The sequence below is a fragment of the Bufo gargarizans genome, chromosome 2 (assembly GCF_014858855.1).
Source record: "Bufo gargarizans isolate SCDJY-AF-19 chromosome 2, ASM1485885v1, whole genome shotgun sequence".
Lineage (NCBI taxonomy): Eukaryota > Metazoa > Chordata > Amphibia > Anura > Bufonidae > Bufo > Bufo gargarizans.
In genome coordinates this window covers 589,988,102-590,132,280 of record NC_058081.1, presented here as the reverse complement: position 1 = coordinate 590,132,280, position 144,179 = coordinate 589,988,102, and the positions used below count along the sequence as shown (strand labels likewise).

Below are 144,179 nucleotides of genomic sequence, written 5' to 3'. Positions count from 1 at the left end.
CTTTGGCACAGTTCCAGTATGTTACCAGCTGGTCCTTAATTGATACGGAGCTCTTCTGTCGTCACTTCGCTGGCCTCAGGGCACCCAACTGTGCGACGTGCCAATCCATTTTCCACTCATCTGAATGGTGCCCAAATAGCGCCCACGCGTCTCAGGACAGGGCCCTCCCGGGAACCTCCGGGTCTCTACCGTCTAACCCCTCCACTGACAAGCTGGGCAGACCCATTGTCTACCAGGTCTGCAATAATTTCAACTCAGGAGGCTACTCCTATGCCAGCTGCAGATCCCTCCACGTCTGCTCCCTGTGCTTCAGGGCCCATCCGCGGTCCGCCTGCCCCAAAAAATCTGCTAAAGGGTCCTGACTAGCCGACATCAACGTGGACCTCTTGGCGGCTCTCCTTCAGGATCACCATGATCAGGACTTCGTGGCGTTCCTGTTGGCAGGCTTCCGGCAGGGGTTCCACACAGGGCTCATGACGCTGCCACAGGTTCCCTGGGAAGGCAGGAATCTGCTGTCCGCCACCCTGGACCCTCCAGGACTAGCGAGTTGCTCCAGTCTGAGGTGGCTAAGGGTTTTCTCATAGGCCCTTTCCCACTCATCCCATTTGCTTCATGGCGCATCAATCCCATCGGCTTAGTGTCCAAAAAAAATACCAATAAAACCTGTCCGCCCCTCATGTTTCCGGAATTACTAGCCTCAATTCCCTGATTCCCTCTGAGAAATTTGCCATGCGTTACTCCTCAGTGGACGACGCAATTCAGGCCATCCTGTTGCATGGTAGGGGGGCTTGGTTGGCAAAGGTTGACATCGCCGATGCGTTCAAGCTCCTTCCCATCCAACCTCAGTTGTGGCAGTTCTACGGCATCGAGTGGGCCGGACAGTATTTTTTTCGCCAACAGACTCACGTTTGGATCCAAGAGTAGCAGGGCGGGTCTGGCATTCTCACCGTCCTCCTGGAGATGTTCGCCAGTCTGGCTGTTCCGGTCGCAGAGTCCAAGACGGGGGGGTCCCGCCACGAGGGTCTCGTTCCTGGGCATCATCCTGGATTTGGTTTTATTGCAGGCCAGCCTCCCGGAAGAGAAACTCGCTCAGTGTCGGGAGGTCATTTCCCAGGCGGCTTCCACGGGGTGCCTCACTAGAGTCGAGTTGCAATCTCTTCTGGGCCGGCTCAGTTTTGCCTCTAGGATCATGCCTCAGGGAAGAACATTTGTGTCGAAGCTGCTCCAGCTTCTTCCCTCGGCGCCCGAGCAGGACAGCGTCATCCGGTTGGACGGCCAGGCCATGGCAGACCTGGCCATGTGGGAATTGTTCCTGTCCCGATGGAACGGCGTCTCCTTCTTTGTGTCTCCATGGTCACCCTCCTGCCCGACTATTTTTTCAGATGCCGCTGCATCCTGCGGTTACGCGGCCATTTGGGGTCCCCGTTGGCTAGCTGACCGTTGGCCCATTTCAGTCCTAGAGGATGCCGAGTCCATCCTCACTTCCTCCCTGTGGGGGTTGTACCCCATGGTCGCAGCTGCTCAGGCATGGGGTCACCTCTGGGCTAACTTGCCAGTGATGTTCGTTACGGACAATCAGGCCTTAGTCGACATCTTAGCCAAGGGCAGGGCAAAGTCCCCCAAAATCATGGCACTATTGCGCCAGCTGGTTTGGCTGGCCCTGTCACACAACTTTCTTGTGCATTGTAGCCACATTCCGGGTCAGCAAAATGTGGCGGCTGATGCGCTATCCCGGTTTAATTTCACCCTCTTTTTTCAGGTCATGCCGGAGGCTGATCCGCTCAGATATCCCACCCCGGCTTTCAGTTCCCTGACAATGGACTAGGCATGCTCGTCTCTTCGGCAAGAGACCTGGCACAGCAGTCCCTCGTCCCCAATACGGCCAGGAACTATCTTTCAGGCCTAAGAACCTTCCAGGAGTTTTCGCGTCTGCACCCGCAGGGAGGCCTGGCGGACATTCCTTACATCATGGCCTTCATTGCCCATTGTCATCACCATTTACATCTCTCCTACAATACCATTAAGTTGTACCTGGCGGGCGTCCAACACTACACCATGCTCTGCAACCCAGGGGGTGGCTCCATTTTTTTGCGCACGCGATTAAGGCCACCTTGCGAGGGGTCCAGAAGGGTAGGGCCAATCCCCCGTCCCGTAGGCAGGGCGTCACTGGGGAGATGTTCCAGAGGTTGTCTCAGCCCTGGATGGTGCTCCTTTTGGGCCCTTCTCCAGCTTGGTCTTTAAAGCAGCTATGTATTTGGGCTTTTACGGGTTCCTTAGGCCAGGCGAATTCACTTGCAGTGCGGCAGGATGGTGCAGTCTGCACATAGAACAGCTGGTGCGGAATCAGGACCATTACACGCTGAAGTTAATTTCCACCAAAACTAGCCAAACAGGTCCCCCGGTGGAGGTTGAGTTTTTTCCGACTGGTAATGGATGGTGCCCGGTACAGGTGTTTGGCCAGCTCATGCTCGCCATCCAGGATGCTCCCCCTCACAACCCTCTACTACCACATCTTGATGGTAGCGCACCGCAGCGCAGTTCATCAGCCACATCCGTACGGTTGCTGCTGGCTTGGGGTTTGACCCCGGCGCTATATCCGGCCATTCCTTCCGCATTGGAGCGGCTTCCCGGCATGGGGTCCCAGCCCATGTCATCCGAAAAATGGGAAGGTGGCGTTCGTCTTGCTTCACCAGATATATACCTAACCCCCAGGTGGAGATTTCGCAGGCATTTCGGTCACTGGTATTATAAGGTAATAAAGGTCTTGTACTTAACTATCTTGGTTTCCTTTTTGCCCCTTATAGGCTGCTCTCGTACCCGGCTCCAGGCACACCTCAGCCGGTTTAGGTTCAAGGCAGGCACACTGCCCAAGTTCGTATTTTAGCCACGACCACAAGTTGGTAAGGCTGAAGTTCAGCCTGCATTTGTGGGAGGGGCTTGAGCCTTTATAAGCCCCCTCTTCCCTCACCTTAGTAGGCGTTCCGGTTCATGGACCCACCCACCCATTCCCTTTATTCCAAGGGTCCTCCTTTATGTTTCAATAGTATTTATTAAAGTTTTTCACAATAATAAGGTACAGATTACATTGTGCACAAAATAAAGGACGTAGTGTCCAGTCAGACAGGCAATCCAGACAAATAAAATAAAGGACATAAAGACATAAAATAAATTAAACAAAAATAAAAAGAGTAGCATAAAGTCAGGGGTAGCAGTCATGCAGTTCTGGATCTCTTGGGTTTAATCTCGGGTGGCGAACAGTAAAGAGTAGGCCCATACTCATATCCATCTCTTAGTTGCATATAAAATATACTGTATCCTATCAAAGTTCAGGGTAGAGAGAAAGATTGGCAGAGTGGGGGGAGGACGACCAAGGCTCCCTAGACTCCCTCAAATAAGGAAAATGTATCCGAACGGATAGCTGACAACCGTTCAAATTGATAAATCTTGTTGATCCTATCAATCACCGCTTGATAGCTCAGTGATAGGGAACGCCATTGAGAAGCAATATGGATCCTAGCAGCAAGCAAGATAAATTGGGCCAATTTGAATTTAGCATTTGTTAATTTAGATGGCTTGTCACCAAGTAGGAAGACCGAGGGTGTAGGGGGGAGGGTGTGCCCCAACAAGGATGAGAGCAGATCACAAATGTGACCCCACAACCTGGAAGCTATGGGACATGTCCATCAGGTATGGAACATCGTGCCCTCCTCTCCACAACCCCGGAAGCAAGTAGAAGGGACCTCTGGGTAGAAGTGATGTCGTTTGGCCGGCACCAGATCTGTCCGGTGAAGGATCTTAATTCAGGTCTCCGCCAGAGTAGTTTGCCACGACCCCTTGGAGAGTGTCTGGGAGCGTTGGTGCCATCTAGATACACTGGATTCTTCTAATAGATCAGCCTCCCATTCTAACATATAACGAAGCTTAGAGTCCTCTGGGGGTACAGTGAGGGTAGAATAAATCCGGGACAGTAGACCCTGCTTATATAGAGAGAAGGACATTAGCCTTTCAAAAGGTATATAATCAATTTTATGGGAACCATTATTTAGATAATGGAGAAAGGAGAAAACTCTCCGGACATTGAACTGTTCACAAGCTGGTGGGGTGAATTTCTCAATGAAATCAGGCATAGTTAAGATTTTACCCCGCACTAGGAAATCCCGGAGGGAGCACAATTTTTTTTCAACCCACCACGAAAAGGCTCCAGATTGAGGTCCAGGGGAGAAAGCCGGGTTACCCAAAAGGTATTCTAAGGGGGACGGTTTGGATTGGAGAGAGCGTTTGAACCTAATGGATCTCCATAGGAGCAAAGCATAATAGGAGAGCTGGGATTTGGTACGGAGTGAAGAGGGTAACAAGGAGGTGGTCCAAATAAGGGCTCTCCAGGAGAACAGCCTGAAACAATGATTGTTCAAGCTAACCCAAATAGGTTGAGCCTGTGCAGAGAGATGTGTCAGAAACAGTTGAGCTAATCTGGCTGCCCTGCAATACTGTGCTAAGTCTGGCACTGAAAGGCCACCATGAGCCTTGTGGCGACACATAACAAGTTTAGAAATGCGAGCTCATTTATGGGCCCAAATAAATTTAAGGAGAGCCCCTAGATCAGACGCTGGGACTGGGATCGGTAGGGTGTGAAATAGGTATAAGAGCCGCGGAAGAACCACCATTCTCACTATATGTATCTTACCCACCCAGGACACTGGAAGGGATTCCCATGTCTGCAGGTCTTTCCGTATCTGAGTGAACATGGGGAGATAATTATATTTATATAGGGTGTTAAGTGTTTTGGTTAACGATATGCCCAAGTATGGTAGGAAGTGCAGGTTGTGTAGAAATGGGAACCCGTTCTGAAGGGTCTCACAGATCCAAGAAGTGACATTACTCAACAAAAGCTCAGATTTGGATTGGTTAACTTGTAGGCCTGAAGCAGCTGAGAAGGACTTGAGAAGGGACAAAAGGGAGGGGAATGAAATGATAGGGTTGGTGAGTGTTAACAAAAGGTCATCGGCAAAAAGGCTCAATTTATACTCCACGCCCCCAGCCGAGATCCCTGTTATGTCTGGATGAGATCTAATCTTTATCGCTAATGGTTTCATAGCTAAAGCAAAAAGGGCTGGGGAGAGAGGGCAACCTTGGCGTGTTCCTCTAAAAATTGGTATGGACGATGGATGCGAGGAAGGTAATTTGAGGCTAGCTTGAGGCGAAGAGTACAGAGCTTGAATAGTGGAGAGGAAAGGGCCTCTAATGTTGAAATGAGAGAGAGTCCGCCAGAGATAGGCCCAGGAGACTGTGTCAAAGGCCTTCTCTATATCAAGCGCTAATAAAGCTACTGGAGTTGCAGTCCTGTTCGCCTCATGAACTAGGCCCAAGACTTTCCGTATGTTATCCGGGGCTTCCCTGCTGGGGATGAAGCCAACCTGATCTTTGTGTATCGGGTCAGGGAGAATTCTATTAAGTCTACGCGCTAGGATGGAGGTGAACAACTTATTATCTAGGTTTAAGAGTGAGATGGGTCTATAGTTGGAGGGCAGGAGAGGGTCTTTATGTGGTTTGGGGATCACTGTGATTTTGGCCGCTAAAAACTCAGGTGGGGGTGTGGAGCCTTGTAGCAAATGATTACAATATTTAGTAATGAAGGGAATTAGCTGGTCTGCAAATTTTTTAAAGTAAAGTGCTGTATAGCCATCCGGGCCTGGGGCTTTTCCTAGTTTCAGGGTTTTGATTGAGTAAGTCACCTCTTCTGCCGTGATAGGGCTATTGAGTTCCTCTAGCGCTGCAGATGAGACCCTTGGGAGGGAAGCAGAGGATAGGAAGTCATCAGCCTTAATGCTGGGGTCACCATTTTGTTCCGAGTATAGTTGCTTGTAGAAGGATTGGAAGGTGGTGTATATGATGTCTGGGTGAGTGGTGGTTCTACCAGATCGTGTACGGATTTGGTAGACTTGATTAAGTCTCTGTGTGGCCTTGAGTTGGCGAGCCAACATCTTATCTGGTTTTTTGGCATATTTGTAATAGTAGGAGGACGTCCAGCGGAGGGCTTTTTCCGTATTGTTTGAGAGTAGGGCATTCAATTGAGTTTTAGTGTCTTTTATTTCCTTCAATAAGTATAGGGTCAGGGTTTGCTGATTGGCTCTCACCAGTTTAGCCAATTTAGACTCTAGTGTAACCTGAGCTAAAGATCTGTCCTTTTTGAGTCTTGATGCCACCTGAATGAGTTTGCCCCGCATGAAAGCCTTGTGAGTCAACCACAGGTTCATAGGATCAGTGTCCGGAGTGTTATTCAACAAAAAGAACTGTTTAAGTTCGTCTAGTAACGTATTAAACACAACCGGTCGGGTCAGCAATGATTCGTTCAGGCGCCAAGTAAAAGGGACACTGGAGCTACTGACTAATGCAAACTCAGCTATGACCATGTCATGGTCCGATAAAGAGGACACAGCATGTCTGGAGTAGGCTAGGGAGGGAAGGCAAGAGGAGGAAGTTAAGATTAAATCAATTCGGGTGTATAGTTGATGAGAAGGAGAATAATAAGTATATCCCCTTTGGGGGCCATTGTGCTCCCTCCAGGTATCCGCCAAGGAGAGGGATTCCATCACTTGTTTAACTTTAACGTTGTGGGATGAAGAGCGCATTTGGGCCGGGAGGGTGGAGCGGTCAAGTACTGGGTTAGGTACAAAATTAAAGTCACCACACCACAGTAGTTTGTGGTAGGTGAGGGGTGCAATAATGGAATGCATAGAAACAAAAAAGGCAATAGGATCCTCAGTGGGTGCATACACGTTTACAATACACAGGGTTTCTTCCCTGTAGGTGCCTAGAAGAATTACATATCTCCCATTAGGATCTATTATGGAGCGTAGAAGTGTAAAAGGGAAGGAGTTACGTAGTAAGATGATAGCCCCCCTGCTTTTAGAAACATAAGTAGATGAATAGAAATGTGTGTAATGTGGATGGAAGTATTTGGGGTGAGAGGTGGGCGTGAAGTGGGACTCCTGCAGGCAGATCACATCGGGTGTATGTTTGATAAATGTAGAAAAAGCAGACTTACGCTTTCTGGGGGAGTTAAATCGCCTTACGTTGTGTGATAGTAAGGCCTCTTTCACACCTGCGTTGTCCGGATCCGGCGTGTACTCCACTTGCCGGAATTACACGCTGGATCCGGAAAAACGCAAGTGTACTGAAAGCATTTGAAGACGGATCCGTCTTCAAAATGCTTTCAGTGTTACTATGGCACCCAGGACGCTATTAAAGTCCTGGTTGCCATAGTAGGAGCGGGGAGCGGGAGAGCGGTATACTTACAGTCCGCGCGGCTCCCGGGGCGCTCCAGAATGACGTCAGAGTGCCCCATGCGCATGGATGACGTGCCATGCGATCACGTGATCCATGCGCTTGGGGCGCCCTGACGTCACTCTGGAGCGCCCCGGGAGCCGCACGGATGGTAAGTATGCTGCTCCCCACTACACTTTACCATGGCTGCCAGGACTTTAGCGTCCCGGTAGCCATGGTAACCATTCAGAAAAAGCTAAACGTCGGATCCGGCAATGCGCCGAAACGACGTTTAGCTTAAGGCCGGATCCGGATCAATGCCTTTCAATGGGCATTCATTCCGGATCCGGCCTTGCGGCAAGTCTTCAGGATTTTTGGCCGGAGCAAAAAGCGCAGCATGCTGCGGTATTTTCTCCGGCCAAAAAACGTGCCGGTCCGGAACTGAAGACATCCTGATGCATCCTGAACGGATTTCTCTCCATTCAGAATGCATTAGGATAAAACTGATCAGGATTCTTCCGGCATAGAGCCCCGACAACGGAACTCTATGCCGGAAGAAAAGATCACAGGTGTGAAAGAGCCCTAACTTACACATGGCAGGATGACAAGGAGTATGTAGGAAAGGCGAAGTGAGCCCATGCGATCTGCCTCAGGAGCGCCACCTCAAGCCGCCACCCATACAACAAAACAACACGAGCATCTCCCCTGACATAGACAAAGACAGAAAAAGGAAAAAATAGAACTAAGCCTAAATAGGCCTGAGAAAAATAGGTGGGTGCAGTAGAGTGGGGTGTGGACTCAAACAAAGTCTCCCAACCCAGCCTAAAGAGCCCAAACATGGGGGCAAACATGACAGTCCTTCACGCCGAGTCCCTGTTAGATGTTGAGCTTCGGGAAAATAGCAGCTATTAATGAAGGGACTATAAATTGAATGCTAGTGTCTTGTAATACAGAAAAAGAGAAAAGGGGTATGGAGTGAAACCGTAGGGTAGAATAACAATGATCCTGATGCCATGGCAGGCCAGAAGATCATGAGCAGAAGTCCCGGACTTAAGCAGGTGGTGATGAAGTCGGTCTCCGCGAAGTCGAGGGTACCGTTGTCCAGATTCTGGCTGGTCGTTGCGGTTCTGGAGCGGCTTCTGGAGCTGGATCGTGGTCACATGGAACTCCTGCCTTCCGTAGGATCTCGATTCCCTCTCTGGGTGAGTGGATCACATGTTCCCGAGAGTTAATTCGAAAAGAAAGGGAAAAAGGGAATCCCCATTTGTACCGCACCTGGGCATTTTGCAGTGCCGAGGTTACCGGCCTCATGTCCCTGCGTCTGCGGAGGGTGGAAGGAGCCAGGTCGGCATAGAGATGTACTGAAGGGGGGAGACCAGGAAGTTCAGTGAGGTTGCGGGCGGCTGCCAGAATTTGATCCGTGTGCCCGGGTGGTGAAATTTGAGAATAACGTCCCTTGGCAAGGCATCTGAGCGAGGTAGGGCGTCCGATAGATCATCAGTACGCGTCTCCAAGTCAGAGACCCGGGTGCCCAGGTCATGGATCTGGCGGGAAAACTCATCCACTGCTTGACAGTTCAGAGCGGAATAGGGAGGCAATATTTTTATAAAGTTCAGCCTGACCTGGATCTTGAATGTCCGGTGGCAGCGAGGTATTTCTGGCTTCCGAGGACGCTGGGCTCCGGGATGTAGAGACCGGGTCCGCCATATTGCTTCGGCCTGAGTTCCTGAAGAGCTCCGGCAGGGTCTGTGAAGGCACGGGTGTCCCCATCGATTTTGTCCTCCCTTTGTTGCGGGTCATCAGGAGCGCCACCTCAAGCCGCCACCCATACAACAAAACAACACGAGCATCTCCCCTGACATAGACAAAGACAGAAAAAGGAAAAAATAGAACTAAGCCTAAATAGGCCTGAGAAAAATAGGTGGGTGCAGTAGAGTGGGGTGTGGACTCAAACGAAGTCTCCCAACCCAGCCTAAAGAGCCCAGGTGTCCCCATCGATTTTGTCCTCCCTTGCATGAAGGTTCGAGCCCGTAGGGCTGAGTAACAAACAAACACTATTTTCTGGCTGCAGAGAGCCTGTATAGTGGTGAAGAACACTGTGCCTTGCAGTAAGGCCTCATGCACACGTCCGCAAAAAGGGGTTCAGTTGTTCCGAGATCCGTGTCCGTTTTTGTTTCCGTGTCTCTTCCTTTTTTTTGGGAGGATCTCCAGACATGAAGGAAAGTAAAAAAAATCTAAGTCAAGTTTGCCATGCAAATGATAGGGGAAAAAAAACGGACGCGGACGCGGATGACAATCTTGTGTGCCTCCGTGTTTTTTCACGGACCCTCTGACTTGAATGGGTCCGCGAACCGTTGTCCGTAAAAAAAAAAATAGGACAGGTCATATTTTTTTCACGGACTGGAAACACGGATCACGGACGCAGATGACAAATGGTGCATTAACCGAGTTTTCCACGGACACATTGAAAGTCAATGGGTCCGCAGAAAATCACGGAAAACGGAACAACGGACACGGGACACAACAATGGTCGTGTGCATGAGGCCAAACACGCATAGGGAGTTTGCTCTGGTAGTAAAACAATACTGTTAGTCAGTATGACATGTAGATGACAGGCGTCACTCTTAGAATCACAGCACACTTCACTACTTTGGGCAGTTACAGGGCCAAAACTGACCAACAGTGGCATAACTAGAGTTCTATGGACCCCAGGGCAAACTTTGAATTGCCCCCCCCCCCCCCCCCACTATAGGTTTGAATATGTGTTGTAGTACAATTTTAAATCGAAGAGGTAGATGTTTTTGCCCCTCTCTGTATACATGTCATGATTTTGCCCCTCTCTGTATATATTTAATTTTTTTGCCCCTCTCTGTATATGTCATTATTTTGCCCCCTCTGTATATATTTCATGATTTTTCCCCTCTCTGTATATATTTCATTTTTTGCCCCTCTCTGTATATATTTCATGATGATGAAGGATTTGCTGCCAGTGGGTCTGCCCTCATATGGCTGGCACGGGCTCCCCTTTCTGAATTCAAGTACGACGTGCCACTGTGCCACACTGCCGCCACTGCCAGGTGACCCCACCTCCAAACGTATGAAGCCGGTGTGTGCATACATAAATAAATAAAAAATACTTACCAACTCTGCTCCGCTCTGGCTGTCTGTCAGTACAATCACGTCAAACCCTCTGCGTTGCCGAGTAATCCCGCGAGACCTGTGACCTCAGCGCTAGGTCTCGCTCTGTCACAGCTGGTGGCGTACCACCAGAGAGGGTATGGGGGTATTGGTCATTTAATGTGCGCATTGCGCAGGTAGCGCAGACGGCCAGCCGCACTGTAGGCATAAAAGTAAATTGCACAGGGAGGCCCCGAGCCCGACTGGCTACTAAAAGCACTTCCCCGAGCCCCTTCCCACCGGGCCTGCTCGTGGTCGCACCCTCTGCGACTGCGATCCTTACGCTCCTGCTGACGAAATAACTCAAGTGTGAACTCAGCCTTAAAGGTCGATGTTAGCGTCAGGTATAATGAACCGTGAAGAGGCCCAAGATCCTACTATAACGTAAAAGAGGACACTTCTTTTACACCGTCGTCAGCTAATTCTACATAGATGTTGTAGGAAGGCACAAGGGGCCGTCATTGGTGGAAGGTATGTGTCATCGAGATTCCTGGCCTCGGTGACGTAAGAGCCAGTCATTTTAAGTGTCAGCGGCAGCTAGTGCTGACTGACACCGTTTTTTGTTAGTATAGCTGTAAAGCCCATCTCGGCCGGCTCTTACTGGGAGTAGCCAAAGTGCTGGATGGGTGGCTTCTCCCCACGCTCCAGGCCGGGTCTTTTTGGCCTATATAAAAAATACAGCCAGCAATCTCAGCTGGGTGTGGTTTATCCTCCATCTGACAGAGAAGCTGGGGAGCCTCTGTGTTTTGAGACCTGTGAAGTTGTGCCGAGCTAAAGGGCTGAGAGTCGCATGCCGGGAAACAGGCCCCTAAAGCCTGCTGTGGACTGCGGGTGGAAAACTGCTAACCAGGTGAAGATTATGATCTATGGACATTGCATGGTGGAAACAAACACTAAGACTGTGAACGGTCATTTTTGTTTTTCCTTATGTGTGAATCAACACCGAACTGTTTAAGTTAAAGACTTTGTGATTGCCTCTGTACTGTGTCCGCTAGCCTGTCTACCAGAGCAGAACCCCACAATGTCTACAGAACCTGTTCTATTAAACACTTATACATGTAGAGCCCCCCTGACAGAGTGGAGAGGGTGTCAGCAGAAAATTTGTGTTGACGTTACTGATTATTTTGCCCTTCCTCTGATCCGTCAGATAAATAACCCCCAAAACAAGGGATCCTGTCTGTTGAGCTTACACCTTTAACTTTGGTCAGTAATCCATCAGTATTGCTAATGCCCAAAAAAAAAAAAAACAGGTGTGGATCCAAAACAGAGATGACACGTGAATGGTATACTTGCATGTCTTCTGTGTTTTGTACCCACTCCTGCTTTTGGCTACCAAATCATAAACCAATTCTGATGGGACCATACAGGCCTCACAGCTGCTGCACAGACAGGATCTGCTGTATGATCAGAAGAAGGGTCAAATAAATGATGATGTCACCCAGGCCAAAAAGGGAAAATAGTGGCTCAGTCATGAAGTAGGGAGGGTGGGAACAGCATGAGAAGTCCACAGAGTGGCCCAATGACATGGTATGAAGGTGGCAGCAGCATCAGGAGACCACAAAGTGGCAAGGTGACATAGTGTGAAGGTAGCAGCAGCATCAGGAGACCACAGAGTGGCACAATGACACAGTGTGGAGGTGGTAGCAGCAGCATGAGGAGGCCACAGAGTGGCAAGGTGACATACTGTTAAGGTGGCAGCAGCATCAGGAGACCACAGAGTGGCAAAGTGACATAGTGTGGAGGTGGAAGCAGCATCAGGAGACCACAGAGCGGCATGGTGACATAGTGTGGAGGTGGCAGCAGCATCAGGAGACCACAGAGTGACCTGGTGACAGAGTGGGGGGGGGGTGACACTAACAGTACCCGCTGACGATGGTGGGTGTAAGAAGGAGCACTTGGCATCAGATGTGTGGCATCAGGCAGGTGTCAGCATCAGAATAGTAGCTGCGGCAGGTAGCCAGAAGAAACTGGTCTCTTTTGCCAAGTTTTGGGTGAGGAAGCATGGATGATTTAATCTGATGCATCAGACATAGGTGGGTGAAAATCCTGGCTGATCCACGCCTGATTTATCTTGACAAAGGTCGGTTTCTCCACATTTTGGGTGGACAGGCAAGTTCTCCTTGGGGTAACTATGGCCCCCAATGCACTAAACACCCGCTCTGATGCCACACTACTGGCTGGGCAGGACAACTTTTCCAGGGCAAACACTGCCAGTTGCGGCCACAAATCCAGTTTGGCTGCCCAGTAGTCCAGCGGATCTTCAATGGCGGCTGGCAGGGTGCACTCCAAGTATACCACCACCTGCTGTTTCAGGTTCTGCTCTATGTCTAGCTGCTGGTGAGTAGTTTCTTCAATATGCAGGTGAAGAAAGCTGCTCATCAGCTACTCTAGACTCAGGCTGCTGCTGATGGAGCTGGTACTGCTCCTGCCACCTCTTCCCCAGCAGTCATGGCAGTGGAATGTGAGTGCAGAGGGTCCCCTTGGTCAGACCTTCGAGAGGATGGATGATGGCACAAATAGGCAGTGGCCAACTGACTACATAGAATGTCTCTATCGTAGTTCAGTTTGTCCTCCCTCTCAGCGGGTGTAAAAAAATGCCCCCATTTTGGACCAGTAGAGAGGGTCTAACATGGTGGAGATCCAGTAGTCATTACTCTGCCGAATGGTGACAATTCGGCTGTCACTACGCAAGCAAGTGAGCATGCATCGGGCCATTTACGCAAGTGACTCGGAGGGACTCCCTGCATCCATCTCCACTGCATACTGCCACATCTTCCTCATCTCCCTCTTGCTCCTCTGGCTGCTCCTGCTCCTCCTCTGTCACCTGTGTAGAAAAAACACCCATTTCACTACACATTGTTTGTGCTCCAAAGTCCTTCTCCTTCATCTCCTCCAGTTCAGCCCCCACAGGGCTCATGTGGCCTTGAGATGTAGGCGCCATGTCTCCAGTCCCCTGACCAGCCAGATTTACCAGCATCTTTTCCAGGATATGAATCAGTGGAATAACGTTGTTCATCCCGTAGTCCTGGCGACTGACAAATAAAGTGGCCTCCTCAAAGGACAGGTGTCACGCATGAGCTGCCACTGGCTAACATCGAAGTTACTCTGCCTGCCTGTATCATCAAGAAATCGTTTATGGCCTTTTTCTGTTCATATAGTTGGTCCAACATATAGTGGGTGGAATTCCAATGGGTGAAAACGTTGCATAACTGCCTATGTTGGGGGATGCTGTTCTGCTGCTGTAGCTCAAGGAGGATGTGCTTGGCGGTGTATGAGTGGCTGAAGTGCATGTAAAGTTTTCTGTCCATATTTAGCATGTCTTGCAGATGGGTGGAAGACTTCAGGAAAAGCTTGACAACCAGATTGAACACGTGCGCCATGCAGGGCGCATGGCTCCACCCTCCTTGACACAGCGCTGACACCATGTTCTTCCCGTTGTTGGTCACCATGATATTTAGTTGTCGCGGAAAAGCCAGGATTCGATTTCTGGATGAAGGACATAGAGCAGTCCCCCCCCCCCCCCCCCCCCGTGTGACTCCATTCGCCTAGGGCCCTAGGCCAACTAGGTGCAGAACAGCGTGACACCGCCGTGCTCTGCACATGTGGTATGCTGGTGGGGCACTGTGAATTGTCCCTGCAGTGGAGGCTGAGGACACGGTGGAGAATGAGGAGGCAGAAGCAGATATTGTTGCAAGACCAATGGCGTGAGAATGTGGAGGCGGAAGCAGCATCACCTGGCCAAGTTGCTGGTTTGGCTGGGCAGGAACCACATTTACCCAGTGGGCCATAAAGGACATGTATTGTCCCTGACCGTAGTTGCAGCTCCACACGTCGGCACTGCCGTGCACATTGGCAGACACCGACAGGCTCAAGGACTGGCCCACCTTCTGTTCTACATACGTGTGCAGGGCTGGTACTTCCTTTTTGGCAAAGAAATGACAGCTTGGGACTCTCCACCTTGGCTCAGCACAAGCCATCAGTTCTCTGAAAGGTGCAGAGTCCACCACTTGGAAAGGGAGGGACTGCAGTACCAGCAACTTGGCTAGGAGCACGTTCAGCTTCTGTGCCATTGGATGAGTGCACACATACTGTTGTCTCTTGGCAATCGATTCAGTGATTGAATGCTGACGGAATGACTGACTAGGAGGAGGAGGAGCAGGAGCATCAGGACCAGCAGATGATGGGAAGGACAGAAATGCTTCCTTTGGCTGAGGTGGTGGAGCCTTGACTGCCTGATATTGGGTGCGTGCCACTGGGTGATGCAGCAGTTGCTGCGGCAGGCTGGACCACCACATTGGAGCCACGGTTCTCCCAGGCCACTTTATGGTGAAGCTGCATATGTTGATGAAGGGCCGTGGTGCCAAAATTGGCACCCTGGCCACGCTTCACCTTCTGCCCACAGATTCGACAAATGGCCATGTTCACCTTCCCTGGCAGCTTAACAAAAAATTGCCACACCGCCAAGTAGATGGTTTTACCCCCAACACTCGGCACTGATTGACTGCTACCCCCACTTCTTCCGTGAACCGCTGCACCAAAACTTTCTGGGCTGGTAGGCTCCTGCGAAGCGGGTGGTCTACCCCGGGCACATTTGGCACCCGACCTCCCACCGCTGCCACCCTGCCGACTCCCGGCCACGCTACCGACTTGCTGGCGCCACCGATGATGCCCCTTCATCACCCGGCTCCTAATTGCGATCGCCTACATTATCATCTAGTACTGTCTGCACGTCACAGATGTCCTTCTCAACGACCTCTCAGCAAGGAGCCTGACTACTCGCAACACCAGCTCCCACGCCACTCTCCTTATCACTTTTTGCCCGCCTACTGGAGGAAGGGTCGGATGTCTCCTCCGGATCTTGGCTGGGCACTAGCTGCTGACTCTCCTCTAGTAGCTCGTCCTCGTCCACTATACAGTAGCTGTATAGTGGAGCTGAGCAAACAGCATAAAACATAAAAGGACAAAGGCAGGTTGAGGACAGGTGAGGGTACAGGGCCTTCTCCCAGACAATGCCAACTAAGGGTTGTGTCTGACAAACCCACCGACTCTTGGCTGGGGTGTCTGATGTCACTTGGGACTAAGTTGATGACCGAGTCAACATTCAAGAACCGCTGGGTTGCTGGTCAAGACACGACCTCTAGATGACACCGGAAACTCAGGCCTCTCGCTGCGACTCCTGCTGCCATGTCCCACTTCACACAACGGCTAATAAGCCCTTTTTCTTTTTCCCCACTAATACACTGCAAAAAAAGACTTTAGAACATATAACATAATAATGATTTTTTTGCCACTAATACATGCCAAAAAGGGCAGTAATTTTCTCACTTCACCACACAACGGTTAATAAGCCTCATTTTTTTCCGCCACCACTAATGCACAACAAAAAAAGGCTTTACAACATCTAACTGCGGCCGTGATTGGCAAATAAAGTATTTTTGTCGTACTTTTTTCCATTGGGGGACACAGACCATGGGTATAGCTTAGAGGTATTAGTAGGAGGGACACTATGCAAATACAAAAGAGCTCCTCCTCCTCGGGCTATACCCCCCGACTCCACCAGGAGGAACTCAGTCTTTGCTTAGTGTCTGGTGAAGGAGGTTGACACTTTTCCATTCGTCTGTTGGACGTTGCCAGGCTGCCTCCATTATCTCCCCAAAAAGGCAAGTGGATCCGGGCTAGACCTGTTAGCTCCGGCATCCCACCAGCTCCTGGGTCACCTGCTGCCACCCTCCACCAGAGCACTGCACTCCTGGGCAAGGAGTCAGAAGTCTGATGAGGTGCATCCCTGCTGGTCCTGGAGTCGAGGGAGAAGATCTGCAGGAGCAGATAAGTATGAAGCTGCACCTCTGTGTGTGTCCCCCACCCCCCTCCCTACCTACCTCTCTGCTCTGAGACCTATGGGCCTCCTGGGTGAATGGGGATCTAGGTGGCATTGTTGTTCTGTCTTGGGCGCAGGGGTCATGGAGGCACTTAGCTGGGCAGGCGTCTCTGACGCTCCTGCTCCTTCTCTGGCGGCATATCATGTCTCTGAGCGCCGCCGCTTTATCTCACAAGCAGCGCACTTCCCCCTCCGGTCTCCGCTTCTCTGGGCTTGCCATCCCCCTTGCTGGGGACGCCTTACTTTAGTTTTTTCCACGCTGAGCGGCGCCGGGGGCCATTTTATTTCCCTTCTTTAAACAGAGAGCGGAGCGTTTTCGCGCTCCTATGACGCGATTGGGGGTGGAGCCTAATCGCGTCCGGGGGCGGGGCCTAATCGGCGCTCCGGCTCCTTCCTGCTGCTGCTGAGAAGCTTCTCACACTGAACGGCTGCTCCCCCGCTCCTCTCTGGATTGGTTGCATGTGCTCTTGCCTGAGCGGTAGGATTTTTTCTCTCTGTACTGATTCCAGTAACTTTTGTGAAGAGACCATCATGCCTAAGCTTAAGTCCGGTAAGACCTCTTCTCAGACCCCAATGGGGTCCTGTATGGAGTGTCTGCTCCCACTTTCGGTCACTGGTGCCTGTGCCTCCTGCCCTGCCCCCGGACAGAATCACCTTTCTCCCCCTTCTCTTGCCCAGTCTAGCCCCCCCCCCGGTCACTGCGGAGCCTGCGGCCCCCGCTTGGGCATCTGCCATGTCCAGCGCGGCCGCTGATTTGGCCCTGCTCGCCAAGGCAGCCATGTCTTTTATGGAACGTATGTCCGTTTCCAATCCTGCTGCGCCAACCACTTCGTCCCCTCACAGTGGTTCCCGCAGAGGACGCCTGACTACTAAGAGGCAGCGTGAGCGACAGCATCCCTCCTCGGATGACTCTGCTTCTCCCCCTCGGCTAGAAGCTTGCTCAGACTCCTCTCCCCCCCCCCCCCCCCCCAGGGAGCGCAGGTCTGAAGGGGAATTGTCCGGCTCGGACGAGGTCATGGAGCGGGACCTTCCTCCAAAGCTCTCCACTATGGTCGCTAATCTAGTAGCGGCTGTCGGTGACACCTTTAATCTCCAAGGGGATTCTCCTCCTTCCACTAGGAGGGAGTTCGTCCTTTTTCCTCCCAAAAAAACGGAGGCTGCTGTCTTTCCGGTCCATGAGGAATTTTCCACTGTCATAGCCAGGGCATGGAAAAGTCTTAATCAGAAGTTTTCCGCCACAAAACGCATGGATACTCTCTATCCTTTCCCGACGGACAGCGTGGAGAAGTGGTCTTCTCCCCCTAGGGTGGACCCCCTGGTAGCCAGGTTGGCCAAAAACACGGCCCTCCCTGTCCTGGACGGCTCCTCTCTGCAGGACGCTGTGGACAGGCACATAGATTCTCTGGCAAAATCCATATTCTCACTGGCGGGCACGTCCCTGCGACCGGCCTTTGCCTCGGCATGGGTGGCCAGAGCTCTCTCAATGTGGCTGCAGCGCCATCACCAGGACCTGGCGGACCAAGGTGTGTCTGCGGACACACTGGATTTGGTTCCAAATTCCCCTGTGAGGCTTCCATGGACATCGGTTCCCTTTTTGCCCGCATTTCGGCCCTCTCGGTCATTCAACGCAGGGAGGTCTGGTTGAAGGTATGGGATGCTGACGCTTCCTTCAAGCGTTCCCTTGCGTACCTCCCGTTTGAGGGTTCCAGACTTTTTGGGGCTCAACTGGATGAGTTCATCTCTGCCGCTACTGGGGGCAAGAGCACTCACCTTCCCCAGCCTAGGGCTAAGCGCCCCTTTCGGGCGAGGACTTCCGGTTCTCGGTACCAGTCCTTTCACGGCTTCTCTGCGAACAAGTCGTCGCCTGCTTCCTCTGCAGGAGGGTCACAGGACTCCCGCAAGAAGCCCTCTTTCAAACCCCAGCCTACCTGGCGCCCGAGGACACAGTCAACCCCCCCTGCCGCTCCCAAGCAATCTTCTGCATGAAGGGGCGCCCTCACCTTTCTTATCAGCAGGTTTGGAGGGCTCATGTTCAGGACGCATGGGCTCTAGAGATTGTAACGTCTGGTTACAAGATAGAGTTCGCGTCCGGACCACCGGAACTTATTTTCTCCTCTTACGGGCAGTTTCTTCCCTTCTAGACCGGGGGGTTATTACCCCCGTTCCTCTAGAGGAACAGGGCAAAGGTTTTTATTCAAACCTGTTCGTGGTCCCAAAGAAAGAGCGGTCGGTGCGTCTGATCCTGGACCTAAAACTGCTCAACAAATCTCTACGGGTGCTGAGATTTCGAATGGAATCCCTCCGCTCCGTTATTGTTTCTCTTCTTCCAGGGGAGTTCCTCGCGTCTGTGGACATCCAGGACGCTTATCTGCATGTTCCGATCGCAGAATCTCACCAATGATTCCTGCGCTTCGCCATTGGGGCATGTCACTATCAGTTTGTCGCCCCTTCCTTTCGGGTTGGCAACCGCCCCTCGGGTCTTTACCAAGATCCTGGCACCGATCATGTCGCTTCTTCGTACCAGGGGCATTCCTTTGCTGCCCTATCTGTACGATATCCTGATAAAAGCCCCCTCGCTTCCGCAGGCCAAAGACAGCGTCCGGATCACTGTTCAGACTCTGGAACAGTTCGGCTGGATAATCAATTTCGCAAAGTCCTCTCTCCTCCCATCCCAGAAGCTCCCCTTCCTGGGAATGATTTTGGACACCTTGTCCGCCAGAGTGTTCCTGCCACCCTCCAAGTCCTCCCAGATCCAGGGGGCAGTGTCTCATCTACTGCGCTCCCAGTTCTTTTCCATACGGGAATGCATGCGGGTCCTGGGTCTTATGGTGGCCTCTTTCGAAGCCGTTCCATATGCCCAGTTTCACACTCGCTTGCTACAACAGGAGATCCTTTCCCTCTGGGACAAAACCTCTCGGGTCTAGACGATCGCATCCGCTTGTCTCAGCGGGTTCGGGCAGCTCTCCGTTGGTGGCTATCCCCATTGAACCTGAGGTCGGGGAGATCCTTTCTCCCTTTCTCCTGGACGGTCGTCACCACCGATGCCAGCTTCCTGGGTTGGGGCGGCGTTCTCCAGTCTCGCACGGTTTAAGGGATTTGGTCGGCGGCAGAGTCTCGCCTTCCAATCAACATTCTGGAACTGAGGGCGATTTTCCACTCTCTCTCCCATTGGACCCCTCTCCTTGCGGGCCTCCCGGTGAGGATTCAATCGGAAAAAGCCACGGCCGTGGCCTACATCAACCATCAGGATGGGACCCGCAACCGGATGGTGATGCAGGAGGTGATGACGGAACTGCCCGCTGGATCGCACTGCCGCAAGTGTGAAAGTACCCTAAGGGGGTGATCCCACTAGACAATTGCAACATGTATTCGAAATATGATAGCTGTCAGCCAAACATGTATCGGTTGCAAATGTCTACACAGTCTTTAAAGGGGTTGTCAAACTTCATATAGGTATTCAAATCCCCCACCACCACCACCAGCTGGACCTGTGGAAGGAAGCATACTTACCTGCTCCCCGATGCTCGGTTCTGTCTCTTTGGATCCACAGCTATTTTCACTTTACTTCAGCTTCCCACATTGACTGGCTGCAGCGGTGACATATCCCCAAACAGCACTTGACTCAACAGTTATCTGCCTCTCTTGGGGACACACCACTGTGGTCAGTCATTGGCTGCACCTGCGCACGTGACCCTGTCCATACGTACTTACCTGCTCCCCTATGCTTGGTTCTGGCTCTGTAGGCCTCATTGTGCTTCGCTCCCCACATGTAAACTTCCCCCATTGAACTAGGTCACGTGTGCCACTGCAGCCAAGACTGCCCACAGTGGTGACATGTCCCAAAACAGCATATACCCCAGTAGTTACATGGCTTTTGGGGACACGTCATCACTGCAGTCATTGGCTAATGTGGTGCACAAGAGGCCATTCTGAAAGGTTACATGTGGGGACTGACGTGCAAATAGCGGTGGTTCCATGAAACCATAACCTGTCATCGGGGAGCAGGTAAGTATGAGTTCCTTGACAGGTCCCTCTTAGTGGAGGGTTATTAAGAATCTATATGAAGTTTGACAGCTCCTTTTAGATCCTAATTTGTATCTTGAAATCCATACTTTACTGTGCAGAATTGATTTATTTACAATTTTCACTACAAATATCTGGAGTCATTTTGTAAGACTGGCATTTTAGATGCTGGTCTTAAAAATCCTGTGCTGGCACATGATGCGCCTTAGGGCTCTTTCACACTTGCGTTGTTCTTTTCCGGCATAGAGTTCCGTCGTTGGGGCTTTATGCCGGAAAAATCCTGATCAGGATTATCCCCATGCAGTCTTCAGTTCAGGACCGAAACGTTTTTTGGCCGGAGAAAATACCGCAGCATGCTGCATTTTTTGCTCCGGCCAAAAATCCTGAACACTTGCCGCAAGGCCGGATCTGGAATTAATGCCCATTTATCCGGATCCGGCCTTTATAAAGGCATTTATCCGGATCCGGCCTTAAGCTAAACGTCGTTTCGGCGCATTACCGGATCCGACGTTTAGCTTTTTCTGAATGGTTACCATGGCTGCCAGGATGCTAAAGTCATGTTTGCCATGGTAAAGTGTAGTGGGGAGCAGTATACTTACCGTCCGTGCGGCTCCCGGGGTGCTTCAGAGTGACGTCAGGGCGCCCCACGCGCATGGATGACGTGATCGCATAGATCACGTCATCCATGCGCATGGGGCGCTCTGACGTCACTCTGGAGCGCCCCGGGAGCCGCACGGACGGTAAGTATACTGCTCCCCCGCTCCCCACTACTACTATGGCAACCAGGACTTTAATAGCGTCCTGGCTGCCATGGTAACACTGAACGCATTTTGAAGACTTATCCGTCTTCAAATGCTTTCAGTTCACTTGCGTTTTTCCGGATCCGGCGTGTAATTCTGGCAAATGGAGTACACGACGGATCCGGACAACGCAAGTGTGAAAGCGGCCTTATGTAGAGGCACCAGGGGTGCGACTTGCCTAAACCTACGCCAGCATACTTGCTGGCATAGATTTAAGTCATTTTCTCTGCCAAAATCAGGCGTAGAAAATGATAAATGAGATCGCCCCCTTCCCCACCCACACCACTCCCCCTTTTTCTACCACCTCGGAAAAGTGACGTGAGGGGTGAAAAGTCAAATCTGCAACGGCAGTACGCCAAAAGGTTGTGTAATTCTAATCATAAATGACCTCCATAGTTTTTTTTTAATAGACAGTTTGACTATTTTTGATGACTGACGAGTAGGGTGATTAAGAGGGTGGGGGGGTGCTATATTTCAGAGGGGGTATATTCTAGAATGAATCCTTGCTAACGAACGGTAGAGCTGCTTTATAAAGCCTAAAATAGAATCATGTATAGACCTCTTAAGGGTGCCAAAAATACCACGAGTAAGGCTGTAGGAGTGTTCTATAGAAAGTAATGCCACATACCTGTTCTTTCACTGCAGATAATGGGCCGCCAGATGTGCAGTTTGCATTTACATGGAACAAAACGTGGGTATAATTACTGACAATGCTGAACTGAAACTTAAATTGTCAGACTGACATCAGTGACATTTTCAGCCTTTCTTGTAGCACAAGTGTGTGGCAAGGCCTGACAATGACGGTGCATTCAACAGTACACCTGGATGACGTCAGCGTCATATCCAGAAAAGTTGTCCCATGTGGTTTCACCTTTATAATTTCTCTTTATTACGGTGTAGGGTCAGCACCAGATCTTCACTGATTTGTTCTGCCCTATGACAGGGTACCTCCATTGTTGCTTCCGTTCTCGACTAGTCCTTTGATGTATGAAGCCTCTTCTTCTTCAGGCACCAGCTCCGATGCAAGAGGCATCCATTGCTGTACAGCTGGCACCAACTTTCCAATCTGCAACCTTCGCTCCCATGGGAGATGATAACGCAATCACCTCTGAAGGTCCTTTGCAAATTAAAAAGAAGCCCTGCGCAGGCCACCACCACCCAAGCAGGGTCTTCATACACTGAACCAGATTGCCTTGTAGCTTGTCTTCCTAAGCTTGACTCAAATATGCAGTTTTGATCCAGTTTTTAGTGTGATTTTGAAGCCCAAACCTGGAATGGATACAAAAGAAAGAAAAAGTATAAAGGAAAAAAACTGAAATTTCACACTTTTCTATCCACTGCTGTCTATGGTTTAAAACCCTGCGCCAAAACCAAATGTGTGAATCTATAATTATTTTAACACAGACAGGCTGGTTATAGTATATGGAGGAGAGGAAATTGCATGAGGACACTTTCCTTATACCCAAATAACCTATAATGTTCATATGATGCCCTGTATTTGCTTATGACTCAGCTCTATATTAAAGGGGTTGTCCGGGAATTCAATTTTATGACCTATCTATCCTCATTGGGGGGTCCAACTCCTGACACCGCCATCAATAAGCTGTTTGAAGAGGCCACGTCGCTCCGGTGAGCATACCTAGCACACTGCTGCACATTGTAAAGTGCCTATGCGTGATATTGCAGACCAGGCAATATGGAAGAGGCCACAATGCCCACCAGACAGCCGATTGGTGGGATGCTTTCAGTCGGACCCTTACTGATCGGATATTGATGACCTTTCCTGATGCCAGGTGGTCACTATTGTACTCCCGGTAAACCCCTTTAAATTCTGAGTAAGGCCTCTTGCCCACAACCATGAGTGCAGGACAATAGCCCTGCGGGCGGCCCGACGTCCACAGCATCATTGTAATCTATGATGCTGTGCGCTCCCGTGCGCACGATCAATGCTGCTCCGGGACATATGGCCCGCTCACGGACTGTATATCTTGGAGGGCATACGGTCGTGGGCAAGAAGCCTAAGGTTGATGGATCTGCATCCACAATCTGCAGGGGAAAAAACTTTATCAAATTACACAGTGCTGATTTTAAAGGAAAGATGTTACCAAATATCCTTTTTCTAACCTTTTTTTTTTTCTGATTGCAGATGTATTTCTTTTATTTCCTGAACATGATTACGGGGGCAGCCATCTTGCCTGAGCTGTTCTTTACAGCATTTAGAAAGAGTTAAGAAAATTACTTTACAGCAGCCCCATGGCCCATAGACACAATGGTCAGGAGGGGACCTCATTGACCTCTATGGGAGAGTCTTCTAGACATGCTCTGTGACCCGTGGAGAGGTCATTGTACAAGGAAGGAATAGAGAAGATGTGATATCACCTATTGTGAATGGTGGATCCTGTCTTATCTATACACAGAGGTGATATCATTACAGGCAGGATAAGAATGACTGATAAGCAGGTAACTGCAGACACGTGATCTGTACTGACCAAGAAGTGACGCCTATTATAAATCTTTGTGGCCAGTGCAAAAACTGCAGGATTAAATTTTTTGATATAGATAGTAAAAAGAAAAAAATGATTAAAAAAATGTGATTTAAACAATTGGTCATTTTCTGATGACACATTCAGCATGTCTCCCTTTGTAATGCAGAGTAGTTACCCGATGAGTTCTGCGACACAATTGGCCCCATTTAGAACAGATTTGGCTGCTGCAGGATTCTGGCGGATATGCTGAGATAAATCTACAGAGGCCTCGCCATGTCTGGGAATATAGAAAACTGAAATGAGTAAATCAGAGATAAAGCAGCAGCTCCGTATTATATTTAATGATGGAGATGTAGGCTCTGTTTTCTTGCAGCGTACATTTTGCAGCTACAGTATATTGGTTATAACAAAGGGCATCTGTCAGCAGATTCCTAGGTTCATAAGTACAAATATGCTGACAGATGCCCTTTAAGGGTTTATCCATGTTGTACAATCCCTTTTTGTTAACAGGCCTCTTTATATGAGACAACGACTGGGGCCAATTATTGGGAAGGAACGTTTGTATGAATGCTTGTGACGCATAGCTGGGCCGTGTAACTGTGGCGGCGATCTGCCAACAAATGAGCAAACACATATTTGGCAGCTAATCGTATTGTATTTTGCGTTTGTTGGCAGCACGCTGCCCTGTGTAAACAGGGATGTGCTTCCGACAAGCAATGATACTGTATGGAGAGGAATGATCGTAGCAACGGTTGTTCATCCCCACACTTTAGCAATCATTGCTGCATGTATATGAAGCTAAGCGAGTGGGCTATGATCATCGCTACCATTAATTCCCAAAAAGGGCCCTTAGCTTATCACACGGTGTTTAAGGCCAGGTCTACACGGCGACATTTGTCGCGCGACATTTTGTTGCACTAATGTCGCGCGACAATTTTTATAATGGCAGTCTATGGTGTCGCACTGCAACATGCGACATGCTGCGACTGCGACGCAACAGTCGCAGAAAATCCATTCGAGATGGATTTTTCTGAGACTGTTGCGTCGCAGTATGTCGCATGTTGCTGTGCGAAACCATAGACTGCCATTATAAAAATTGTCGCGCGACATTAGTGCAACAGAATGTCGCGCGACAAATGTTGGGCCCTATATGCCGTCATGTAGACCTAGCCTAATTGCTGCATCCCCCAAAGACACGTAGTGACCTGTAGGGAAACTGGTAGCAACCATTCTCCTCCAGCACTACCACATGGGGAACCTATCATTACACCGTTCTCATTGAAATCTCTGGGCAGTCCATATAGTGCATGGGCATGGTGGATCCTCCTGAGCAAGAGATATTCTTTGTAAAGGTTTTCTGCCCTGCCTAATAGATTAGACCAGAGATGCTCAACCTGCGGCCCTCCAGCCGTTGCAAAACTACAATTCCCAGTATGCTATCAGCCTACAGCAGGGTATGATGGGTGTTGTAGTTTTACAACAGCTGGAGGGCCGCAGGTTGAGCATCCCTGGATTAGACTTTTCAATGGAGGATGCCCCCACGAACAGTAAAGTTCCTAGTAGGGTATTTGTAAAGAATTTTTTTTTTTTTTTTTTTTAAAGAAGATGTCTAGTTACGCAACTCTCACACTTGCATTTCACTTTTCCGGTATTGAGATCCAGCAGAGGGTCTCAATACCGGAGAAAAACGCTTCAGTTTTGTCCCCATTCATTGTCAATGGAGATAAAAATGAACAGAAGGCAATGCTCCAACATGCATTCCGTTCCACTTGGTAGTGCTCCCATACCGGAGAGCAAACCGGATCCCCTCCCCCCTTCCCCCTTTGATTTTCAAACGGATCTGGCAGCCATTGACTTTCAATGAAGTTCATGCCGGATCCGTCATTGCTATTTAAAATATAATACAACCGGATCCGTTAATTACTGTTGTATTATCAGAAACTGATCCCTGCCGGATCAAGCAAAATAAAAGTGTGAAAGAAGCCTTCAGACGTCTCAATAAATGATGGTGTATCCTTGGAAGCCAACTAACAACCAATATGGCTACACAGCCTTTATTTAATGTAGCAAAAGGGCCGCCATTTTTTTAGGAACTGTTGTAACACCTCATTTACTGATACATTTTCAGTAGTGATGCATCTAGAAGGTCCATTATTGATGAGTAAATTGTCTTATAGTTTCCCTTTCCACATGTTTAGGCCTCATGCACACGACCGTTGTTTGGGTCCGCATCCGAGCCGCCGTTTTTGCGGCTCAGATGTGGACCCATTCACTTCAATGGGGCCGCAAAAGATGCGGACAGCACTCCGTGTGCTGTCCGCATCCGTTGCTCCGTTCCGTGGCCCCGCCAAAAAAATATAGCATGTCCTATTCTTGTCCGTTTGGTGGACAAGAATAGGCATTTCTACAATAGGCAGCCCGTTCCGTTCCGCAAATTGCGGAAGGTACACGGGCGGCTTCCGTTTTTTGCGGATCCGCGGTTTGCGGACCGCAAAAAATGGAAAGGTCGTGTGCATGAGGCCTTAGTAGTAGTCCAGTGATGGCCTACAGGTTGAAGTCTACAGCCACATCTCTAGGGGAATTACAGACTCTGTAATTCCCTTCTTCCATTCATGTTTTTATTGGAATCTTTCCAATAATAACATAATGTAATATTAACGAGTTGCACATCTCTGCCCGAAAATGAAAACAGCTGTGCTGAGAAATCTCCTTGGTCTTTGTAATGCATTTTTGTTCGTGTATATCAGCCAGGTATGCTCCAGACATTTTTTCTTCTAACTGGGTGCAGATGGTTGTAATGTTCCTATAACCATTTTTAGCACCTATGGAGCCATTATTATGTCACATAGTGACCCATGCTTCACTGAAATGCATACCTCCTATTGTCTTCTCCTTCCTGTCGAAAGGTGGTCATACACGATAAAATTAATGTTGGCTGAACCCACTGATTTTGGTGGGACCGGCCAACCATCTAACATGTATGGTGGTCTTCCAACTCTCCCCCAGAGGCAGATATAGAGAAAGAAGGCCATGTTAAATTACAAGGCTGATAAGCCTATGGCAGAGGTGACTGGCAGGGGCTTATCCTGCTGCATCTATTGACAGCACATGGACATGTGTATGGGGAGGGGGCTATGTGGAATAACTATCAACCGACAGCTGACAGCTGTCCAGCGTCGGCGTATGGTTCTCCTGTCTTACACTGAATTTAGTGCAATGGCTGACCAACTGCACGGAGTGCAACGTTAATTAAAACAGGTGAGGCTACTTTCACATCTGCGCTTTCCCTTTCCGCTATTGAGATCCGTCATAGGATCTCAATAGCAGGGGGGAAATGCTTCCGTTTTGTCCCCATTCATTGTCAACTGGGAAAAAACTGAACTGAACAAAATGGAGTGCACCAGAATGCATTCCGTTCCGTTTGGTTGTGTCCCCATCGCGGACAGAATAACGCTGCAAGCAGTGGTTTTCTGTCCGCGATGTGGTGCGTCCTGACCCACAATGTAATTCAATGGGCACGGATCCGTTTTCTCTGACACAATAAAAAATGCATCCGTCCCCCATTGATTTTCAATGGAGTTTTTGACGGATCCGTCTTGGCCTTTTTTTTAAAGATAATACAACCGGATCCGTTCATAACCGATGCAGATGGTTGTATTATCGTGACGGAAGCGTTTTTGCTGATCCATGACGGATCCAGCAAAAACACTGGTGTGAAAGTAACCTTAGACATATAGCCCCATAGTGTTTCAATAAAGTATCCTAAGCAACTTCTCTACATAAAAATGCATAGTAATAGGTAGAGCTTTGCATGGAAGTCATACTTGGAATAGGTGATCAATGATCAATGTTTGACTCCAGGAACCCCTGCTGATCATCAGATGGCTTGTCCCACAAATTTAAGACTCTTTTTAAAACACTTTTACTCACTTATCTGGAGGACTTTCGGTGGGTGGGCAGCAGCTCATCAAGCACTTGCATCTCCCAGGATGCCTGTAGTTAGCTCTTGTTAAACCCTTTCTCTCCTGCATATAGCCCCAGAGATACAGATAATGGATAATGCCCCACAACTTCCTTCTCCAGTGTCTAGAGAGAGATAAAAGTATATATTTGAGAGGTGTCTGGGCGCTTCACCTGTTTCACTATACGATCACTACATTGGCACCGGAGGGGAATAGAACAGGGAATATACATGTTAGTCCATCTGTGAATGCAGGAGAAGGTGGACCAAAAGAATAAACAGCAGGGGGCGCTAGCAGAGAGGAAAATGTAACTTACATTAAAAAAAAACTAACAATATTTTTATGGTATATACGTTTATTGTAAAAATACTTCATTTGAAATGTCCTATTCATAGCATGGTAATACTTTTTGTAAGATAACTACTTTAAGTCCTATTAAACAGGCCAATTATTAGTAGCTCGTGGTCATAGGAACGCTCGTTCCCAATAACTGACCCTTTTAATTGTGCTGCAGATCAGGCAAACTAGTAAACACTTGTTTATTGTCTGATTGCGCTGTTTATGCAGCATAAAAAAATGCTAGATTATTGTCAGTAAACGGCCCTTTGTAATCAGGGATGCGCTGGCAATAAATAATACATCGGAATGGGGGAGGAACGATCTCGGTAGAAATCGTTCTTCCCGCATATACTTTGTATAGGCCGTTTATTGTCAGTTGGTGCTTCCCCTCATTGGGCATTGTAATAGTGCAAAATCAAAAAAATTGACTGATAGGACCATCTTTATGGGAGTGAAATTAGGAATAGGTAGTTTTGTGAGCCCACTTACACTAGGTTATTATGTTCCAAACCCGGTCACCTTAGTGCCATAGTAAATCCCACAGGTGACAGGTCTGTATATCTGTCTCAGAAAACAATGTGACTGTCAGACAGGAAGGTGTTATGTAAGATCATCAATTCACTCCTGTACAATAGTAGGCTTTGTTGTAGTTGTGCAGTAATTGTATTTCCTGCTCTGATTCATGGTTAAATAAAGATTAAACTCAAGTAAAGTCAATGACATTTTTAAATGAAGCAATATGGTGATATACCTCTCCATACTCACCATTTAAAGAGGTTGTTCACCCCTGGAGACATTTTCTACAGACCCCTCCCCCAGCGTGGCCCCACCGGATCTCTGCTGCTGGGTTCCGTCACCATCTGTGCCCCACTTGTTCTGCAGGTCCCGGGTCTCCCCGAGTCAACCTCTGCTTTCATGTGGGTCACGTGACCACTGCAGCCAATGACCGGCTGTAGCAGTGACGTGTCACCCCTGACGCATGGGTGACACATCATCGTTGTGGCCAGTCCTTCGCTGCAGCGGTCACGTGACTAGCGTGGGCCAACAACACTCTGTAAATATGCAGAAGAATATCAATCACCTATAATTCCAAATTGTTCAAAAATCCATATAGTTATCAAAATCTCCCCGTGCAGCCCAGCCTCATCATACACTACAAAAGAAAGAGAGTACAGAGAATCAAGATAAAAAAAAGCTTTCATTATTTCAATATATAAAAATCCATAACGACAGGGGCGTAGCTATAGGGGAAGCAGGGGAAGCGGCTGCTTTGGGGCCCTGACCCAGAAGGGGCCCATCCAGGAGTAGTGTTGAGCGCGAATATTCGAATTGCCAATTTTTTTCTCGAATATCGCAATTTCGAGATTTCGCGAATATTTAGAATATCGTTCTATATATTCGCGAAATTGAATATTCTTTTTTTTTTTTTTTATTATTATATTTTTTTCTTTCCCACTTCCCTAAAGTTGTTCTTACCTGTCCTTTGGATTCCTGGCTTCCTAGCTGCTCCAGTCAGTGGCGTTTTCAACTTACTGCTATATTCCATATTAGCTAAATTACAATCTAATCTATATGTGTATTTTACGAAATTTCGCAATAGTCGAAATTGCGATGCGAGTAATATAACACGAAATAATCGCATGAAGATTTCAACTTAGCACTGCTATATTCCATATTCTAGCCTAATATGGAATATAGCAGTGCTAAGTTGAAATCTTCATGCGATTATTTTGTGTTATATTACTCGCATCGCAATTTCGACTTTTGCAAATGTTCTTAATATTGCTCTAACTTCGTCTTTTAGAATATTCGTAATATTCTAAAAGACGAAGTTAGAGCAATATTACGAAATTTCGTAAAATACACATAGATTGTATTTAAGCTAATATACTGCTATAGTAATATTTTTTAATAGTGTACATACTTTACAAAACTTAAGTTCAGAAGAGGCAAAAAAAAATTAGAGGAAAAAAAAGGGATTATAGCACTATATTAGCTAAATTACAATCTATATGTGTATTTTACGAAATTTCGTAATATTGCTCTAACTTCTTCTTTTAGAATATTCGTAATATTCTAAGAGACGAAGTTAGAGCAATATCACGAAATTTCGTAAAATACACATATTAGCCTAGCCATAGTCAATTAGCATAGGAACGTTGCCTTATACTCTCAAGATAAATAATCGCAATATGCGAAAAATAAATCTCATTTATTGGAATAATTACGAATATTCGATTTCGACGAATATAACACGAATATTCATTTGAATATTTGCGAAATCGAATATGGCACCTCCCGCTCATCACTATCCAGGAGGAGGAGGACTAAAAGATTTGGTCAGGGCCCCATCAACAGTATTACACAATGAAATTATATAAAGTGACAGTATAGACAGTGTAGAAAACGGATGAAACCTCTGCCGGGCCTGGTCTGAGAGCGATCTTTACTAGCCACAGGAATGGGGGCGGCATGAAAGGAAGGGGTTGTTAAAAAATTACTGTGGGATGTAGCCCCATTCAAAAAATTTGCCGTGGGGCACAGTCATTTATAGCTACCCCACTGCATAACGATCAGGTCACACGCTACATAGCAATCTTAGCCATTTTGACTGTCACACAACCAACAACTGCTGTGTAGCATTGCAACCATGGAATTGAATGGGGTCAAAGAATGACCTGAGAATCGAAAGTATTCCAACACTGCTAGATTTTTTGTGATTCTGGGGTTGCAGTAACTTGGAAGCCCTGCACTGCGACCCCATTCAGTTTAATGGTTGCACTGCTGCCCAGTGATTATTAATGGCCAATATTACATTGATCGGTGCCCAATATTGTCTCTAAGTTAAGGGGGGTTTACACGGGCCGATGGAACAGACGATTGTTGGGAAGGAAGCGCTCCTTTCTGAGAGTCGGCTGCTCGCTCAGTGAAGGAGATTGCTGCATTCACAGTATGAAGACGAGCGATCGTTATAGCAATCTGCTGCCCAGGAACGATGATTGATGTGCCTGCATGGACGACAGGATCACCCGATGAGCGAGCGTTTCGCTTGTTCATCAGGTGATCGGCGGAATATTTAGATGGCCAGTCGTCCCCGATAGTCTGGCTGATTATTGGTATGAGTAAATCCGCCTTTACTCCAGTAAAGGGGAGACATAGAAAGATAAGTCTAGATAAAAATGACAAGATAAATCTCCCTACTGGTTGAATTAGCATCTACAAATTGTAGGATACGCGGAAAAATTATGATTTGATTTGCAATTGCGAGGGAGTAGGAGACGGTCCCTGTTTCTCAATGGGCGTCTCCTTCTCCCTGGCTGTAGCGCGGTCCAACCGCAGCGGAGAAGGTGAGCTTTTTTTTTCTCCCTGGCTGTGACGCTCTCCGCTGCAATTGGACTGCGCTACAGCCAGGGAGAAGGAGACGCCCACAGAGAAACAGGACCGTCTCCTCCTCCCTGACCCGATGATATGCATTTACATACCAGGCGGGGAAAGTAAAACGGGGGCACAGCGGGGGAACGGAGTGGTGCCCAGACAAACTAGTGAGTGATCTTACATCCCTGCAATATGTATGTCACTGAAATAGTAAAATGCCCCTTAAAACATAACATTTAATAGTATTTGTTAAAAATCCACGTAAAACAAAAAATTAACTAGGATATTCTATATACAACCACGAATGTGGAAAAAGTACTAATACCTACCTTTGTTGGAACAGTCCTAGGTTTACGGTATGTATATAGAATAGTATATAGAATATCCTAGTTCATTTATTGTTTTATGTGGGTTTTTAACGAATACTATTAAATGTTATGTTTAAGGGGCTATTTCAGTGACCTAGATGTACACCATCAGTGACCTTAGATCTTTCTAAGTTTCAGTGATATTATCCCTGCAATATGCCAAACACATCCCCCTACTTATTTGATAATGTCTGGGACCCATGAAAGGTCCTCTTTAAATCGGAGTGAGCTGCTGTGAACGGCAGTACCAGGCACAGCCACAATCAAATGTGTGGCACTGTGCTCGATAAACACTACCCTTTAATACTTACAGTCCTGGAAAACATATTTGAAGGGGGTTAAACAGGAATTTGATACTAATTACCTACCCTCAGGATAGGTTATTAATATCAGATCACTGGGGGTCTGACACCCGGGACCCCCCAATGATCAGCTGTTCGAAGAGGCTGCAGTTCTCCATAAGCACTTAGGCCTCTTCATAGGCCAGTGACGTCACTATACATCGGTCACGTGGCGTAGGCGCAGCTCCATCCCATTCAAGTCAATTCAATCGCTATATAATAAGTAAGGCGCTGTGCTTGGTACGCTGCCCAGAGAACGCATTGCTCATCGGAGCTCTGGTGCGTTCAGAGGCCTCTTCAAACGGCTGATTGGTGGGGGTCCCAGGAGTCAGACCCCTCTCTGATCTGATATTGATGACCTATCCTAAGGATAGGCCAACAATATCAAATTCCTGGATAACCCCATACGGAAAGAGCATAGTCTGGTCCTCCGGGATGCTGCAATATGATTCTGTGCATTTATACACAGTCTATCATTGACATAGCTGAATGAGGGTTGTTGTTTGCAGGATGACCTGTATTTTTACACGATACTATTTTAGGATATGTATACCTTGCTGGTTGTTTTTTTTCTTCCTTTTTTCGAGGAACGATGATGGAAAAACAAGCCATTTTTTTGGTGGGTGGGGGGGCTGTGTGGTATACCTAATGTGTTAAGGTTATTCTATTTTTCTATTTTTTTAGTTCTTTTGCACAATGGATGAGATCATATTATTATTAGTCCATCAGTACTCATGGAGGACATGTAGCTATTCATATCCACAACCAGAGTTTCTGTCCAACACAACCGCACTTTAGGAAAGAATGTGAGCGAGCTGCATTGTGTACAAGAAGAAAGTGTCAAAGTGTTTCCTACATTTGGAACATATCATTGTTGTAACCTGCCTTGTGCTATTTTATTAAGCTGACACATTGCTAACACCCCTTCCCCCCCAATCCCAAGGTTTCATGAACCATAACGCCATTTGACGTTGATAAGGTTGAATACAAGTGAAAAGCTTTTTCAGGAAAGAGCTGAAAGACTTGTATGTGCGATATGGTAAGATGAATTACAGTAACAAGTCACAGAGAATACAAATGTGATGTAATGACAAGTCCTAAGTGGGATTTGTGGCCCCACAAGTGATGATGTCATTGAATAACTTGTAGGTGTGCACTGCCCATATGCTTAGTGTAGGTTATGCAATGCAGGTCTAATGAAGTGATATGCCTGTACAAGGGACCCACAGGGGTTCCTGCTTAATGTCACAAGTACAGTAATGAGTTTTGGAAATGCCATCTAGAGTACAGTGCAGTTTGCATGGGGAGTTCTGCTTCACTAGAAAACTTACGGAACCGCACTTTGGCCTGATGCGAGATGACGACTGTGGCCACACTTTTTTCTACACAGCCTATAGCAAATCTAAATTATTCCACGGTTAGGTTCCATTCAGACGTCCGTAGTGCATTGTGGATCCGCAATAGACCCGGCCGGCACTCCAATAGAAAAGCCTAACGTATTTTCATTCCGTTTCCGTTCCGTTGCATTCTGTTTCCGCATTTCCACTACGCAAAAAAATAGAACATGTCCTATTTATTGTCTGCATTACGGACAAGGATAGTACTGTTCTATTAGGGGCCAGCTGTTCCGTTCCGTAAAATACTGAATCCACACGGATCTCATCCGTATTTTTTCGGATCCGTTTTTTGCAGACTGTGCAAGAGGCCTAAAACTTGAATGTCCGTTCACAACCCGCATTGCATCCAGACAGAAAACTTGCTCATGTGAAAGAGGGCTAAACATGCATTCACGTGATTGTATCTGTTTTGTGTTCCACAAATCGCAGATCCGCAAAATACAAATGGGGTCCATGTGCATCTGGCACTTTTTGCGGGCCCCGTTTAAAAAACGGACAAGAATAGGACATGTTCTATCATTTGCGGTACAGCCACGTGGATGTGGATGTGCTGTTCACATTTTAGCAGCCCCACAGAAATGAAAAGGTCTGCGTGTGATCTGCAAAAAATGCGAATCTCATGAGGACCGAAAAAATACAGTTGTGTGAGTGCACCCTAAATCACATACATCCACAGGCTAGTTAAAAATGATTACAATTATAGAAAACATCATTATGAATTAACCTCCTTAGTGCTTCCGTAGGGTTCCGTTCTGTGCTTCCGTTCCGCACCATTCCGCCTCTCCGAATTTGCAGACCTATTGAAGTGAATGGGTCAGCATCCGTGATGCTGAATGCCTACGGAATAGCGCCCGTGTATTGCGGATCCGCAAATGCGGTCCGCAATACGGCAACGGGCAGCACACGTTCGCGTGCAGGAGGCCTAAAGAATATAAACACTTTTGTAAGCAATATTTCTGCTACAGTTTTAATAACTGTAACATAGAAAAGGAAACAACTTTGCAAATAGTCTTGTATCTCTATGGTTACAGACTACAAACAAACCCTGTGTAGTCTGGTACTGCCTGTCCCTGTGTAGTGCACCATGTGGACTGTACGTCGGAGATATTCCACCCTAGAACCTTAGTTTTTTTTCTATCATGTTTATATGGAATGTGACAGTAAAAAAAACAAGACATACAAAGGTACATTGGGCCCCTGGATGTCTATGGGTGCCATATACTGGTCACATACAACCTCCTGTTATGGTAAGTTGCAATACAGCCGTAGTAAGGAAGCCTTCGTATTGCTTTATTTTTTTAAGGCAACACATTTGAGATGCTATGATAGTTTTAAATATTTTTCCTGTTGAAACCAAGCTCCAATATGTGCAGCTGTTGTCACGTGGCTATAACCAGGGCCGGCATCAGCACCTGGCATACTCGGGCAAGTGTGGGGCCCATTGCTCCTGGGGGGGCCCATTGAGCTGCTATGAGCACTTCCATCAATGACACTGCTGTTATTTCACTTACGCAGTACCCCTGAAGTGCTGCTGCCTGAGGAGAGAGACCGCAGGGCTGGAGCAGAAATGTTGTGAACACAGTCTGTGAGTCTGCACTGTGACTGTCTCTTCTCTGTGGGACAGGAGGGTGGGCAGGCTGAACTCTTCGAGTTGCTGCTGGATGCTGTATACCAGCAGCTTCATGCTATTTGGTTGTTTTACTGCCTCATAAAGCAGTTTGCCTCCATGACATCTGCCCCCCCCCCCCCATTCATATCCTGTCCTATCTCATCCTCATGGAGCCCCTGCTGACTCCTTTCCTCCCTCACGTATCCAGAGCTCCTGTTCCCCCCTCCTATCTCCGCCCTGCACAAAGCTCCTGCCCCTACTTCTTGTATGCATCCCCCTCAGAGCCCCTTCCACCTACTTGCTGTGTCCACCCCTCCTGTCCATCCAGGGCCCTGGACCCCTGCCTCACTCCTTTGCCTTTTATTATGGTGGCGTCTGAACCGCATTCACCATAAGGACCTTCTAACATCACAGGGTCATGTGACTGTGCCCCTTACACCGTACTCTGCCCCTCACCCCGTACTGTGCCCCCTTATACCCTGCATTGTGGCCTCTTGCCACACCCTGTACAGTGCCCCTAGTCATTCCCTGTACTGTGCCCCCTTTTATCCGGTCACTGTATGGCAGTGTTATCTGGTCATTGTACAGAGGTGTTATCCGGTCACTGTATGGTGGTGGTATCTAATAACTGCATGGCCATAACTGTATCCCTTTCCCTGCCCACGCCACCTTTTTTAGACCTGGCATTAATGGGGAAAAGTTGCAGATTGCGGTGCTAAGGACCTTTGCACCACAATCTGTGTCAGAAATATGCCTAAAATAAACATATTTCTATATAATAAATGACCACCTAATTGTATTATTAATCGGGTGTAGGGCTAATAACTTTCTAGTATATAGATTCTAGTGTATTATACTGTGCCCTGTATTTCCCAATAGATAAGTGATCCTTGGGAGACACAGTCTTCACCCCTGACCACCAGGACCAGGTAGTGCTCTGTCAGTACATGGCGGCCTCCCCTCTCCGCCATGCTGTTTTACTGGACTCTTCAGGATACAAAAACGTGGAGTGCTGCACATTTGTATACATCAAACCGATAGTAAAAACGTGATGTGAACCCACTGGGGGGGGGACGTACTAAAATTTGCTGTGGGGCCCAGTAAGTTCCAGCTACATCCCTGCACAGCTCCTTCTCTGCTCCAGGCCTGGCCCAGCGATGATGTCATGACATGTGTTTCACTGTTGCAGCGGGCCAGAGGAGAGAAGGAGCGCAGGGAGCAGAACTGTGGTTAGTAAATGACAGGACCTCCGGCAATGATAGGTATGTGAGGGGGCCACTGGGGGATCATTACATTGTGAGGGCCCCTTACACAGTATAATGACCGCCAGTGCCCCCCATTTAGTATAAAGATCCCCAATGACCCTCTATTCAGTATAATGACCCCCAGAGCCCCCATTCAATATAATGACCCCCAGTGACCACCATACAGTATAATTGCCCCCGTGCCCCCTCCATACAGTATAACCCCCAGTGTGGGGGCCACTGGGGGTCATTATTCTGAATGGGGGGGGGGGGCTGGGGGTCATTATTCTGAATAGAGGGCCACTATGGGGTCATTATACTGTGTGTGGGGCCACTGGAGGTCATTATACTGAGTGTGGGGGGCATTGAGGGGGCATTATACTGTGTGAAGGGCCGCTAGTGGTCATTATACTGTATAGAGGCCAGTGGGGGTCATTATACCGTGCGGCAGCCACAGGGGGACATATCAATGTAAAAAAAATGCCTCAAGGGGGCCCACTGGGATTTATCGCCCAAGGGCCCACATGAACCTGGAGCCGGCCCTGGCTATAACAGTATTTTTTCACACATAAAGATTTTACATTTAGTGCATAAGGTTCTGATTTGTTTTCTGCTTTAGACTCTAAGTGCATATCTACCAGTGGTGCTGTAGACAAAATAAAGTGAATGTTTGAAATAGTTTATCATGTTAAAAGGTGAAAATAAACATTTCAGACTTTTTTTTATGTAGGCAATGCTCTGCTTGTTTCGTACTGTACCTTTTAAAGGCTTGTGGTATGACGGCTCGGTGTGGGTAGATGGGAATAAGGAGTCCCTTTACAGCTGACACCGAAGAGTCAGCTTTTTATAGACACAGCCACCAAACTATATTTCAGCATAAAAGACACCCCACCACTGTATAAGGAGATTTTCTGTTCCACATAAGTAATACAGTAGCATAGCCAAAAATATATTTAGTAAATTTGAGATATATATTGTAGGAAGGTACAAGGGGTCATCATTGATATATGTATGTGTCACCGAGGTTCCTGGCCTTGGTGAAGTAAGAGCCAGTATTTTCATGTATCAGCGGCAGCTAATGCTGATTGACACTTTTGCTATTTAGTATGGCTGTAAATAGCTGATTAGGGACGGCTCTTATTGGGAGTAGTCAAAGTGCTGGGTGGGTGACTACTCCCCACTTTCCAGGCCGGGTTTTTACAGCTACTGAAGGTAGCTGGGCTCAGCAGCAGAGATGCCCTGTGTGTTATTGATCTGAGCCCTGTGCTGGGCTGAAAAGCTGAGACCCGTGTGTTGGGAGAGCAGGCCACCTAAAGCCTGCATTTAGACTGCCGAAGACAAGGTGACGTATTTTGTTATGCATGAACTTTGTACTCGGTGTGAACAAACACCAACCCTGCAAAGAGTGTTTTTGTTTGACCTTATATGTGAATAAACACGGACATTTGAATTACGATTGTACTTCATCCGCTTATCCCAACTACCAGAGCGAATCCCAACAATATTTGCAAAGCAATATCTTCGGCTCATCGGAGCCAATACATTCGAATACTGTACTGAACGATCGCTCTGTACAGTATTGAAACGGTTTCATCCGAAGTCGATTCGCTCATCCCTAGTCGTAACCATCTAAACGAGCAGTGTATAATGTGATGGAAAAATTAATCTAGCTAGTAAAGGAAGCAATATGGACAATCGCTATACATTAGTAAGTGCCTTGTATTAGCTTTCTCTACATGATAAATGCCATTTACTGAAGTGAGACAACCCCTTTAACTTTCTCAGTCAGGCCATTCACTCAGACCAGAGAGGGAAGGGGGATGAGTGACTATAGGCCAATCAAGAGAACAATACAGCTGTCATACTGTTATACCAATTCTACACGCACTGTTATACCAGCGGATAACATTTTCCTTTCACAGTAGGAGTAAACTGACAGTGGATTACCTATCTGTATAGTTTTATGTCTCTGTGATGACTGCTACAGAATTAAAATATTCTGTAGTTGACCCCTTCAGGACCCTAAAGTTTTTTTTTGTTTTTGACTCCCTACCTTCCCAGAGCCATAACTGTTTTTTTTCCTGTTCACATAACCTTAGGAGGGCTTGTTTTTTGCGGGACAAGTTGTATTTTCTAATGGTACCATTTTACATTGCATACAATGTAGTGGAGAACTGAAAAAAAATCCAAATGGGATGAAATTGGGGGGGAAAAAAAGCAATTCCGCCACAGTTTTATGAGTAAAACTGATCTGTTACATTCATTCTCCGAATCAGCACGAATACAGTGACATCACATTTATATAGTTTTTCTTGTATTTTAATACTTAACCCCTTGGCTACCGCCGCCATACATATACGGTAGAAGTCAGCGGGCGCCAAAGCCGCCTTTTTAAACAGCAGAGGCCAGAAGGGGCCATAATGCTGATCACATACATTTAACCCCTCAGATGTGACCACGGCATCTGAACGGTGCAGACACAGAAGCCGCGGGCTCCTGCGTTCTTAACAGCATTCCACAGCTGAGACTAGGGCAGCTGTTACGTTACAGTGATAGGCCGGGACCTCTAGCAGGCTCCGATAGCTGTCACTGAAATATTCCAATACAGGCCAGCAGGTGGCAGCATTTCATTGGAATACAGTGAATGGCCTGTTCTGTGATGGATATATACCCATCACAGAACATAATTGGAAATCTAATGATCACCTAGGGTGACTTAAAAAGTCACACACACTTCAAAATTGTATCACTAATAAGTACAGATAGCCCCGCAAAAAATGAGCCCTCATACCACTTCATACACATAACTACAAAAAAGTGATAGGGGAATATGGCGATGAAAATAAAATATTTTTTTTCAATTTTTTTTCTGTATTAAAACTATATAACTATGGTAATGTTGTAATCGTACTGGAGAATGAAGGTAACAGTAAAACAGTAAATGAAGGTGGCAGTAACACTGTGGTAGAATTGCATTTTTTCTCCATTTGGATTTTTTTTTCCAGCTCCCCACTACGTCATATGCAGTATTAAATAGTGCCAGTGCCCTCACAAGGCTATATGAATGAAAAAAGTAAAAAAAAAAGCTATGGCCCTGGGAAAGGGGGAAGTGAACAACAAAAACGCCAAATAAGAAAATCAAAAGGTACTCCAAGAGTTATAGGGGCTAGCCAGGATAGGTCATCAATATCAAATTGGCGGGGATCCAACTCCCAGCACAGTTGATCAGCTATTTGAAGAGAACGCAGAGTTCATAAGAGCGCTGCATTCTCTTTACTTCTTAGATTACTTTCACACTGGCGTTCGCTGTGGATCCGACTTGTATCTGTACAGACGGATACACACGAATAATGCAAAAGCTTGTATCCGTTAATAACGGATCCGTTTTCATTATTCATAAAAAAAAAAGGCTAATTCAAAACGGATCCGTCTTGACTTACATTGTAAATCAATGGGGGACAGATCCGTTTTCAATTGCACCATATTGTGTCAGTGAAAAACGGATCCGCCTAGTCAGACGGTCACAAAAACGCTGCAAGCTGTGTTTTAGTGACCGTCTAAAAAACGAAACGGAGACCAAACGCAGCCAAATTGATGCATTCTGAACGGATCCTTCTCCATTCCGAATGCATTGGGGCTTAACTGATCCATTTTGGGCCGCTTGTGAGAGCCCTAAAACAGATCTCACAAGCGGACCTAGAAACGCCAGTTTGAAAGTAGCCTTACCTGCTCGTCGTAACATCGCAGAGGCAAGCAGGTGTAACTGCAGCTCCTCCGTCCCATTGACTTCAATGGGAAGGAGCAGACGGAGTGTAACTGCTCCTTCAACAATAGGCGCATCTCCTGTTCATCAGGGGAATGGGGCTCGGTATTACATTTGTATTTTAATAACACTACAGGGGCTTCTCACATCGGTACTGTGTGGAGGCACAAAGGGGACTGGGCGGTATTGGGTGTCTATGGATAGTCACTGGGTGGAATGAGAGATGTGGCCTAAATGTACAAAAAAATGCTGCAGCTTGCTACGGATTTTTAAATATTATGAGGAATGGTATAATGGGAATATTTGCACAATTTCTAGATTTTGGACTCACTCCATGGAATATGGAAAAAAAAAGGCAATAAAAACTACTACTTTAAACTTTGCCCTAACTATGTACGTCAGGGAGCAGCAACCGCCGGCACTCCAGCTGTTCCGAAACTACAGCTCCCAGAATCCTCCTTTCACTTTCATGGGCATTAACAGAACAGATTAAGAGTGCATGCTGGGAGTTGTAGTGTCACAGCACCTGGAGCGCCAAAGGTTGCTGATCCGTGATGTACATGATAGCACCCAGTGGCGTAACTACAATTGACTGGGCCCCAAAGCAAAAAAATGTATGCCCCCCCCAACTCCCAACTCACAAGCAAACCCCACTCCTGTGGCCAGTCAAGATTGAGCTATCAGACAAGGCCCGGTATATAATGTCATTGTGTAATACATTTGAGGGGGCCCTGACAATAAAATCTTTTGGTCTTCCTCCTGATGGGCCCCTTGACCCAAAGCAGCCGCTTCCCCTGCTTCCCCTATAGCTATGCCCCCCCGCGTGTAACAAAAAGAGTACAGCTACATTGCGACATGTGTTGACGCGTGACATTTTTTCTAATGATGATGTCGCACTGGATCCATATCCTAGCAGTACACCATAAATGTCCCTGATGGCAATATCCATGTAATACATTTCCTCTCTGGAGTTTATTGGTTACTCATTCTTTAAGGGTTCAGCCCTGTACCCATTCAAGTAGCCCTAGGATACTTATAGAAAACAGGAGCGCGTGAGAAATGGCACAATTTAGTACAGTATTTAAGGGGAAAAAACACAATAATCATATTTTTTAAAGGAACACACACAAAATCCCACTTTCTCCTGGGATTGTTCCATTGGAGTAGGTTGAGTGTCGCACCTCAGGCAGATATTCGGAGGTCGGAGAGGGTCACACGCAGCTCTCCCATTGTATGGAAGAGAAGGAAAATAAAGATTAGCAAAACAATTCCTAAACACGAGGAGAAAAACGGCCAAACGTACCCGATCTGGTCCTGTCCTTCTCGTCAGACGACCCCTAATAGTGAAGAGCCAGCCTAGGAGACTGAGGCTGGGGTCAGTGCGTCATCTCAATATATATATACCCCATTATGACATCACAAGTAGGTGAGTCATCTGCCAGGATTGTAATGATGACATCACAAGCAGTGTCTCAACATGACCGCAGCCATATTGAATGTAATAAGATACAGGCTACAGACAATGAGCTAACACTTCTTCATTGTGGCTGATTATTTTGTAAAATTACTTCAGAGAATTCCCAAATGCGCCAATTTCCAAAAACTTAGCAAATTTTGGACACTGCCTATAAAACAGTAATTACAGTATTTACATATGTGTTCAGATAGTATAGGGGAAGATCTACACGGCAACATAAGTTGCGCAACCAGTGACAGAACTACAATTGACTGTGCCCCACAGCTAATTTGTGAACGCCCCCCCCAACCCTCAGAAACTTCTTTGCAACCCACATGCAACCCCAGCTCCTGTGGCTAGTCAGGACTGAGCTCTCAGACAAGGCCTGGTAGCCACTCTGTCCGTTTCCTACAATCACTGTATATAAAGTAATTGTAAAATACTGTTGAGGGAATCGTGACAATTAAATCTTTTCAGACTTCCTCCTGAGGGGGCCCCTTGTGGGTCCGCGTCCGCTTCCCCTGCTTCCCCTATAGCTACGCCCCTGATAGCACCGTCTACATCCGTTGTCACTGTTTTATTTTGCTTCCTTTTAGGTTGATTTATTTGAAGACCATTTCTTTTTCTGGACCAACTTAAATGGGCTTGCAGAAACCACGAGTCATATCAGGACAAGGCTCCTGGCATGCAAAGAGCAGGCCAACAATAGTAAATAATGAAGCTCTATTATTCGTCTATGGGCAGATTACTATGCGACAATTGTAAACACTGGGTTAGGCTGCTGATAGGTGTGGGCACCAGTGATGCATAAAGGAACTTTACAGTAATACGAAATGGATTTGTGCCAGGACAAAAATGCCAGAATTGACAGGTCAGATGATGCTGGGATACAAGAACTCTATATACACTATTATTCCAGTAATATGGACGTACAGTCTGGAATTCCTGGTAGACCTATGTTCACACCAGTGATATGACCTTATTTTATCAAATCTGTCTAAGGTATATTTTCGATGACAGATGCATTTTAGTATCCATATATCATTTGCAATGTAGGCCCTCCCCCGGTCCTATTTAACCCTATGTTGATCCAAGATTAGGTTGAGCAGAATACTGGGTAGTCCGCATGTGACCGAATTATGAATGCTAAAGTGTGTCCGTGTTATGGCTGTCTGAAGCACGCCTAAGGCTACTTTCACACTGGCGTTTTGAATTCTGTTTGTGAAATCTGTTTCAGGGATCTCACAAATGGTTCAAAACGAATCAGTTCAGCCCCAATGCATTCTGAAAGGATAAGGATCCGTTCCAAATGCATTCGTTTGGCTCCGTTCCGCCTCCATTCCGCCCTGGATGCGGACACCAAAACGCTGCTTGCAGCGTTTTGGTGTCCACCTGGCGATGCAGAGCCAAACGGATCCGTAGTAGGTTTAGAGTAGGACCTGCCTGACTGAGACTACCTTGGCGCTGGTAGGTGGGCACAGATGTGTTTGGATTAAAATATATTGGCTGAGGGTCTCAGATTTTATTATATCAGAGTGAGGGCTTAGTCCATGTATAATGTTTGCATCTATTGTGTTAGTGCATTATATTTTGTGATTTTTCTTTTATAAATGTAGCCATGCACATCTGCATATTCATTTATCACATCGTGCAGGATGTTTTGTATCTTTTTATGTGATTTTGAGCTAACAGTATACCTAAACTTTGAACACATTTTTGATATGTCATAGTGAGACATTGAAAGGTTTTGATCAGCGGGGGTCTGAGTGTAGTGACCCTCCTCACTGCAGGAGATGGACTTGAAACATTTTCATAGACTTTCTATTCAGCATGTCTTCAGCAGCAAGGAGAGACAGCAATTTGTGGGAGTGCTACTTTTCCCTTGTTTTAGCAATCGGTCAGGGTCTCAGAACCCATCTCTTGAAAGAGAATTTCCGCCATGTATTTCTCCCCACAGTCATGAGTCCAGCATCTATACCTGGGATTACTTCACGCTAGGAGAAAATGTTGTACTGGAGGGGGAGGGAATGGCAGGCCCCTCTACCACGGGTGCACAGAGTGGCTTGGACCTGACTTCGGTGCACATAACTGCACATTTACATATGGATTAAAAGTACCTTTTCTCCAAAATGAAGCAACAGGTCGCTAAATGAATGTATCATTACATTCAGCTGAGCTACAACTACAAGGTATTGGGCCTGGTTTATCAGTGAATATCCTGGTGACAGATTCTCTGTAACGATTACTAGTTAGTGTATGTGGCCAAAGCTATCCCTACCAACCTATAGATAGCACATTAATGACTTTACATTTTTTCCTTACATTACTTATTTCACTCTATGATATGGTTGGAGCATTTACTCAGATGTCACACAAGAAAATACATTGTGTTGCAACGCACATAAGTAATATTTGCAACAATTTGGATGGTTCCACATAGTGACAATGTTAGAATGAAGGGTGGAATGGGGCAAACTAACAGGCAGTTGATCATCAGGCTGGGATTGCACCATATGAGGTCAGCCAACCAAAAACTCCTCCAAAAGGAAGAACAACCCGTGTGGAGGCAGTTGTTTGGGGTTTCTTTCCCCTCTACAGTACAGATCACTGGCTGGCTGGATGAGTGGGCTGTACTGGTTTTTACTGAAGAGGAGCAAGAACCCCAAAGCAGCTGTCTCCTGAGTCCCTGGTTGACTGATGCCAGACAGTTCTGCTTCTTCTGGATGATAATTTGCATACATTTTGCATGAGGCATGGTAAAAGTCTCCTTATGCCAGCTGGCTCTCTTCAAGGAGAACCACTACCCCCTCCAGAGCATCCCCAGTCAGCTGTCCTCAGATAGAACCAGTCCACCGATTACATGTACGTCACAAATTAGCCTGGGGGTGACAACTCTGGCCGCAAGGCAAAAATCACTGCATCGCAACATAAAGAAAGTGAATGGGTTCATAATAAAACTCACTAGTTGCTGCAAAGGCAACACACGGGTGACCGGAAATCCTAACCTGCTGCATTTCTGACTACTGGAGTGTCACCAGGGGCAGACCGGCCATAGACCCTGCAGGGAAATTTCCCAGGGGGCCACCCGAGCCTTCCTCATGATGCTCTCAGCATAACTAATGCTGGGAGCATCAGGTACTTATGCACCTGGCCGCAGGTGCCCTCCTGAACTCAACTGTATCACCATCCTCAGGATGATGATACAGTTGAATACTGTGGCGAGGGCAGCAGTTTTTCGTGCTGCACTGTGGTATTTGGTTCTGCTGGGGCGGTATTTTGCTCTGCACTATGGTATTGCAGGTCCGACCTACTTCTGTTGCCCTGTCTTCTGTCAGTTTGGACCCGACTACAAAATAGGGCCACTTTTAGTTTTTTTCCAGGGCCACTTTAAGTTCCCAATCACGGAAATTTGCGAGCCGCAACACAACCTCATTCACTTTCATTATGGTGCAATGTACAGCTTAGGAGCATCGAAACGCTGCAATCTTTGCCAGTGTGATGCGAGTGGAGTCCAAAGTTGCCATGTAGCCTCAGCCTTAGGGGTTCATGCACACGACCGTATGTCCACAAAAAACGGATCCGCAAAAAATATGGATGATGTCCGTGTGCATTCCGTATTTTGTGGAACGAAACAGCTGGCCCTTCATAGAACGTAAATACGGACATACGGAAAATGGAATGCACACGGAGTAACTTCAGTTTTTTTTGCGGACCCATTGAAGTGAATGGGTCCTATGTGTCCATGAAAAAACATGGCATCTGTGTGTTGTGTCTGATAGGAGATGCTTTGGAAATTAATTTTCAGCCGAGCACTTTCTGTGGAATACGGGTGACAAACCAGGAGTTCCAAAAAACGGACACATGGACCAAACACGAATGAAACACGGACTGATTTTTTGACTCATGTTAAACGGACACGGAAATGTGAACGAGGACTTATGGTGGCAATAAAGAGCAGAAGAGACTATGTTTGAACTAGGTCTCTTACATTTTCTGACTGAGGCGTATCTTTTTCATTTGTTGGAAACGTTTTATTTCATCGACTAATAATGAATTGCTTCAGATTAAAAAAATATATAAATAAATGGGGAAAAAAATGTGTGGGTGTACGCGCACCTTACCTTATGTAAACTGCTTCAGACAATAATGGCTATTGAGTAGAAAATAGACGTAAAATAAAAACATAATTAAAAAAAATGTACATATAAAAAAAAACTCTTGAATGGTTTCCAAGGTGAAGAGCGTACTCTTGGGCCTAGCAGCCTGGAATGACATTCGTGTGACTTATCTCGTACATTTTCTTCTATTATTGAAATTCTTTGCCTCCAATAGATCCATGCAGAAAATAGCGCTAAGGGGGCACGTCGGGTAATTGTATGTATCCATCAGGCCCTATCGTTACGACTTCCAGGACATGAATCCGTTTGTTTTAATAAAGCCATGAAAGACTTTTCCCGTCACTTATTAGAAAGCACAAGGGACCTTCAGCCGATGAAATTACTGAGCTAGCACCGGAGAGCTCCTCTCCCCACCGCCTGCCAAAACAAGCCAGGGAGGGCTCCCAGACAGAGCAACCAGAAAATTCACTCCTGAAAGAATCAGGTCTTCTCCAAAGTGAATGAAGAGGGAGTCACAAGTGAGGCTGGAGTCTCAGTGTGGGACAGGAGGCTGCTCTGCCCCCATGTGAGGACCACGGCTGGAGAAAAATGCCTCAATAATGGTTTCAGGCAATTCCTGGATTCTGTAGACAGCCTTCCTACGTCATTACTGGATAATGCGCTATTAGGAGATACATGGGGCACCACCGCTTTATACAGGATATTGATGAATGCGGCATATATGGAGCAGATCGTACATGAACCTTCTCATTCCAGGGATACCTATATTTCATGGAAAATATAAGGCCTCATGCACACAAATGTATTTTCTTTCCATGTCTGTTCCGTTTTATTTGTGGACCGCAGGCGAAACCATTCATTTCAATGGCTCCACAAGAAAAACGGAAATTACTGTGTGCATTCCATTTCCGTATGTCCTTTCCGCAAAATATAGAACATGTCCTATTATTGTCCGCGTTAAGGACGAGGACAGGACGGTTCTATTAGGGGGCCAGCTGTTCCGTTCCGCAAAATACAGACGTCATCTGTATTTTTCGCAGATCTGTTGTTTTTTTGGGGACCGCAAAATGCATACGGTTGTGTGCATGGGGCCTAAGTGCGTAAAAATAAATACTGCCCATACCCTGACTGCAGCCTCTGGGGCAACATTTTGCCTTAGGCTACATGCACACGACAGTTTTTTTTTTGCGGTCCGCAAATAGCGGATCCGTGTTCCTGTTTTTTTTACATCCACATCCGTTCCATTTGTCCGCAGATTTTGCAGGTTGTGTTTCTGTGTGTCTTCGGACCCTGAAGGCTGTAATTCTTGAAATTTAATACATACAGTTTTCCCAGCAACCATCCGCAAAAAAAAAAAAAAGGATGCGGATGCATATTTTGCGGCTCCCTTGACTTCAATTGATCCGCAAAACGTTTATTGCGGACAAGAATAGGACATCCTTTTTTTGCGGACGGGAAACGCAAAAAAGAAATAGTTGACTACACCGCAATTTTAACGGCTCCATAGTATTGCGTGGGTAACCATCCGATCAGCCCAAAAAATACGGAACGGACGCAGAAAAAAACAACTGCCGTGTGATGTAGCCTTATAGGATCCCTTTAATTACGGATTTATTTCATGCTACAAAAAGCAGCAATTGTTAAACGTCAATTAGACAAGCAATCTCGCTGAATTTGCGAGAACATTAGGCCTCATGCACATGAACCTGTCGCTGATTCGCAGAGTATGGATGCGGTCCGTGTGCCGTTGCATTTTTTTTTGCGGACCCAATTACTTTAATGGGTCTGTCGTCCGCATTTAGCGAACATACGGGGTAATTTATCAAACTGGTGTAAAGTAGAACAGGCGTAGTTGCCCATCGCAACCAATCAGATTCCACCTTTCATTTTCCAAAGGAGCTGTCAAAAATGAATACCAGTTTGATAAATGACCCCGATAGACTATCTGTTTGCGGCATGGATATATGGATGCGGAAAGCACATGGAAGATCCGTATTTGCATCCGTATGTCCGTTCTGCAAAAAGATAGAACGTGTCCTATACTTGACGGCAAAATGCGGACAGCAATCCCACTGAAGTCAAGGGGTTCACCCCAAAAAAAAAGTGGATGCAACATGGACGGAATCCGTATTTTGCGGATCCGCAATTTGCACACCGCAGAATACATGAGGCCTTAACGTGCTGTAGAAAGTATTTAACGGGAATTCAGCAAAACTACCCTTACCTACCCTTGTCTGCAGGTCATGGATATGTCCAAAAGTATTAATTCAATTAGAAAGTTTTTTTTTTTACATTCAGAACAGCACCACCCAGTGTCCCTAGGCTAAGTCTGGTATTGCAGCTTGGCCCCATTCAACTGAATAGTGCTGAACTGCAATATCAGACACATCCCGTAGACAAAAGTGGGGCTGTCTGGCGTGAAAAAATACCATTTTTTTCCCTTCTATTCTCATACAACTCCTTTAAAATATATATTCTCACCCCCAGACGGTCATGGACCCAGCAGGCAGGGGATATGCCCAGCTTTACTCCTGACTGTGAGCGATGAACACCGGGTCCAACATCTAGTTTAGTCTCTTGCATCCATAACACAACATTTGGCACATACGATAATCTTCATAAGATAGGAAGAGAATTCTTTCCTCTCTGTCCCTGCGCCATTAGAGCTTGCAATCCAATCTCTGCAAGTGGCCAGGGGCAGCCTACCTCCCTGTCTTTGGGCCTTGCACGTGGGATCCTCGGCTTGGGAATTCAGCATATCATCATATAAAAGCGGGCAAAAAATGTGTCTGAACCAGCCCTAGAGCCCGACTGGTATGATGCCATCACTGGAGCGCGGATCACACAGCCTATCTACTGCATGTGCTCTTATAGGACCGCGACTGTAAAAGAGCTTGTGGGTAGTGATGAGCAGTATAGGCAATATTCGAATTCGCGATATTTCACAAATTTTGTGCCCTTTATATTCACCATAAATTCGAGAATTTGTGATCTCCAGTCATTATTTACTTGATTGCGAAAATCGGCAATGTAATATATTCGCGATAAAAATTTGCTTTTAGAATATTCGCGATCAACACTGGCCCCCAGTGTTGATCGCGAATATTCTAAAAGCAAGTTTTTATCGCGAATATATTACATTGCCGATTTTCGCAATCAAGTAAATAATGACTGGAGATCACAAATTCTCGAATTTCCGAATTTATGGCGAATATAAAGGGCATAATGCGTGCAAAATGCGGGCCGCAATCCACCAACACCGGCTGTGGGACAGCTGCAGCGGATCGCGGACCCATTCACTTTAATGAGTCCACGATCCGGCCATTGCGCAAAAAAATAGGGCATGTTCTACCCATTGAAGTGAACGGGTCCGCATCCGTGTATTGCAGATCCGCAAATGGAGTCCGCAATACGGCAACGGGACACCTACGGTCGTGTGCAGGAGGCCTAAGGGGTAGGCAACTTTCCTATTGGTTGCTAGGGATATTGCTAAGTGCCAATATTCGCAATAAATTCGCTGTAAACTCACGATTAGAATATTCACGATCAACACTATTCGTGAATACGAATATATAGCACTATATTCTAAATATTCACGAATTCTTGAAGTGGATATATTCACGATTAAAATTCGTGATTCGAATATTCGCGCTCAACACCACTTGTGGGGGGTATCAGTCCAGAAACTGGCGCCATGTGTATAACAGGGCAGCAGCATAGTAGTATATTTTAAAAATGCTCACATCTTCCTTTTTGCTGTACTTCACCCTGGTTATGATTATGTTCCCATGGCCTGTGGCGAACCTGCATTAGACCGAGGCCACATCATTCTTAGGCCTCATGCACACAATCAAATCCGTATTGTGGTCCGCAAACCACGGCTCTGCAAAATAACGCTACCTTCTATGTACAATCCACATTATTCTCACTTCCATCTTGAGAAAACGGACAAGAATAGGACATGTTCTATCATTTTTGGGATGGACATACGGATGCGGACAGTCTATTTTAATTTTTTTTGCAGACTCATAGAAATGAATGGGTCCTTATGCCGTCTGCAAAAATGCAGATAGCACAAGGATGGAAAATACGGCCGTGTGCATGAGGCCTAATGGTGCTTGCTCCGCAGGAACACTGCTCACCTCACTGGCCCCCGACAAGTACCAATCGTCGTAATGATATTCTGCTCTCATAAGGCAACGAACACTAAAATGCAAAACCCCAAATACCACCCCATTGTCTCCTATGGATTTTCAGTATGGAAATTATGAAAATTGAGATTATAGTTGGCAAATTTTCTCAGTTTGCTCATCTCTACTAATAGAAAAAGAAGTAGAGATGAAAATTCTATTTTCATCTCTACTAATGGCTGAGTTTTTTGCAAATACACCACAGTAAGTCTTGAAAGAAAGGTTCACATGTGCGGAGACATGTCGGAAGGTGAGGGTCGGAGCCTTCACCGCAATGGATTGAAATGCACACCCAATCCCACTGCAGTAAAAGAGAGATTTCCAACGACAGATTTAGAGATCTGAATGTCCCCAAGTCAAAGAGGTTTAGAAGATATAGGAGCCCTGCAGCCCCTTTGCTCTAATGATCAGCGGGGGCCACAGACCACCAAGAACATCTCCGGACATGTCTCAAGACACTAATGTCAGAAAATGTGAAAAGATGAAGCTTCCCTTTAATATTCAATAATAAATGTGTCATTTCCTAGAAAGAAGGGGCTGCAAGGCAGAGCGGTATCTAAATAGATGGGACTACAATGTGCATGAGATGTCTAGCGATCACCAATGTGGTCTTCGGGCTTAGGCCTCTTGCACACGGCCGTTGTGGTTCCATTCCGTGCATTGGGGACCGCAAATGCATGGGCAACGTCTATGCGGTGGCCGGGACCATTCCAGACCCATTCAACTTGCGATGCGGAATGCACGCGGCTGGTGCACCGTGTATTGCGAACCATGTAGTACCTAAGAATCCTTACCTTCTACCCCACTATGGCACCCTTGCTTTGTTCAGCCATCTTCTGGTGCCCAACTTAAATCTGGCTGGGGTACAGATGGGGTCGCATGCACAGCTGCAGTCAATGACTGGCCTCAGAGGTGATGTGTTCCCAAGCAGCACATCATTGCTGGGTCACATGCTGCTTGGGAACATGTCACTGCTGAGGACAGTCATTGGCTGCAGCAGCATGCGTGACCCCATCCGTACCCCGGCCAGAAGTAAACAAGCTGGGGACCAGAGATTATGATTCTATCATTAGGTACCACACGTTGTGAGGGCTACTTAAAAAGGGACCAAATCCTGAAAAAAAAAAAACCTTTAAGGCAATTTCTTTAAAAAAAATGTAAAATGGGGCAGAATTGGGTAATATTAAAGAAAGAAGCGCTGTTCACCTCACGAATCCTCTACCACTGGACACCTCTGCTCCCAGCTAGACACAAAGGAAACAGCTGGACATGTCCTCCCAGCCTAACCCATTCTGCTCCTTTTTTTTTTTATTTAAAAAATAAATAAAAATCCCCCTGGAAACCCTTTAATACATTGTGGGGAGCAATTACTGCGTGTGAAGACTCTTCTATAATGGATACTGTTCCCATGATGCATTTTTTGACTGTCTTTATGAATCAAGGTTTGACAAAAGGCATTTACAGATCTCCAATTCTTGGTCAGGATCCTTGGATCTCGCTGGTTTAGTTATATGGGAAGTTGGTGATCCCATGGGTCGACAGAGAAATGATGCAACCTTTTTGACACAGTGATAAGGATCTGATTACAAGCAGAATGTTAGACATTTCTTTAATTCTGGGTACATTTACGCCTCGCATTACCAGAGTATTTTCCAATTGCTTCCCTTCCAGGTTAGACGGTGCTGGTGGTGCTTGCTATGACACTTTCATGCATCTGCAGTTTCCAGCAGCACCAGCAGGGGGCACTGTGTGATGCTGCCAGCCTGGGTAGACGTCTCTAGGTTAACCAAATGGGATGGATAAGAAAATACAAATTAGTCTTGTGAAATAGGCCTATGCCAAGGTGCACACGACCGGAGAAGTTGGGGCAAAAAATCGGTGCCAAAAACAGAACAGAGAGAAGAATCAGTGCTTTGTCCTATGGAATGTGTGCTCTCCCTCTCTCTATATAATATCAAGGTGGTGCCTACGTAGCGGCTTTCACGTTTCATATCTCGGTTAAATATGGAGGTAGGTTGCATCTCGCCATATGTGTCCAATGTAGTGTCTGCCGCACCAGGCAAATAAGATGTTTATGCGCTGCATTTTAATGGGTTTTTGGGAGCCTCAGACGCGACCCTCTGTTGTCGGAAGCCTCATTTGAATGCTGTTGATCGGAAACCAGATGGCGGATCTCACGGCATTATGACCAAACAATATGGAGCATATGATAAGTGATTGTTCTTAAATAGATTATTCTCCCTGGGAGAATGACGGGAATCCGAGTACAGACGGAATAGGAAACGCACTTGACCTTGATTACAGGGCAGACAAAATGGACTTCATATAGACTGCTGATGGGAACGTGCGCACAACATGGCTGAAGGTATGCCGGTACCGCAATCCAGAGTCCTACTCTACCAGCCATTGCATCCCGCCTGAGACTGTCAGCTCTTATGGTTGGGAATTTCTCGTACCTTGCTACAATTCATAGTGCATATAGCTGATAGTGGATAGTTTACGCACGGATATAGCGCTGACATATTCCGCGGCGCTTTACAGATATTATCATTGTCTCCAATGGAGCTCACAATCTAAGTTCGCTATCGGTGTGGGAGGAAACCCCCACGAACACGGGGAGAACATACAAAATCCGCACAGATGTTGTCCTTGGTCGGATTCGAACCTAGGACCCCAGCGCTCCAGAACCAACGAGGTGGTGAAGAGACCTGGAAGACACAAAAAGGGTGACGTTATCCTTGTAATATGACACTGCTATACTGAGGCGTCTAAGGGTTTTCAGTTATCTCTCGTGTATGACCCATTGAAAGAGTCATATTTATCTGCTTTGCGCCGCTCCGGTCTGGTCCTGAGCCCTGACCACTGCGGGATACCCAGCTTGTTTACATCTGTCTGAGCATGAATTCCACTGTCGCCAATGACTGGCTTCAGAGGTGGCGTGTCCCTGGGAGGCATGTCACTGCTGGGTCCCTGAGGACACGTCACTGCTGAAACCAGTCACTGGCACAGGTGACCATGTCCACACCGGGCTGGAAGTAAACAAGCCGGGGACCGGGTGAGCAGGCGCCAGGGTGCAGATAAGTATGAACCTTGCAGTAGGTCATACACACACTGATTCCACGGTACTTTACTCTAAAAAAGGCCATAAAAACCGTTTGCATCTCTTTTTTTGCACCCTGCATGAGTTTATAGCATTTGTAGTGGTGTTTTTCTTAATGTCTGAATGGCTTTTAGTCATGTTGTTTTCTCCTATATAAAAAAGGCCTGAAAACAGTGCCCCTGCCTCAACATGCTGCTTAAAAAAGCAAAACAAACAAAAAAAAAAAAACATTTTTGACAAAACATAACACCAAAAAAAAGACAGAAGTGTTGAAAAATGCTAAGTTAGGCTACTTTCACACTAGTATTTTTTGCGGATCTGTCATGGATCTGCAAAAACGCTTCCGTTACAATAATACAACCGCATGCATCCGTCATGAATGGATCCGGTTGTATTATGTCTTCTATAGCCGTGACGGATCCGCATTGAACACCATTGAAAGTCAGTGGGGGACGGATTTGTTTTCTATTGTGCCAGAGAAAACGGATCCATCCCCATTGACTTACATTGTGTGCCAGAACGGATCCGTTTGGCTCCGTTTCGTCAGGTGGACAGCTGCAGGCATCGTCTTGGTGTCGGCCTCCAGAGCGGAATGGAGACGGAACGGAGGCAAACTGATGCATTCTGAGCGGATCCTTTTCTATTCAGAATGCATTAGGGCAAAACGGATCTGTTTTGGACCGCTTGTGAGAGCCCTGAACGGATCTCACAAACGGAAAGTAGCCTGAAAGAAAAAACGGTGACTCCGCCCTCAAAGTGTTGGGCAGGTTGTCTCCTGCATGAGGCAGAGCCATGTGGACAGAACCTGCATGGAGGCGCACGGGTAAGGGGCCATATACACCGCCAAACCTGTTCAACCAACTAGTGTGAATGCGGGGAGGACGGCGAAAAGAGGCTCGACCAAGTCATAAAAACCATCCAACACTTTCGCATATGTGACAGTGGCGCATGTCTTAACCGCCATATACGCCACACGGTGGCAAGTACGGCTTTATGTGTCTATAGTTCAGTAGCCAAATATCAGGCAACCGTATTTCTCCCATATGTTATAAGAGGGGGAAAAAATCTGGTCAACACAGTATCTGAAATCCGTTCAAAAGGGAGAACAACGAAAATGACGCGCCAGATGACAGACCGCAATGGCGCCTGAGGAATTTAATTCACTATAATGAATTCTGTCAGGTTTCCATTATGGTGTTCGCCATTTTACTGGACAAAACAGCTCAGGGCACGTCCAAATCTGCATGGTCGAAGCCCCGGTCGCAGATTCTGTAAAAAAAAAAGAGCGGATGACAGGACTTTTTAGTTCGGTAAAAAGACGGTTCTGAACAGATACTGAACGGACTCCATCATAGTCGGCGTTGTTCAGGTCAGTTATGTGCCCCGCCCAAAACTTCCGTTATTTCTGTTGTTTTGCTGAGCAGAACATTGGACATATCCAGCGGTGGTGTGAACTCAGCCTGAGCAGCAGGACGCCATATTGTGGGAGTGCAGACCTGAACTCTTAGGGCTGTTTCACACGAGCGAGTCCATTGCGGGAATCGCGCTCCGTGTGTGATCCTCCGCTCTGGACTTGCAGGAGCGCACGGCGTTATCATGATTTATAATGCTATGTGTCTCTGCATGGCCTTATAGTGACATAAAGCTGTCAGTATGATTCTGTAGAAACAAGGTCAAGCAGAGACACACAGCATTATAAATCAGTATAATGTCGTGCGCTCCTGCAAGTCCAGAGCGGAGGATCACACTCGCACACGGAGCGCGATTCCCGCAATGGACTCGCTCGTGTGAAACAGCCCTTAGGCCCCTTGCAGACGAGCGTGTCCGGATAAGGTCCGGATGCGTTCAGTGAAAACTGTGCGATTTCGCAAGCAAGTCCATTAAGTTTTGTTTGCGATCGCGTTCGGTAGTTCAGTTTTTATTACACGGGTGCAATGCAATTTAATGCGTTTTGCACACGCGTGATCAAAAAACAAATGTTTACACTTGCTTGCGGATGCGATTTATCACGCAGCCCTATTCATTTCTATGGGGCCAAGGTTTGTGTGAAATCGCAGAACATAGAGCTTGCTGCGATTTTCACACAACACACAAGTGATGCGTGAAAACCAACGCTCATGTGCACAGCCCCATTGAAGTGAATGGGTCCAGATTCAGTGTGGGTGCTATTCGTTCGCATTACGCATTGCACCCGCGCGGAATACTCGCTCGCATGAAAGGGGCCTTAGGGCTCATGCACACGGCCGTATTATTTTTATTTATTTTTTGCGTATCCATTGTAGTAAATGCCTGTCCGCAAAATGGACAAGAATAGGACATGTTCTATTTTTTGGGGCAGAACGGATATATGCGGACATGCTGACGCAGAATGCACATTTCCCGTTTTTCTTCAAGCCACCATTGAAGTGAACGGTTCTGCCTACGGACCTGTAAAAAAAAAAAAAAAATGTAATAAAATTCATATCACCTAGATTTTTCAGAGAACATTAATTTAAATAAACCACGTCAAAATGTTTTTAAATATTTGACCTGAAAACAAACGCAACAACCTGGGGACACCATAAACCACAAGAAAACAAACAAAATAAGAAGCCTGAGAATTACCCACAAAAAAAAACTGAAAAAAACAAAAAACTCAGAGGTCAAAAAGCCACAGATGAGAACGATTACCTGACTGAACCTCCCGCCGTCCAGTCTTTCTACTTTACCCTCCCGCCTCACCTTTTCCCTCTTCTCCGCTCCCACAACCGCAAGATTTACCTTCCTTTCCACAGACCATTTTTTTTTCCGTTTTGCAGTAAGAGGGAAAAAAAAAAAAAAAAAGTCTTGCAGGAGGGAGGTTGTTCCTGGAAGAGCCAGCCTGGGGAGTTGGTCACATTCTTGGCTGGGATTCAATGACTGAGGCAGACACCAACAAACAGAGAGAGAGAAAGGGGTGGAGAAGCCATAGGAAAAGAGGGGCGGGAGGGGACAGACACACGGGGGAGGAGGAGGAGGGCGCTCAGGCACAGACAGACACAAGCCATGAGCTAAGCATTCCGGCTGGGTGCGTGGACGGGAGCGCAGCTCTGCTCCGACACCGAACTTTCCCAACAACATGACGACAAACTCCTGACAACTCGACCGCTGGAAACTACGTTATTGTTGGGGCTTTTTTTTTTTTTTCCTCTTGGTTTGACGTCACCGTCCCGACTCTTTCTGGCAGACAGGACACTTGGAGAAGAGGAGTTCTGGGGGAAGCAGACAGCAGTGCCGGCCGGAGGACATGGAGCACTTGTGATCCCCCCCCCCCCCCCATATCTTGTGGATCTGTCTTGTAAGTTGCTAAGAAGAAGAAGAAAGATTTCTGCGACTTGTTACTTTTTCTCCAATGATGGAGGCTGTGAGCAGGAGCTTCCAGCCTCATCCAGGTCTCCAGAAGACCCTGGAGCAGTTCCACCTGAGCTCCATGAGCTCCTTGGGCGGCCCGGCCGCCTTCTCGGCGCGCTGGGCGCAGGATATGTACCATAAGAAGGAGAGCGGGAAGGAACCGGAGTCCGTCCTGCAGCTGCCGGTGCAGCCCCCGCCCGTCATCCCCGGGGGGCCCCTCTTCATCCCGTCCGATCGCTCCACCGAGAGGTGCGAGACCATCCTGGAAGGGGAGACCATCTCCTGCTTCGTGGTCGGCGGCGAGAAGAGGCTTTGCCTCCCGCAGATCCTCAACTCTGTGCTGAGGGACTTCAGCCTGCAGCAGATCAACTCTGTGTGCGACGAGCTGCACGTCTACTGCTCCCGGTGCACGGCCGACCAGCTGGAGATCCTCAAAGTCATGGGCATCCTGCCCTTCTCGGCGCCCTCCTGCGGCCTCATCACCAAGACGGACGCCGAGCGGCTGTGCAACGCGCTGCTGTACGGGGGCAGCTACCCGCCGCGGTGCGGCAAGAAGGACGGCGGCGGCGGCGCCCTGGAGCTGGAGGTGACGGAGAAGAGCTTCAGGGTCTACCACGAGTGCTTCGGCAAGTGCAAGGGGCTCTTCGTGCCGGAGCTGTACGGGAACCCGAGCGCCCCCTGCATCCAGTGCCTGGACTGCCGCCTACTCTACGCGCCGCACAAGTTCGTGGTGCATTCACACAAGGCGCTGGAGAACCGGACCTGCCACTGGGGCTTCGACTCGGCCAACTGGCGGGCGTACATCCTGCTGGCCCCGGACTACTCCAGCGAGGACGAGCAGGCCCGGCTCGGGCGGCTGCTGGACGACATGAAGGACAAGTTCGACTACAGCAACAAGTACAAGAGGAAAGCGGCCAGGGTGAGTTGTCAGGACTGGGTTGTCAGGGGCTGATGTGTTCTAGTCAGGGGGGGCCGTGCATGAACCCCCCCCACCCTGTATGTACTGTATTCTCGGCTCTGGCAGCTAAGGGGTTAAGCCCTGGCGAGCTGTCAAAACCGGACCGCTGTGGGTCGCGCGGGTCCGGTCCAGCCTGGCGATGACCGGTCCCGTAGAACTCTGTTTATTACCTGACATATGGATTTAACCCCCTGGCTGCTATGGTCGCCGTCACCCGGCGAAGGTAGAGAGTTTTTTTTTCTTCGGGGTCCAGCCCGGATTTGGCGTCATGTATGTGTCTATAGGGGGTCGGAGGACCTTTTAATGTTGTGTCGACCACTCCGGCTGTGGTGAAACTACAACCCCCGGCGCGAGTCGGCAGAGCAGCCAAATAAGGGTGCACGCTGGGAGTTATAGTTTTGGAGTGCTGGCTGTGTTTTGGTAACGAGGGGTTAATGTGTGAGGCTGCTTGTCAGTACTGGGGTCTTCAGCCCTGCGCTCTCTCGCTCCTTTTTTTTTTTTTTTTTTTTTCCCTCCTATGGGTTAATTGCAGTTCAAGTTTGTTTGGGGGCAGCGAGGCAGAAGTTATTGGCCACCATAAAGGTGTCCTTTGCTCTTGTCCGGGTTGTGGGCGACTTCCTCGTGTGGTGTTGTGAGAGGCGCTGACCTCCTGGTAACCTACCACCTAGGAGGGGTGATCTGTCACCTATGGGTGCTAGGAAAGTGACCCGCCTGTCGCCGGGCAGCAGTCAACAAACAGCCATCCTTTTTAAGTGGCTTTTAGTGTGACCTGGTGACAACCCTGTGTCTTGCACATGGCTGTCATCTGATGCCCAACCTGCAGCCCTCCAACTGTGGCAAAACTACAACCCCCAGCAAGCCCGGACAGCTTACAGCTGTTGGGAGTTGTAGTTTTGCAACAGCTGGAGGGCCGCATGTTGAGGGGGGGGGGGGGGGTCGTCCCTGATCTCAACCCTCGGGCAGGATTCTCTGCGGTTACAGCATGGCGAGTGGCAGGTGTCAGACAGGCATCGTCCTGCGGGTTCCTCTCTATACGTCGTCCCCTTGCAGCCTCAGTCGGTTGGTTCTTTCTAGGAACGCCAGCCTCTTCACTTTAGGCACCTGCCGCCAGACTGCTGACGGTCTCCTCTGCATTGCGTGTGCAAGAAGTAGGAGCGGCGGGAACCAGGAGGGCCCCGCCACCCAGACTGACTGTCCAGACGCTAGCGGTTTTATTTCAGGCGTCTGGACTCCGCCATATGTGGATGCCAGTGTGCGTAAAGCTGGCACCGATCCGACTTAGTGGGCAGCACTTAAGAGCCTGGAAAGATGACATACTGCACTCCCGTAATTTTAATCCTTCCTGTGCTTTTTTATATATTTTTTTATATTTTATGTATAATTTATTACTAGCGCTAATGGCGGCGGGATTTTATTTTATATTTTTATCAGCGTACTTGCTTAACCCCTTCCGCTCTTATACATTCTGAAGAAACCAGTATTTCAATTGGTTAAAAATTCAATTGTAGTCAAAAAATAAAAAATTAGCAATTTTTCAGAAGAGTAAAGGCGGGGGGGGGGGGGGGGGCTGGCTATGCCTTTGTACCATTGAGTAACTGTACAGGTTCACATCCCCGATCCGATCTGGCTATTCATCGCCGGTCGGCATGAAGCGCGTGTGACGCTCTCGATTCTCCGGGCGGATAATAAAAGTTGCATTTACCAATCTCTACTTGGGAGGCCAATTAAATCACATTATTGCTTAACCCCCCCCCCCTCTCTTTTTATTATTTTTTTCGCTGTCCTCCCCGTCCCCCCTCACTTATTATTAGTGAATAGCCTCCTTCCCAATTTCCCTAGGAGTTCCTTACAACTGTGTGTCAGAGCCATTGTGGCGATGTTAACATTAATGAGGCACATTATCTGTGATAGTTGGAGGTGGATGCGTTTTTAATGGCTTGTCTATCCCCGGCTAATCACGGATTGAGGTTGGAAGCTTTGAATAGCCTTGTCTGAAAAGACCGGCTTTTTTTTTTTTTTTTTGCGAGACTGGTTTAGGAGGTGGGGGTTAACCCATTTGCAGCCAGACCCTAGTTTGTGTTGTGTGTTTTGTATATTGCTTTTATATATATATATATTTATATTATTTTCTTTCTATATTTTATATCCTTTTTTTTTATTTTGCGCATATATATATATATATATATATATATATATATATATATATATATATTTTTTTTTTGAAATTGTGTTATTTGACATTCGGTGCACAGTGCAGACTATCCAAGTCGCCCCCCCCCCCAACTCCTGACCTGATGAATGGGCCTCCCGAATATATAACGTGTCTGTTCCACGCTTGTCAGACCTGCTTTGCCTGCACTTTTGCATGCCGCTATCTTGTGAATGCAGACTCTGCTCCCACAATAGACGGGTGTTTATTTTATTTTTATTTTTTCTATCTCCTAAGTCCAGTAGATCTTTGTGTGTTGTGTACTCCCCACGCTTCACGCACGTAGTGGGGCGCTCGTCTCCTCGTCAAGGGTTGCTAAGTGACTGGTGTGCGCCAAGAATTTTTCCTCGTGTGGATGGGCGTAGCGACAAATGGCGCACGTGTATGGCATCTCCATACAGTTATAACGTGACATGCACTGGTTTGTCCAGTGCCATTGGCTTCTATAGGCTGAAGCAAGACTAAATTAGACCTGGTAATTGCTCCATTATAATATCTTTCAGACAGTTCTCCAATAGGGAGATGAATGAACTAAGGGGAAGGGGCTGCTGGTTCTAATTAGCCCTGGTCTGGACAATTCCTTGAATAAGAAATTTGCTGTAGCCACCCAACTTTTTTTTTTTATTTTTATTTTTTCAATAGGTCTCGTGAAAGTACAACCCCCAGCATGCACCGACCAGCTATGGAGTTTCACGCCAGCTGAAGTCTTTATTCCTTTTTGTTCCTGCAGGGCGTCTCTTCAACTTACTGTTTATCTCGATAGATCTAAATCTCATTTGGCTTTTCTCGCCCCATGGGCATCCCCCCCTCCCCTCCCCATTATCCATCTCTTCCTCTCTCTCCCTGGACTCTCTGCCTGTAAATGGCACTGGTTGCTCCTAGTCAGGCGCTCTTGAGATTAAATAAGATGGAAGCAGTTACCCGGCCCATGTCTCATGTACTCCAGTAGAAGCACTTCAGAACGAATAGCAGAAACACGGCAAGATTGGCGGCAGCTGGCGCCACGAATGGCCATGCCATGCAGTTAATGGTGGCACAAGCCTTTCTCCCCCACCACTAAGGGCATGGCGACAAGGTCTGATTCTGGACCTCTTTTTGGTTTGGTAACACACCAGATCTATCATGATCTAGTCGGTCAAGTGTGTGTGGAGTTAGGTTTGAGGTCATCTCTTGATTGTGTAAGCGTTCCTCAGAGATCGGGAAAAAAAAAAAGTCACATCCTTTTGTGTGGTGTCTGCTGGAGCGTTGATAAAGGACCCCGATGCAGTAGACAGGATATCAAGTGTTAGGAAGCGTGGGTTAAATAGGGCATAGATGGCGGAGCTGGGCAGACGAGCACCTCCTGGAGTCATTTGCTGAATGCATCTCTGGATTCTTGGGTCCTCATGGGTCAGCTTCCAGAAATTTGGGCAATCGTTTGGACCAAGCAATTCATAGACTAAGTTCTGTTTGGCTGTTTACGAGAAAGCTGGGTGACCATCAGTATGTATCGCCTAGCTTTTCCAAGATAGCCTTCCTAGTTATGGTGTGATGCTACCATATGGCTTCCGGTTTGGTTCAGACCACCACGATGGCTGGAGAATTGATCACCCAACTCCCCCCTCCTAGTTATGGTATAGGGCTCACGTATTGATCAGGTCAGGGCGTTTTGGACAGCTAGGTGAACACCAGTAAGGCTGAAGACCAGCTATCCCAGGCTTCTTTCCATTGTGTGGCGCTACATTGATTGGTTCAGGATGTTGGGACAGCTGGGTGGCAGAAGATGACGTCTTAAGGACTGGTGGTCTATATGTGTGTTTATGTATAATATATTACACATATACACAGACATTAATATATTAACTCCTTCCTCTCCATTCCTTTTTAAAACAGTTATCGGGTATTAGTCAACTATAGGGATTACTCAATGCAGTGGTGTCTCGAAACTGTTGAAAGCCAGACATCCTATTCCTGGGCTGCGGTGACGGCTGGTCGGTGACATGGGCGGGGGGGTGTTAACAATGATTTCATCAGAATTGTGTATTAGTAACATCCTAAGCACGCTCTTGTGCAGAGTCTGCACATTCTGTATACCTGAACATTAATAGGGTCAGACAGTGAGATTTTTGTATTTTTTTGGAATTACTAAGATCTTTAACCTCTTTCAGCCTGGAGCTCGCTATAATGTACGCCAGGGATGTGAACACGAAATCCGTGCGTTCGATTTTGGTCTATTGATCCTTCTGGAGACGTAGTGCCGTCCACGTATCGATTGGCGTCGGTAGGAGATTATTGAATATTTCAGAAGTGGGAGGCTGTCGCATCTGATTTATTTATTTTTTGTATATTTATGATATTGTCAGGGACCTGCAGCGTTAATCAGATTTATGCCGTTGCCTAATATAAAAGTGGCTTCAACACCATTTTTCATTCTTTAATTATACAGGCACGGATATTAAATAAAATATGAGTTAAATTGAAATCATGCTGATTACGACAGGAGGGATAATTTTACCAGGCAGCTAAAACCACCAATTACTCTTGACGTGACAGAGTGAACGGCGCAGACTCTTTGATTCCATAGAGACTCATTGAAGTGCCGGTTGAGTTCTCCTAGAAGTGGTGGAGGCCCTTACCAATATGAATTGCTTCATGACCCACTCTGATGGTCCCATGGCTTTGTATGTGTTTGTATCTATTATAAGGATGTATAGGTTTCCACCTGGAGGTCTCAGATTTTGACCAAACGAAACATGTTCTGGTCATGTGGACTTTCGTCTATGTCCATACAGATGTCAATGGAGGATTTGCCTGTGGGGTCTTGCAAAGGCAATATCTCCTCAGTTCTGGATGCAGTTTTCTATAAGGGAAGTTTTTCCGCCCGCCCAAGTGTACCTCTTCTATGGGAAGTCTGACTTCCCGATCCTTGCTTGGAATTTACTTGTCTGGAGAAGCTGATGACTATTGGGAGAACCTCCAGATTCATTTCCAGAACTCTTAATTTTAAGATTCAGTTCTCTAAGCATTTGGCTTCTTTCAAGTTACCCCCCCCCCCCCCCCCCACTTCTGGTCAGCAGTGCCATGTAGACCTTATCCCTATAAATGGTTAATGAGAAGAGCACAAATGGTTTTAGTATTATTGATAGATAGATAGAGATATATATATATATATATATATATATATATATATATATATATATATATATATATATATATATATATATATATAAAAATCTTAGCTTATGTCGCCTGCAAAGAATGCCAAGCAAAGACAATACCGCCAACCTATCCAGTTCCACATTCACTTCTTCGCATGTGGACAAGGTGTATTATTTCTGCCTAATCTCAGGGTTTAACCGGCAGATCAATACAAGCATTATAGAAAATAAAAATCTAAATCCCACATGAAAACCTAACAAAGATTGGGTAAATATAACTGCCAAGCCTTCTGCACCCATTCACCCCTCCCCTTGCCCGCTCTAAGCCATTCATCCCTTCCAGATCTGCGCTGTAGGCTGTTTACATCAACCCCCACCCCACCCAAGACTTCTTTCTCCCACTTTTTAAGCAACCAAACAAAAGACTTGGAGAGTGACTGAAGGAACTTGAATTTCAGGCTGCGGCCGCGGAGGATGATTGATTTAATATTAAACAGGTGTGTGGAATGCGCTCGCTCGTGTCTGGTCATGACCAACTTGACAGACTAAACAGCACTGTACCAATGTAACCCAAACCCCTTGTCTGCCAAGTGGGCTCTCGGTCCAGTCACTGGGGCGGGGGAGGAGGAGGAGGATCTGGCCATGTCATGTGTTCCCGCATTCCTAGAAAAGGCCATTTGCTTTTTGTCAGGAGGGCAAAGTTGAATGCTAAGTAAAGCCTGCAGTGGCTTATCTCTGTCCCAGCCAGTTGCAACGCCTCATGTGGGACCTTGTAGCTGTTATCAAAGGCTCGGGGACAAGTCTCACCCTACAGCGACTTAGATTTAACAGTGGAAGTAAACTGCGACTGAGAGGTGGGGTCAAAGCGGACACCTCGGCAGGTTAATTAGAATTGAATGAGGTCGTGTGTTGAAGAGGAGCTAGAGTCAATAGATCGGGGGAGGACTTTATTCTGCAAATGCTCCTTCGCTTTAGTTAGAAGGGTCTATAATTGTCAGGATCTGCCCGATCCTGCAACGGCAAAAGATTGCTCGATCAGCAGACGTAAAACTATTGCCGTACGATGAGCAAGTCCCCATGTGGGACAACGCGATGGTTTGATTGTATGGATTTCTGATTCGGTTCTCAGACACCAATCCATAGAGAGAGTCGTCTGATCGAGTGGGAATCATTATGTCTGTAGCTTAACACCTTTGAGTCTTTTGCTGTACAGTCTGGCGGTTTTATCCAGACTAGAAGACTGGAAGAGTTCTGGCCAGGGGAAGGGGGGTGTATCTGGTTTTTCTTAAGGCATTTAACTTCATCTGTAGGCTATCACTATCCAGAAGAAGTTCTACTAATCATGATGCAGCAGGCGTAGCATACTGTAGGTTGCCCTCCTGTAAACGTACCAGCCTTACTGCAGTATAGGATCTTTTTTTTTTTTTATCTCTCCTCCTGTTCTGCTGCATTGCATCGTGGGATTTCAGTTTCTGCTGAATGGGCTGCTTGTCTAAGGGGGAGGAAGTAAGTTCCCTGTAGGATAGCTGCAGTGGGGGGGATGTCCTGTTTTATATGCAAAGCAAAGTATTTTCAAAAAAGATGGTAATGGAGGATCTCCCTGCATAGATCTAGTGGTATCGTACACCTAAAGAAGAGCAGCAGCAAGCTGTATCTAGTATGGGTTCTTCATTCTGTGAGGGACCTTCTTGGTTCTCAGCTTCATGGAGGCTAATGATTCATTGTGTTAGGCTACATGCACACGACCGTATGTGTTTTGCGGATCCGCAAAAATCAGATGACGTTCTGTATGGTATCCGTGTGTGTTTTATTTTTTTGCGGATCCATTGTAATGCCTATCCTTTTCCGTAAACTAGAAAAAAAGGACATGTACTATATTTTTATTTTTTGCAGGGCAACAGAACAGACATACTGATGTGGACAGCACTTTGTGCTGTCCGCGTTTTTTTGCAGACCCATTGAAATGAATGGGTCCGCATCCTATCCGTAAATAAAATGGAACGGACACAGAAACGAACAACGTTCGTGTGCATGTAGCCTTATAGAGCAGAATTTAACAAATAAAGGGTCATTTAACTCTTGCTTAATAGGATATACTCTTGCCTTCTTATACTAATAGTTGGATCTACAGGGGTCCTCGAAGAAGCCAGAAGTTAAGAGATCTTCAGTGCAGCCTGATGAAAGGAATTTGGCCAAAAATGGAGGCTCCTTTCAAAAGGGTCTCTGAAAACTTTTTTTTTTTTTTTACATTCACCCTCAGCCCCAAACAATTCCCTGGACAGGCTTTTTAAGGTTGGACTTTTGAAGTTTTTGAAGACCTTAGTTTTTGCATAATCCTGTCTGAGTTTCTAACATCGCTGCCCTTTTTTGTTTTTTCATGGTGCTATAGACCTTTGTCAGGACGAGTACAGGTTTTTGGGATAGGCTCCACAGGCAATTGCCATTTTGTTTTGTTAATTCACATTTGAGACTTGAATGGGGAGGGACTCTTCTTAAAAACTTTCCTTGCAGCTTATTCTTTGCCAGGATTTACGTTTTACTATTCTAAAGGAAGGGGGGTAAAAATATCCCACCTTTTTTTGCGCTGTGGCCGTCTGCCCCGTTTTAATTATGCGTTTTAGACTGAGTGGTATGCAAATATAGTCAACTAAGTAGGAGGTTTTTAATTAGCAGTTGTAAGTTCATGTGCGAAGTGCCGCGACTTAATCACTTTTCACAGTTTTGCCGTTAATTTGTGAAGTTTTTGGTGGTTCTGAATGTCTAGGAAAGCTGTGAATTTCCTGTTTTGTGTGCATGTAGGATTTTTATTTTTTTTCCCCTTCTTATTCAGCCCCGTTGGAATGCGTAGCGAGTGAAACTACAACCCTGATGACTGCGAATGGTTAATACTATCTGATGATGGATTGGTACAGATGTATAAATGCCTCTCCTGTGAGAAGGGCGCCAGCGAACTTTGAGAATGGTTCATTGTGCCGGGTTACAGTGTCTCTATAGAATCCAAGGTGTTAGCAGACGCATTGAGTGGATATGTTGTCTATCTATCCCTGGGTTGTAAGATTTTTGCAGTGTGCATCTGTGATTTGATAAGTCTAGAGTGAATCTTGAGTCATAACCTGCCGTTTAATTAGTTCTTCATATTATGGGAAAACCTGGTAGATAAAAAAATAAAAAATACTGTAAAAGTAGGCCTGTCTGGATTAATGTAATTCATGTGGCTAAGCCTGGTATCTGTAGCCTAAGGAGGCAGCCGTTAAGAGCCCCAGCAACAGGCTGGTGTTTAGTAAGTTTTTTTGAAGTTCAAGTGTTCTTTGTGCAGCCATGGAGTGCAAAATCCACAAGACAAAAGAGTCTTGGGCTTCCTTTCTGGAATGCGATTTTTGTGCCTTCTAGAGTGTCCCTTGAAAGGCTTTAGTGGAGTGGGACCTTGCAGTTAGATCATGACCTGTTGGCTAGAGAAGCTCTTATCCCTATTGGAATACATCTTTTGTATAGTGCCTACATATTTTGCCGCCTACACAAGGATAACAACCCTTATAGAGGATTGACTGAAGCATCTACCAACAATGTCACCGAAGAATAGGGCGAGATTGCTGACAAATAGACCAGGCGATCACTATTGACAATTCAGCATTGGTGGCCATCATTAGGTTTGTGGCATTACAACAATTCTTCACCACCAGTAGAAATTTGGTCCTTGGGTTTGAACAAGTAGTCAACCGGTTTCAAATATTTGGATCATAGTCCTAGTAAGACATGGGAAAATAATCCCCATTGTAAAAGTTGGGGTTGATTAGGGGACCAGCATCCGGATGTTGGTTGATTAGGGGTGCAAATTGTGACATCTATGGCTGCCTTTTGTAAATGAGGGTCTTGAAGCTTCTCTTCACCTCCACCTTTCCCTATTGCCACTCCACTCCTGTGAGATTCCCAGGGCCGTGCCTCCTCACTGCTTTGATGCCTAGCCTTGAAATCTCGCGCATGCACCAGCAAAGCGAAGTTCTCTTGGGATTGTTCCCACTCATTACTGCACGAGCGTGGGCTGTAAATGGAGCAGAACGTCTTCGTGAAGATGTGACTAATATGTCGGTGGTTGTATAATACATTAGTGTTTGAATTCTTGTCTCTGCCACTTCCTGTTTACAGAATCCCCGTTCAAACCTCCCGACGTCTCCTTCTCATTATGACACTTACATACGTATAACCGTTCCCAATGTAAACATCAAGTACAAGAATCCAAGGGCTGTGCCATCCAAGCTAAATATATATTTAAGGGTTCTTAAAGTGGCTGTGAATTACCTATTAATGTCTACTGCCGAAGGATGTATTAACGTGCCGCACTGAATGTGCCTCTGGACGTTTCCATCATGACCTCCGGTTGCAGCAGTTGCTTTTATAGAGAAATTTTTGTGCCAGTGTTGAATTGGTTTTGAGGTCCCCTCTTTTTTTTTTTTTTTTTTTTGTCTAGGTTTTTATTAGACCTAGATTTCCTCAGGCAAATTCTCTTTAGGTAGGGATCTGAAAACATCTAGTTTATGATCTTTCCATACTTGAGCTTTACATTTTTTTTTTTTTTTGTGTATGTAGAAGGGGGGGGGGGGGGGGTGGGCGGGCGGGCCTCCACTAGACTGGTTCACTTTGTAGACAAGGGCATTTACTTCAGAAACAGGATCTGTCGTCTTTGCTGCGTCTGGGGAACACTTCCTGGACAGACACCAAATTCCACTGCTTGGGTTTTGTGGCATTTTTTTTTTTTTTTTTTTTTTTTTTTTTTTCTTCTTTTTCTTGGGAACAGACGTGATCTTCTTCCTTAAATGCCCCCAGTATTAAAGCATCCTTTTATTGGGCTTAAGATAACGGAGAACTTGCAGGTCTACATACGCCTTCTTCAGAGTGCACGTATGCTGAGGTCTTATTCTCACGGCTGAGTTTCTCTCCTAGGATGGAGATGGTGAATAATTTAACAAGTGCAGGCAGGGTTGTCTAGCGTAGCCACACTGTTAGAAATTCTCTAGTCAGCAGACAGCTAGTCTGGGCAGGCAGTGAGGAAACTTAGTCAATATTCCATCATCATCTTGCTGTTAACCGTTGCAGTGCAAGACGGTGGTGGGTGAAAGCACGAAGGCCAGAAAGCAGCTGTAGATCCCTTCATTTCTGGCCTGATGTTTAGTGTGTAGATGTAGACCTGAAGGGGTAGTCTTTTCATGGACCAGTGGGTTTAACTGGGTGAAGCCCAGAACTGGTGTCATTCCATTGATGAGAAACGTAACCAGGGACCCTTCAAGTGGTCGCAAGCCCTCATGGAAGGTTGTCGAAGCCTACGATGGCATTGGGTAGATAGATTCGCCCTCCATTCAAATGTACTATACCACAAGGTGTGTCCATGGAAGGTCCATAGAGATGGGGTACCAAAGAGCTATCCTGATGGTGCTGGCACTGGCCTCCACTATCCACAGCTATGCTTTTTTTTTTGTGTAGATTTTTTTTCTTTTTTTTTTTTTTCTTTTCCATAAACGTGCTAAAAGGCCGCTGACACATGGCCTGCTCACTGGCTTTGAATAGATCCCAAACATACTCGCCCTGTTTCAGACTTGTCAGAGGCACACAACCATCACCCTCTCTTTAACATCCCAGATGGTAAATAACAGCAGGAGATAGAAGGGACCGCATTGTCCCTTTTCTTATGCCTAATTTAAGTCCCTCACTGTCTGTCCATCTCTTTTCCAGTTCCTTTTCTTTTGCTCCTGACTCTTTCTCTAAATGATCAAATTAGGCTGTCTATTTGGATGTCTTAGGGGGGGTGCAGTGTGTTAAATGAATCTACCACACTCCAGAAAACCTGTATTAAACTTTCATTCTGCCTCCTGTTGGCTTTTGCCATTTGCACGCTAATGCAGTTTAAATAGCACTTTCTTTCAAGTTGTATGTATTTTTTTAATTTTTTTTTAAGTCCTTTTTTATTTTATTTTCTAAGTATAAAGTATTTTTGGGAGTCTGTGTTTTTATAAATCTGAGTGTAAGTGGTCCAGGGCCAAGGGAATATTGTACAGATGCGATTTATATTTATTATAACTATATATGTAAAGCCCACAGGTGCGCCTATTGCAGACCCTTTAGGGGCCCCTCATGCAGATTCTGTCAGGTGATTTTTGGCACCGATTCTGCACTAAAAACAGCTGGGTGTCCACATGGAAACTATCTCCCATTGACCAGGCCAAGGAGGATCATGCCTTTTTCAGGGTGCAGTTGTGGCCATAAACTGCATCCTTCCATTGAAAACTATTGGGGGCTGTTTTTGCGCGGCCGCCTGGTGATTCTATTATTTTTATTACATTTTTTTAATTATAATTCTCACCAAATTTAGCTGACAAAAATATCTCATGTGAACGGTCCCAAGGGTTTAACTAGATTATATATATTTTTTTTTTCCCCCAGTGCAGATTTTGTTGCAGACTCCAAACTAAAAAAATGTTTGCATATCATCTCCATTGACTTCACTGGGAAAACCTCTTGTTCATTTCCACTGTGTAGCCTTTTCAGTTTAAAAAACAAAACAAAAAAACAAACGTGGATAACATAAGTGACATATTCTTTCGCGGAGTGTGTTTGCGTCAGATCACCATCCACACTTCCCACTGAAAAAGGCCAGATAAAAACTGTCAGAATATAACCGTTAAACAAAAAACAAAAGCAAAAATGCAAAGCTGAAGCAGAACAGCGCAGGAAAAAAAAACTAAACATACCCTTCATCTGCTGTGTTTTTTATTTTTTATTTTGGAGACATTTTGAGACTCTTATTCTCTGTTTTTGGAGCTGGGTGAGGGTTACGTTCTGGTCAGTATTCTTTCCCCCTGTGGTCTGAGGCCCCTTATCCCTGCTGCCCTCAGAATGTCCCCTAGGTGTTAGGGGACCCTAGTTGTCACAGCATGCTGGATTTATGGTGGGATTTTCGCTACCCTTCCATGACCCGGAGTGATGCCAAACGCTGGTCACTGCTTTTCTTTCCAGCTTCATGCGATTGAATCTGAGTCCTTGGTGAATTGAAAAATAGAATGGATTAATGAATTCCCTGGGTGCAAGGGTGACCATCCCCTTTGTCTGCTTTTGTTTTACACTGTTGAATATTAATGAAAAGGGGGTGCAAGGCCTGGTTACAAGTCGCTGGTGCTTCAAAAGGTGACGGGGGAAGGGGCAACTTTTTTTTTTTTTGGCAGATATTGGCATTGATGAAAATGTCAGATTTTATTCTTCTGTGTAACTGTGCTGACCAGAGCAGCTGTGTTGGCTTTCTATACCCCTTTTTTCTAGAATAACCAAGCAAATATTATTATTTAATTTTTTTTTCTGAACACTTTGCTATAGGTGCCCTTAGTACCTCTGTATAATAGATGCTGGTTAAATTGTATCTTGCACCTCCCATTTAGCCAACATTTGTGAATTGTATTTGGCTACAAGTGACTTATTGACATGGAAAGGGGAATACAATCCCCTGCTTGTGTACAGTTTGTGTTATGTGGGGACCTGGTTTATTTTTTTGTGTATTCAGTTCCTTTCCTTTGTAAGACTTTTTTTTTTTTCTTGCAAAGATTCCGATTTTTTTTTTTTAAGCTTTTATTCAGAACTTGGATCTGCCTGGTGCAAGCCACTGTTCCTTTGTTAAGGAAGTCCTCCCTTTCCTCCTACTCTCCACTTATGTTCTAGCTGGTGGGGACTTTTCCGCCTGCAAAGGAGGATTGTAGGAAGAAAAAAAAAAATCTGTGTAGACAGTGTTCACACAACCGTGGGACGGCTGTGCCCGATCCGCAAGATGCGACCAGTTAATGGGTCCGTCCTACGGTGGTGTGCATTCGGCCTTTATTGTGGAACCATCTCTATCATCCCAGAAGCAATGCAGATTTCTCTAAAGGTTGACCATACACATTAGGTAAAAGTAGGTTTGATGGTTGAACGACAGTGTCTGGTGAACGATCCTTCTGCCGTACACCTTTTCGTCTATGGATGGTCATTAGTCACTGAACTTGGCCATACATCTTCACCAGACTAAGGATGAATGATCTTTCAGGAAAGTTCTGTTACAGATCATTTGTGGATTAGGGACTATTGAACAAAATTGTTTAACCCGGTCAACTTCTTTGTACACAATGATGGTCTATCATTGATCAGCTTAATTGTTCGTGGTTCATTTTTTACCCAACAAAGTATCATTTTGGTTGACAATTTTCTGGTTTGATCAACTTAACACAGTGTGACTAGCATGTATCGTGCTGAATGCTTTTAAGTTTCTATTGGTGTGGTCATGACTTAGATATTATTAAAGATCATAAATATCATCTTTTAAAAGACTAGTTTTTTAATGGCTTTAGATCTTTTTGGCCGCAGCATTACCAGTTAGCTCCATACCTCGAGGCCTGATGGTTGCAAGCAGTCGAAAAATTGGTGTTTTTGGACCATGTGGGTCAACTGACTACCTTGAGATTTTGTAAACCAAAGATTTTAAAATTAAACCTTTCAGCTAGTAAAAGTTAAAGGAAGATTTCGGTCACTTTAGAGCAGACTTGGGAGGGGTGGTGGGGATACTCCTGTAACAAGGCTGCTTCCTTCACGTCTCCTACAGGATGTAACCCAAGTGTCTGAAAATAACGTGAGAATGGTAAACAGAACTTAACTGCTCCCTTGGTAATCTGTCCCTCCTCCTATGTGCTGCGCTACGGAGATCTAGCGGGCTCCTTTTTTGTCAGCTTTATAAATAACTTTTCCATGAAATTCACAACAAGTCCTTTAATTTACAGAGCAGCTTGGGTATCTCCTATCTTCTTCTTCAGAGATGTCTAAAACATCTTTGCTTCTCCATCTCCTTTGTTTGGTGCTCCATTCCTGATTAAAGAACTTATCATCTAGAGGTGTAGTTACAGCAGTCAGGACTGAATTATACCATATAAGTTGCCGTCAAAGTGTTGGCCTGTATATTGGTTTTATAAGGGTTCATATCCGTAGACCTCTGGTGTGGTCTCTCTGGCCCTGACTACTATTGTGCATTGAGAGCGGAGAACATCCTCTTGGGCCTGGATCTTGTGTTGCAGCTTCTGCAATCTACACAATGTCTATAGAGACAATGCAATCTAATTATGTAGCTTGCTGTAAAACCACTTGATAGTCTTACAAAGTTGCTTCAGCCAAGCTGCAGAAGAGTAATACTCATCTGGCCTGCGAATCCGACATCTGACGGATGTTCTTTGATAACAAGGCAGCTAGCTGTCTCCATGCTGTGTCTGCTCTAACTTCCTCTTGTATTAATATTGCTTATATCAGCGGTGCCAGCACAAAGCTCGGTTTTTGGTCCACTGAATTTCTTGTAAATAAAAAGGGAAAAAAGAAACTGTTTCATAAATGTTTTTATTTTGTTTTTATTTTTTTTATTCTCGAACCACAAAGTCTTTATTTATTTTTAGCAGGCAATACGTGGCTATCTTGGCAAAGGTAAAATTAGATCAGGTAGTTTATTTGCGGGTTGTAGACATATAAAATCCCTTTTACGTCATGCCAGGTTTCGTACCCTAACCTTGTATAATACCATAGTGTCTGTACTAATGTAACCATAATTCCTTACCTTCTTGTCCTGGGAGAACATGCAGACCTGGGTTGCAGCCTATAGTGCATTGCAATCCACTAGATAAACCTGCTTACCCACATGTGGCAATACCCCTATGGAATCACATTATATGAAGAAGACTATGAACCATGAGCTTCTCTTGCCTTGAAAAAGCTGTACCAGAGATGTAAAGGCTAGGTATCATGGAATGCTACAGTTTTGTTTTGTTTTTCTGAACTAGTCATATTTTTTTATTTCTTTTTTGCGCTTTAATCTCCAGCGTATCTCCCTTTGCTAGTAAAGCTGAATGCATCGCGTTACATTGTGTTATTTTTAGATACATCTGCTGTGTTTGTCTTCACTTCACCTAGTCCTATCAAGCAAATATTGCTGTGTTGTAAAGGGAGATTGGACATTCTGTACGGTTGTGAGTGAACTACGCTGTACGGGTGCTTGGTGTACAGATTAAACGTTAACTACAACCCGCTGTTATCTGTGACCTCAATGGATCTTTGGTTCTAGCCAGTGCCTTTATTAAAATTGCACTTCTGTCGTCTGCATAGTGGCGGATCATTAGCGGTCACAAGTTGTATACAGCAGCCCAGCAGTTCGTTGGCATCGTCGTCTTGCAATATTAGGGATTTGATACCATCTCCCTGGCATTTTGTATGGTCTTCTCCAGATTTCCTCCTCCAAGCCAAAAACGTTGCTTAAGGCTTGTTTCACACTGGCGGCATAGGTCTGGCAGACTGTTTCTGCGGTGAACAGAGCTCCAGCAGGGCTAGATGTTAGCAGATGTGGTCCGGCGGAGATCTGGCCGCAAGCCGGCAAATATAACAGCCTGCTTGAGCTATGGCGCAAGTGTGAAAGCCTAACCCAGCCCTACAATCTAAGCTTCTGACTCTATTATATCGAAGAAGTGAAGATCGGCAAATTAAATTTTCACCCAATCCTCTATCTCCAGGATAAGTCACCGCCTGGCAGCAGTCTTCTTGCTACTCATTAAAAAGACACACTCGGCCAAACCATGCTTGTATGTGTACGAAAGAGTCAGGGGAAGTAATGGTTGACAGATTGATCATTCGGCCATCTGCTTTTGAAGATGTATGGCCACTTTTTAGGGTACGACCACTTGGTCCGTTTTCTGCATGCGGTTTTGGAGGCCAAAACTAGGAGTGAATTAAAGAAAAGTATTATCTGTCCTTTTTATAATGTCTCTCCTTTTATGATCCTCTCCTGATTTATTTCTTTTTTTTTTTTTTTTTTTTTATTCAAAAACTGCTTGCAGAAACCTGACCGTGTGGCCATACCCTTAGGTTACCAGATGAATTGTGTATGTGTTTTGTAGTAATATTCAGTAGGTGTCATACAAGCGAAGAATACCTACTTTGCACACCCTTTTTTAATAAAAGTCCTCTCAATCTGGGTTACAAAAGAAGTGAATGCCAATTTTGTTTTCTTGCAACTTTTTTTTTTTTTTTTTTCTCATGAAACTGTAGACACACCCAGATTTGTGTTGTGACTGTAGTGGTGACACAGAACTTTTTACATTGTTAAGTGATCTAGATGCTTCCAAAGCAGAGGCATGGATTACTACTACTCTGTTTGGGGAGGTGGCGTGGTAGGTAGTCTTTAGGCTGGGCCGCTGACACTGAAGTGGTCACTGTTTTGCACACAAAAGAAATAGCTGGGGCACGATCAGGCCAGGTTACAGCTGTTGACTGAGTTGGCGGTGGCCTGCCGAGTTCAGGGGAACTATTGTTTGTCCAGTCTCTTGTGTTGAGTTGGAAATGTGACAGACTATAGCTGTCTGCACATCACATGAGGCGTAGGGCTTGACCTGCCAACTGTGGGCAGGTCAGTGTGACAGAGCCCACATTGCTATCACAAACTCCGATTTCTTTCCAGGCGAGCAGTGGCCAAAATGACATGTTTGAGTTGCAGCCTAGTTGATCTGGAGGAAATGACTTTCTTCTCGTCATTTCTGTCTACCTTGAATTTTATTGAGTTTCTTCTTTTTGCTGTGTTTTTTTTTTTTCCCCTTTCCTTTGACGTTGTAGCTTGTGTCTGAGACTTTTTGTTGCCACACACACTCCTTCCTGAAAGTCTCGCCGTCTCTGATCTAATCCTAGCAAGTTCTTGTGTGGTTTTTAAAGGTGTCATAAAATACATCCTTGTGTATAAAATAGCAATCTTATGTTTCATAACACAATAATGCACGCTCGCTATTTATGACACACATTTCAAACTCTCTCCGCCTGCCCTTGTAAAATGGGAGAGCCAGCTACTTGATTTTTAACCGGACTTTAGTAAAGAATGAAATTTCATATTTTAAGGGTGTGTGACTGAGTCTTAAAACTTGGAGACTGGTGGTCTGTGTTTGCCGTCTGGTTATTGCAGGGCTTATGTTGCGTCACATCTATTATTGTGCCTCTGTTATAGCTGTGGCATTGCATTGGATCATAGTGTACGCCCCACTGAGGCAAAAGTGGCTCCAAACAGTGCCTCCATATGGTGATGCTTTACGCGGCATGAAATCGGAAGCATACGGAGGTATGAGAAGACCCTTGAGAAGTCTACAGACACCTTATTACATCTTGAGATTTTATGAGGTCCTAACTTTCCTGTGTCCTTCAGCTAATTTGGTAGTCGTATAGTACATGGACCTAATTCTTGAGTTTGTGATTTACGGCCTACAGATTGATATAATTTTGCGGCTGATCTACTTCTTGGCTATGACTTTGTTACATCCCCTTTCTAACACAATGGTTAGACTTTAATGAAACCTACGCAGCAACTGTCATGTAGCTCCCTGAAGCTCAGATGATGGCAACAGAATGCAGGATCCTGCCTGTAGCTGGAAGTGATTTGAGCTCGTAGCCTGGCCCTTCCAAGAGCTCATTTATACTGGAACAAATCGTATAAGACAATGCTTTAGGATCCAGCTGGAGGAGGTTTCTAAACTAATGCAGCATCAGCGAGATGGAAATAAGGTTGAGAAAGTGGAAAAAAACAGTTCTTCTCTCAAAGTAAAACAAAGTGTTATGAAGCCTCTATCGTTAGGTTGGTTAATGTGGGAGGAACCGTTGCTGATAGACTTGTAAGAAAAATAAATGCTTGTATCCAAAAATGTGGACACTGTGTTCTTGTGCATTGTGTAATTGACCATTAAACCTATAGGATAATGTCTGTTACCTATGCATATTCTTGATGAGGTTCCTGCGCTTACTGGTCTCCATGAATGATAATTTCCAGCTGAGTAGGGAAGATCAGACAGAACATTTGTGCTTGTGGTAAGCGGAGGATGATTAATGACCCCTTTATTTTTTTTAATGCTCCTTAAAGTAGAAGAGAAGTTGGATCTATTGCCAAAAATATGTCTAGCCAACCTTTTTGTGTTCTGTGGCACTGGCTGAGGGACACCTCTGTTTAAGTAAATCTATCTGATCTTTGGACTGTTCCTTAGGGATTCGGCTCCTTCAAAACATGAAAGTTTTCCTTCCAACAGCCGTGTGTCAGATGGCGAACTGTTAATTAAATTACCAACAGCACATTGCTCAAGGTCCACAAAGGTATTGAGCTATTCTGTCAGCAGGCTAGCATATGGAGGTGAAGTCATTTAATAGCCTGATCTAATTCATCAAGTGTCTTCACAATAAGTTTGCGTAGTTCTCAGAAGATGCTTCTTCCAGCCTCGGTATGTTGAAGGGTTTGGCCTCTTTAAAGGAATCTAGGCTAAATGGGTGTGCAAGTCCATGCTGTGCCACAGTAATTTGACGTGTGCCTTTCATCTCACCTGAGCTGCTTGTCACAAGGCCCCAGGCTGCCCTTCCCCTAGATATCCCTCCTCCACATGCAGCGCGTCCATGGGAACCAAAATGGCGCTGGTTTGGATGGACTACGGTCCAGCACCTATGCAGATCAGTATGTACATGGGTAATAAAGCAGTCACCTGATTAAAATACATGAAAACCCCCCCCCCCCCCATTTTGGTTTCCTGCGGTAGGCTGTTTATATAGCCGGGTAATGGGCAGGTGTCATGAACACTAGAGAAGAGCGTTTCGAAAGGGAACAGATCCATTTTGCAGCCCATAGACTTCTATTGTGACGGAATGAATAACGGAATGCCTCTAAAGGCATTTAGTTATGCATTCAGTCATAGAATTGCGTTATGGTCCCTGGTAACTGAATCCATAACGCAATTAATCTTTTCCCAGTAAACAAAGCGTGAACGAATTTCATAATATGAAATTCACTCATTTCTAACACCTCAGGCGAGCTGAAAGGTATGTGTCCAATTACTGTGGCCCAACATGGCCTTGCGTTGCCTGTTCAGCCTGGATTCTTTTATAGTGGTCAACCCCTTTTTTAAAGCATTATGGGGAGATTTATCAAAACCAGTGTCATGAAAAACTGGCCTAGTTGCCCATAACAACCAATCAGATTCCATTTTTTTAGATCTCAAATGTGGAATCTGATTGGTTGCCATGGGCAAGTAAGTCTGTTTTCCCTTATGCCAGTTTTGACAAATCTCCCCATTTTGGTACCCTTTCTCCACCTGCCTTTTGCAGGTCTGGTTAGATTACGTAGGGTCAACTGTGTTGTAGGATGGCGCTTATTCTCTGCGGCATGACCTTTGGCACAACGAAAAGCCATATCTGTGCTTCTCTGACGCCCAGTAGTTTTATAAGTCTTCCGCATCAGCTTATGCAACAGTCTTCTGAGCGAGAAGGGGTCATTTGAGGCAGCTGTCTCAATCTGGCAGCTTTCTCATCTCCTCTCCGAGGCTGTCTGGGAGGATTTGTTCTGTTTCGTTTTCAAGGGGCACATTGAGGCAGTTATGAGGATTAGCGTTAAAACAAAAGTTTGTTTCATCGTTTCATTTTTTTTATTCCCCCGCCCCCCCTTCCCTCTCTTGGTCTTGGCTTGCTGTAAGACATTCCCATTTCAATAACAGACTTGAACGCTCTGCGTTGCAGGCCACCTTGTGGTTTCCCCCCCCCCCCCCCCCATTCTTTTTCTCCTTCCTTTCAGTCCATCAAGATCCGTATTCATCTGGGCACATGCGGTTCTTTATTATGCATAGGGGTAAAAAGTTATTGTGCCACGCGCATTTCGTGTCTTCCTGAAACACTCCTTGCCATGGTGATGGCACTATGATCCCCCCCCCCCCCCCCCCCCCAATCTAGTTTACGATGGGCCTCCACACCCACTATCCACTTCCACTCTGGCTATACCCCGACCCAGTCGCTCCATCATTCAGCACTTTATTAAAGCTCGCAGGAAAGAGGCCTCACACGGTAGACAGGAAGGTTTTGTGGAGTATAATTAAATCTAAAGCTGCTTTAGGGATTAACAGGTCCACCGAGGTAACCATCACTTCCTCTGCCACAAGGAAACGTGCTCGTACTTCGGCAAGCCGTAGTCTAAATGGGAGGAAAGGGTTGGAGAGCTTTACATCGCTACTGCCCCGGAAATGCAGAGGTGGGATAGCTGCTTGCTCTGTCTTGCATTTTGTCCTCTAACTAGAGTAACAATAGACATTTCACCCTACAGGACCTTCGGCATTTGATCTAATTTCTAAGAGCCTTGTCGGCCCTTTGGGAATTGTAACCTATGATTATGGTGATTTGCGGAATGACCTGTCACTTGTCAGCCCAGCGGTGCGATTGACATGCAGGTGGCCGAGAGAGGATGCAAGTGTTGCGTTGTCTATTTTAGCTGCTTAATTTTGTCTACCCCCCCCCCCCCCCTCAAAGGATGATCAGATTTTTGGTCTACAATCTAAGCAGTGCATTGTGTGTAGTAAGCAAGGCCTTTAGGCTAGGTGTCTCTCAAAAGGGGTGGAGGCTACTTACTATCGCCAATGGTTAAAAAGATTCCCCAAAAATATGCAGATCTCAGGTTGTCCTGTTGCTGGGACACCTAGCGACTGTCTCAAATTTGTGTGGGAACATGCCAGCAGGTTAATTCCCCTGCAGCGCCACCACAGGGAGAATAAAGCATTGCACAGTAGCTTTTCAAATCATTTGGTTGTCTTTGTAATACATGGATGTGTTGGGTCCTTGGTGACTGTTTTTGCAATCCCTGCCCCAATTCAGAATATTTTAAAAATTTTTATTAAGGGGTTTCTAAAGCAGAAAATCCCCCAAAAACTCACTTACGATAAATTATCCAGAAGTACAAAGAGGGGGTTTCCTGCCATCCCTGTAAACAGTGCTGATGTTGGTCATGGGATGTGTGTGTGTGTGTGTGTGTGTGTGTGTATATATATATATATATATATATATTATTTTTTTCTAATCCTTTGAACCCCTTTAAAACTTACCCACAAATAAAGTCCATGTGGTTTTACTTACTAACAAAACCCAAAATATAATAAGATTGCATTTTTTATATGTTTCAAACTAAACGTCTGCCTGTGATTGTGAAATAAAAAAAAAAAGCCTTAGGGTGTTTCCACGTAAATACTTTTACAGATTTTGAGCTATTTACATTTTTTCCCTTCTCAGGTTGTAATATAAAGGCTTGGAGGACTTTCCTTGGACAATTATGAAGGTTTTTGTTTTTTTCCCCCTTATTTTACTGGCACTGAGTTATTTATAGGGGGATGTAGAGGTTCAGTAAATAACCTCCTGTTGACTTAACTCTTTGTTATGTGGAGCGTTGGCCGTGGCTCTAGATTCCTTCCTTCTCGGTGGCCTATTTTTCTTGATGCTTTTGAAGAAGAGGAAGTCTCCTATCACCCTACCCAAGCAATTGCCAGTCCCTTCCAGAAATGAAGAGGTTAAACCTGTGGCCTCCTTCTCTCCAGTCAGTTCCTTCATATGGTTTTTGTTTAGTATTAGGATGTAAATTACATCAGTGTAATATATAAGCGGATATATCGTCCCTTCTGCTGGCCAGATGTTGGAGGGGATAGGATCAGACAAGGGGGGTGAAAAAAAAAATGCAGGAGAAAAAGGGCCATTTGTGCATAGGATTTACAGCAGCGCCTGGAGCACATTTTGAGTAGACAGGGTTAGAAGCGTTTATTATGGTGACGAGGCCCAGGTCTGCTGAATAGCAAAAAACGTACCGGGGACACTAGGAAACGTATGCTTTCTCTGGGATTTTAGTCAGGAAATGGTGGGGGGGGGGGGGGGGGGGGGAGAGAGAAAACAAAACCTTTCTAAAGTGTAGGCAGAGGTTGGGGAAAATGGCAAGTCATTCAGATTGAAGCAAAATTTTAAGCTGAAAGTTAGCATATCCCCCATATTTTTCACCCAGACATATCCCCCATTTTTATCCCCCCCCCCCCCCCCGGATATAAGCATCGGATCAGTTCATGCTCCAATGCTGTTTGTTTTATATTATTCCGGTTATGTCACCGACACTAATGGGCGGGCTTCAGCGCTGCCCTAGCCGTTTTACAGGCTGGGACAGTGCTAAAGCCTGCCCATTAGTGCTGGTGACGTCACAAGGCTCACTGCTGGCCGAAGCCTCCACCTAGCTTTACCTATGGAGAGCCTGGAATGTCATCGGGTCTCCAAAAAAAAAAGCCCTTGCACTGCGCAGCTCATCACAGGGCAAAGAGAGCATCAGAGCATGAAATGCTCATATGGGGGCGGGTAAAACGGGGATAAGTCTGGATTTAGCTCTGTAGGGGTTGTCCACTTTTATATTGATAGCCTGAGAGGGTATTCATATCTGATTGTCGGCGGTCTGACACCCCACACTCCTGCCTATCCTCAGTTTCTGTAGTGGACAGTGTAGTTCTCTGTCAGAAATCAGATATTGAGGGCCTAGCCTGATAGGCCATCAATGTAAAATTAGTGGACAACCCCTTTAACGCTCTTCACATCTGTGAATTTCAATTTTCTGTTAGGTCATAGGCCGACCCAATGCAAAAGATCTTGTACTAGCCCCATAAGGCCCTGTTAGACCGAATGATATACAGGACAATTATCAGGTATGAGCATTCATAGGAATGCTTGTTCCCGATAATTGCCCATATAATTGAGGACCTGACAAACAAGCAAATGCTCGTTTGAGTGATTTGGTATCCTTCATCAGGGTGAGCGATGCCCAATTATTGGCAGCACATCTCCCTGTGTAATCAGGAGCGTGCTGCAGTTAATTACCAGAACTGAATGAGGGATGGAAGCACTGTGGTGGCGTTCGTTTTTCCAACGTTCCCTTTGTATCGACTTGTCTAATAGGCTGGCGCAAATGAGCAATGACAGGTGTGTGTGTGTGTGTGTGTTTTTTTTTTTTTTTTCCTCCCCTCCACCGGCGCTTGTCCTGCCCAAATATGGGACAGTGTAATAGTGCCCTTAGTCTCGAAAGGGGCTGTCCAAGATTGGGGAAAGAATGGTCCAATTTGTCCCAGCAACAGCGCCACTCTTGTTTATGGGCCATGTTTTTTTACTGCAGCCTGTCCTTACTCTATATTGCAACACTGGACATAGCCCATCAGCAAGAGTGGCGCTCTTAATGCAAAAAAAAAAAAAAAAAAAGCAAATTTTTTATTTTCAAAGTAGGGTCACTCTGTTTAGGATATCACAAAGGAATAAAATATTTTTACCAGTCAAACTTTTCAACTGGTTTGCAGTGTTTTTACTTGCCTACTATACAGAAGTAGCCTTGCAGACACTTACGAAGGAGGTGCAACCTCGCTTGGGCCTCTGTTCCCTAGGTGGGGCCTGACATAGGACTAGATACTAGAGCACATAAGTTAAGATTAGGAAAGACATGGGGCAGCCCATGGGAGAGAAGGGTGGAGAATGCTGCGTTATTGTTGCATGCACATTCAGGTCTGTAGCAATGTGCTTGAAGGTAAATCGCAAAAGAACAAGCCTTCACTTGGAAGCCTAAATTGTTGCAGAGGGCAGACCAACGAGTCTGTTTACGCAGAAAAGCGAGATCGGCACAGCGGGCCAAGCCTGCCATTAATCATTCTCCATATCCCAGGGAAACCTCAGGTTAGATTAGATAGTCTAGAGATGATTTATAATGCCAGTTCCTGTGCAGAGGTCTCTGAAGGAGTCATGCATTATCTTTGTTGTTCCTGTTTTATATTGCTCCTAATGCAAACCCTGCATATGAATCAGTAATGCAAGGATGTGATCAAAATGTAAATGGTGAGGGCTACAGACTCTGGTTTATTCTTAGGGGCAGAGGAATCCAGTTGCATGCAACCGTTGCTCACATTATGAAGGCCTTTATAGAAAATTTCAGGATTCTTCATTTTTATTTTTTCTTCGTACTTTGTTTTGTATTTTATTTTTGTTCATTCGAGATGTGGCCAGATCATATTCTGATTTAGATGGCCTGTCCTTTTTATACAGCTGCATTGTTCTGGGCAGCAGATTGGGGTTTAGACCGCACGACTGGCTGCCCAGAAACTATAATAATTTGGGTACCCGCATGAACAGGATCACCTGATGGAGCCCCCTTTCACACGAGCGAGTTTTCCGCGCAGGTGCAATGCGTGACGTGAACGCATAGCACCCGCACTGAATCCTGACCCATTAAATTCATTGGGTCTTGTTTGTAAACCTTCAGTTTTTTAGCGTGTGTGTGTGTGAGAAACGCATTGCACCTGTGCGGAAACAACTGAATGCAATCGCAGACAAAACTGACTGAACTTGCTTGCAAAATGGTGCGAGTTTCCCTGAATGCATCCGGACCCAATTAGTCGCGCTCGTGTGAAAGAGGCCGACAAGTGTGTTGCTCGTTCATCAGCTGATCTATGGCACATTTAGTTGGGCAGATTGTTGGGAACGAGCATTCTCGGGAACTTTGTTCCTGATAATCTGCCCGAATATCTGGGCCCCTTTAGTTGGCCACTTGGACTAAAGGTGGCCATACGCATTAGATAGAAATTGAGCAAGTACACAACTGGTGAATGATTGTTTCACAGGCACAGCCATACACATTTCAGTCCGTATTGGCCATTAAAAACCGGCCATACATGTTCAATGAAGCAAGGTGATGGACGAATGTTCTTTCAAAGAGATCTTTTGTATTAATGAATGTATTAAACATGGCCGACTATAGTGATATGTCATTGGTCAGCTAAAGCAGTCGTTGTTAAATGTCATCCGACAGACGATCGTTTGGTTGAAATTTCCCATTTTGATCAAGTTCAGATTGTGTATGGGCACCTCAATGGTTGGAAAGGGCTCATAACGGCACAATGGAATGTTTAAAATTCTCATGTTCATCTTCTCGATGCATCACGTTTCTTGGAAGGACGGTGGTCCATTACTTAACTGGTCTCAGGTTATTACCACCTTGGTGACCAGTATCATTTAACAGCATATGTTGTGTTTTATTGAGGCCACAAGAATTCATGCCATATATTCTCTTGGCCATTGCTCTAGTTGTCAGGCTCATCTAAATTAACTTCTCTCTAGAGCCAGGCTTTCTTCTGCAGAAAATTTGTATCCTTAGGCTTCACCATACCACTGCTATATATCTCTTCAGGGTTGTTCAAAGTTATGTTGTGCTAACAGTTCACCTCTGAAATAGGACGAGAGAATTTTTTTTTTTAGTTACTAGGCTTTTGAGTGCCTGATTATATCCAAACCCTGGTGTCCTAAATGATCCTTCAACAGGATTTTATTTCTCATTTTTATTATTTTGTAGAATTAGATGGTGAAATTAATTGTGGGGTGTTAAGAGCCCTCCTCTCTATAAACCAAAGTAAAAATCTTTTGACCCACCATCTGATGACCACCGATAAAGGTAGGCTTTGATTGGCTTGACGTGAATAAATATGAACTATTCACACAAGACTGAAGTTGGCCATAGATAGAAAAATGTTCTTTGTGAGCGTTTTTCATTATCCCATAGGAAATTGGCGTAGTAGTAACAATCAATAATTGACTATTGATCCACATGGGGAGCGCTTGGTAAAATGTAGAGACCAAAGATATTTTATGACCAATACAACATATGTCCATTAAGGTCATATATCCATGTGACTCATTGGTCTCACAATTGGTACATGTGGTGACTTTAGGATATGAATTTCATAACAATCAGGTCTACGGCATGTATTCCCTTGCACATGATGGGCGTGCCTGTTCTAGATCTGGACCACTGTTGTAGTTTTCAGTTTTATGTGAGGTCAGACAGTCACTAGATGGGGGGGGGCAGGCCCTGCCATCTGGCAATCGTAAAATAACAAGGCAATACACATTTTATTTTCTCCTCTGTGGATGAGAGAGAGGTGTTGGAACTGATGCATACAGCTGACTGTTGTCACTAGCAGACACCATTTTATGGTCCTTATTTAAGTCTTGGGTGCTCAACAGGGTGGGTCAAAAGTTCAGACTGTCCATTCCCCTGCCCTCTTGAGATGGAAGGCCAAGTGGGGGGATGGAATGCAAAGACTGCAAATGGCTGCATTCTGCTGAGACGCCCCCCCCCCCAGTGTTTCCTTCTTCCAGACTAGCTCAGGGTTCAGAATGGACAATGCCATTTCTCATTGTTAAAACCTCTTGAATAGACTAGATTGCCATGCTAGAGGCTTTATTTTTATTTTTTTGTTCTCAAAGTAACAAAATGGCCGACTCCGCTGTCAGCAGTTGTCCATCTGACATGACTGTCTAAGAGCCCCTACAGACAAAAAAATTTTTTTGACTCATTTGAAAAATGGCATATAAACTGCTTGCAGTTTTTTCTTATGCCATTTTATTTTTTTTCTGTAGAGAGATGTTTAAATGGCAAGAAAAAACACCAAACGCTCATATGCTGCGCTCAAAAATAAATAAAATAAAAATACCAGTAATAAAACAAAAACACACTAGTGTATTTTGTGTTTCTTTCCCATAAGCTTTCAGCTACCATCTGGAGCTGACATTTTGTACCACAGAAAACCCCACCAAAAACAAGCCCCTAAATGCAAAAGTGCACAAAAACTTCATTAAAAGCTTATGTGAACTCGCCCTTAAGCCGATTCCATTTCTGCTGCGTATTTCTTCGCTCGGTAAGGGTGTATGTATTATTTATTTTTTTTCGTTCTGATTACAAAACTGGTAAATGAGCAAAAATTTTGGAATGCGAAAGCTACATCTGTTCTGTGTTATCGTGCAACAGAAACTCCTGCCAATATCCCTCTGTTCTGGTGTTTTGTTTCCCAACCCTTTTCCCCCCTTTTTTTTTTTTTTTTTTTGCTATGTAGAAATGTTTGCTCTTGACAACTGCTGTTTGTTGGTGCCCTTTAGTGGCGTGGGCTGCGAAAAATGTTTTTGTGTACTCCTTTACTTCACCTGTCTTCAGATCAAATTACAGAATGAAAGTCCAAGCTGTTTGCTACCTGTAACAACCAGTTTATACCCGAGCTTTCATAACAACCGTTCTTGTTGGGCTAAGGTAAGCAAATATTTCCATGATCTCTATAGGGCACCACGTGTCTCGGTGTGTACGCCATTATGTAATGTGTCCTTACTTGTATGTTTGACACACTTTCATAAGGATGTGATCTGACTGGTATTGGTGATTGGTGCTGCAGTCACCACTTAAATATTCTTCTGATTTTTCTTCCAGTTATGTGCTGTAGACATTCCTGAAATCTTCTTGCCTGGGTCATGTTAGTACACACATAGGGAAGCCCGACCATGTAGGTGACCCGTGTTAGATCCTCCCATGGAAATGTCAACCTTGACAGCCTACAGTGTTTTTCCGGCCTGTTATTCTGGCACTTTCGCTGTAGACTTGCGGTTGCTAACTTGAAAAGTACCCAACTTCATACGCTAATGACATTGTAATCGCTGCAGCCTATCATTATGGCGGGGTTGTTCCTGGGCTTATTTGGAGAATTTTCACACTGCTGTGCCAAGGGGTCAGAGCTAGTTACAGCACTTTGCAAGAAAGCCTTCCTCCTTCTCTGCAAGGCCATGACATTTTTGACCTTTTTTGAAGATCTGTATAATTCTTTAGAAATTATTGTGAAACTCTACCATAGATACCACTGTAATTTTCGCTTGCGTTATATTGTTGCATTGCACTGTAGAGGCAGTCCATGCATCTATGACACTTCATCAGTCCTATAAATAAAAATCCAGGGGACATTGAAGGGTAAGATGGGAACCCCTTGCCCAGGCCGCACAAATCCTTGATGGATTCCAGAAATGGTATATCTGGCTCCTACGGTGTTTTTAGTGTTTTGCCCATCTCTATACTTGCCACCAAGATACTTTTCACCCGTTTGTTGTGATGATCTCAACTTTGGCAGATTTCGCCAATGTAGAATGTATGAATTCCAAGTGTAGTCAATTTGACTTGCTCCTTGAGGCCTTTTCTTATGCCAGAATTTGTTATCTTAGAAAGTGTTAGCGGTGGTTATCAATTGCCACTCCACTCCCCACCAGCAGGTCCCAGAGAATTACCTCTTTTTGATGAGTAAATTAACACTTCATGACTGCTCAGGCCATAAGCTTCTATTCTCAGTAAACAGAGTGTTTAGGTCCCTGCTGGGTGGCTGTAAGGGCTATGGATGTAATTAAGGGTTTTAAAATGCAAACTTTTTGAAAGCGTCTGATTCCCATCCCCCCTGTTTAGACTTCATGTGCATTGCTTGTTATCTTACTGATGCCTCCTCTTGAAAAATACAGCTTTTTTTTATTTTTTAGGGTACAACCTTCCCTGAAACTGATTACACTTCATTTTTCTTAGTGGGGATTTTTTTTGAAGTATGACTTGTTTCAAATTTTTGGATTGAACCATCTAAACTCTGAGGAACCTGGTGACGTTTGGAAATGGAGAGTGTGAGGAAACTGTACATGCCGGGGAAGTTCCGTGGTTTAGGCACTTGAAACATCTAGTCATTTCCTGGGTGTGCACGGCATGATGAACCAAAATGCTCAGAGGGTGTATGACTTGAAGGTTTCAATTCTAGGTTTTGAAACGTGTGCCAAGTTGCAGATGGCATAGCAGTAGGGTTACTTCTAAAAAGTTGTGCTTTCCATGAAGCTTAGTTTTCTACTTCTAGCTTGTCAAGTTGGTAACTAGAAGCAATAGCGCACTTTTTCTTTGCCCTATTGTCAGTTCTTCTTTTCAAAGTGTTTTTATGTATGTTTTCTTTACTTTGTTTCTCATTAAAAAAAATGTATTGACCAGACTTAAAAAATAAATAAAGCACCTGCACGGTTACCTATTGATGGTCTGTTCCAGAATGGAAATGAGTAGAACAGTGCAATTTATCCCAATTACCAAATGATGGATCGAGCGACTGAAACCCAAATGAATGGTGACGTTACAGTTCTGTAGTTAATATTTGGGACCACAGCTAATGGCAACCCCTACCTTTTTAGGCTACTTTCACACTCCCCATTTTCTATTGTGTCATAGAAAACGGATCCGTCCCCATTGACTTGCATTGTGTGTCAGGATGGATCAGTTTGGTTCAGTTTTATCAGACCGACTCTAAAACGCTGCAGGCAGCATTTTGGTGTCCGCCTCCAAAGCGGAATGGAGACAGAACGGAGGCAAACTGATGCATTCTGAGCGGATCCTTATCCATTCAGAACTGATCCGTTGTGGACCGCTTGTGAGAGCCCTGAACGGATCTCGCAAACGGAAAGCCAAAACGCCAGTGTGAAAGTAGCCTTACCCGGCTTCCATTGCTTTTCTGTTTAAATAGTCTAAGAGGATGAAGTTGAAAAGTTCACAGCCTTCTTCTTCTGTTTTTTGTTTTTATTATCTGTTTTTTGTGTTCCTGAGGTGACCTGGCCTGAGGGCATCAGACAGGTCAGCGCGTTATCTGCTTTACAGCAGTGTCTGTCCAAAGAGCAGCCATCTACTTATATATTTTTCTTCTTTTTTTTTTTTTTTTCCTTTTACTACCTATCCTTTCAAGAAGCCCATAAAATACTTTTCTGCAATCCACAAAATACCTAGACAAGACAAAGGGTGAAAGAACGGCTGGCTTGTATGGGTCTGTCATGATGTGTCTTGTACTAATGCCTTAGTTTTTTTTTTTTTGTTTTTTTTTTATATATATTTATATTATTTACAAGTGTATGATTTAGTCAGTACATTCCTGTGGCTTATGCCACTGCTAACCCTATAAAATTGCCCAACAATCAATGAAAAGATGTCTTTTTTTTTTTTTTTTGTTTCCCGGGATTTGTACAAACCTGCCTGTTTTACGGACATAATGGATGGATTCCTTATGCCACCATGTTTTGTCTTTTTTAATAAGGTTGACAGGTTTGGAACCCTTTAGGGATCTGTTATTGAGAGTAGAATTAGGTGTTAAAAGTTCTAACAAAGGTGGTTGTGTTTTTTTTTTTTTTTTTCTTTCACGTTCTACTTTTCGTCTTGGGCTGGATTCGGGCAAACAGGTAAGACTTGATTCATTTCTGTCACTCATACGTACACGCACACCTGCACATGAACTCGGGTACCTAGAATTCACCCCTCCCATATACTAGAGAATTCTGGCTTGCCCCAGTTTTTGTTAATAATCGGGCTATGCAGCATTTCACCCTGAGCTCAGTGCCTTCAGTTTTTGTTTATTGCCTGACAGCTGAACATCTATTATGTAGATAGTCAATTTTATGGATGGAATATATAGCTGTTAGAAGCTCTGTAGACCCTGCAGGTGCCAAAAATAAAATCTAGGTCACTGACAGTTGCCTTCAAGTTCAGATTCCTAAAACCCAATGGACTTCTGCTCCCTTAGAGAACTTTTCAAAAAGTTAGCATTTTCTAAGTTGCATTGTAGTAAAGGCACTGAAATACCTGAAATCTCTGCCTGAAAAGTATGCCTGAAGTGAAGTTTCTTTTGAGGTGCAGAGTCAGACATGTGCATCACAGAAATGTGTAACGCGTTGAATAATTGTAGGGCATGTCAACCTTCTTGAAACGAGACGAGAAGTCTTGACTGTATTGGAATGTTGAAAGTACAGATTTGTACAAATGTATTAAAGTAACCCTTCACGTAGCTCTTGGGCTTTGTGTGGAACGATGAAGCGCACTACTAGTAAGCGCTAAGACATCCTCTTAGGGCGTGACTGTGCAGAAACCAATGCTCTGAATCGCCTGCTTGTTTGGATTTTATAGAAGGATTTGTAGGGTTTGCAACCATGATATTAAATAGGATTGCATATTAGGTTATTGGCAGACCCTGACAATTTTGTTTGCATCCACCATCATTAATTCAGTGTAGAATTTCTAAATGTTATAGCGAGGTACTCCTGAAACCCTTCCTTTTCTACATCAGAGAAGCTTAGTGTAGAGCGGTGAAGCTTTCTTTGATTCTTCCTGACATTTTGTTGACTGCTTTGGCATGGTGTCTTTGAGCAGGATGTAATTAGACCTTCTGGGGAATCTCTGACAAAGTTCAAGGGACCCCTGGTTTGGAAACGCTGGCCAGCAGAAGTACCATCTCCGTAGAGCATTGCAGAATGTGCCTGTGATGTGTAAATATAAGCGGAAGATATGAAAAGAAAAACCTTGTGTGTTCTACTAGTCTACGCAGGGTTTGGATAAAGTAGGGTATTTGGGTCTACTCCACATTATCTGTTTACAGTATTTTGCTTACTTATTTTTTCCTCTAAGGCAGACTTTGTTCCCACAATTATTATGTTGGCATATTTTCTTGCGTTTGGAAGTCTCCATTAGAGCCACAGCTTCTGCAGGTCTTGTTGGAAGAACTCTCTTGCTTTGTGTGGTGGTCCATCACTGTAAATGAATTGGTCCTCTAGGACTTTTTGAAGACTTAAGGTCTCCCTTTTAGTTAGTAGAGTTTCAGTAAGAAAAAACAAAACAATGGTGACCTTTTCTGATAAAGCATGTCTAATAGGGTTCAAGAAATTTTAAGAAACCTGTGTATTTAAAGGATTTTTCTGACTGTATAAGGCTGCATGCACACGGCCGTTGTGCGGCAGTTCCGTGCATTGGGGACCGCAATTGCGGTCACCAATGCACGAGCAACATCTGTGCAGTGGGCTGGACCCATTCAACTTGAATGGGTCCATGGTCTGTCCGCACCGCAAAAATATTTATTTGCGGTGCAGAACAACGGACAAACACCACGGAAGCACTCCGTAGTTCTTCCGGTGTACCGTTCCGTGACTCTGTTCTGCATCTCCGGCATTCAAGTTAATGGGTCTGCATCCATGATGCGTGGTGCATGGACTGCCGACCCGCCGTTTGCGGATCTCGGCTATATTGGGAGATATAGCTGTTAGAAATCGGTCGGGAGTTTAAGCAGCTGAAAGTGACAGCATGTTTTAGCTGCTTTCACGCCTAACTCAGTTTCTAAAAGCTATGTCTCCTGATTTATTCGACATGGTGACTGTCGTTAACATAGATCCCACAAAATAATGTTAAAATTGCTGTATTTTTTAAATCTTCCCCCTAAATAAAATGTTATTTAACACACTATATGAACTCCAAAATGGCTCCTAAAAAAAAAAAACTACAACTTGTCCCGCAAGATTTAAGGTCTCGTACAGCTAAATTTGAAGACCTTTTTCTTTTTTTAAAGTTATGACTGTTGGAACAGAGGGAAAATGTTAATAGCCCTTGAGGCTAAAATTGGTCATGTCGGTAATGGGTTAAAAAATGCACTTTGAAGAGACTCTTACTGGTTGTCTCTTCAGCAAAAATATTTTTTTTTTTTGGGGGGGGGGGGGGGGGCGGCCCAAAGTTACCATAGAACATTTGTGGAAGCCACCATTCAGAAAAAGGTCTCGAGTCACCAAATGTGTTTGTGATGTAAAGTGATTTTGAAGGCCAGTAGATGGTTTTTAATGACTACTGCGGCAGGTACTATTCGCTGTGGATTTTATTTGCTGTTCTTCCCAAAGGATGATTTTGGTTATCTTAAAGTTAAGCATCCCCTTTGCTCATGGAATTATGCAGAGGCGCACATACTTGCGTATGTAGCACCGGGCTGTGTCCTGTCTACATTTTTTTAGAGTCACAAGTATTTCCTCTGTTACATCTCTGTTCTGCTGAAACTTCCTACTTTTGTGCTACCCCACCCTCCTGTGCTCTTGAACATTCATTCATTGAGTGATTCATATTTAAAAAAAACAAAAAAAAAAAAACCCTTTTCGAGGTTGTGAAATGAAGGAGGCACATTGGATAACCTCCACGGGCTGCCATGACAACTAGAGAATTTTCAACCAGATGGCTCCAAAATGACACAATGGTAAAGGAACGCTGGAGACAGGCGCACATATGAAACCATTTTATATCCTGCTGGAGGCAACACCAGTCCGTCCGCTCGGGCTGATGATACACAGACCTTTTTCTTGAACGTGCTTGGATTTTTCACAATGAGTTGTCGTGATGTAGTCATCATCTTACGTTTGCATTTTTTCTCGACCGGAAACAACTCTTCGATGTTGACTTACATTGTTGTAGAAGCATTGTTTGCTCAGGGTAATGGATTTGCTTTAGAATGTATTCTAGAAAATTGTCCTAAAGACTTGGAAGTCTTCATGGATAAGGTTTAGTTCTCCTCCAACATGGCTTCCCAGTCTTGTTTTTGTGTCTGGGGGTTGTGTATTACAGTGGGATCATCTGACCAGGTCTTGTACTTTTCAACTCTGGTTTTATAGCTGTAATTACTGCTCTTAACTGATAAATCAATGTCCCAGGGTGCCTGGAAAGTCAGGGAGCATGTTGAGGGCAAAGGGCAGAGGTCAAATCTGCTCTGATTGACCAGAAGCAAGTCAGACAACGGAGCTTATGTCTGGAGATAGGCTGAGATCTCACTCTTTGTTTCTTCACAATTAGAAGCCAATAGTAGTCCTGAAGACAAAAATTGCATAATGTGGAGGATAGAGGTTTTCCTAACCCATCACTAATTTAACTAGCATGACAATTTTTTTTTTAATTTTTTTTAGTTGACATGCAAAAATCTTTATTTCTGAATGACTTTTTTTCATTCTTCTCTAAAATGGGTAATGTTGAGGCACATTTCATGAGATGCAGCTGTCCTATGGAGCTAATGCTAGCAGTGGGGAATCTGGAGCTTTATCCCCTTTTAACACATTTGGGTCATTTAGGTGTGACTTGCTGTGAGAAGTCTTTCACACTATGCAAATTGAATGATTCTACCTCCCTCCTTTGCATCCCGTACTCAAATGAAAAGCAGAAGTTGGCGACATCCTCTGCTGTTGCAGTGCTGTCCACCCACAGGTTTTGCCACCCATCAAGGGGGAAAAATAGGCTTCCTGTGTTGCATTGTGTTCATTTTCAGAGTTCGTGCCCTAACCACGTTCCATGAAGTTGGTGTCGATTTAAGGACAGGAAGGAACAAAAAAAGAAAAAAAAAATTGTGTTGCCGAGACAAACTGTGTGAGAACTTGACCTAGGAAACTGAGAATTCTGCACATCCTATTGCAAGAGGTAAAAAAAAAAAAAAAAAAAGGTCTCCTGTTGCATGCATGTGCATGGCAGCTTAGTGTAACCGGCCTTCTAGCTGGACAGCTGTATTAGGTAGTGGATGAGTGCAAGCCAGGACCGGCTGAAAATATTCCTTGTAATCCACAGCCATCTGGTCACCTGGCTGTGTCAATTATATAACATTTACCAGAACACTTCTGCTTTTTTTGGGTTGCGAAATGCTTACTAAAGAGCTTAGTAGGGGGAGCTTGCAGGGGCTATTAAAATATAGCCTGTGTATGTTTCAAAAGTTTGAGCCTGACTTTGAGCTTACATTGGCAGGGCCAAGCTAAAACTCTACATGTGCATCACTGGGAAGCAGAGTATTTATTTCTGCTAGGACGCGGGCCTGGGGTACGTGTAGATGAAAGTATTGGAGTTCCACCCAATCTGGTTGTTGAAGACAGACCTTAAAGGGATTGTGGATGATATTAACAAAAATGGGGGATAAACATCTGATCCGTTGGGGTCCAGCCAATAGGCCCCTGGCCAAAATTTCAGGGGTCCTGTGCAGTGATGGTCAGTTCGCCAATGAAGGCACCCGGCGTCTGTTCTCAGTACTGCCTGCTCCCGGTGATCGATTTGATTTCAGACCGGCTTACCTGTGCATCGCTGGACGGGTGAGTCAAGATGGCAGCCCGCATGTGTTCACTGGCGAACACTGCGAAATGACAATCACTGGTGTGCCAGAAAGAACGGATTTGCAGTCATGGTTTGCCACACTCTTCTCTACGTTCTACATTAAAATGACTAAAGCACCAGCCCACATGCTTGACCCGCTGCACAGGACCCAGCAGTCTCGCCCCCCACTACAATCAGATGCTTATCCCCCATCCTGTGGATAGGGGAAAGGTTAACAATATGGTTTAAATGAAGGTACTTTTTCAGTGTTGCATCTAAGCAATGTTGGGTTGAAGCCCTTGAACAGTCCGATCGATCCCCATAGCAGCACAGTGGACAATACCTTGGAAATCTGTGGCCTGGTGACTAGTGTTGAGCGAACTTTTGTTTCAAGTTCAGCGTACAAGGTTGGGGTTATCTAAGAATTCCATTATGGATTTCTTATGGTAGCGGAATCCATAACGGAATTCTTAAATAGCCCAAACCTTATAGGGAACGCGCTGTAAAAGGCTCAGGTCTGAACCCAGCCTTACTCTTCCAGCTCACAGACCCTACTAATATGAATTGCTGACTTGTCTCTATGAAGCGTCAAAGCAGTGTAGTGTCCCTTTTAACAAATAGCCGTAGATCACTTGTGCTAGCCGTACCTTCAGAATGCCTTGGGAGTCGAACAAAGATTTTAGTCTTTGCGGTAAAAAAAATAATATGGCGTTCCTTATTCCCTGCTCTCTATCACAAGGCTTGCGTGAGATCTGCCTTACCACAAAGGTATATTTTTCGCTGCCTCTTCTGCAGTTTCAGTGGAGCCTTTGTTCCCAGAAGATCTGGCTGTCTTGGAAATGTTACTAGGGGAATTGTGTGTGTGATTCTAAGACACAGCTGCGGTAGTCTTGAGGTTGGCGTTCTAAAGCAGGGCAACACGCCTTACTTTTGAAGCCAGATTTCACTGCAGCGTATTTGTGCTTCCTGCTGTATGTTGTTGGCTGGCCCCAGGTACTGATGTGCTTGCTTTGAATTCTAAAAGTAGCCGGCACCTTACGCAACCGGAGGATTTAAAAGGCTCAGTGAGAACAATTGCTGTGTGTTTAAGAGTGGCGCCCTGGTTGTGCGCTGTCAGGTTGTGTGTGTGTGTGTGTGTGTGTTTTTAACAGACTACATTATGTCCCTGACCTCATAACACCCTTGGGTGCATCCAGTGAACTGCAGTCTTTCACAACAGAAGGACATGAGGCTGACCCAGAAAATTACCTATAGCGTTTGGTTTGCTCGAGTGGAATCTCCAGTGTCTATACTGTGAATTTAATACATGTATCATTATCTTGTAGTAGGTTACGTTGCATTGACGGTAAAGTCTTCAGTTCCTGGTGCCGTCCGCTTTCGCGTGTTTTCTGTGAATAAAACGGTGCGGAAATGGCTCGGAAAGGGTTAAATTAGAACCCTCTCGATAGCCTTGTGTAGGAGGAAGAATTTTTAACTCTATAAATTCCAGCCGGGGGGGGGGGTAGGGTAGCATTTGCTCGATTTCGAAAGTCCACTCTACGCCCTTTCGCCAGCAGGGCTGTAGTACAGCTTTAAGTATTTGTGCAGCATGCGTCAGCTCCAGGCGGCAGACAACTCTGGCAGACTGTGGAGAGAGGGAGGAGGCGTATAGAGGTTGGTGGGGAGGAGGAGGAAGAGGAAGGAGGGGGCACGGAGGACAGAACAGCCACAGTCTGGGCTCCCAGCCTCCTGGCTAGACTGCAGAAACTTATAATTGAGTTCCTGAGCTGTTCCTCCCCTCCCTGCAGCTCAGCTGAAAAACACTCTGGCTCCCAGCCATGCCCTTTCACAGTGACCTTGCCTGCAAATAGCAGGCAGGAATTTTTACAGTCACTGTGCACTTGGGTGAAAAGAAGTGTTTCAGGAGTTGGCAGGAGGGTATGGTATACCTGTTCCTCGTTCATTCAGCGCATGCAGTAAGCAAAAAAAAGAGAAATTGTGTATTTATAACTTTTTATTACGGTATATATCTATAAACTAGTAGCTTTTATAATAATTTTTTTGTTAATGTTGTATTGCACATTGCATGCCTCCTGATTTTATAAAAAAAAAATTTAATTGTGTTTTTGTTTTTTTCACATGCTCAGGGTTTGTACCTAGCAGACGGAACAACGAGCTTCTCGACTAGGTATCGGCCGTATTCATTGTGGCTTTGAACGCAGACTGTCCGCCAGGTAGACACTGGTGACTCACTGGAGAAATGTTTTTTTGTTTTTTTTTTTGTGGGGAACTCGAATTTCTTGTCTGCCCACATGTCCTGTGTGTGTGTGTGTGTGTAAACCGACTTCTCCAGTCTGCTGGAGGCTCTCTCTAACTTATGACAAAGGCTGTGTGTTCCACAGGGAAAGGTAAAGAAGAGGTATGCAGTCGTTATGGAGAGAGTATTAACAAAAGGATACGTCAATACGGTGTGTGCTTCAGAATGGGTGCATTGTCTCCAAACTGTCGGGGGCCCAGGGGCCACTCTTGCAGCAGAGGGTATTTAATGCCATGCTGTCTCGCTGCAAATAGATGTACGTTAAGGTATTAAGACGTGTATAATGTGGCATCTGCATAGCACTGCGGGAGAGAAGTCAACGTTAGAAAATGGCTGTTTTGTTGTCTACTCTACGGCGTAGTATTTTGCAGAACCTGAGCCTAGAACATATGGTAACTCAGCACCTGTTTTAAAAGCTCCGTGTGGGAGCAATGCGTCAATGGCTCGAGACAGGCGAAAGAGGAAGTCTTGGATCCATTTCCCCTCCGATTCCACCTGACTGCCACCTGCTCTGCCACTAAAATTGGCTTGTCTACAGAGTTTCCTTGGCAAGGAGCACGCAAGGGCAGAATTCCTTCACAAAGCGAGGTCGAATGAATAATGCATGTATACAGGCTGGAACTTATAAGAGGGAAAACGTGTCTGTACGCGTGCAGTAACATTTACATTTAGGATTGCTTTTCTAGTTTCCGCCTTTGCTTTGAATGTAGAGGACCAGAATTGTATGAGAAGGCGTTTATTAAAAAATGTGTAATATTATTTTTTATATATGTTTACATTACTAAAGATTTACTGGAGCGCCAAGTGTCTGTTTTAGTTATGACCTCTCACAACCTTCTTATTTAGAGTTGGATATCCCATCTATACTTATTGTGTACACATTTAGCATATATGTTTGGTAGGCATTTGTGTGCGTTAATCGGTCATCTTTCTGCCAAATACACATTAGTTTCGCCTCTTCCTTCAAGAACAGAGGCCAGAGATCAAGATAGATTAGATCTCTCAAAGGAACAACCAGGTTTGACTGAAGGTGTCGATAGCAATTTAGCAGAGAAAAAAAAAAATCAATATGAGATCTGGATATCGTGGCCTTCCCATTCATATATGCACAGTGTAACTCATTCTCTGCGGGGACGTGGAATGTCCCTTCCTGTGCTTAGAGTCCCTTGGCAGCAGGAGCCCTACACAAAATGTCCTTCTGATTGTGACCTCAATCCAAAAATGCCCGCATGGCGTTCTTCCGTTTTAGTTTAAATTTCCTTCTATTAGATTAATTGGATTATAGTTAGAAAGTGGCCACACAAACACCATAATGAGTAAAGTAATAGCTGAAGCAGCTTTTGGGTGATATGGGCATAACTTGGTCATTTTGACCTTGATTTATAATAGTCTAAAAAAATTATAGTATTCACTGTCGGGGCAACACAATCTTTTGTACCTATAAATTGTCAAAATTATGAAAGGCCTCCTGAATTTGAAGGTTTATTTCTCTTTCAAGCTAGCATTTGAGAGCTCCTGCAGTTGGTGTCTCGGTGAATCATTAGCAGGCTCTCCTTTAAGGAGTATTCCACGTTCACGTAATTGGTGACCTAGTCTCGCGATAGGTCATCCGTTTCAGACTGGTGGATGTCGGACTCTCGGCGCCAACACCGATCAGCTGTGTCCTCCTGTATGCTGTCTAGAACGTGGTGGTGGTGCAGTGTAATCACAGCTGTTGGTCCCATTCAAGTGAATGTGAGAGGGAGTTGTAAGTACTTGGCACCGCCGCCGGCGTGCTGGTTGACATGGAAGATTATCTGGCTATCGCATGAGCACCACAGCCCATTCAAACACTTGATCGGCAGGGTTGCCAGGAGTCAGACCTCTGCCAAACTGATATTGATGACCTGTTCTCTGTTCTGAGGATAGGTAATTTATATCACGAAACAGGGATACCTCTTTAAAGTCTACTAATTTGACTGCATTTGAGTCGAGCAGGCACCCCCTTTGGTGAAGATGGTCTTATGTAAGTTCCCTATTGCCATATTAATTTCACTCGGTAATTGCCTGTGTGCACTACTTTATCCTCCTTTTATCCTATGCGTGGATTCTTAGGGCAACAAGAGCCTTCACTATTCAAGCTCATATTGTACCGACTGTTTACATGAGCAGTATTAAGACAAGATGTTAAAATGAGGTCCATATCTGCCGTCATGTTAAACATGATTAAAGGTATTTTTCTTGAGAGCAGGAAAAAAGCAGTAATCTAAATAGTCTAGAAGGGGGAAGAGGAATGTTTTTGGTGAGAGAGAAAGCCTCTTTACCGCAGGAATTTGTTTAGTCTCCGGTGTCATTGAGAATGTTAGATTATATATCTTCCCAGAGTGCCGCGGTCGTCTTCCTTCATCCTACAAATGTGATCTCGGTGTAGAGAAATTTTAATGTACAGTACAGTACTGAAATCAAGCAACTTGCATCTTTGCCTCGTTTTTTGTTTTATTTTAGCCTTCTGTACGTTGGATATGGCGAGTCAAAATGACATGGTCATGGTCTCGGAATGTGACGCTAGTTTTATGTGCAATCCTATGTAAAATCACAGCTTGTGATAGGACAATAAGTTGCGCCGGATGACAAGCTCCACTAATGTACGTACACATTGTGTTTTTAATATGTCCCTCAGCAGCAGTATTAGGGCCCCTTACAGTGTTGCTGGTGCATAGCCAAACTTCGTTCTCTATCTGTCCTCTTGCTCTTTCTCTCCTTGCCGATTGCCAAGAATGTGGGAAAATAAAAAAATACAGGAAATGCCTCTTCACTTTCTCTAATGACATCCCCAGCTGCTGGAGGATGTAAGAATAGCTGTGTAGGAGGAGTCACATTGGTGGAAATTTGCTTGGTTTGCCAATTCACATTGGTCCATCTCGACTTTTGAGGTCGAAGTCTCTTTTAATTGCATGTTTGTCTCTTTGAAACATCCCCTTCATTGTGGCACTGCCAGTTGGCTACTACTATACCTCGTTCTGGTCGTTGATCGCCATTGATTGTTTGCTTGGGCTTTAACATCATGTATCTTTTTGGTCATGTCGCCTTATGTCTTTATAAATACATATATGCTGAACCCATCCTTTGTCTCATTTAGACAAACTAAAAATCTACATGAAGCAATGATATTTTAGTCTGGACTTTTGATTATGTCTTCTATACAAAGCAGACAGAACAAGTTAAAAACACTTTTTTTTTTTATGGCTTTCAGCGGTTTAATGGACTTAAGTCAAGAATGTCCTGTCTGAAGCACAAGGGGGGGGGGGGGGTGCATAAGTAGCTGATTGATGAAGAAATGAAGGAGCCTCCTAGAACAGTAGGGAGACTGGCTATTTGTGAAAAGGAAATGCCCTTTACTAGGATTGACTTTGGTCATCAACCATCTTAGGCTCGTCTGTAGTTGAAGAAGCTGTGGCTAAAGGGTCATGTTGCGTTACATGACCCATCTGTAGATAATACATAAATCGTAAGAATGTGACTTTAAGTCCTAATCACCCAATTAAAAGATGGCCTTTCTCTTTGTCGGTTTAGAAAACTCCCGGTTGCTTGAGTTGTGTTGAACAGTTTAGACTCTGGTGCTTCAGATCTTCAAAGATTTCTAGAAAAGGAAATAACAAATTTTCTTTCCATGCTGCCTTAACAATAAAGCCTCGAACTAGCCACGTAAAACGCTCTAAACAGTTTAATGGAAGAGTCAAACCACAACGTCACACAACCAGGCGCCTCTCGTAATAAAACATCAAATGTCTGGGATCATTTTACGGGCAGCTCTTGTCCATGGATGGCTGCAGTTTTATGTTGTCATTGTCTTTGAGGCCAACAGTATGGCAAGTTTCTTTCTTTAAAAAAAAAAAAATATATATTATATAGATATATATCCCTTGTGAAGCCTGGTAGAGCAGCCAAATGTTACATAAAAGCCTACTGGAAGTATTGGTTGTACCAAAACATTTGGCCATTGTTTAATATCATCCAACTTGTCCAACACAGAAGACCAATTTCCAGATGAATGGTGGTCATGCCTATTTTTTTCTTTCTTTTTGCTAACAATTTGTCCATCCTTTTTGGATATCCCAGTAAACTCTTTCAGTGCTGGAGTGTGCAGTGAAGCATTTAATCCTCTTCTAGGTCAATTGGAATAAATTAACATCTGAGCCAGTTGACCCTGCATGCTGCCCTTCTAAGGTGTTCTTATATAACACTAACCTCTTTGTGGCATGATTGAGGGCCTTCTCTGATGTCTTCGGGAGAATAATCAGTTAATGGGATTTGTACCTTTTTACCCTGGAGGCACAGGGGCGTTTTTGCAAACATGAGGGGTATGTTAATATAGACACCCCCTCCCACCCTTTGTGTTTTACAGTGTGTAATAGGTCTGGAGTTGGCTATCGCTTACCTATTCAGTTACACAATACGTGCAGGAACCTTGTAGCTGTATTGGTGGTAGAACTAGAGGGGGCAAGCAGTATAGGAGCCTGTTGGAATCCTTAGGTGCGCAGCTCAGGAACCCATAGGTTGTGTTAAGGTTGTGACTTTTTTAAAAAAAAAAATCATTTTTTATTTTTTGCTTAGTGCATCATGGGAATTTTAAGAGTAGGAAAAAAAAAATCCAACATTCCCGACACGCTAACACCTGCAAACTGTTGTTACTCACGGCTTTGTTTGGGCAGCGATATCTGCAGAACGTTGCTATAGTTATCCCTGCCAGCTTAATTATTCTTCTAGAATCACACGAGTCATTAGGGTTTTTTTTTTTTTTTCCCTTCAAAATCTGTTAACAGAAAGGGACGATGGCATCTTCATTGGGTTTTCTATTCAGCTAGTTGCCTTTTTTGAGTAGAGCGGACACTGAGCAAAGAATGTATCTAATCACCAAGGTGGTAGTAGACACAGCCATGTTCGGTCTTTTGGCCACAAATCTGGCCATACAATCTTTTTTTTTTTTTTTTAGTTTTTTTACTGCAGGTTCAGCTGACCTATTTATTATATGTATGCCATCCTCCCGGGAAGAAAAGGATCGGCCATGTTGAATTTCAGCTGCCTGATCTTTTTGTACTCTGGGAGATAAGCTGCTGACAGATCTTTTCCTATGCTTGGCTGAGCATGCATATGTATGGGAGAATCGGGGGAGATGGCTGTCGGCCGAGCGCTTTTATCTCCTGTGTGGGCAGCTTGAGTATGTTTTTGTCTCTTATCAGTTGACTATTCACTCAGGTTTCATTGTAAGTATCATGCTTCCATTTCTTTTACTCCTTTCCATACAAAACCCAGTGCTTCCCTGCAGTACAGTTCATATTATGCAAGAAGAAAAAAAGTGCACAGGGGTATAATGAAATGGGGGAAAAAGGCTAGGGTACAGAATGTTACTCTAACGGAAAATAAAAGGAAACAATTGGAGAATACCTTTGCACGTCACATGCGCTGGCAGGCTCTCATGATCCTGGGCGGTTTTGCTGGACTTGCTCTGAAATTGTTTCTCTTTTTTTCTTTCTTGAGATGAAGTTGTCTCAAGCTCTCTGTTATGTCTGTTTCTATGGAGAGAAAAAAAAACACTCCGGCTGCCAGACTAGGGAGGTTTACAAGGGGGAAAGAAAAAGCTGAACCTCAACAGAGTTAATACCATTGGTATCGTTAGGGCAAAAAGTTTATTTGATCGAGACTGACTATGCTTTGGCGATTCAGGTTCAAAGGCTCTTTTCTTTTTTTTTTTTTTGTATAATAGATTTCTCTGCAAAGCTTGCATCACATTGCAGAAGCCGTCAGCACTCAGGAGGCACCATCATCCCAGTGCTCGAAGTTGAGCTAGTAAAGCTCTATTATGTACTGAAATACATAATTATGCTGTCCTTCTCACCTCCTAGGGGTATAATTTGCTGTGGTTTTGGTGTCAGTTTAAAGTCGGTCTTTGCTGTGTTAGGTTGCGCTAAATGTATAAAATGGCGCACAGGGGTATATTGGGTGCAGTGTGGTGCACTCCTTTGTCGCACATCATAAATGACGCTTAACGTCCTAATCGTGACCTCCACTTCTAAAAGTGGTGCGGCTTTCCAAATGTCGCACATGGGCATCAGTTGCAATGTGTTTTCACCACAAAACTGGCATGGTGGATTTGATAAATGTCCCTCTTGGTCCCTTTTCTGTAAAACATGTTTAAATGCTGTTCCTTTTTGTCCTGAGGCAGTGATGTATGGATGGTGTAGTATAGTAACGCTCCAGCAACTATACCGCCATACCCTCACCTACTGTATCCTACCCCCATCCCTTGTAGATTGCAGGGTCTTTCCTTCTGTGCCAGTTTGTAAATGATCTTGTTCTTGCTTATTGTACTTGTTTTTTACGTATGCTTAATCCTATTTATAGCACTATAATAATGTCAGATGTAATCCAGAAAAACGGATCCGGTATTCATTTATAAAGGTCTGCATATGCGCAGACCGGAAACCGGATCCGTTTTGCTGGGACACTTAATTCCGGATCCGGCACTAATACACTTCAATGTAAAGTTAATTCTAGCAAGTGTTCAGTATTTTTGACCCGAGAGAAAACTGCAGCATGTAAGAGGGACTGAACGGATGCATCCTGAACGGATTGCTCTCCATTCAGAATGCATTAGGATAAAACTGATCATTATTTTTATTTTATTTTTCAGTATTGAGCTCCTGTGACGGAACTCAATACTGGAAAACAAAAACGCTAGTGCGAAAGTACTCTAAACGTGGCTGAGCCTCAATACCAGTTGCCGCCTATAGACAAGAGTGGCGCTATTTTTATTTTTCCCTAATCTCTGATAAACCCCTTAGTGCACAACGTGAGACTTTTCTGTTGGACTTCTGTCAAATCAAACTCTACTTCCGTTCTACAGAGCTCATAATTATTTTATCTCAATGCCCGGGCAGTCAAACAATGTAGAAAATGTTGTGCCTAGATCCATGTCTAAAATCCCCCTCCTGTGGAAGAGGGGGGGAAAAAAGCAATGGCTTGGATTTGTTCTCTCTATAAAATGATCTTTCACTCTGTCGAACGCCTTCTTCATGTGGGTTGCTGAGCGTTTCGGGGAGATGAGAGGATTTATTTTGGCCATAAAAAGGTGATGGATTAGCAGCAAATGTTGGGTTCAATCTTCTCCTCTGGTCCTGGAGCCAGATGCTCTTGCAGACATCATATACATCATTCTTATTACCCAGAACACTTCCTGTGCCCCGCACCCCCTCCGCCGATCACTCGCTCCTCGCCTGGCTGTGATTGCTGAGATACGTACATGGTTTCCACATGCCCTCTTGAACATGTGGGCAACTCTGTGAAAGTGTCGTTATCTTCAAAATGGCTTATTTCTGGTGTAGAACAGTATAAAACAAATCATGGGGAAGAGAGTGTGGAAAATCCTAATGGCCTTTGTGTGTTATTGCTGTGGATGTGATTGATTTTCACGTATCCCCATTGAAGAAAAATACAAGATCTTGCTCAACCTTGGTCTCGGCAGAACCTACAGCAGTATTTGGTGGTCCCACTGCTTTTAGTGGCATTTTATAACTATATTATTTGTGATTGTCTATAGCACTTGATATCCAAATCATCATGGAACCCGATTGAATGACTGGTGTATCGAAACAATTAAAAAGGTGTCACCTCAATCTCCATATATAAGGTCGTAATAATATGGTTGCGTTTTTGGAGCCAATTTTACAAACTCAAGTTCTCCCAAACCTAACTGAGATCTTGAGTTGATACTTGAAACTGGCCTATGAAGGAATGTACACTTGCTGATATCCAACTCGTGTAAAAAGGAATGTCACCACAAAATGACATCATGTTTTTATGGTAAATATTTATATATTTTTTTTATTATTTTTAGAACTTTCACACTGGCGTTCTGGCTTTCCATTTGTGAGATCTGTTTTAGGGCTTTTCAAAAGCGTTCCAAAACGGATTAGTTTTACCCTAATGCATTCTGAATGGAAAAGGATCCGCTCAGAATGCATCAGTTTGCCTCCATTCCGCTCTGGAGGCGGACACCAAAAGGCAGTTTGCAGCGTTTTGCTGTCCGCTGTACGAAACTGACCCAAACTGATCACAATCTGGCACAATAGAAAATGGATCAGTCTGCTATTGACTTTCAAAGGAGTTCAAGACTGATCCGTCTTGGCTAGAGAAGACCTAATACAACCGGATTCGTTCATGACGGATGCATGCGGTTGTATTATTGTAACAGATGCGTTTTTGGGCGGATCAGTCATGGATCTGCAAAAACGTGTGTGTGAAAGTAGCCTTAATATTTAAAAAAAATAAAAATGGAACAGTGCCGTTTTGCCCTGGCCACCAGGCCCAACATGTTGTGACATCCTGTTCTGTACAGGTAATTTTTGTGTAGCCATTGCATTATCATTACAGGCAGGATTACAACAACAGATATCTCTTGTGATATCAAAGCGGACCTTATTCTGTCTATATGGTCCAGGCTGCTGTCAAAGAACAAGAAGTCTTGATATGTTTTAGGCCTAGTGGCCAGTCTAAAAACTTCATGGATCTATATAACTTTTTATTTGAGATAGATAGATAGATATCTATCTATATCTAATATTGTACCTATTGTGGCATCTAGAATGTTTTTGTTTTTCGTTTGTTTTTTGGGGAGGAACCAATCTCCAATAGAACTCGGTGACCCTTTTGCTGAAGAGTAGCATTGTTATGTTTGAACGGGATTAGGATCTGCATCTCTCCCTGTGATCCGCAGCTGCGTCATGTACCAAGGTGTACTGAGGATCCAGGAGTGGGCCGTCACTGGAGAGCGAGAGCAAACATTCCCCTTGGTAAACAGAGGCCTCTGCCTGGCAGGCTGTGCGAGACTGCAGTTTATTTTGATTTCTTGGAATTCAGCAGACACAAAATCTCTGTTAAATGTTAATGTTTCAAAAGACACACAGATCAGCATTCTGCAGAGCGGCAGAGACGCGAGGGGAGGGAGAAGCGATTATGGGGAACTAAAAATGCTGATTGATTTATAGACTTTATTCTTTTCGTTCTTTAAAAATACACTTTTTCACTTCTAGCCCTTTTGGTCCGTTTTATCCCTCTGTTGTCTTCTCACCTCTGCCTCTTCTTTTCTCCGCTTCTCCCCAGGCAAAGCTGACCAGCGCCTCTTTTTAGCAAATCTGACACGGAGCGTAAAATCAGACAGACAGGTTGAACAACTATTCAATTGTTCCATTCATTTTAGCTTTATTCAGACTGGTGGAGGCCTCTACTTTGTACTGTGTGCGCTATTTGGAAAATCTTCTAGGGAATCTTTATCGAGTAGGAGCCATTGAGTCAGTACCCACTTATACATTTCAAAGTCAAGGGCAGCCCCGATGTTTTACTAGACGGTAAGGCATTTAGTCATGGAGCTCCTCCTAGTAGGTTTTCTGGATATTACAGGGGTTATCCAAGATGTAAAAGGACCTCAGAGTTGTTGACACACAGTGGGCTTCATACTTACCTGGTTCCTGCCACTGGGTTCCAGCACCTCTGCATTCTCTGCAGCTATGCGATGCGCCGGCATCAACATCCTGTTGGTGTGCGCCGCATGACTGTTGCAGCCAATCATTGGCCACAGAGTTGACCTGTTACCTGTGCGACACAGAACCGGCACAGGGAGCAATAGAGCCGTAACCTAGTGGCAGGGACAAGGTAAGTATGAACCCCACCGCAGTCGGCCAACATTGAGGGCTTTTTAAGTTCTGGATAACCCCTTTAATTTTAGCAATTTTATTGTTTTTGTATATAATTGTCTATTTAGCCGTTTATTGGCACAAAGCCTATTGCCCATGACGAAACCATGTCCATGGATCCTGTACAGTGGTACATGGTGTCCCTATGGCATGAAGTTATTTTCTTGAAGCAATTCTTTGTCGGGGGAAAATGCCCTCCATAATTTTGAATACTATGAAACCTGCAACCCTGGGAAATCCCTCAATTTGAAATTGGAGGTATATGGAAGTACAGTATAGGTCCATGGATATCTATCAGCATCATATGTTCAATCCCTTCAAGATGAAGCTGTGTACTTGAGCGCTCATGTTTTCCTCACCTTGGTGGGTACCAGATATTCCCATAAACGCATTTTGATCCTTTTTCCTACCAGATGTTTGGTATAGTCCTCTTTCGTGCTATAGTCCATTTTTCAGGTTTTTCTTTTAGAAATGCCTATTTTGTGCCTCTATTTATCCACACGGTTCCTTGTGTATATACTAGATTGGTGCACTTTCCATACAATGTATTACTAGGCTCCATGTGTATTTCCTACTCTATTCTCTTTTCTGCCTCAAAATTCACATGAGTTATAGGTGATGAGAATGAAGTTGGGGGGATGGTCTCTTGTGTTGTATTGCAGACCCGAAAGCCTTCTGAAGTGTAAAAGCTGCTCAAGGAAGCCTGATTGAATGCTGCTGAGATTTTCTTGAGTGCCCATTAGGGAAGTGTCACATGAAGGCATAGTCCTTGCTAACCACCTCCTGACAAACCTGATGGTGAACATTACATTTCCTTGCAGGTCCTACATTAAGCAAGGGTAATGAAGTGAAAATGTTTTCCCTTTTCTGTTCGTCTGCTGGAAAGCTTTTATTTTCTATGTTACTGAAAACTTCATCTGCAGGTATTTTGATGCACTGAGGAGAGTTTTGCACCAGTACATTAATCTTGTTTGTTGTACGGCACTTGTGGTGACAAGGAGTCTTCATCAAAGTTCCATTGAAGGCCTCATTATTTATATTTTTTTTTAATTCTACTTAACATGCCAACGCTCTTCTTGAGTTCTTGACCTGAGTTAGCACAAATTGACCAAGAAACTGAATTGTTCATCCTATACTGACCCAACAGTTTTTAGAACCCATTTGACTGGTAGAGTTGGCCACTTTTTTCAGCCACTTCCATAGACTGTAGTTTCTAGTAATGCCTACGTGTGCATTGTAAAACGTGATCGTTTTCATACATTATTGATCAAACGCCCTTCTAATTTAAGTAAAATACTTAAAATGGTAATCTAATTTCATGAATGGAAATCTGTTCTAAACAAGGCTCAACAAATGTTCTTCTTGCATTCTGTTCTAGTTTCCTAGAATTGAGTGGAGATGTCTAGTTTCCATCACTTTACAGACTCCTTAGAAAAATATAAATATGACATTTATTGTTAATGTGTCGGCCTCAAAGGTTTGGGACATCTGCCCCTTCATATACCCTCTGGTGTGGTGACCTTGGTGCTTTGTTTCTCCCTGGTTTAATTTCTTATTCTTCCTCAGAATATTCTGGTGTAATTGACTCATAATGTATAATTCATAAGTCCTCGCCAAACCATTATTTCCTTTTCTCTCCAAGCAAGAGTGTTTAGTTATTAAAAATATTTTTTTATTTTATTTATTTTTGCATGGAAAACAGGCTTGGTGGAAAAAATGCCCAAACTCTGAAAACCATACATACTCATCCTTTTTTTATCATCTTTTAGCATTTTAATATTGTATTTTTATTACAAAACTGATTTTGTTTTGTTGCCTTGACATTGGCCCCGTGGATGAGGATGTAGCTGTTTTTTTTAATATTTGCTGCTTGGTATTTTTTTGTGTGGAATTTTCTGTTTTTCACATATTTGCTTATTTATTATAAACTGATCATAGACTCCCGTCACTTAACAACGTAGTCAATTTACTTGTTACCTGGATTTTTTTTATTTTTATGTTGAATGACAATCTGTCCACGATCAATGACTTCCCTTTTTATCTGTAGTAAGAGTGCTTTCTGTACGGCGGGTGCATTTGTATTTCCTTGGTCTTCATTAAAGGGATTGTACAGGATTAGAAAAAACATGGCTGCTCATCTTGAGGTCATGTGCAGTTCCACCGTGTGGAAAGGAGCTGCTCACCTTTCTAGAATTTTTTCAACGGTCTCCACAGCGTAGGCAGGCCGTGATCATACTTACAGCCGGATCACCGTCGCAGGTTCCTGGCACCATGGCACGTTCTAGGTCTCTTCGCATCAACCTCCATTTTCACTCCGAGCACATGACCGCTGTAGCCAATGACTTGCTGCAGGGCTGACTAAGGGTCATGGCCCATCAAATATTACGTTAATTTGCAATGTCTAAGCATAAAACCAGTTCACAAAGCACATATTGTTTTTGTTTTTTGTTTTTTTTTTCCAAAGAAACTGAAAGAGCTCAGCTAGGTTAGGACACCAAGTGATAAACCTGTGTGGAATGTCCATCAGAGATGACATTATAGTGAACATGTCTGGTTTATTTTATGTCTGCAGCATATTTTAAGTGTGAGTGAGGAGCTGCTAGGCTTTTAGTAAGAATTTGCTGTTTTCTGCTCCCACATGAAGTATGTGGTAATATTTTTACCTCGACATGTTCTACAACCGGTGTCTAGCACACAGCTGCGTGTTTTGTCTAGAATTCATAGTCTCTTAAACACCTGGCTTTTTTTTTTTTTTTTTTTGTGTGTGTATGTATATGGTTATATGTGCGGGTATGTGTACACCCTGGAGGCTAAAGTCACACAAAATCAACATTTTTACTGAATGAGACATGACAGGATTTGTTTTTTGTTTTTTTTTCAAAAAGAAATAAATCTTTGTAAACTTTTCGAACTAGGTCAGGAATTTTAATGTCAGGTCTGTCCACATAAGACACATAGCAACCGAGGGTGGAATGCCGAGGGTTTTATTGAGCAACGGTACTTTCGCACTTGCGGCAGAGGGTTCCGTTGCAATCCAGACGCAAACGGATGCATTTGTGAGACAGATCCAGAAAAACAGACTGCAAAACCGGATCTGTTTTTCCGGAACACTTGGATCCGGCATTTCGGCAAGTGTTCCGCATGCTGCGATATTTTCTCCGGCCAAAAAAACATAAGAGGGACTGAGCTCCATTCAGAATGCATTAGGATAAAACTGATCCCTTTTTTTTTTTTTTTTTTCCTCCTGGTATTGAACTCCTGTAATGGAACTCAATACCGGAAAAGGAAAACGCTATTGTGAAAGTACCCTTACCATTGAGTTTTCAGAATTCTCTTTTGACAAGTCTTTGTGTGAGATATATGAAAACAAAAAGTGGAGCAAATCGGTCAACATTCTGTGGGAGAAGTTAAAATCTGAACACATGCATTTGGTGGCCATTTGAGAGTTGTACCTGTCAGTCTGAAGACCATGTGGTGGGATTTTTTTTATTTTTTTTGTTGCTCAAAGAAAATATATTTTAAGCAACACAGCCATAAACAAAAATCTTGCTTCCTTGATGTTCATATTAAAACATTCTCTTTTAATTAACTTGGATTCCTAGTATATAAACCTTCCAAGTGCTGTGACCACAACATCCTGTATTTCATTCTGCCGTTCTCATCTTGGGCAGCATTTCCTTTAATCCTGAATGGAAAAGTTTGCTTGTTGCATATTGATCCTTTTGTGAGGAAGGGCGCAGTGCCAAAACTCCATTAATTTGTACACCCCACAAGTTTGGCAAGTAATGTCGCTGGAATGTCTGATGTGAAGCAGCCTCAGAAGCTTTGAAAGAACAGCCATCAGCTCCGCTGGGAGTGCTGAGAATAAAGGACTGCATTTTGTTGTGGCTTTAAAAAATATATATATATTTTTTTTTATAGATGACAGTGATGTAACTCTTAGCACCCAGATGACTTTGTTCTTGTGAGGTTTTTGGATTATATATTCAGAAAGTAGTTTTTGGATTTGGGCATCATTTGGAATCCTATAAACCTAAGAAGGGTAAAAAAAAATATATAGCGAGAGATCTAGAAAGAAAAATTGGACCTAATCCCATACTTGGGCTCTGCTCCCCCTGCTGGTGATTTTTTTCATAGAGAGAGATTAATATATATTAATGTTTGTGTATATTAATTTATATTATATATATTTATATCCTATCATATCAAATACATCTCTCTGTCTATCTATCTCCCCCACACCACCTTCTGGAACCGGCTAGATATTATGCCCGGTGAACGAGCAGTCGGCACTAATCCTCCATTGTGCCTTTTATTTTTTGTGGGGCTTCATTTAGCCACCAAGCATTTTATTGTGTCTGGTCGTCAACTTGAAAGAGTTAAGAATCAGTGTCCTCTTTTAGTGAAAGAGTTGTTGTTTTTATTGGCCCTTGTCTAGCCATTTACCTCAGGTTGAACTCCAGCCCAGAAAACAGGGTTGTGGTGACCCTTATGGGCTTGAACGTTCTCTGTGGGCCCTTGCACACCCACTGGAATGCTCCTGAAAGGCAGTGACCTTTTCTCACCCCTCTTGGTCTCCATGGAGCTCGTGTTTCTCTCCAAGTCAGAATTTTTCTTTATGGTTGCTGTCTCCCTAGGGACATGCTCTTACGTACCTCTTTATTTTTTCCCTCATTCATGTCCCATCCATAGGCATTTTGTTAAAGCTCATATTAACCCTTTTTATTTGGTTTGCACAAGAGCAATGTGGTTTTTTTTAGGGCCTTTTTTTTTTTTAAATCTTTTTGCACTGACCTATTTAGTCTGTTAAATAGCAGATATTGAAATATTTTTTTCCTTCTCTCGCAGCAGCACATGCTTCATTGTTTTTCCCCTTTCAGAAACTATTTCAACATTGTTTTGCTTTTTTGATCTACCATAGTTGTTCGACTGCCTGGAAAACACCCACATAATTATAGATTTTCCAAATTGTACTTTCCCTGTGGCTTAATTGAAGCACAGGAAGCTTGATGTTTGCAAAAGACACAGTTCCTGCGATTTCTCTGCATAACGTGCCTCTTGACCACTGGAGTCCTTTCGCTCATTCTGTGCACCTCTGCGTAATTTTATTTCACACCCCTTGCTCAAATTTTGAGTGGGCTCCACTGTTACCAAGCAGGTGTGAGGCTTGGATGGCAGCCAGAGTGTAAGAGAGAGAGAGGACAGATTGTCGCCATGCAGTTCCACCACACGTGGAGACTGCCTATTGATGAATCTCTGGCAAGAAGCCAGGCACCCAGCTCCCTCCTCCTCCACCCCCTGCAAGGCGCGAGCGTACGGAAAAAATGGCTAGACAGAAAAATTGATTGTTCATGTAATTTGATTTGACATAAGGCAAAGTGGAAAGAGAGGACAGGGAAAAGCTACAACCTCAGCACTGCATTAGCAGAGCGGCATTGATGTGAAAGAATTTATGGCTGCCCCGTTTCTCCTCAGGAAGCGCATTTTACCAAAAAGGGGGTCAGAAGAACCTCCAGTAGTATGCAGATGAATGGTTCCTCTGTAGTCTAGGAGACACTGTGGGGTTTATTGAGAAGTCCCCCCATTACGGACTAGAACAGATTTTGTTGAGATCACACATTGCACAACATGTTTTAATGCTGGTCGATTACAATCGACCCTTATGAACAGCACTGCAAAAATAAACCACCAGGCTTGCTGAGGTTGAGCAGGATTGTACTGCTGCAGACACGTAGCGGTCTGTTGTATGCACTCCTGACTCCGCTTCTTTGTGTTCAGTTGAATTTCAAGTTACTTTTATCTGTTTTTGTTGCTTTTTGACCTTTCTCATGCCTTCAAGAAGGGCTTCATCAGCTCGCATTAAAAATATATCATCTTCATCCCATTCCTCCTATTATAAACATGACCATGCCATAATGAGTAATGTAGTTAGGATGTTTTCTAGAGATGTATACGTTCTATATTTAGGATTTTCTTTTGTATGTGCGCCTCAGGAAACACACAGGCCGAAGCAGTAGGAAATATCTCTTACGATAAGAAGCAAAATCCATTATGAGTTGCATCTGTTTTTTTTTTTTTTTTTCCCCCTTTTTATTTTTAAAGCTGTGTAGGCCTCTAAAATACACAGTTGTATCGGTCGAGTAGAATATGATCCAAGTTCAAGGTACTGCTATGTAAACACACCCTACATGGTTCCTCTTGTGTTTGTACTTGCAGGACTTACTATCTGCTGTACAAATGACTCTGTGAATGCATTCCACGCTCAACGCTCATAACCGAGAGAAGATGTAGTAATATTTGTACAAGTATTCAGACTTGACTTTGTTCCAAGTGCAGCATTTATGATTTGCGGACGATGGTGGTTGTATTTCATTGACTGGTATTTGTCTACTGTTAGGACAAATACAAGCAGTTGAGCACCTCGGGGTGGCAAGTTTTCCCCACACCCCTTGAGCAGACCTACAAAGGGAAGCATACTTGCCTGCTTCCTGGCGATTGCTCCCAGCTCTTCCACTCTGGTTTTGGCTGGGCTCCCTGGATGTAAACTGTTGGACACCACTGCAGCAGTGACCTGCATTCGTGGCTTCGTAACAGTCATCGGATGCATGGCGAGCAGGCCACCACTGTGGCCACCGATTGGCTGCAGTGACTTCAGACAGGGAGTTTACATCTAGAGAGCCCAGTGGAGCAGCCAAGATTGTGGAGTGAATGAGCTGGCTCAGGGAAGCAGGCAAATATGCTTTCCTTTTGAAGGTCACATCGGTTATATGGCCTAGGCTCAGCTCTGTCCCATTCAAGAGAAAGGAGCTGACGTGCGATACCAAGCACAGCTGCAATGAAGTGGACGGCACTGTGGTTGTAAGCTGCAAGGAGGCCATGGTGCCGACCGATGCGCCTCACCCTCTTGAAACAGCAGATTGGTGGGGGTGCAACCTATCATGAGGATATTCATCAGTATTAAACACACACACACACACAAAATGTAAGTGGTATATGTCTATCTTGCAGCATTTTAATGTTCGGGTGGTTTCCTTTTAAAGCTTTGAACATAGAAAACGCATTGATCAAGACAACCCCCTCCTATCATTTTAGTAGACAAAAGAAATCTTTACGGAGCTGAAGTCTTTGCACCGGAGGGAATATTAACTGCAGTTCCTATGACAGCACTGTTTGTAACTCCAAGAATAGAGTGCAGATCCTATCGCTGCAGGTCTGGGAACAGTTGGGATGTCAGAAGAGGCCTCCAGTTGTCAGTGTTTTATGGTTCTCTCTCCTGCAAGCATATACAGAAGGGCTTAGAGTCCTCCTTGGCATTATCCATCCAACTTTTCCGCTGCCCCTGGAAGCAGACATTAAATATAATTGGTCTTGAAAAGAGAGGCTTAATACGGCAGGCTGACCTGCAAGGACTGAACGGTCTGTCTGGGATTTGATCACTACATTGACCTGGGCAAATCCTTTCATTGCAGAGAAATCTTCTTAACCATGGTGTCTCCCCTTGAACCTAGGAATGACATTCCTGCACATTAATTTCGTCAATAAAAGCAACGCAAATCGTGTAAAGTGCCTGGTGTACAGGGCCGTGAGTACACGTGACCATACATGGGGCTTGGACATGTCTAGTATAAGCTGATACACTTGTGTAGCAACAAATTGGGGCTTGATCGTTGCCGGCTTTGTTATTCTTTGAGGCCTACATGAGAATTTCTTCCTGGAAGCTATTTGGTTAAATAACCCAATCTGAAATAGACTAGTTAAGTCCTTAGACCATCTAGGCGCCTGCAAGGCTGCCATTTAAATCTCCCACGAGTCTTGACATGCTGTATATTCTTAAGGAGCCTGAGCACATGCATCGAGCTTCTAAATGCTTTTCCTCTGCTCTGTTAAAACAAGTTCCATCCCTCTAAGCACAAGCGCAAAATCAGATCCTTCCATGCTGCACGGGATAATTGCATAGAGACTAGCAGGTAGGCTTTTTCTGTCTCCCCCTGGGTGCAGCATCTTGCACAGGGAACACGTGATGTACCTAAAGGCAGCCAAAGGAGCTTTCAAAGTCTAAGACTGTAATTGGTTGACTAGCTTTGTCCTCAAAGCTGCGTAGAGGTTTCCAAAGTCATGACAATTATTTAAAGTAATTAAGCTAGCTGAGATTTTCATGCGCTAAGTCGTCTTGATACATCTGCTATGTGTGTTTTTCTCTCCCCCCCCCCCCCCCAAAAAAAAATAATAAAATAATTACTCGAGTATCTTGAGTATCCCTTCCATGTCTTAATTATTGAGCAAGTCTGTAGGCATTAGGACTGTGCTTCTACAAGACTTACAGCTCCAACATTCCCCCAAATATACCATATGTCAGGGGTAGGCAACCTCTGTCCCCCCCCCCCCCCTCCCCCCCAGCTGTTGTAAAACTACAACTCCCACCATGCATACTTGCTCTGCTCTTTTCAGAACTCGGAGCATGCTAGAAATTGTAGTTTCGCAACAGCCAGAGAGTGCCGAAGGTTGCCGACCCCCCCCCCCCCCCCTTCATATGGGCTATATGACCTACAAATACAGGAGCTGCCGACTTGCTTTGCACAGTGAAAAAGCTATTGATTGGCCCCAGTAGAGAAGATGAAGAGTTAATGTATAAATCTCGTCGTTTAATGTGTAATTTGTTAATGCTTTCGGGAAAGCACACGATTGTAATGCAGGTTGAACTGGCTTCTGCTGATCCCAAATCAATACATTTTAATGTCCATTAGCTGTGCATCCAGGTAAAAAAATAAATAAAAATCCTGAGCTCCTCAGCAGTGCATGTTTGGAGAGAGGATTATTTTATTTTCTTCTCCCCGACTGCAGGACAGAATTATTGTATTGAATTAAAACTGCAGCTCCCCGATGATGGTGCCAGGTCTCCTGGTAAGACATTGACTGCAGTAAATTGCAGCTGGGCCTGAACAGTCTTGCAGTGTTTATGGGATATCCATGATTTATATAGGATGCCTAAAAGTAGAGTTTATTTTGGAACTGATTGTTTTTACCCGTATTATTTTTTGCATCCATTTCTAGACCATACTCTAATTAGAACCCGCTTAAAGCAATACACAATATAACGAGGATGTGGGACTCTTTTTAGTAACTACTTGAATGCATTTGCCAACAGTCTACAAGAAAGGTCCAGTTTGGGGTATGTCCCTGCACAGTCTGACACTATCCAATCAGAGCTGTTAGGGACACCCCCACAACGGGTAATGCCCGTACGGACCTTTATTGCAGACTTCAGGCAGTTCCTTCAAACCCTTCAAGAAGCATTAATAGTGGAACAGCACAACAGTCTGCTCCAGAATTGCTGTTACATGGGTAGTGCAAGCAGTTAATAAAATGGGCACATCGGGAGAGAGAACAGGTCCCCTTTAAGACGTCAAAAGCCATAACCACTGGGTCTGGCGATCTTAAACATTCCTGTGCTTCCATATCTCTTTACATGTAAAAGTGTGAAAACACCTCCGCAGAAGTCAACATAGAACACAAAGTTCCCACACAATTCTTGCCAAACAAAGCACCAAAGGAAAGTGCACTTCCCTTACACTATCCCCTTTACTGCCGTCTCTTGACCTGCTTCATATATTGGCAGAATGCCACCATTTTTGGTCCACCGTTCTGACAATTGGCTTTATTTAAATAAAACAAAACAAAAAATTCCTCCTTGGAGAACTAGTCACTTATTTGCCTGTAGGTGTCTGTTTTACAAATCGCTGCTTAGTGCTAGACACAAGGGGAAAGTATGCACAGGATGGTGTGACATTACTTATCTAAAATTCCAGCCTCGTTACGTGGGCTGATATGAGTGCAGATGCCAACAAATCCTACCAACTAATGAATTGTTGGTGGTCGCTTTGACTGACGAAGCTATGATTTAGTAATGGTGACTCAACTTGGACAACAAAGAACACACATTTTCTCCCGGCTTATTCACAGTATGCTATTTCCTTTAGTTTATTAGAAAAAAAATAACTCTCTTCTAGAGATTCACCTGATGATGAGCCAAAGGACAGGCAGTGAGTCAGTGTTTGCTCCCGACTTGGCGGGTCGGGGTGTGTTTAATTGTTACCATATTCAAAACTCCCTGAAAACCTGCGTCTTTAGCCGTACAACCACGTAAATGCGGTATAGTTACTGGTTTGTTGAAAAGTTTTTGATTAGCCATTCAGAAATTTACTGGCTATTCAATATAATCCCAAAAACGTATATGTACAGATTTTTCTTTAGATGACTCGTTAGAGAAGACATAAAGACGAGCCTGGCCACGTTCCAAGAGCACTTCCCTGTCTATTCTTGCTTCTTCATTTTGGAGTCTCCAGATGATGCCTTGTGGTGGGAATGGACTTCTTCATAATATAACAGTAGCCTCTTTTAAATTGGGAAGGGGTTGGGTGTGTCGGCAACTCGTGCATCTCTTCCTAACTTACAAGTGTAGTGTCATTCTATGGGTTTCCCTATTAATCTTATGCTTGGTCTTTTTAGATATTTATATAGACTCTTAAGAAAGGGGAAGTATTTGTAAGTGTTGCCCGATATCTGCCCATAAATTCTCTCAGAACAACAATCTGTCATAAAATTGGCCATCATTGACCCAACTAGTTCAAAAGTCCAAGTTCATACCCTTGGTGATGTTGCTGGATTCATCTTGTGGGTAAATTTCCTCATGTTGAAGTGTGCCGTGTTTTTCTTTTTCTTATAACCCTGAACATGACTTGAATAATAATGCCCGTCTTGTAGCTTTTTATTGCTTGCTTTTTTCCTAGAAGACACAAACCATTCCAGTCACTTTATTTGCTGTGAAAATTTTTATAGCCATGTGTCACTCTACCTATATAACACTCTGATATTGGCTTGGCCTCAAATAGGGTGTGTGGCATTCTCCGTAATGCAAATTGCCAGAGAGAAGTTTTTGAGCAGTCTACTGTTCATGACTTTAACAATGGCGTGCAGTCCTGTAGCAGTAGGTGAAGAGGACGCTGCATATGTGGCCACGTTTCTCTATTCATCACTGTTGGACTTCCGAAAATAGCAAAGTCAGATCTCAGCTTATTCCAAAATGGAGAAAGCCTTGCATGCCATTCTTGAGATAGGAGCAGGTCCGCACCTATTGGACATTAATGGCATTTCTTCTCTGTGCCTTAGTTGGCAATACCCTTTTTAGGTAGTCTTGGTTAAAGATTTGGCAATGCTTTGACCAGTTTGTGAATGGAAAAATTCCAGAAGTTTCTCAAATATTTAGAGTCTAAATGGAAATAATCTACCGTAATCCTTAAACGTTTTCCTTGCCCCAAATGGAAATTTCACACAAGTGTGTACTGTAAGGTGCTAGATATATTAATTATACATGTATCGTATATCTGTACAGAAAGGTTCATATTGAAAAGAGAGGGAGGATCTCCATACCAGAGAAGCGTATTAAATAGGACAAATGTTCTTATTCATTGTCTCATCCACTTAAGACACTGGGTGTCTCTGATTACACATACTGGCTCTCCAAGTTTAGTGGCAATGTCTGTTTTGTCTAGGACAATGGTATCCAGACACTGCTTGCCTGGAAGCAGCTGCATGGTATGTTGTGTCTTCTTCTGAAAGGCGTATTCCTGGTTTTGCTTTATCTATCTTCGCTGTTAGATGTAACATTCGATTACATGTCCTTACTTAACATGAGACTTCCATTTAAATCAGTAACGTGCTATTTTATGTTAATCCAAGAGATTGTGAAGGACCTGAATTCTCATTTCAGGTTGCTTTGAAATTTCTCTTGCACCTTGGTCACCGCAGCTCTAGGTACAGCAGTACCTAGGTGTACATACGGCCCATACGTTATACAGGCTGGACTTCTTGGTTGCGCACATCAAAAACTGAAATATTCTGTCTAGCACGTTGCCACCTAGAAGGGGTGAAAGAGAGACTTTTTGAGGTTTGCGTTAAACAAATAAATAAGAACTATTAGACCGGCGCCTGGTGCTGTGGTTTTGCTGTTGGTGAGAACCTCTTAGTTTTTTTTGCTGCTCACAAGAGATTGTAGTGAAACAGGAAGACCTCACCCTAGGTCTGCCCGGGAAAAACTACCGCTACGTTCTGCATTTAGCATTTGCAGTAATGGTGTGACTTGCCATAAATGATGTCTGTGTCAGATGGCAGACTCTTCTTCTTTTTTTTTTTTTTTTTTTTTTTTTTTTTTTTTTTTTGGCGGGGGGTGGGGGGGGGGTTTTGATTAGGCCTAGGGTATGAATATTTGACTTTTTTTTTTTTTGTGTGTGTCAAATTATTTATTCAGTCAGAATTCCTAAAAGTGTCCTTTTCTACCAATTGTAGAAATGTCCACCTCAAGTGGTTCTCTTTTGGGCCCTATTAGACTGCATGATTTTCGGGTCAACTATTGGGAAGGAAGGTTCATATGAGTGACGTATAATCGAGCAGCTGATGAACGAACAAATTGCTATTTTGATCGGCTGATGGGTGTCTTTCATCAGGATGAAAGATGCCTGATTTATTGGCAGTAGATCTCCCTTTTGTAATTGAGGATGTGCTGCCGATAATCAATAGATAGTATAGTATGGGGGAGGAACGACTGCAGTAGTGATCGTCTTTCCCACATTCACTTTGCATCAGTATGCTTAATCACGTCAGTGCAAACGAGCGCTCCTTGAACATCGGGCACTGTAATGGGACCTTTTGTGTGAGACACTAGATGCTTTGTAAACTAACTTGAACTTTTTTCATTCAGCTTTCGTTTTGGTGTAAAAACTTGCATCTTGTTTGGACTTGCAACCTATACTCTGAGCATCGGCTTGCCGTAGCTTGTTTCTGTTCAAATTCAAGCACTTCCTTGGCATTTCCATAAATCCGGCTGCATGGTCTTCATTATGCTTGCCTTGTCATGTGCGTTCCTAATAAAAGGTCCCACCTTCTTTTACATTCTTGCCTCTCATTATACCTGTGTCCCCAGTTTAACCGAATGTTAATTTCATTTTTTAGAATGTAGGTTCATCCACGGTTCCAGAGGCCTAACTTTACACTTCTGGGCTTCGTTGCAAAATCTTCAACCGAGCTCATCCCCTTCCCTATGTCTTTTTTATAATACTGATATCTTTGTACGTAACAGTAGGACGCTCGGGCCTACTCTGACAACAGGGCCTAGCTTCAACTGTTACCTGAAATCCCCCTAATGCTCCTGTCTGGAAGGGTTTCAATAAGTTGCATACAGGGAATCTAAAATAGTATCAGGAGACTAGCCGTGTTACTTGTCCCACCCGTGTAGGCCTTCAACTTGGCAGGTTTTTTCAAGTAGACTTTTGCCGCACCTGCTCCTAAGTCACCCATCCTTTTACCTTTGTGTGTGCGCGTGTTGAAGGGAACGTAGCTCTTGCCAATAGGTCTCTTCTGTGCTTTAGGGTGATTTTACAGTCCAAGTATCTAACCACTTGTGGAAAAGTCAAAGCAGGATTTGGCATCTTACCCAGAATCCAGTGCAGCTGTGGCAGAGTGAAGTCATCTTCATAACAACCATGACAAATAAACACAGTCTGCGCTGTTCACGCTGTTCCTGATTCACACCACATAAAATATTCCTTCTATACGCAGGCAGAAAGCAGACATTTGTCATTTTCAGGGTGGATTCAGTGGGGGCACTCAGTCTGACCAGTTCCATTTCTGTCATTGCTAAAACCAGTAGCACTGTGAGGTCATTTTTGGCCTCTCTGAATGTTATTGGCCCTTTGAGAGAGGGGGGGAGGGGGAGGGAAAGTTATGTGAGATGAGGACCAGTTTAGGGCCAGGAATGGGTTTACCCTTTAAAGTCACAAATGCCACACGACATGACTCGTTCTCAGGAGACATGGCAAGTTATTTTCAGTTGTGCAGTGAGACTTCTTCTTGAGGAACTTCAGACCAGCAGCAAGACTTCCCTAAATTTGTACTTCCTTGTCGCTTCAAATGGCAAGGCTACATGCCTTTTTCTTGGCTTGAGTTATAAATCTCTGTAAAGAAGTTGTAAATGATCTTGCATAGTGATGCACGTACGCCTCCATTTACATTACAGTAGTGCAATGCTCACATAAAGGTGTAATGGTGAGGAGTTTTTCATTTGGCACAACGTGGCATGATGTCCCTATGTGCTGAGGATGCTAGGTAAACTGAGTTATCAACATAGACACGTCTCAAAATGGATGAATAACAAATTCGGCTCCTCTGTATATATGGGACAAAGTTTCTAATCACAACTTTGTTTTTATTTTTTTCCCATAGATTTCTTCTGAGTCTGTACCTAAAAAGTCAAAAACTGATGAATCGATCATCCACTCCCCAAGCTCAGCAGAGAAAGACAAGTCCTCAAGTTGGTTACGGAATTTGTCGAACTCCAGCAAGGTAAGCGTATGTAATATTGTATTGGGGATGGGAAGAGGACTTGAAACATCAGTTGACCTGTTTTCATAATGTGTCTCCGCCTCACTGTGGGGAAATGTCTTTCTTTCTCTGTTAAATTGTTTTGGCACATATAGAAGATGAGGTAAGTGGATTCTTAGAGACTTTACAGACTGCAAGCCCCCGACCTAGATCCTAGAAAACCAGCAAAATCTTCCTATTATTTATTGGCAGGCAAATCTAATCCGGTTCATCCTCTGCAATGAAAGTTGCTGAGCGATTAGGGGCGACATCACAAACTAAGGAAGGGTTTGAGGACCAATGAGCAGTGAACACCTGTGATAGCGTTAAAAGCACTGGCTTTAATTTGTCAGGTGTGCAGTGCAGGTGATAAGAATATTTGGCCAAATCGCAGAAAATCCGTAATTTCATAGCAGCTTTTAGAGATTTTTTTTTTTACAATCTGTTTAATACTAATCATCCATCCTTAGGATAGGTCAACAATATCAAAATGGTGGAAGTCTGACCCCTGGCACCCCACCGATAAAGCTGTTTGTGAATGTAGTGGAGCTCCAGTGAGTGCTTTGGCCTCCATGCGTAAAGCACAGCGCTATCTGTTGTATAGTGGCTGTGCTTGGTATTGCAGCTCAGACCCTTTGACTTGAGTGGAACTGAACTGTGCCTAGGCCAAAGGAAGACATCAACAAGGTTGACATTAGTTGGATACCTACTGATGACCTCTCCTGAGGATATGCCATAAAAATATGGGATAACCCCTTTAAGAATTTTGTTATCTTAAAACAGGGATAATTATTCAGTGTATTCAACTGTAAGGGGAGTATAAGTAGAACAGACCTAATTATTTTGACATTGCAAGGGTTGTCCAGTAGGGGGCAGCTGCTTTTTGCCAGTTTGCAAATATCTATTATGTCCTTTAAGGGGCTACGAGAACACTTGCCCTTAGATTTTGGAAAAGTTGTATTGTATGCATTTATTACTGTACGTGTGACAGCACTGTTATTTTTTTAACAATGGGATTATTATTTTTTGTCTTGAAACAGAATTCAGCATATAGTAACCCTCGCCAGCGCCTGTCAGCTTTCCGGCCCTGGTCCCCTGCCATTTCAGCAAATGAGAAGGAGTTGCCTGCCCTAATCAGAGATGGGTAAGATTATAATATACTCGTGGAACCTTCAGATTTTATTTCTTATAATTTTTGTACTTTACTAAGGTGCAAAAACTCATATCTGCATGATACACCCATGTGGCTTTGATTTTGTTTACTGTAGTTTCTAAAATATATATTTTTTTCCGTTTTTTTTGGACAGTTTTTATAGTTACAAGAGTTTTGAGCACCTGGTTGCCCCCAATGTCGCTTTGGCACCCCCTGCCCCACAGAAAGTCATCACAAGCCCATTGTGTGCCCCAACTGTGCCAAGAAGCATTCAGGCATCGAGTAGCCCTGCACAGTCCCGAAAACGAAGGCCGACTGCAGAAATGCCCCCAGCACCTGAGGTACCAGCCCCTCCCGTTCCAGCCCGGGAAGAAGAGAGAGAATCTGAAACGGAAATCGAAGTGGAAAGTAGAGAAGAATGTAAGTGTGAGTTGAATTTTTGATTTATTCATTTTTAAAGTATAAAATAACTACTGCTATGCAAAGTACTGAACTCCCCCCAGAAATGACCAGGTTGCCCTTCCACCCAGTGTGATGTACAAAGCAGTTTGCTGTGCAAGCCTTTTCTAAGGTACTTTAAGAAAAAATAATAATGTAGCTTGTAAATGGTGTTTGCTCTGCAGAGCTCGGAGGGTGGGTGATGAAATTGAAATTACAGATCAAAGATTAAATGGATTATGTTTACGAGTCAGGTTCCAGTAGTTAATCTGTGCTGGGTATCACCTTGCCTGGTGGATGAATCACTTGGGTCACACTCAGGTCATCACACTCCGTGTCATACTTTTCTGCTCTTACTTTGGTGTGCCATACACAGGAACTCTGGGCAGGAATTTTTTATTGCTGACATTTTAGGAGGTAGTTTGTACATTACACAAAATTACAAATTGTCACACTTCTAATGGATTTCAGATGTTCTTTAATCTTTAGGTATCGTGTGAAAGGTTCAAATATGGCCTTCAACAAACCTTGTAGCTCAACATCAATGTTGCACTGAGCTTTATTTTTTATTTTTCCCTTAAAAGAATAAACTATTCCTGGAAGTCTTTCTGCAACCAATGGCAATGGTTGCATTCTGATTCAGCTGTGTTCTTTTGAATATAATGCTCATCTTTGGCTACTTTCACACTAGCGTTTCTGGGTCTGCTTGTGAGATCCATTTCAGGGCTCTCACAAGCGGCCCAAAACGGATCAGTTCAGCCCCAATGCATTCTGAATGGATAAGGATCCGTTTAGAATGCATCAATTTGGCTGCATTTGGTCTCCGTTGCTGCAGTTTTTAGACGGTTACTAAAACGCAGGTTTCAGCGTTTTGGTGACCGTCTGAATATGCAGAGCCAAATGGATCCGTCCTAACTTACAATGCAAGTCAATGGGGACTGATCAGTTTTTTTCACTGACGCAATATGGTGTAATTGAAAACGGATCCGTCCCCCATTGACTTTCAATGTAAGTCAAGACTGATCCGTTTTTGATTTTAGAATTTTTTTTTTATGAATGCAAACGGATCCGTTACGAACAGATACAAGCGTTTGCATTATTGGTGCGGATCTGTCTGTGCAGATACAAGACGGATCCGCACCAAACGCGAGTGTGAAAGTAGCCTTAGATGCAGGATGGACTATTCTGTTTGAGTAGCTTTTGTAATTTCCTTCCACTGTTTATGAATTGCAGCCGTCTTGGTTTAAAAGATGTACTTGACCTATTCGCTTGTGTAGACTTTGAGTAAGCAAGAATCAATTGGCTATATCCGTTCTTATTATCTTTGTTTTTCCTGTCTTTTTAGTTACCTCTTCGCTGTCTTCGCTCTCCTCTCCTTCCTTCACATCCTCAAGCTCCGCCAAGGAGTTAAGTTCTCCGGGCATGTTGGCCCCGACGGTAATCAACCCTTTATTTGAAGGGGCACATCATTGTGACTCTCACAGCAGCGGACTTGAGGCAGAATTGGAACACCTAAGGCAAGCCCTGGACAGTGGTCTAGATTCCAAGGAAGCCAAAGAAAAGTTCCTCCACGAAGTTGTTAAAATGAGAGTGAAACAAGAAGAGAAACTGAATGCTGCATTGCAAGCTAAACGGAGTCTCCAACAGGTAATAGTTCAATTTTATTTTCTAGATGTCAAAAAATACATTGTGCGCCGGATATTATGGCATTAGGTACTTGGAAGGTGGGCATGGTGTGAGAAGTGGACGTAACTGCTAAAATTCTGGACCACCTGTTGTGTTAGATAAGGTGCCATTATGTTATAACGCTTTAATTCCTGGTAAACGTCTCCATGGTTGCAACCTACTCCCGAACAGGTTAATGTGTTACGATACAAAAAGGAAGGAAGGAAGGCACCATGGAGATGGTTTCCAAGGAAGGATGAGTTGGAGACAGAGGCACCTTTTGCGGAAACGGTAGAGTCAGCGGTGAATCGACTACTACATCTTCCAAATGGAATTTTTTCTTATAAGAACAACCTACATTCTCCACCTGTGAGATGATGGCGCCCCAGACAGGAGACTGTAGTACTTCTTGCAGTCTGAAAGATGAATCGTGGCAGCTTCCTTCCTCCATGCTATGGAGTTCCTAATTTTGGTGGAGAGAAAGTCAGGAGTGCAGCGACGTTAACAATGGCTTGGCTGGGATGTCATATTATTGTAAAGGGAAAAGGATTTCCCATGACCTAGCTGCAGGGTGTTACTTAACAGAAATATGTTGTTGTGCATGTCCATATCAGAGAGCAAGAGGAAGCCTCATTTCTGGTCCTGTTTTCATATCTCCTCTATCCCAATGTTTTATTCCCGTGAATCCTTTCAGAAGCATAATGGTGCTGAATTGCATGGTTTGCCTCCATTCTCATTTCAACATTTTGCTACGTTTGTCATCCCCTCCCTGCCCCCTACATCACCTGAACACTTGGTATATACATAAGTATGTTGGGAATGAAGTGCTCTGCACTGAGTGCTTTAGTATTTGCCAACATTTCTAGTTGTCTTCATAGTCTATTAGCTATATTTTTAAAGCAAAAAATCTCTTTTGTGATTACCAGGAGCTGGAGTTTCTCCGAGTGGCCAAAAAAGAGAAGTTGAGAGAAGCAACAGAGGCAAAACGCAACTTAAGAAAAGAAATAGAACGTCTCCGGGCTGAAAATGAAAAGAAAATGAAGGAGGCTAACGAATCGCGGTTACGTCTGAAGCGAGAGTTGGAACAAGCTAGGCAAGTCAGAGTGTGCGACAAGGGCTGCGACGCAGGCCGGATACGGGCGAAATACTCTGCTCAGGTAACTTATTTTTATTTATTTTTTTAAAAAAAATTGTTTCGTTTAAAGGGATTCTGTCATCTGGATTTAATTATTCGCTCCTCTCCTTGCTTAGTTTTTTCCCCCCAGTGCACTGTAATCTCGCGCATGCGCCCTGGTTACACTGGTCCAGGCCCCTGCGGTGTCCTGTCAGGTGAACTCTCGCCACTCCGCTCCTTCCTTTCCGGATCGAGTGAAGGTCGCAGACAGCCGGCGCATGCATCATTGCTTACGTGAAGCTGCTGCCAGGACACCGCCCGGGCCCGGACCAGTGTAACCAGGGCGCATGTGCGAGATTACAGCACACTGGGGGAAAAAAAAAAAGGGGAGAGGGGTGAACAATTAAGAGGGGCTCTGAGATAATGGGCGTGGCTGGGCTCCAACAGACAGAGGAACATCTCCTTGGGCTTCTTATAGAGGTAATTTGCATGGTAATAAAAGCAAGACAGGACAGATGGGGTAAGACTAGTATATTTTAAACTAAATTGTGGAGACTGATGTAGTGATGTGAAAATCTTGGTAGTTAAAAATCTAGGTGACAGAATCCCTATGGCGCACAGGGCTCCAGGACAAAAAAATAAGGCATTATCTTTATTGGGTGATTTCACAGTTCTGTTTTAGTAGTGAATATAAGCTTGTATGTGAGCACACTGACAAAAAAAGAGAAAACTATTTATGCCTCTTTTGAAAATGTTCAATAACGGGAAGGGGAGTAGACTGATTCTACTGATGTGAGACATGCCAAACCAGGAAATGATGCAAACTTCCTCCCCAGCTTCAAGCTGATAAGAGGCCTCCAGACTAAACATTACCAGAGTGAGAACTCTGCAATGGGTGTTACCTGCAACCTCCTTCCACCGTACAGAAGTGCCAAGCTGCAACTGTGTGTAGACAAACGTGTTCCAGTGGCGGTCTGAGGAATTCTCCAAGTTCTCCACTTTATGTGCTAGATCAGGGGTGGCCAACCTGTGGCTCTTTGCTTCTTCAAGTGAGGCTCTAGCTGTGAAGCCAGGGAGCAGTCAGGCCGGCTATCTTTCTGCCCCGTGCTCAGATCTCTTTTCCTGATCGGGCACTGTTACTACTTTGCAGCTCCAGCTCACTCTCCACTACATCCTGATGCACACAGTGTGAGAACGTAGTATGTGGAGATACGCACTATGACCTGATGTTGTGCTCATCAGGTCACAGTGGAGAGCGTGTCAGACCTGCAGAGTAGCAGATGCCCGAGCAGGAGCCCAGTGCCTGATCAGGAGAGGGAAGATATTTTTTAAAATTATAGAATTGAGCATAGGAGGTTCTTGTCTGAGCATGGGGGGTCCTGATCTGAGCAATGGGGGCCTGATCTGAGCATGAGTGGGAAGATCTGAGCATGAGGGTTCAGATTTGAGCATGAGGGTTCAGATTTGAGCATGAGGGTTCAGATTTGAGCATGAGGGTTCAGATTTGAGCATGAGGGTTCAGATTTGAGCATGAGGGTTCAGATTTGAGCATGAGGGTTCAGATTTGAGCATGAGGGTTCAGATTTGAGCATGGGGGCAGATCTGATCATGGGGGGTCAGATCTGAGAAGGGGGGAGATCTGAGCATGGGGAGGGGATCTGAGCACTGAGGGTCTGACGCTGGGAGTCTGATTTTTGTTGTCTGATCCGAGCATTGGGGGTCTGATTTGGAGGTCTGATGAGGTTAGGGGATCTTATTGTAGGTCAGATTAGGATTGGGGATCTGATTTAGGAGTCTGATCTGTGGTCTGATGAAAAATATTTTTTTTTCTTTTTTTCTCTGCTAATGAAAAATAAGAAAAATATATTTTTTTGCAGACCTCAGGTCGGTTGAAAAATATTATTTTTTTATCTTATTTTTCTTTGTTAAAACCTAGGTGCATCTTGTAGGGCAAAAAATACGGTGACTTGTGTGTAAATGTATAGCTTGTGGCTCCTGGTAGTCATACGTTTTTTTTTTCCGGCTCTTTGTGTATGCAAGGTTGGCCACCCCTGTGCTAGATCAAAAGTGCTAGCTAATTGAACACCCCTTCCATTTGGATGATAGCAACCTAGCTTATCCTTAGGGCTCATGCACACGAGTGTATGTATATATTTCCGCAAAAAAAAACGGATCTGCAGAAATTACGGATGATGACCGCGTGCATTCGTATTTTGTGGAACAGAACAGCTGACCCCTAATAGAACAGTACTATCCTTGTCCGTAATGCGGGCAATAATAGGACATGTTCTATTTTTTTGCGGTACGGACATACGGAAACGGAATGCACACGGAGTAACTTCAGTTTTTTTTATTTTTTTATTTGCAGACCTGTTGAAATGAATGGTCCGCAAAAAAAAAAAAAAAAAAACGGAACGGCACGGAAATAAAATACGTTCGTGTGCATGAGCCCTTAACCTTAGAACTGCAAGACTGCATGCACCCCATGCTTAAAGGAGTTTAACCCTGCCGTTAAGCGGTTTCAGAATAGCGCCGGAATCGCACAGCTCCCTCCGTTGTGTAGCTGATGCAGAAGATGGTAATGGCTGCGCTTCTCCCATCCACTTCAGTGCGAGTAGCGCTGCAGTTACCAGCTCTCTACTCTACACCAAGGATGCTCAACCTCTGGCCCTCCAGCTGTTGCAAAACTACAACTCCCAGCATGCTTTAATAGCTGTAGGCTGTCCAGGCATGCTGGGAGTTGTAGTTTAACAGCTATAGGGCCACAGGTTGGGCATCTCTGCTCTACACGGTAGACTGAGTTAGGGAGCTTCGGCATGACAACCGGCACTGGCGCTACATAGTTCGTCAGTGAGTGTTAAATCCCTACCAATCCGATGATGACGGTATATCTGAAGGATAGGCCATGAATACAAAGCCTCATGCACACGACCGTATCTGTTTACACCGTGGGCATGCCATTTTTTTTTTTTTTTTTTTTAATACTCCCTTAGAAATGTCTCCTTCTTGTCTATAAAATAAACAAGATTCGGGCATGGTTTTTGTCTACATCTGATCAGCAAAGAATGCAGGTTGGATGTGGACCGAACTTACAGGTTGTGTTCATGAGGCCGAATCCTGGAAAAAAAAAAAAAAACTTTTAAGAGGCCATGGCTGCAGGGAAGTAGAAAATAAATAAAAAAAATCTATTCTAGTGCTGTCTAGCTTTGTAAGATAATTAGCAGCGTGCTTCTTCACAGCCAGCAGTCAGGGGCATGCAACTTCCTCTGTCAAGGTCAGCATCCTTCTATAGCAGATACAGAAAGAGGTCAGAGATAAACACACTGTATTTGTTACAGCATCACATCCTTGACTTTACTTCCTTTTGAAATAAAGGTCACCCGTGAATTACTTGCTGTCGAGCTCAGAGCAGTTTTATGGAAATACATTTTTACAGTGGCATTAAATATGAAATTTTTCTTAATTGGCAACAAAATGTATTTTACTTTTTCACTTATCTCTAATTAAATAGTAGTTATTCATAAAATAACATGTAAATGTCTATTTCCTTAAGTTATACTGTAAAGAATTCTCATAACCTAATGTTTTTTTTTTTTTTTGTTTTTGACCTGGCCTATTTTAGATAGAAGAGCTGCAAGCAAAACTCCAGCATGCAGACAGTGACAGAGAGAAACTTCGGACAGATCTTGTACAGGAGCAGGAAGCCAGAGAACACTTGGAAAAAGTTGTCAAAGATCTACAGGAACAACTTTGGGCCAAGCCCACCAACCTTTCCAGCAGTGAACACACACGAAAAGACATTGAGAACTAATGCAAAATAAAACACACACAAAAAATTCCTTTTGAAGCAAAAAAAAAGAAAGTATCTATTCATAAACAAGATTTTACGTATATGCACAGGAAGAGGAAGAGGCTGTCCGATGTATGCATGAATAGGTGCACGTGTGAGTGTATGGAGTGTGTGCAAAGAGCATGCACTAATAAATATGAACATTTTACAAGAGTGGAAAATGATAGATCCTATACAACAGAAGCACTGAACTATGCCTCGTTTGATCCCACACAGCACAACATCTTACTGTGCCTCAGACAGAGTGTTTATAAAAGGAGCCATTTAGGCTCAAAAATTACTTTTTTTTTTTTTTTTTTCTACGTGTCAACTACAAGATAACGCAGCATTCAAGTCAAAGATTTAAACAAAGCAAGCATGATCATTTAGGGGGAAAAAAAAGAGAAAAAAAATCATTCTTACGCTTGCCTGGATCACTTTGAGATTTACATTTTCTTATAAGCTATTTAATATAAAAAAAATATATTAAAATGATCAGAACATTGTAAAGACTCCATAAAACGGGGAAAACTTTTTTTTGTATAACAGAACTGAAACTTTGGTGCACAATTTTAACTGACTTGTTACAGGCTTTTTGGGGTTTATTAAAAAAAATAAAAAAATAAAAATCAACCCTTCCTTGCTACTCCAGAATCCACCCTTCCTCTCGACGCCATATTCAGATCGACTGTGCAATGTATTTGGCAGCAAGCCATCCATTTTGAACCCTGTTCGAGACTCTACTACATTAGTGGCTTCTCCATCAGATTCTGTTGCCTGGGGAATTATCCAAATGCTCCACCTTTTTGGTTTTGTTTTGTTGCCTGGGTATTATCCAAATGCTCCACCTTTTGGTTTTGTTTTGTTGCCTGGGTATTATCCAAATGCTCCACCTTTTTGGTTTTTTGTTTTGTTGCCTGGGTATTATCCAAATGCTCCACCTTTTTGGTTTGGTTTTATATATAATTTTTGTTTTGCCGAGACAGGTTTATCTGTGCACATATAGGAGAGGGTGAAAGACAGAACATCCAAAAAACAAATAAAAGAAATGGAACCGTTTAGCCGTATTGACCAGTGTTTTTATAAATGCCGCCATATTGGAAAGAGATCTCTAGGTGTATATTGAATCAAAGTACTCTTTGCAAATTGTCCAGAAAGGGGGCAATCGGGTTGGGATAAAGAATATAAACTGGCTGTTAAAAAGTTTGTGCAACTAACAGCAAGTATTTGGGAGTCTATGTAATCTGTTCTGTTAGTTTTTGTTACAGTTTTCATAAATTCAGTATTTTGTTCTATGGCTGCTGTTAGCGTGTTTTGAGCGCATGTTAACACAGTGCAATGCTGAATGCTAGACAGAGAGATGCAAACACTATCTTGCTGCTTAAAATATCCTATACAGGTGGCTGGAATTAGAGGATAGATATTTGCATAGTAGAAAGTGTCATTAGAAGGAATAATAGATATAAACAACAAAGCACAATGAGCTCTTTGTAATAGACTATGTCCCTACCTTCTTATAGGGGCTGCCTTTTAATTACTTTTTTTTATACTAAAAACAGCGCCACCTCTGTCCATGGGCTGTGTCGGGTATCACAGCTCATCCCCTTTCAAGTGAGCTACAGTACCAGACGCAAGCCATGGATTGGGGCACTACTTTTTTTTTTGGGAGGAAAAATAACTTTTATGGTTATTTACTATATGATTTTTAGGTTGCATCGTCATATTCATCTCAGAATATGGCCCTACAGTTGAGTATCACCAAAAGCAGCCTCTGGGAATCCTGTATATGCCATAGGGAACATGGAATCTAATTGAAAGAAAGCTATCCTCAAATTCTAGCCATGGTGCTAGGAAGAATTTAATGATCTTAATACTGAAGTCCGTTGAACAGTTTAGGTACTGACTTGACCAACTATTTTTGCAGGTTGCTTGATGTATTTTGTGTGTGGGGGGGGGGTAAGGGGGTGTTAAAGTTGCAGTCCGAAAGGGGAAAACATCCTTGTATTTAATTTGGTGGTAAATTGCAAGTGATTGTATTAGGAGTTGAACTGGTCTTGTGTGTGCATTGGAAAGAAATCCAGTTTCTATCTTGGTAAGAAAATGATCACCTGGAGAAGATGGCCAAGTTGTGTCAGACTCTTGATGGGTTTTGTAGTCTCATTGTTGACATGCTTGTACATCTTTTGCTTTTAAAGAGTAGTGACAACCTGAGATTCCTCAGCCGCTATGGAACTATGAAGTCCTGTATAGCAACAGGAACTTGGAGGCAATCCTAAGGGTTGATGACTCCATAGCAGCTGAAGGGTCATCAGTTGCTCGGAAAGACCATCCCTGGTGTTTAGCAGATGAGTTCCATGTCCGGATGCAGAAACATTTCTTTTCTTTTTGTTACTTCAGGGTTCTCTGTTTCATTTTTATTTCCATTCTAAGTGTTCATGAAGCCGCCCAAGTCTTCATGTTGTCAGTTCTGTCTAAATAATGGGCTTTCATGCTACGTATGTACAGGAAATATTTATACTCTATTGTAAAGTTTACTAACTGCTCTTTTAAAAAAAAAATGAAAATAAGTGTAAAAATATTCTATAATGAAAAAGATGTCAGAATAAAATGCATAGAACTAATAATAATAAAAATAACTATAACTGATGCATTGCTTACAGGACTGCAAAGGTCTGGTCTTAATCCACCATTATTATTTTTTTAAGGTTGTAAATAATCAGTCTTGGAGAGCATTTGTGCACCATTATAGGTAGACAAGTGACCCTCCGCAAAGGTGCAGTGCCACTCTGAAGTCAGAGCATCTCCTTATATAATCCCTCTTTTAGTGTTACTTGGGTTAACTTTTTGGATAATGAAGTCCTGAAATGAGTCAGCCATGATAATAGGTTGATCCACACTTAAAGTGGGAAATATCTTAGGAGACAACACAAAAACGCGGTCTTGTTTATTTTTTATTTTATTTTTTTCCTTCTCATTTTAATGATAGTATTTCCTAAGGGGCACCAAAAACGGCTACTCTACTTGCCTTGGTGAAAGCAGCACAATCTCTTGATACTCAGTGTTCTAATCAAATTCTATGGGTCGTACATGTTCATTGCTATTTACCCTATTTAAAACCTATGGAGTACACTAACATGGCTATGTACACTGCACGCCTCTGATGTCACTGCACTGTTGATAATATCCATCAATATTCTTGGGTTAGTGACATATTTTTTATTTTATTTTTTGTTTTTGTTTCTGCACACACAATGCAATGAAGCAGTGTCTCACAAAGGTGTTTTTTATTTTTTTATATATATATATAATTTACCCACATGTTCGCTGCTAGTGGGTTCCTCAAGTCATAGAATGTATTTACATAAAGGCTGCGCTACAGGTCATGTTTCCCCAGTGAGAAGCCTCTTTACAATAAGGTTCATTGTACAGTCCTCAGAGCAGCGTGCCCAATGCTGCTGGTACTGGAGGGTCCTGCATCGCATTTGCATGTCTTTAGTTCTGCAGCTGTTTAAGGTTTTTTTTTTTTCACTTTTTTTTTTCTTACATAGTGCAATGCAAATCAGTGACTGTCATTTAAAAATAAAAACTAACTTATTTTTTTATTCACAATTTTTTTTTTTTTTTTTTTTTTTTTTTAGAAACCAAACCATGTGAAATTAAGTCTGCCACTTAGGATATCACAAAATGGGCATTAATAATGTTTTAAATATTTTTTAAATTTTTATTTTTTCCTTTTTAGCCACAAAATAATTTACCTTTTTTGGTTTCTCAGTTATAATAATCCCCTAGCACTGATTTTAAATTTGTAGAAGGGGGAGGGGGAGTTGTGTAATCTGTCTCCAAAAATCTGTTGGGTGAGTGGGGCAATTCAACGCTGTTGGATACATTTTGTGGTTGTGCGTTTTCAGGAGCAGAAAGTCTAGAACTTGGCCAAAATACACACACAATTGTTTTATATGTATCCTAGGCGGAACCCATGCTCTAAGTTGTATATACGGTGCTACATTAGCAGTCAAAAAAATTTTTAGTAAAAAATATTAAAATTGGGCCCAGTGCTGTAATCGCATACAGCAATCTGGGTTCACTTTTTGGCTCCATTTACTTGCATATCTTTTATAAAAACCACTATATTCCTGAATTTTAGATACCAGCTTTCCATATACACAGGTCACCCTTTACCGTGCCTTCCTTCCTAGTCGATGCGTGTGCCTTTTTAAAAATCAGTCTAGTACTTCAATTTTCAGAAGGTCTCCCAGGAATATCAGGGCTCCTCACCCCCAATAAGACATGAAGCACATGACTTCTCTATTGAATGGGGGTATTCTTAAATATTTAGACAATTTTTTTAGCTAACTCATTGGAGGAAAAGAAATTTAAAAGCCATAATTGTACTGCATATAAACTCTTGAATTACTGATATATATAGATTTGGAAAAAAAACTGGATGTTCTTAGAAATTTGTCATTGTACTGCAGGGCATTGTCATCTGCCATCTTTTTCTCTTTAATGTTTCATGTTGTAGCACAGGACCCCTCCCTCCCATTAATTAAAAAATTAAATCTGGAGAAATCGATGCTTGAATGTTTGCTCCCTCTTCCAAAACTCTCCACTAAACCAGCGCTAGCTTTTCCAGTCTAACTTTTAGTTTTTGGACACTGTTCTACATCCGCAATTCATAGGCGATGCCTACCTTCTTAAGGGACTTTGACTCTAAAATGATCTGATCTACATAGTAATACGTAAAGCCATTTTTAAAGAGTAAAGTTTTAATACTGATACCATATACTCGTTTGCCTTACTAACGTTTGCTGCTACCAACATTGTAAGTTATTAGGTCCTCAGAGCGTATGTTGTTTACAATGTTACACTTGCTTATAGCTTTTTAATCTCTGTATTCTACAACTGTTTGGGAATTTCCATTTCAGATCACCGTAAACTCACCTAAATGCTTCGATCTGATCAAACCCAGCAGGTACATACTATAAAAAAAAAAACAAAAAAAACAGGCCTGTACATTTTTTAAAACAACAAAACAAAAACTTCACTCCTGAGCATGCTACAGTCTAGCTTTGGCAATGAATCCCAGACTCGAGGGATGATTTTTTTTTTTTTTTACATTTTTTTTTTTTTATCGGCACAGGGGTTTGATATGAAATTCTTATGTACAGTTTGCTGCGTTACATTGTTTTAGTTTTTTCATGTACCTGGATGTGACTGCTTTGCGTGTTCATGCAAAAGCTGTGACTCTCCCTCCGCTTGAAAAGCATTACTTAAAAATTAAAAAAAAAAGCGTGTTCCATTTAATAATGTTTCTATAACGATGATAAAGGGAAACATAAACCAACAGCAATAACATTAATACATATTGAGCAGATTACTCTTAAGCATAATATTCTACTTTTAAAAGTCAAACTAGCCAATTGTACAAAAACTCAATTTGTAAATATTTTGTTTTATTTTCTTTTTACACTGTTGTATTATACATGTATATGGTGTTTTTTTTTTTTTTTTTTGTGTTCCTTCAAATGCTCTTTATTACCTGCTAATTATATGGTTTAATTGGTTGTTTTAACGATGAAGAATCTGTTAGAGAGAAAAAATGAATTTTTTTGCAATTTATAAATGTAGTGTTTTTTCCATCACACTTGTCCATATTTTCATTGTAAAGTATTTTTTTTATTACAAAACAATTTTTTTCCATTTTTCTCATTTTAGGTGGAGTTTTTTGTATCAGAAAAAAATCTGAATTACATTTTTCATTTGATGAAAAGAAAATACATCTGCATATGTTATAGCCAATATCATTTCAACATATTTTATCTTTTTTATTTTATCCTATGCTGCTGCTAATGACAATATTAAAAAAAAACTTACTATTCTAGAACTATTTTTATGTAATTAATGTATGCTTTCTTGTTTATAAATGCCTGATTAAAACAAAAAAAGTAAGAAAAAAGCTTAGCATATTTATCTATTTCGCTGTGTACTGTCGATTCCTTTTTCTTTCCAGATTCTTTGCCCTCACACAGTTAATATTGTAAAATAAAGGACTTTATGAGATTATGTATGAAAATAGCTATGCTTATATACCACAGTGACTGAATGTACAGTGTATAGACGCATTACCTAAAATAAAATGTTTGTCCAGAAAAAATTTAAAAAAGTCGCCCGTGTTTTGTATTAATTTAAGGGGAAGGACGGTTGAAAAGGCAAGGTCACTCTTTGTTAAGCTTTTCTTGTTAGGCTTTTGTTTTCTAAATCTTGTCGGACTACAGCTTGCTGAAGCCATACTCTTTTAGTCACCCCGTTGTCCTTGATCAGTTGCGGTTATACAACAGCTGAAGAACGGGTAACGAAGACCAGGCGTTTATGGAAATAAAGAAGTGTGGCAAAAAAATCACTCACTCTGTTACGCAGCTGGGAAATGTGAATTCCTTCTTGACCTATTAAATGATAGAGGTTAATCTCCATGGATCTTACCTCATCATTCAGTGTGCCCCCCGCATTCGTCCTCTTTATCGATGCACAGAACACAAAGCGGGATAAGCCTGATGTGTACACATAAGATGCTCGGAGGCCTCACAACTTCTTTGGGACCATTGACACTGGCAGTTGAGCAACTCCACATGGCACATTGCCTTATGTTCAACATCTCTTAATGAATGCTAGTTGAAAAAAAAAACAGCCCACAAGAACAAATAATTTCTTTTTAGAAGTTCCTTTCCCAACCCACATGTCCCGAACATTACTGGAGTTATTGTGAGCGGTTATATATTACTCTTATTTTAAGTACACTTTAAACTGCATCTGCCAGCCGTGCGATGAATGCAAAGTGTCTCCAATCAGGGTGATATACGGTCAGGCACCAATGTGTGAGGCCCCAGTCCTCACAATGTTCATTGGAATATTCAACGGCTTTCTGAAAAGTCTGTATTGCACATCTGTAGGTTTCCCTATTGTCCTCCTCGGACAATGCGCATCTAAGGTTTGAGATACAGCAGTTGCAACACTTCTATCTCTTGGATATAGGTTCAGTTAAGAATTAAGGCATATTCAGGTTGTAATAAAAGTTCATGAGGTCAAAATATACTATCAAAAACATTTACCAAGACTTAAAAGTTGACCTTAAAATAGACCATCAATATCTAATTGGTGGGGATCTGATTTCTAGTCGGCTATTGGAAGGTGCAATGGTGCTTAGATGAGTGTTGCAGACTCTTGACATCATTTCTATTGGTCTGACCCAGGCATGCTCAACCTGTGGCAAAACTACAACTCCCAGCATGCTGGAGGGCCGCAGGTTGAGCATGCCTGGTCTGACCCATTCAAGTGAATAGACCTGGGTAGCAATTCCAAGCCACAGCCACTTTGCAATGTATGGTACTGTGCTTTGTATACTAAGAAGAGACTGCAACACGCACACATGCGCTGTTGCATCTTCAAAAAGCGAATCGGCGGGGGTTCAAGTCAGACCCCTATTAATTAGATATTCATGACCTATCTTGAGGATAACTTGTCTCGCAGTTCAGCTGGCACTTAATCTGTTGCGTGCGCTGCAATGGGAAGGGGCGTTCCCCAAGTCGATAACAGAGGTCCCGAAAAGTGCTTTGCATTTCAATCGGGTATTACAACAGATATAATCTCAGACCGGATTTCATCATCTATTTTAATACAGTAAAGGATATACCTGATTGAACTGCAAAGTGCTTGCCAAGATTTTTCTGTTACTATCCTGAGGATAAGGGCTCATGCACACAAACATATTTTCTTTTCATGTCCATTCCGTTTTTTTTTTTTTTTTTTTTTGCGGGCCGTATGCGGAACCATTCATTTCAATAGGTCCGCAAAAAGAAAATGAAGTTACTCCTTGTGCATTCAATTTCCGTATATGTCCGTTCCGCAAAAATATAGAACACGACCTATTATTTTTCACATTGTGGACAAGGATAGGACTATTCTATTAGGGGCCATGCACACGGACGTCATCCGTATTTTTTGCGGGCCACAAAATACATAGGGTCGTGTGCATGAGCCTTAAGTAATTGATTTTTAAGTCTCGGAAAACCCCTTTAAAGTTGAATCTGCATCCACAATCTGTGATCAGTTTTTTTTTTTTTGTGTGTTGATGCTCCAGTGCTCTTCCTAGGTCATGTGACATTATTTTCATCGGTCACATGGGTTAGGCTCATTCAAGAGAGTAGGCTGAGCTGCAATACCAAGCACAGCCTCTGTAAAATACTGTGCCGTGCTTGGTAAGCTGCGAGGAGGCTGCGGTGCTCATCCGAGCTTTGGTGAGTGCTCCAGCTTCCTCAAACAGCTGATCAGTGGCGGTGCCAAGAGTCAGACCTCCGCCAATCTCATATTGAGGATATGCCATCAATGTGAAAATCCCTGAGAACCTCTTTAATTACTTATAATTAGTGGATAAAAGTGTTAATAGAGCTCATTGTACAGTTATATGACCTGTATAATGTCTGCGCTATGGACTTAGTAGCGCTTATTTTATATTTTATCCACTATTTATATATAATCTAATAAAGTGTGATCCTCTTTAAGGCTGGGTTCACATCGCTGTTTAAAATTTCGATATTCTGTGCAGGCATAGGAACAGAATACCGGAAATTGCCAGATCCAGCAAATGTAGGAGCAGAATTGTGATACTTACCGTATTTTTCCCAAGTGGGGGAAAAGGGTCACTGTGTCTTATGGGGTGAATACTAATGAGCACTTCTATTTATGGAAGCGCTCATTAGTACCGGAGGGTCGGGAAGCGGTGAAGGCTCTGTACTCGTCACTTCCTGACCCTCGGCAGTCAGCTGTGCTGTGGCTACGCACAGCGGGAGGGCGCTCTGTGACCTAACGCTGTGCGCGTCGTTTCACAGCACAGATGCAGCAAGAAGAAGAGACAGAGCGCTAGAGGTGAGGAGCGGCGGCATCCGGAGCAGGAGAGGTAAGTGGATTTTTTATTTTGTGATCTCAGGCTGGGGGCTGATATGAGGTATGGAGTTTTAATCTGAGGTCTGAATGGGGGGCTTTATATTGGGGTCTGATTGGGGGTCATTCACATTGAGGTCTAATCTGAGGTCTTATTGGGGTCTTTTTAATATTGAGGTCTGATTAACATTGGAGGTCTGATCTGAGGTCTAATGAAAAATATTTTTTTCTTATTGTCCTCCTCTAAAACCTAGCTGCGTCTTATAGGGCGAAAAATCCGGTATACTGGAAACCCGGCAGACCCTATTATAGTGAATCGAATCCACAGGGCACCGACAATATCCGGCATATGCTGGATCCGGCCATTCCAGTGTCTGTTCCTATACTGGAGCAGAATACCGGAATTTGATACGTAGATGTGAACCTTACCTAAACTCACATTGTAAGCCACTTTAAAATACTTGACAACGGTCCTGTGATGGTGAGCTGACTAGGAGATGGCTAACCAGGGTCAATCAATTCCAGGGTTAGGTTCCGGGCGGGGTCTCTCTTGTCAGGGCGGGTGCTCCGTGGTTAGGCTATCAGGGCCAGTATAGCACCCCCCCTGTAGGGCATTATTAGGGAGATCTAGTCCGGACCCCTATCCTTTTTCAGCAATTCCACTTTCCCGAGGATTATTTACATCAAGTCTCTGAGAAGAAACTGCTGCACACAGGAACCAATTTACGGAGCGGTAGGACAAATGGTTTTTCATCCAAAGTGCCGCCATGCACTTCTATTCCTACTCCACTAAGTGATTTTGTCTTCCAGGATTTGATTATATAGTAGGGTCTTACTTCAACAGTAGCTCCATGTATTGTACTTTGAGTATATGTATTTTAGGGCCAATTATTTTAATAGAAGGCAACTATTAAAAGCTAAGTTTTATTATTAAGTAACTACAGATCACTTTTTTCAGTATATTTTGAGCTGAAACATTGTGCATGTGAAACATCCATGTATTTTTAATCTTTGATGCTTTGCAGTGTTTTTTTATTTTTTTAAATCTAGTGCACCGGACCGCTGATGATACGGTTGTCTGTCTGACCAACATTTCACATTTATACTGTAATATTTATTTAACCTCCTGACGCTAATGTTTTATTTTATTCTATACGCTTACCATTCCCTGTCATTAGCACAGTTGTGGCATGTTTTCTCCGTCACGTTGTGTTGATCCTTGTGTTTCAGGTGGAGCAGCAGAGACCTCAGAAAGTCACAGGTTATTAAGGGCACCCTTCTAATATATTGTGAGGATACATCTAAGGTTCATGTAAAGAACATGCAAAAAATATGACTGTTTTTCAGAAGATTTCCATAGCAACGCACATTCTCAGCAATGTCACCCAAGGGTCAGTTCCGAATACCTGAGATGTTACACTGCTTGTTACCAGATACATTTGCTAAATCTTCAGCTGCCGGTGGAATGTGTAATATATTACATGTATGTCAAGCATCAGCTTTACAATGAACAGGTTAACAAGAGAAATCGGATTTATATGGGGTGTTTTCTAATGGAAAAACTATATTTCATCCCAAGACATTCTGGACGTCTGAAAAGTGTGATATGTTACCATCTGGCAAATAATCCATCATCATAGCATGTTATAGATGAATACAAAATCATAATAAGTTCACTATCAGATGATAAATGTGTGTGCAAAGGCGGCAAAACGTAAAAATCACTGTCGGCAAACACGTGCAGCAAAAGGCTACCTCCCAATAACTCCATGAACATTCACACTCTGGCAGTGACTTATCTCCAGGCCCACAGGGGTACAGGTTAGTCTCCCGGTAGGCCCCTAAGCAAGGTGAGTCCCTAGTCTTCCACCCCTTGCACAAGTGGCACATAACACAGTAGACTTACTGCACTACATACATATATTCAATGTACAGCACCTCAACCAGCCAATGTTCATATAAAAAACTTGATAAGATGACCTCTAGGTACAGTTGTGTTCAAAATAAAAGCATCACTAACCTGATTAATCACTGTTTTTGGTAGAAATTATATTTCTACATGGCGAATAAATTACTAGCAGGTGTAGTAGAGTAATAGACATCCAACAGACCCAACAGTCATGACATGCATGCTGCTGATTCTCTGTAATTCAATCACTTATTGAAAGAGGCCTGTTCAAAATAATAGCAGTGTGGAGTTCAATGAGTGAGGTCATTCATTGTTTGAAAAACAGGTGGCAATTATTGCCCTTATTTAAGGAAGGAAGGCAGCAAATGTTGTACATGCTGGTTACAGTGCATTTATCTCTGAAATTCTGAGGAAAATGGGTTGTTCCACACATTGTTCAGAAGAACAGCGTACCTTGATTAGGTCTAAAGTTACCTGTGACTACTGTTACAATTAGAAGACGCGTATGTGAAGCCAAGCTATCTCCTCGTAGGTAAGTTCTAGAGTTGACCATGACAAATCAATGGATGTTGTATATCTTGACGTCATCACCATGTGATGGGATATCACACTTCTGGTACAATGTAGAATGAAGCAACGGGAACCTCAGTGTTGGAATTGAGGATAGATGAATAGATAAGTGCCATCTTTCTTTAAGCAGAGGAGATTCGGGGCCATAACAACAATTAAGGTGGCGGTTTGAAAATCAGTGGTCAACTGATATCTATATTTAGCCAATATTCTCTGCACAGAAGCTAGAAGCGATCCGTACCATTGAAATGAATGGGACGGCTTGGGTGTAATTACACCTGCTCACCGCTGCAGATGCAACGGGGAGCAGGTAAACAATGAAGAGGAGGCAGCGCTGGCATGGCACGCGCCTTTTCTTCAAACAGCTGATCGGCTGTGGTGCCAGGTGTCGGACCCCAGCCGATCTGATATTGATGGCCTATCCTGAGGATAGGTGATCAATAAATATAACTTGGACAACCCCTTTAATATTTTCGACTCACTTGTTTGATTTGACATATTCCAATATCACATGTCTGTGACGGGCAAAAGTATGTGAACCTTTAGGATTAGTAGATAATTACCTGGTCTGGGAGGGCGACCTGTTTTATTGAAAGTACATAAATGTATCAAAGTTTGATCGTCACAACATATGTTTTTGGAAGTGTATCATGGCGCGAGCAAAAAGAGATGTCCCAGGACCTGCTCATCAGGTTGGAAAAGGTAATAAAACCATCTATTTCTAAAGAGTTTGGACTCCTCCAGTCAGATTGTGTACAAATGGAGGAAATTCAAGGCAGTTACCACCCACCCCAGGAGTGGATTACCAACAAAGATCCTGCCAAGAGTAATATTCTGCAAGGTCACAAAGGAACCCAAGGTAATCACTATCAGGAGGATACTGAACAACAATGGTGTGCATGACAAGATTTCAAGGAGAAAGCTCCTGCTTTTCAAAAAGAACATTGCTGCCAGTCTGGCAAGACAAGCCAGAAGGCTATTGGAACAATGTTTTGTGAACGGATGTCCAGAATGGTTTAAATGAGAAGCGTTATATTTGGAGAAAAGAAAACACTGCATTCCAGCATAAAAACCTCATACCATCTGTGAAACACAATGGTTGTATGATGGTTTAGGTCTGTTTTGCTGCATTTGGGCCAGGACGGCTTGCCATAATTGAGGGAACAATAAATTCTGAATTATACCAGCAATTCAAGAGAACGTGGGTCATGCAGCAAGACAACTACCCTAAGCTCACAAGTTATTCTACACAAGAATGGTTAAAGAAGAATAAAGTTTTGAAAAGTCAGAGTCATGACCTTAATCCAATAGACATGTTGTGGAAGAACCTGAAGCCAGCAGTTCATGGGAAGAAACCCACCAACATAAGGGATAAAGTTGTTTTGCATGGAGGATTGGGCTAAAACTCCTCATAGCGTATGTACACAACTAGTCAGAAATGACCAGAAACATTTAGTTGCAGTTACTGCAGCAAAAGGGTACACCAGATACTGAAATCAAAGGTTCACATACTTTTACCACTGAAATGGTTTTGTAATTTTCCTCAATAAATAAATGACCAATTCAAAAAATGTTGACTAATTTGTTTTATTTTGTTATCTTTATCAAATTTTATGACTTTTATGAAAAGCTGATATAGTTTCAGGTCAAATTTATGTAAAAAAATATTGAAAATTCTGAAGGGTTCACAAACTTTTAAGTGCAACTCTATGTCCCAGGTAGAGTGCTTCCCCTGCTGCTCTATAAAAAGGCTCTCAGAGGTTACTTTTAGGTAGTATACCTCTTGGTGAGAGATTATTAGACATGGCTCTATGACGCACTGTATTATCATGAGATAAGTGAAACTGAGATTAGTGAAAAAATAGACTTAACACGATTAGGGTGCTTAAAATGTTATTAAACTATGATAAAAGACGTCTGACGCCCATATGATACAAAGAGAGGTAGTGACAGCAAGACGCATCTTAGGCTTCATGCACACGACCGTTTTGGTCCACATCCGAGCCGCAATATTTGCGGCTTGGATGCGGACCCATTCACTTCAATGGGGCCGCAAAAGATGCGGACAGCACTCCGTGTGCTGTCCACATCCATTGCTCTGTTCCGTGGTCCGTAAAAAAAATAACTTGTCCTATTCTTGTCCGTTTTGCAGACAAGAATAGGCAGTTATATTAATAGCTGTCCGTGCCGTTCTGCAAATTGCAGCACGCACACGGACTCCATCTGTGTTTTGCGGATCTGCAATTTGCGGACTGCAAAACAGACAACGGTCATGTGCTAGAGGCCTTACCTTGAAGATGTCTTCAATGGAGCTGTGCTCTTTGTTACATTACTAGATGTTTTCTAGTCTCCTGACCTCTCCTAGTCCTACCTAAAGGTCTTCAGTGTGCAGTACGCATGTAAAGTTACTTCACACTTCAGGAACGCGGCCAGGGATGAGGCAGCACTAACCGATTGCATTACAAGGAATTAATGGGGAAGGAACGACTAAAATACCTTGCTATTCATGCACTCAAAGCCATTTTGCTGACATGACAGGCTTTTAGAAGGGGCACATCATTTGATTGAAAATGCAGGATGGTCAATTCAATAAATTGTCTCTCCTCTGTGGCCTTCAATCTAGCACTCTCGCACCCTTCCAATCTATCCTCAACTCTGCTGCCCAACTAATCCACCTCTCACCCTATTACTCCTCTGCCTCTCCCCTCTGCCAATCCCTTCAATGGCTCTCCATTGCCCAGCGAATTCACTTCAAAGTACTAACAAATACACACAAGGCCGTCCATAACTTGTCCCCTCCCTACATCTCTGAGCTACTTTCCCGATACACCCCCACACGCACTCTCCGATCCTCACAAGACCTCCTTCTCTCCTCTCTTCTTATCGTCTCTTCCCACAATCACCTCCAAGATTTCTCCCGTGCATCCCCCCTACTCTGGAACTCGCTACCCCAACATATCAGACTCTCACCTACAGTGGAATCCTTCAAAAGAAACCTGAAAACCCACCTCTTCAGACAAGCCTACAACCCGTGACCCTGCTGCCTCCATACAGCCATGACCAACTTCCCCCTCACCTACTGTGTCCTTCTCCCATACCATGTAGATTGTAAGCCCTCACGGGCAGGGCCCTCTCTCCTACTGTACCAGTTTGTAACTCATCTTGTTTATGATTAGTGCAATTGTCTGTATGTATTATGTATGTATACCTCTTCTCATATGTACAGCGCAGTGGCGTACCTCCAATAGAGGCAGACCACGCAGCTGCTATGGGGCCCCTGGGGGAAGGGGGCCCGCAGTAGAGGATAGGCCCCGCCCACTAATTACACTTGTATGGCTACCTGAGAAAGTAAGAGGTGGAGAAGGACCTTTGGTGATGTCATCAACCATGTGACCAGTGCAGGAAGCCAATGAATAGCAGAGCAGCAGAAATCTAAAGGACCTATGGTGATGTCATCAACCATGTGACCAGTGCAGGAAGCCAATAAATAGCAGAGCAGCAGAAGTCTAAAGGACCTTTGGTGATGTCATCATCATGTGACCAGTGCAGAGGACTGGTGAAAGACCTGTGGCATATCACTGTGAGGGGGCGGAGCTTCTGTGTGGTGCCTGGAGAAGAGGTTAGTGGTGTTCTGGGATAACCCATAACATCCTAGAAAAGCTGGGAGTTGTAGTTTTGTCGTATAATGTTTCTCAATGTAATTTAAACGTATGCCCTAGTACAGGCTGGTAATGCTGGGAGTTGTAGTTCCCTCCTCCTATACCCCCTCTTTTAAATGTATACTGATGCCCCATAATAAGTCTGGCCATACTAGGGGTTATAGTTATTTCTTTTTAAAGCTCTTACCTGGTACAACTAGATGATGTCCTATAATCTGGACATGCTGAGAGTTGTAGTTCTCTTTTCTTAGGCTGGATTCTCATCACAGTTTAGTTTTCCGTTTTGCATGCAGGACTTTTTTCTGTCTAAAATAACGACAGATATGGCATAAACGGATATGCCAAATGTGCAGAACTGATGCTTGAAATACAGGATCATTTTTTTTCTTTATTTTTCTGTTCCATCTGACGGATCAGAAGAACTGAAAACTAAATGGTGATATGAACCCGGCCTTATACTCTGTGTAATATCTACTTGTATCTGATCATAACAGCCTGGACATGCTGGAAATTGTAGTTCTCTCCACTTTCACCTCTCCCTGTGTTGCTCCCTAATTTCCAATAATAATCTGGTGATGATGAGACTTGTAGTTCCCTTGTCACTATTATAATGTTCTGCAGCAGCTGAGGTGAGTATTAGGCTTTGTTCACATCTGTGCTGGTGACGTTCGCTGTTCTGCCGTCATAGGAGCAAATCAACGAAAATCACTGCAGTTCCGGATCTGGCACTTCATGGACGACAACACCCGACGGATCCCGCTGACTATGATGAGATGTCAGGTTTCCATCTTCCAGGCTATAAAATTGTGTCCAGCATTTATGACTTGATCCACGAATGAGGCCCCAACACAGATGTGAACGAAGCTTTTTATGTTCTGCAGCAGCTGAGGTATGCATTAGGAGGTTCTGACAGTTCATAAGGTAAGGAGGGCTATGGTGGCACTGGTATACTATTATGCCAGCACCACCATAGCACCCCCCCCCCCCCCCCCCTAAATGAGCTGTGCCTGTGTGCTGCTTATAGTGGAAAGTGCCCTAAGACAATGAATGGGGACAATCAAAAGCGAGTTTTTTTCCCGGTATTGAGACCCTATGACGGATCTCAATACCGGAAAATAGAAACGCAAGTGTGAAAGTAGCTCCTAATGTCTACACGGCTGCAACTGCTGGGGGTATGGCAGGGGAGAAGCCAGGGCAGGTGGTGGGATGGGCCAGTGGACGGAGTTAGTGGGGCCCCATTAAGATTCTTGCTATGGGGCCCAATGATTTCTATGTACGCCCCTGGTACAGCGCTATGGAATTAATGGTGCTTTAATAATAAATAATAATAATAATAATTGAGGCCTTTTTACATAAATGTTAGGAGGTGTTAGGAGTAGTGGTTACATGAGGGCACACAGACATAGTGAATAGGCTCTGGACAGTCCAGACAAGCCATAGAGAGGATCATTTGATTCGCCGACAACCATGAACAGCTCCTACAGTTTAGTTCTTCACCATCCAGACGCAGGAGCCACCTTCATTACACAACCCTGTCTTTACCAGGACCATATCAAGGTGCTTAGCAAAAGGAAATTTGGTGTTATGGCACCCATTAGATGTCCTGCCTTTGACAGTCAGCCACTGTTGCCTTCATTTGCAGTGGTGTAGGGAACGAGAAACCTGGACTGCTACAGGTTGGAGCTGTAACATCTTTAGTAATGAATCCAGGTTCTGTTTGGGATCTAAAAACTATTGGGTTTAAGTATGGAGGCCTTGTAGTGAGCACTTCTATCCTGCCTTTCCTGTGGAGCAACACACTGCCCCAACTGCTGGTATAATGATCTGGGAAGCCATCGGCCATCCCTAGTAGTGATATGATAACAGCTCAGCTAATTGTGCAGGACATCCTGCGGCCACATGTGTTGCCTCTCATGGCAGGGATTCCAACTAGCATTCTTCAGCAGGATAATGCTTGCCCACACACAGCAAGGGTTTATCAGGAATGTCTCCACCAGATTGCAAGACTTCCTTGGCCTCTCAGGTCGTCAGATTTATCACCAGTCGAGCATTTATGTGACCAGCTGGGACGCCAGCTTCGGCATCATACGAGTGTGCAGGATCTACAGGCCTGGCTGCAACATCTGTGGGCAAATGTGCTGCAGGATTCCATACAGAGCATGTATGCCTCCAAATGTACCTCATCTTGTATCCAGGCTATTAGACATGGCTATTGAATCTATGTTGTGGACGTCACCCTTTATCATGTAAGGCAATATTCACACTGCATCCTGTATTCCTATACAGTGATCCACAGATCCACAGAAGC

General features: G+C 44.1%; 1 protein-coding gene across 2 annotated transcripts; it reads left to right on the top strand.

The window, feature by feature from the left end:
* Positions 1 to 55,921: 55,921 nt before the first annotated feature.
* On the top strand, positions 55,922 to 128,759 carry SKI (SKI proto-oncogene). 2 transcript variants are annotated; one of them, XM_044281855.1, is made up of 7 exons: positions 55,922 to 57,177; positions 118,463 to 118,582; positions 119,641 to 119,744; positions 119,908 to 120,173; positions 121,537 to 121,838; positions 122,783 to 123,013; positions 126,593 to 128,759. In XM_044281855.1, exons 1-7 carry the CDS (start codon positions 56,260 to 56,262, stop codon positions 126,779 to 126,781), a joined length of 2,130 nt encoding a protein of 709 aa, XP_044137790.1. In that variant the 5' UTR covers positions 55,922 to 56,259; the 3' UTR covers positions 126,782 to 128,759. The 2 variants fall into 2 exon arrangements, with proteins under 2 accessions (XP_044137790.1, XP_044137789.1); XM_044281854.1 differs by having other exon boundaries at positions 119,908 to 120,179.
* The last annotated feature ends 15,420 nt before the right edge of the window (positions 128,760 to 144,179 follow it).

What these genes read in the sequence shown, in the direction of transcription:
- SKI (XM_044281854.1), top strand. Translation starts at nt 56,260, where the DNA reads ATGATGGAGGCTGTGAGCAGGAGCTTCCAGCCTCATCCAGGTCTCCAG. An exon ending in ACAAGAGGAAAGCGGCCAGG is followed by an intron (nt 57,178 to 118,462) that starts GTGAGTTGTCAG and finishes TTTTTCCCATAG; the next exon opens with ATTTCTTCTGAGTCTGTACC. An exon ending in GGGCGAAATACTCTGCTCAG is followed by an intron (nt 123,014 to 126,592) that starts GTAACTTATTTT and finishes GGCCTATTTTAG; the next exon opens with ATAGAAGAGCTGCAAGCAAA.